This window comes from Mesoplodon mirus (assembly GCF_964341445.2).
Source record: "Mesoplodon mirus genome assembly, chromosome: 3".
In the NCBI taxonomy this organism is placed as follows: domain Eukaryota; kingdom Metazoa; phylum Chordata; class Mammalia; order Artiodactyla; family Ziphiidae; genus Mesoplodon; species Mesoplodon mirus.
Window position 1 is genome coordinate 104,411,004 of NC_138978.1, and position 121,896 is coordinate 104,532,899.

The window sequence follows — 121,896 nt, forward strand, 5'->3', positions numbered from 1 at the left end:
AAGCAAGAAAACAATACCATTTAAAATCTCATCAAAAAGAATAAAATACCTAGGAACAAACTTAACAAAAGAGGTGAAAGACCTATACTCTGAAAACTATAAAACATTGATGAAGGGAATTGAAAATGATACAAGAAGTGGAATAATATCCCATGCTTCTGGATTGGAAGAATTAAGATTGTTAAAATGGCCATACTACTTAAAGCAATCTACAGACTTAATGGAATCTCTATCAAAATACCCATGAAGTTTTTCACAGAACTAGAACAAATAATCCTAAAATGTATATGGAACCACAAAAGACCCCGATTTGCTGAAGCAATCTTGAGAAAAAGAACAAACCTGGAGGTATCATTCTCCCAGACTTCAGACTATACTACAAAGCTACAGTAAAACAGTACAGTACTGGCACATAAACAATGATGCAAATATTAATGGAACAGAATAGAGACCTCAGAAATAAACCCACACACTTATTGGCAATTAATATAGGACAAAGGTGGCAAGAATATACAATGGAGAAGAGACTGCCTCTACAATAAGTGGTTCTGGGAAAAGTGGACAGCTAACAGGTAGAAGAATACAATTAGAACATTTTCTTACACCATATACAAAATTAAATGCAAAATAGATTACAGGGACTTCCCTGGTAGCACAGTGGTTAAGAATCCACCTGCCAATGCTGGGAACATGGGTTCGAGCCCTGGTCCAGGAAGATCCCACATGCTGCGGAGCAACTAACCCTGTGAACCACAACTACAGAGCCTGAACTCTAGAGCCCATGACACACAACTACTGAGCCCACAAGACACAACAACTGAAGCCTATGTGTCTGGAGCCCGTGCTCCACAACAAGACAAGCCACAGCAATGAGAAGCACACACACCACAATGAAGAGTATCCCCACTTACCACAACTAGAGAAAGCTGGAAACAGCAATGAAGACCCAAGACAGGCAATAAATAAACAAATAAATAAATAAAGACACATTTAAAAATATAGATTACAGCTGCAATTGGAATTTCTCAAAAATATAAAATAGAATTATGATATAAACCAGTACTTCCACTTCTGGATATGTACTCAAAGATTTAAAAGCAGAATTTTTTAAATTAATTAATTTGTGGCTGGTTTGAAAACACAACAACCCAAAATCTATGGGATGCAGCAAAAGTAGTTCTAAGAGGGAAGTTTTTAGCAATACAGCCCAACCTCAAGAAACAAGAAGCATCTCAAATGAACAAAATAACCTTACAACTAAAGCAATTAGAGTAAAAAGAACAAAAAATCCCCAAAGTTAGCAGAAAGAAAGAAATCATAAAGATCAGATCAGAAATAAATGAAAAAGAAATGAAGAAAACAACAACAAAGATCAATGAAACTAAAAGACAGTTCTTTAAGAAAATTTAAAAAATTGATAAACCATTAGCCAGACTCATCAAGAAAAACAGGGAGAAACCTCAGATCAGTAGAATTAGAAAGGAAAAAGGAGAAGTAACAACTGACACTGCAGAAATACAATGGATCATGAGAGATTTCTACAAGCAACTATATGCCAATAAAATGGAAAACCTGGAAGAAATGGACAAATCCATAAGAAGCACAAACTTCCGAGACCGAACGAGGAAGAAATAGAAAATATAAACAGACCAATCACAAGCACTGAAATTGAGACTGTGATAAAAAATCCTCCAACAAACAAAAGCCCAGAACCAGATGGATTCACAGGCAGATTCTATCAAAGATTTAGGAAAGGGCTAAAACCTATCCTTCTCAAACTCTTCCAAAATATAGCAGAGGGAGGGACCCTCCCAAACCCATTCTACGAGGCCAAAATCACCCTGATACCAAGACCAGACAAAGATGTCACAAAGAAAGAAAACTACAGGCCAGTATCACTGATGAACATAGATGGAGAAATCCTTAACAAAATACTAGCAAACAGAATCCAACAGAATATTAAAAGGATCATACACTATGATCAAGTGGGGTTTATCACAGGAATGCAAGCATTCTTCAGTATATGAAAATCAATCAATGTGATACAACATACTAACAAACTGAAGGAGAAAAACCATATGACCATCTCAATAGATGCAGAAAAAGCTTTCAAGAAAATTGAACACATATTTATGATAAAAATCCTCCAGAAAGTAGGCATAGAAGGAACTTACCTCAACATCATAAAGGCCATAAATGACAAACCCACAGCCAACCTCATTCTCAATGGTGAAAAACAGAAACCATTTCCAATAAGATCAGGCACAAGACAAGGTTGAACACACTCACCACTATTATTCAACATAGTTTTGGAAGTTTTAACCACAGCAATCAGAAAACAAAAAGAAATAAAAAGAATCTAAACCAGAAAAAAAGAAGTAAAGCTGTAACTGTTGGTAGATGACATGATACTATACATAGACAATTCTAAAGATGCTACCAGAAAACTACTAAAGCTAATCAATGAATTTGGTAAAGTGGCAGGATACAAAATGAATGCACAGAAATCTCTTGCATTCCTACACACTAATGATGAAAAATCTGAAAGTGAAATTAAGTAAACACTTCCATTTACCACTGTAAAAAAAAGAATAAAATACCTAGGAATAAACCTACCTCAGGAGACAAAAGACCTGTATGCAGAAAACTATATGATACTGATGAAAGAAATTAAAGAAGATACAAACAGATGGAGAGATATACCATGTTCTTGGATTGGAAGAATCAACATTGTGAAAATGTCTCTACTACCTAAAGCAGTCTATAGATTCAACGCAATACCTGTCAAATTACCAATGACATTTTTCACCTAACTAGAATAAAGTATCTCACAATTTGTATGGAAACACAAAAGACCCCAAATAGCCAAAGCAATCTGTAGAAAGAAAAAAGGAGCTGGAGGAATCTGGCTCCCAGACTTCAGACTATACTACAAAACTACAGTAATCAAGACAGTATGGTACTGGCACAAAAAGAGAAACATAAATGAATGGAACAGGAGAGAAAGCCCAGAGATAAACCCATGCACATATGGTCAACGTATCTTTGATAAAGGAGGCAAGAATACAATGGAGAAAGACAGCCTCTTCAATTAGTGGTGCTGGGAAAACAGGACAGCTACATGTAAAAGAATGAAATGAGAACATTCCCTAACAACATACACAAAAATAAACTCAAAATGTATTAAAGACCTAAATGTAAGGCCAGACAGTATAAAACTCTTAGAGGAAAACATAGGCAGAACACTCTAAGACATAAATCAGAGCAAGATACTTTTTGACCCACCTCTTAGAAAAATGGAAATAAAACCAAATAAACAAATGGCACCTAATGAAACTTAAAAGCTTTTGCCCAGCAAAAGAAACCATAAACAAGATGAAAAGACAACTCTCAGAATGGGAGAAAATATTTGCAAATGAAGCAACTGACAAAGCATTCTCCTCCAAAATTTACAAGTGGCTCATGCAACTCAATATCAAAAAAACAAACAACTCATTCCAAAAATGGGCAGAACACCTAAATAGACATTTCTCCAAAGAAGATGTACAGATTGCCAACAAACACATAAAGAACTCTCAATATCACCAATCATTAGAGAAATGCAAATCAAAACCACAATGAGGTATCACCTCACACAAGTCAGAATGGCCATCATAAAAAATCTAAAAACAATAAATGCTGGAGAGGGTGTGGGAAAAGGCAACCCTCTTGCACTGTTGGTGGGAATGTAAATAAATATAGCCACTATGGAGAACAGTATAGAGGTTCCTTAAAAACTAAAAATATAACTACCACATGACCCAGCAATCCCACTACTGGGCATATACCCTGAGAAAAGCATAATTCAAAAAGACTCATGTACCACAACATTCATTACAGCTCTATTTAGTTCCTTAAAAACTAAAAATATAACTACCACATGACCCAGCAATCGCACTACTGGGCATATACCCTGAGAAAAGCATAATTCAAAAAGACTCATGTACCACAACATTCGTTACAGCTCTATTTACAATAGCCAGGACATGGAAGCAACCTAAGTGTCCATCGACAGTTGAATGGATAAAGAAGATATGGCACATATATACAATGGAATATTACTCAGCCATAAAAAATGAAATTGAATTATTTGTAGTGAGGTGGATGGACCTAGAGTCTGTCATACAGAGTGAAGTAAGTAAGAAAGAGAAAAACAAGTACCGTATGCTAACACATATATATATGGAATGTAAAAAAAAAAAAAAAGGTTGTGAAGAACCTAGGGGAATGACAGGAATAAAAACACAGACCCAGAGAATAGACTTGAATACAAGGGGAGGGGGAAGTGTAAACTGGGACGAAGTGACAGAGTGGCATGGACTTATAAATACTACTAAATGTAAAATAGAGAGGTAGTGGGAAGCAGCTGCATAGCACAAGGATATCAGCTCAGTGCTTTGGGACCACCAAGACGGATGGGATTGAGAGTGTGGGAGGGAGACGTAAGAGGGAGGAGCTGTGGGGATATATGTATATGTATGCCTGATTCACTTTGTTATAAAGCAGAAATTAAAACATACCATTGTAAAGCAATTATACTCCAATAAGGATGCTTAAAAAATGAATTTGGGTTCATTGTAAATGTACATTGCCAGCTTTAGTGCAATCACTAAAAAAGAGTTAAAAAGAGAACTATACAGAGGGTAGACAGCAGAAGCAAGAAGAACTACAATCCTGCCGCCTGTGGAATGAAAACCACATTCATAGAAAGATAGACAAGATGAAAGGCAGAAGGGTATGTACCAGATGAAGGAACAAGATAAAACCCCAGAAAAACAACTAAATGATGTTGAAATAGGCAACCTTCCAGAAAAAGAATTCAGAATAATGATAGTGAAGATGATTCAGGACCTCGGAAAAGCAATGGAGGCAAAGATCGAGAGGATGCAAGAAATGTTTAAAAAAGACCTAGAAGAATTAAAGAACAAACAAACAGAGAAGAACAATACAATACTTGAAATGAAAAATACAGCAGAATGAATCAATAGCAGAATAACTGAGGCAGAAAAACTGATAAGTGACCTGGAAGACTGAATGGTGGAATTCACTGCCACAGAACAGAATAAAGAAAAAAGAATGAAAAGAAATGAAGACAGCCTAAGAGACCTCTGGGACAACATTAAATGGAACAACATTCACATTATAGTGGTCCCAGAGGAGAAGACAGAGAGAAAGGACCTGAGAATATATTTGAAGACATTATAGTCAAAAACTTCCCTAACATGGGAAAGGAAATAGCGACCAAAATCCAGGAAGCACAGAGAGTCCCATACAGGATAAACCCAAGGAGTGACATGCCAAGACACATAGTAATCAAATTGGCAAAAATGAAAGACAAAGAAAATGTATTGAAAGAAGCAAGGGAAACATGACAAATAACATACAAGTGAACTCCCATAAGGTTAACAGCGGATTTCTTGGCAGAAACTCTACAAGTCAGAAGGGAGTGGCATGATATACTTAAAGTGAGGAAAGGGAAAAAGCTACAACCAAGATTATTCTATCCAGCAAGGATCTCATTAAGATTCGATGGAGAAATCAAAAGCTTTACAGACAAGCAAAAGCTAAGAGAATTCAGCACCACCAAACCAGCTCTACAACAAATGCTAAAGGAACTTCTCTAAGTGGGAAACACAAGAGAAGAAAAGGACCTACAAAAACAAACCCAAAACGATTCAGAAAATGGTAATAGGAACGTACATATTGATAATTACCTTAAACATTAATGCATTAAATGCTCCAACCAAAGACACAGGCTTGCTGAATGGATCCAAAGCACACCCACAGGGGCATCCCTGGTGGCACAGTGGTTGAGAATCTGCCTGCCAATGCAGGGGACACGGGTTCGAGCCATGGTTTGGAAAGATCCCACATGCCACAGAGCAACTAGGCCCATGAGCCACAAATACTGAGCCTGCGCGTCTGCACCCTGTGCTCCGCAACAAGAGAGGCTGCGGCAGTGAGAGGCCCATGCACCGTGATGAAGAGCGGTCCCCGCTCGCCACAACTAGAGAAAGCCCTAACACAGAAATGAAGATCCAACACAGCCAAAAATAAATAAATAAATAAACAAATAAATAAATTTATTTTTAAAAAACCCCATATATATGCTGTCTACAAGAGACCCACTTCAGACCTAGGGACACATACAGACTGAAAGTGAGGGGATGGAAAAAGATATTCCATGCAAATGGAAATCAAAAGAAAGGTGCAGCAATATTATTCATATCAGATAAAATAGACTTTATTTTTTTATTTTTATTTATTTATTTATTTTTGTGGCACGTGGACCTCTCACCGCTGTGGCCCCTCCCGTTGCGAGCACAGACTCCAGACGTGTAGGCCCAGTGGCCACGGATCACGGGCCCAGCCACTCCGTGGCATGCGGGACCCTCCCGGACCGGGGCACGAACCCATGTCCGCTGCATTGGCAGGCAGACTCTCAACCACTGCGCCACCAGGGAAGCCCTAAAATAGACTTTAAAATAAAGAATGTTACAAGAGACAAGGAAGGACACTACATAATGATCAACAGAGCAATCCAAGAAGAAGATATAACAATTATAAATATATATGCACCCAACATAGGAACACCTCAATACATAAGGCAACTGCTAACAATTATAAAAGAAGAAATTGACAGTGACACAATAATAGTCGGGGACTTTAACACCTCACGTACAACAATGGATAGATCATCCAAAAAGAATATTAATAAGGAAACACAAGCTTTAAGTGACAAAAGAGACAGATAGATTTAACCGATATTTATATGTTCTTCCTCCAAAAACAGCAGATTAAACTTTCTTCTCAAATGTGCACGGAACATTCTCCAGGATAGATCACATCTTGGGTTACAAATCAAGCCTCAGTAAATTTAAGAAAATCGAAATCATATCAAGCATCTTTTCTGACCACAACGCTATGAGAGTAGGAACCACTAAAGGAAAAAAAACGTAAAAAACACAAACTCATGGAGGTTAAACAGTACTTTACTAAATAACCAAGCGATCAATGAAGAAATCAAAGAGGAAATCAAAAAATACCTAGAGACAAATGACAATGAAAACACGACAATCCAAAACCTAGGGAATGCAGCAAAAGCAGTTCTAACAGGGAACTTTATAGCAATACAAGCCTACCTCAAGAATGAAGAAAAATCTCAGATAAACAATCTAACCTTTCACCTAAAGGAACTAGAGAAAGAAGAACAAACAAAACCCAAATTTAGCAGAAGGAAAGAAATCATAAATATCAGAGCAGAAATAAATGAAACAGAAACAAAGAAAACAGTAGCAAAGATCAATAAAACTAAAAGCTGGTTCTTTGAGAAGATAAACAAAATTGATAAACCATTAGCCAGACTCATCAAGAAAAAGAGGGAGAGGACTCAAATCAATAAAATTAGAAATGAAAAAGGAGACCAAGAGACACCACAGAAATACAAAGCATCCTAAGAGACTACGACAAGCAACTCTATGCCAATAAAATGGACAACCTGGAAGAAATGGACAAAATTTTAGAAAGGTATACCTTCACAAGACTTAACCAGGAAGAAATAGAAAATATGAACAGACCAATCATAAGTAATGAAATTGAAACTGTGATTAAAAATCTTCCAACAAACAAAAGTCCAGGACCAGATGGCTTCACAGGTGAATTCTATCAAACATATAGAGAAGAGCTAACACCCATCCTTCTCAAACTCTTCCAAAAAATTGCAGAGGAAGGCACACTTCCAAACACATTCTATGAGGCCACCATCACCCTGATAGCAAAACCAGATGAAGATACTACAAAAAAAGAAAATTACAGACCAATATCACTGATGAATATAGATGCAAAAATCCTTAACAAAATACTAGCAAACAGAATCCAACAACACATTAAAAGGATCATACACCATGATCAAGTGGGATTTATCCCAGGAATGCAAGGATCTTCAATATACACAAATCAAAGTGATACATTATATTAGCAAATTGAAGTATAAAAACCATATGATCATCTCAGTAGATGCAGAAAAAGCTTTTGACAAAATTCAACACAAATTTATGCTAAAAACTCTCCAGAAAGTGGGAATAGAGGGAACCGACCTCAACATAATAAAGGACATATACGACAAACCCACAGCAAACATCATTCTTAACGGTGAAAAACTGAAAGCATTTCATCTAAGATCAGGAACAAGACAAGGATGTCCACTCTCACCATTATTATTCAACATAGTTTCAGAAGTCCTAGCCACGGCAATCAGAGAAGAAAAAGAAATAAAAGGAAAACAAATTGGAAAAGAAGAAATAAAACTGTCACTGCTTGAAGATGACATGATATTATACCTAGAGAATCCTAAACATGCCACCAGGGAACTACTACAGCTAATCAATGAATTTGGTAAAGTTGCAGGAGACAAAATTAATGCCCAGAAATCTCTTGCATTCCTATACACTAATCATGAAAATCTGAAAGAGAAATTAAGGAAACACTCCCATTTACAATTGCAGCAAAAATAATAAAATACCTAGGAATAAACCTACCTAGGGAGACAAAAGACCTGTATGCAGAAAACTATAACACACTGATGAAAGAAATTAAAGATGATACCAACAGATGGAGAGATATACCATGTTCTTGGATTGGAAGAATCAATATTGCAAAAATGACTATACTACCCAAAGCAATCTACAGATTCAATGTAATCCCTATCAAATTACCAATGGCATTTTTTACAGAACTAGAAAAAAATCTTAAAATTTGTATGGAGATACAAAAGACCCCGAATAGCCAAAGCAGTCTTGAGGGAAAAAAACGGAGCTGGAGGAATCAGACTCCCTGACTTCAGACTATACTAAAAAGCTACAGTAATCAAGACAATATGGTACTGGCACAAAAACAGAAACATAGATCAATGGAACAAGACAGAAAGCCCACAGATAAACCCAAGCACCTATGGTCAACTAATCTATGACAAAGCAGGCAAGGATATACAATGTAGAAAAGACAGTATCTTGAATAAGTGCTTCTGGGAAAACTGGACAGCTACATGTAAAAGAATGAAATTAGAACACTCCCTAATACCATACACAAAAATAAACTCAAAATGGATTAGAGTCCTAAATGTAAGACTGGACGCTATAATCTCTTAGAGGAAAACGTAGGCAGAACACTCTATGACATAAATCACAGCAAGATCCTTTTTGACCCAGCTCCCAGAGAAATGGAAATAAAAACAAAAATGAACAAATGGGACCTAATGAAACCTAAAAGCTTTTGCACAGCAAAGGAATCCATAAACAAGACAAAAAGACAACCCTCAAAATGGGAGAAAATATTTGCAAATGAATCAACGGACAAAGGATTAATCTCCAAACTATATAAACAGCTCACGCAGCTCAATATTAAAGAAACAGACAAGCCAATCCAAAAATGGGCAGATGTATATAGACATTTCTCCAAAGAAGATATACAGATGGCCAAGAAGCACATGAAAATCTGCTCAACATCACTAATTATTAGAGAAATGAAAATCAAAACTACAATGAGGTATCACCTCACACCAGTTAGAATGGGGATCATCAGAAAATCTACCAGCAACAAATGCTGGAGAGGGTGTGGAGAAACGGGAACCCTCTTGCACGGTTGGTGGGAATGTAAATTGATACAGCCACTATGGAGAACAGTATGGAGGTTTCTTAGAAAACTAAAAATAGAATTACTATATGACCTAGCAATCCTACTACTGGGCATATACCCAGAGAAAACCATATTCAAAAAGACAAATGCACCCCAATGTTCATTGCAGCACTATTTACAGTAGCCAGGTCACGGAAGCAACCTAAATGCCCATCAACAGACGAATGGATAAAGAAGGTGTGGTACATATGTACAATGGAATATTACTCAGCCATAAAAAGGAACAAAATTGGGTCATTTGTAGAGATGTGGATGGATCTGGAGTCTGTCATACAGAGTGAAGTAAGTCAGAAAGAGAAAAACAAATATCATATATTAATGCATGTATGTGGAACCTAGAAACATGGTACAGATGAACCAGTTTGCAGGACAGAAATTGAGACACAGGTGTAGAGAAGAATCTTATGGACACTAAGGGGGGAAAGCGGCAGGGGGTGGGAGTGGTGTGATGAATTGGGTGATTGGGATTGATATGTTATACATTGATCTGTATAAAATTGATGACTTACAAGAACCTGATGTATAAAAAAATAAAATTAAATTAAAAAAGAGAACTATAATTGATATTATAAGAGAGGAGACAAATGGAATAATATAAAATGTTCAATTAATATTGCAAAGGGTAGAAAAAGAGTGGAAGATAAAAATGTGGACAAAGGTCAAGGGCAATGAATAGAAAACAGTAACAAATACAGTAGATATTAATCAACTATATCAATATTCACTTTAAATGTCGGTGGTCTATGTATACCAGTTACAAGATAGAGATTGGTGGTGTTAAAATCAAATATAAAATAAAGACCAGGCTTGAAAGTTTCCTGAGTAGACAAACCCAGTTAAGCTATATAAGCAACACTTAATTTAGCTTACTCTGTGAAACAAGTGAAACTTAACTTGAGCCTCTTCTTGTAAATAATTCAGAAAGTAATAAATGAGGTTTAAGCTGTTCTCCAAAATTGGCAAGAAGTAACTCTTTATAACCAATCCCTTATCAGGGGGAAAACTTTAATGTTATAACCAATTATTGTAAAGAATAAACATCTTCTGCATTTTCACAATATAAGCTTTCTTCTAACAATATTCCTCTAAGCTTCACTCCACTGTCAATTTGATAGTTCTCAGTTCATGAAATGTTTCTATATGCACAATAAACTCTTATTAATTACTAATTTAGTGATTTAGTAGTTTTGCTTTTGCTGCTTCTGGATGTTTGGCATCAGAGTAAATATAAAAATCAATATCTACATGTTATCTATGAGAAACCCAGTTTAAACATAAGGACACATGTAGATGAAAAGTAAGAGAAGGAGAAAGATAAATCATGATAACACTAATCAAAGAAAGCTGTAACAGTTATATCAACCTCAGACAGAGCAGGTTTCAAAACAAGGAAAATCATCAGCTATAAACTGCAGCATTACATAATGGTAGAGGAGTCAATTTTCCAAGAAGATACAACAATCCTAAACATATACATGCCTAGCAACAAGGCAACAAAATACGTGAGGCAAAAAGTAACAGAACGGCAAGGAGAAATGGATGAATCCACTAATATATTCACTAATATATACGTGAGCTGCTTGTATATTTTGGAGATTAATCCTTTGTCAGTTGCTTCATTTGCAAATATTTTCTTCCATTCTGAGGGTTGTCTTTTGGTCTTGTTTATGGTTTCCTTTGCTGTGCAAAAGCTTTTAAGTTTCATTAGGTCCCATTTATTTCCAGTTTTCTAGGAGGTGGGTCAAAAGGGATCTTGCTGTGATTTATGTCAAAGTGTTATTTGTAGTGAGGTTGATGGACCTAGAGTCTGTCATACAGAGTGAAGTAAGTCAGAAAGAGAAAAATAAATACCATATGCTAACACATATATATGGAATCTAAAAAAAAAAAAAGTGGTTCTGAAGAACCTAGGGGCAGGACAGCTATTAAGATGCAGATGTTGAGAATGGAACTGAGGACACGGGGAGGGGGAAGGGTAAGCTGGGACGAAGTGAGAGAGTGGCATTGACATATATACACTACCAAATGTAAAATAGAAAGCTAGTGGGAAGCACCTGCATAGCACAGGGAGATCAACTCGGTGCTTTGTGACCACCTAGAGGGGTGGGATAGGGAGGGTGGGAGGAAGACACAAGAGGGAAGGGATATGGGGATATATGTATACATACAGCTGATTCACTTTGTTATACAGCAGGAACTAACACAACATTGTAAAGCAATTATAGTGCAATAAAGATGTTTAAAAAAACAAAAAGCTCAGTTGTTGTCTTAGTCCATTCGGGCTGCTATAACAAAATACCACAGATTAAGTGTCTTATAAACAACAAACATTTATTTCTCACAGTTCTGGAGACTAGGAAGTCCAGGATAAAGTTACCAGCAGATTAACTGTCTTGTGAGGGCCCAATCCTAAGCTCACAGATGGCTGTATTTTTGCTGTGTGCTCACATGGCAGAAGGGGAAAGGGAGCTCTGTGGGGTCTCTTTTACAAAGGCACTAAGCTCATTTATGAGGGCCCTGCCCTTGTGACTTAATCAACTCCCAAATGCCCCACCCTTAGTTACCCTCACATTGGGAATAACTTTTAATCTATGAGTTGTTGAAGATGATGGAGAGGGCAAACATTAAGTTTATAGTAGTAGCTCTTAGAAGGAAATTGAGAGCTTTGAGTGCACATATTAAGAAATATCTAAAAGCAATAATGTTAGGTTCTTCTGTAGGAAACTAGAAAAAGAGTAAGAACTTAAATTGATTGTAAACAGAAGACAAGAAATAATAAAACTCAGGGCAGAAATCAGTGACATTAAAAACAAGAATTCAGGGGCTTCCCTGGTGGTGCAGTGGTTGAGAGTCCGCCTGCCAATTCAGGGGACACAGGTTCGTGCCCTGGTCCGGGAAGATCCCACATGCCGCGGAGCAACTGGGCCCGTGAGCCATGGCCGCTGAGCTTGTGCATCCGGAGCCTGTGCTCCACAACGGGAGAGGCAACAACAGGGAGAGGCCTGCGTATCACAAAAACAAACAAACAAAAAAAGAATTCAGGACTTCCCTGGTGGTGCAATGGTTAAGAATCCACCTGCCATTGCAGGGGACATGGGTTCGAGCCCTGGTCTGGGAAGACCCCACATGCCATGGAGCAACTAAGCCTGTGCACCACAACTACTGAGCCTGCACTCTAGAGACCACGAGCCACAACTACTGAGCCATCGTGCCGCACCTACTGAAGCCCACACACCTACAGCCCATGCTCCACAGCAGAAGAAGCCACCAGTGAGAAGCCTGTGCACTGCAATGAAGAATAGCCACTGCTTGCTGCAACTAGAGAAAGCCTATGCACAGAAATGCAGACCCAGCACAGCCAAAAATAAATAAAATAAAATAAATTAATTTTAAAAAATAACAACAAGAATTCAACAGAGAAAAATCAATAAAACCAAAAGTTTGTGCTTTGAAAAGATCAATAAAATTGATAAGCTCCTAGCCACTAAAAAAAAGAGAGAACACAAATTACTAATATCAGAAATGAAATAGAACCATCACCACAGACCCCATGGACATTAAAGTATAATAAAGAAATACTATGAATAAGTCTATGACCACAAATTTGATAACCTAGATGAAATGGACCAAATGAAAGACTCAATCTGGGAAAATTCACACAAGAAAAAATAGAAAATACAAATAGGCCTCTATCTATTAAGGAAATTGAATCAATAATTAATTACCATCCAACATAGAAAGCACCAGGCCTAGATGTGTTTATTAGTGAATTCTACAAAATCTTTAAGCTAGAAATTACATAAATTCTCTATAATCTATTCCAGTAGATAAAAGAAGGAATACTTCCTAACTCATTGTATGGGGCTAGCAATACCATAATATCAAAACCAAAGACATTACAAGAAAACTACAAATGAAGTCTTGGACCATTCCTCCCCTGCCCCCACCAACACATCAAATAAACAACAACAATGCATGGACAAATTTGCTTTGTGAGAAATCCAGAAACTATATGAAAGGCTTCTTCACACTCCATGTGACTGCAAACGCAAACTCACCAAAACTGCTAATGAGATTCAGGACACCCTCTCCCTGGAGTCCTTGCCCCAGTACATTGTCATATGATCAGAAGGAGACCTCTTAACTCCCAGCTTCTACCAGAGGGGGAAAGAAGTTGGTTCACATGTATAGCTCCCCAGCATTTCCCAGGGAGTTCCATCAGGGAATGACCTTGGTCCTGCCAAGACCTTGGAACTTGGATGTCACCACAGGCCGTCAGCCTTGGGAAGAATGGAGAAGGTAACTTGGACTCACATACATTGTAACTACCTCTCCTTCCCAGCACAGAGCAAGTGGACAAAGAAGCCCACCTCTTAGATTCCCTCTGATGAGGGAAAGAGTAGATGCTTGAGTACAATGACCAAACTTCTCAGAGGGGGCTCCTCAGAGTACTAACCTCTGTTCTACCAGTCGTGGAGTGGCACGTGGCTCTGTAACTGTTTAGCAGTCTAGGGGATAATGGAGACTACAGTTTGGGCTCAAAGACACTATTGGCTCACCCTCCTGTTTAGCACAACCCAGATATCAGCTTCCCCTTGGAGAATAAAAGATTAGTCATGTTTACAATGACCAAACTTCCCTTAAGAAGATCAATAGAGGACTGATCTCAGTCTTGCCAGTCTTGGAATTCAGAAAGATCCACCACAGTCTACCAGTCTGGGAGACATCAGAAACAGCAGCTTGGCCTGGCAGATACTGCAGCTCACCCTCCTGACTCACCACATAGTGACCTGAAAAAAACCAGAGGTGCCTGTTTTTACCTGGTGAGGAAAAGGTGTTGATAGAGGCCCCCAGAATCTCTAGTAAGCTGATTGGTGAGCGTCCTTTCTAGGATCATACAAGCCGGTCCATGAAGACTGAGAGAGGTTCCTGCTTTAAGGTGAAGACATCAACACAGAGAATCAAAGAAAATGAAAAATCAGTCACAGACACTCCAAACAAGTAACAAGACAATCTCCAGAAACTAACCCTAATGAAACACTGGTATACAAATTATCTGACAGAAAATTCAAAATAGCTGCCATAAAGATGTTCACCAAGGTCAAGAGAAAAATGTATGGACAAATCAAGATTTTCAACAAAGAGACAGAAGACATTTTTAAATTCCAGCAGAAATTGGGTAGCTAAAGAACACAATAATTTAACTGAAAGATTCTCTAGAGGCATTCAACAGCAGACTGGATTAAGCAGAAGTGAACTCAAAGACATATTATTAGAAATAATTAAATCAGAGGAACAAAAACAAAAAAGAATAAAAAGTTATGAAAGCTTATGAGACTTAAATAACTCCAGGAGGTGGACCAATATACACATTATCAAAGTACAAGAAAGATAAGGGTGGGGAGATCAGAAAGCTTATTCACAGAAATAATGGCTGAAGAAATGGGCATCCAGAAAGAAATGGAAGAATACACACAAAAAAATTCACACCAAGATACATTATAATCTGATTGGAAAAAGTCAATGACAAAGAGGGAATTTGAAATCTGCAAGAGACACAATAATCATTACATACAAGGAACCCCCTTAAAAAGATTATGAGTGGGTTTTCCAGAAAAAACCCTTGAAGGCCAGAAGAGAATGGGGTGATATATTCAAAGAGGTGAAAGAAAATAACTGCAACTAAGAATATCATAGCTGGCAAAACTCTCCTTCAAAAAAGAAGATGACTTAAAGAAATTCCCAAACAAAAGCTGATGGAGTTCATCGCAAATACACCACCTACCTTACAAGAAATGCTAAAGGGAGTCCTCAAAGTTGAAATGAATGGATATTGAACAGCAACGTGATCGCATAGGAAAGTATGCTATCATTAGTAACTCATTACTAACTTGCTAATAATGGTAAAAATAAAGACAAATTTAAAATAATGTAATTACTGTAATGGTGATTAGAAAGATAATTACTTTTAATTCAAATATATAAGTAAAAGACAAAAGAACTATAACTATATAACTACATATATGTTTAAAGATACATAATATGAACAGATGTAAATTGTGACCACAACTAACATAAAGTGGAGAAGAAGTTAAAGTGTAGTGGTTTTTGTATGCAACTGAACTTAAGTTGTTAACTTAAGTTAGACTGTTATAACTATGCAACAAGGTAACTGAGAGAACACAAAAACAAAACTATGGAACATAAACAAAAGAAAAATAGTGTATCAATATAAAAAATCAACAAAACAACAAGGAAGACAGCAATAGAATAAATGACAGACAAAAGTACTACAAAACTAACATAAAACAAGTAACAAAATGGCAATAGAATATTACTTTCTATAGATAAGCACTTTAAATGTAAATGGATTAAATTCCCCAATCAAAAGAAATAGAGAGGCTGAATGGACAGTTAAAAAAAAAGCACCAACTAAATGTTGGCTACAAAGAATTTAGTTTTTCCTACAGCTTTATTGAGGTAAAATTGAGAAATAAAATTATATATATTTAAAGTGTACAATGTGATGATTCCATATACATATTCATTGTGAAACTATTACCACAATCAATTTAAAACATCCATCACCCCACATAGTTAACGTTTTATTGTTGTTGCTGAGAACACTTAATATCTACTCTCTTAGCAAATGTTCAAGTATACAATGTGGTATTATTAACTACAGTCATCATGCTGCACATTATATCTTGAGAACTTATTCATCCTATAACTGAAAGATGCTACCCCTTGACCAAAACCTACCCATTTCCCCCCATTCCCCCCTACCTGGCAACCACCATTCTACTCTCTGCATTTGTAAGTTTGACTTTTTAAAACATATTCACATATAAGTGCTAAGATATAGTATTTATCTCCCTCTCTTTCTGACTTAATTCAGTTAGCATAAAGCCTACCAGGTTCATCATGTTGCAAAGGGCAGGAATTCCTCCTCCTCCTTCTCCTCCTTCTTCTTCTTCATGGTTGAATATCCCATTGCACATATGTACATGTGCACATGTGTGTGTGTGTGTCTGTAAATATATATATATATATACACACACACACACATGCAGATATATATATATATTTATCCATTTATACATATATATGTATATCTTTCCCTGTTCATCTGTGTATGTATATACATACATACACACACATAGACACACACACACATATCTGTATCTATAGATAGATAGATAGATGATCAGGCCTCATTTCCTCACCTCCTGCTTCCAAAAATGTAGATTCCTGAGAAAGAGATTTATTTAAATAATTGGCTTACATGATTGTGGGGCTGGCAAGAATTTTGTTTTGACAGAATATTTTTACCTTACTTTTTAAAACTCGAAATATGTTGTTCCTAAAAAGCATCTTGGAGACACTTCTGGAATGACAGAGTAAAGACTTCTGAAAATCCATGAAAAAAAAAAAAAAAAACAACCGAGAAAGAGAGAGAGAGAACACTGGGAAAATGGACAACAAGTTAACATCAACTTTTTCACAACTCTGGAAATTAATCAAAGCCTACAACAATCTGGAGAGCATTTCTTCAAGGAAAAAAATAAACTCAAGCTCAGTAAGAACTGTGAGCTCTTAGGATGCTTTATTCCCATCTACCTCTCCACAAATCAGTTGTAGTCTTGAAAACTAGAGGCCTAAGAACAAGAGTAACTATGAAAAAACATTGTAGCAGTTACTGAAGGGAGAATGAATTTGGAAGCCCCCAAAAGTCCATCACCAGAGAATTGTTACTGTTTGACCTGTATGGAAGCTCTCTGGAAAAGCCTCATTCACAGGGTTTTGAACTGACTCAGAATTCATGCAGTGAGAAAAACCTTGGTTGTTAGTAAAAGACAGTTACTGGCAATTATTTAACACTGCAGCTGCCTGCCTGTTGCAGCAAATCTAGTTAGGGCAAAACAAGAATATGGCCAAAAATAATTACATAGGAAAATCCAAGAAACAAATGTCCACAGATGGCAATGAAAGACTACTATTCCTAGAGGTCTAGATGGCAGAACACATATGCAAGGATGTGTGTATGCTTAGAAAGTTGTGAAAAGACCTTAGTCTTTCATGTATAGTAACACTGAATTATTGCACAAGCAGGAAGGAAAAGCTAAGAATTGTAAACTGCATTGAAGACATACTGTAATATATACACAGAGCTTCTTGGTAAAGGGTAGGAGTTATCTCCTTTAAGGCATTTAAGAAAGTCTCCACCAATCATTAGCTGAGTATGATGTTAATCAAACACTTCATTAGCTTTTCACAATAAAGGTTATAGACTTTATGGGATTGATCCAAGAAAGTAATCAAATAGCAAAAAAACAACAATCTTTGGGAAATGGGGGAGTGAAGGGAATGGGACTGATTTTCAGAGTTTCCATATATTACATAAAATAACCAGTTTTCAACAAAAAAATTATAAAGCATGCAAAGAAAAAGGAAAGCATGGCCCATTCAAAAGAAAACAGAGCATTCAATAGTAACTGTACCCAAGGAAGCTCAGATGTTGGACTTACTAAAATAAGATTTTAAAACATCTATTAAAATATAGTCATAAACAAAAATATAGTCCATAAACAAAACAATAAACATGTTTAAAGAATTAAAGAAAAGAATGAAAATAATATCTCACCATATAAAAAGTATCAATAAAGAAAAATCATTTAAAAAGACCAAATATAAGTTCTGGAAAGAGAAGTTTAAAAACTGAAATGAAAAAGCCAGTAGAGAGGCTCAACAACTGATTTGAGCCGGTAAGAAAAAAAAATCAGTGAACTTGAAGATAGCTTAATTGAGATTATCCAAACTGAGAGATTAAAAATAAAAATGGGGCTTCCCTGGTGGTGCAGTGGTTGAGTCCCCGCCGATGCAGGGGACACAGGTTCATGCCCCAGTCCAGGAGAATCCCACATGCCACAGAGCAGCTGGGCCCGTGAGCCATGGCCGCTGGGCCTGCGCGTCCAGAGCCTGTGCTCCGCAGCGGGAGAGGCCACGGCAGTGGGAGGCCCGTGTACCGTAAATATAAATAAATAAATAAATAAAAATAAGAATGAAGAAAAATAAACAAAGCCCCAGTGACCTTTGAAACACCATCAAGGGCACCAACAACATGCATTAAAGGAGTCACAGAAGGAGAAGAGAAATGGGCTGAAGAAATAATCCCCAAAAGTCAAATACATCCCAAACTTAAAAGGAAACATTAATCTACATATCCAAGAAGCTCAATGAACTTCAAATACGATAAAGTAAGAGATTCACACCTAGATACATCAATGTCAAACTGTCAAAAGGCAGAGTTTTTTTTTCCAAAAAAGGTTGAAAGCAGTAGGAAAAATGATATTATATGAGGAATCCTCATTTAGATTACCTGCTGACTTCTCATCAGATACCATGAAGGCCATCAGGCAGTCAAGAGACATTTTTAAAGTGTTGAAAGAAAAAGTCTGTCAACCAAGAACTCTATGTTCAGAAAAACTATCCTTCAAAAATGAAGGTGAAATTAAGATGTTGCAAGACAAGCAAGAACTGATAATATGGCACTAGCAGGCAAGACCTATAAGAAATGCTAAAAGAAAACCTCCAGGACAAAATGAAAGGACACTGGAGAGTAACTCAAATGCACACAAAGAAATAAAGAGGACTGCTAAAGGTAAATACATAAGTAAATATAAAACACAGTATAAATATCTTTTGGTTTGCAACTCTTTTCATCTATTTGAGTCAAAAGATAACTGCATAAAGCAATACTTATAAAATTGTGCTGATGGACTTAAACTGATGATCTTATAAATGTAATATATATGAAAACAGTAGCATAAATGCATGGGGTAGATAATATAGCTAAACTGAACCAAATGTTTATATATGATTGAAATTCAGTTGGTACTAATATGAACTAAAATTATTTAAGTTAAAATGTTAATTATAATGTACAGTGTGATCAGTAAGAAAATAACTGGAAAATACTCAAAAATATACAAGAACTAAACTGGTAGACTAGAAAATATTTAATATGGGCCCTGTCTGTTAAGAGAAGTCAATAACAGAAAAATAAGAGAAGAAATGGACATGGAGATGTAGAAAACTAGGGATTATATCATGGTAAGTGTACAAAAAGAAGCTTCAGGAATCCATCTATCCAGCAAAACAATTACAGAGATGACAAAAACTGTCAAAATCAACTATTTTGGAACTCTGGAGTCTAGCTGAAAACTTGCAATGACCAGTGGAATACTTGTAGAAGAAAGAGGCTGGTAAATATTGCTAAATTTCTATGCTTGACATAGTAGTTATTGTCCCCCAGTCCTAGCCCAGCAGCAGCCAGCCATGCAGATAGTGGTACATATCCTGGTGGGGTTTCTTAACACCAGGGGGTCAGTAAGGACTTTATTCTCCAAAAATCAAGTTTGTATATTTTTATCTGATTGGCAGTTCGCTGAAGAAATAGCACAGATATTGGTCGTTTCAAACTCCTTAGTCAGAAGTGATTTCCAGGTGTCTAAAGAACTTAAAGTGATGAAACAATTTTCTTTTATTTTCCCTTTGGGTCCAGTATTTAAAGAAATCTCTTCCAGGTCATTGGTTGATCATGTAGACAGGGAAACAGAGATGTCAGTAACCACACATGACAAGGAATACAGTCTTTTAAAAATAGTTCAAAACGACACTAAAGACCCAATAATTTTGGTCCTCATCAACCAACAATAAAACTCCCTGGGGGAGAATATGGTTTCCAGATTCAATACATTACAATATTCAATATGTCTAGTTCTCAACAAAAATATTTTACAAAGTGTTCAAAGAAACAGGAAAGTATAGTTTAGTCAGAGGAAAAAAAGAAATTGACATAAACCATGCCACTGGAAGCCTAGACATTAAACTTAACACAAAGACTTTAAATTAATTAAATGTGCTAAAAGAGGTGAATAAAATAATGGACAACTAAAGGAAATCAGCAGAACAATCTATGGGAGTATCAAGGAAAAGAAAGAAATTTTAAAAAGTAACCAAATATAAATCCTGGAGCTAAAAAAATATAATAGATAAAATGAAAAATTCTAGAGGAATTCAACAGCAGATTCAAACAGGCAGAAGAAAGAATCTGATAACTTGAATATAGAGCAATTAAAATTATGCATTCAGAGAAACAGAAATAAAAGGGAATAAAGAAAAATGAACACAGACTAAGGGACCTAGGGGGCAACATCAAGTGTATGAACATACATATTACGGAAGTCTCAGAAGAAGAGAGGAAAAAAGAAGTAGTTTTCCTCTACTTCAAAAAAAGTTTGAAGAAATGAAGACAAAACTTACCATGGCTTCCCTGGTGGCGCAGTGGTTGAGAGTCTGCCTGCCGATGCAAGGGACATGGGTTCGTGCCCCGGTCTGGGAGGATCCCACATGCCGCGGAGCAGCTGGGCCCATGAGCCATGGCCACTGAGCCTGCATGTCCAGAGCCTGTGCTCCGCAATGGGAGAGGCCACAATAGTGAGAGCCCTGCGTACCACACACACAAAAAAACAAAAACAAACAAACAAAAACCTTACCAAGGGCTTCCCTGGTGGTGCAGTGGTTGAGAGTCCGCCTGCCGATGCAGAGAACGCGGGTTCGTGCCCCGGTCCGGGAAGATCCCACATGCCGCGGAGCAGCTGGGCCCGTGAGCCATGGCCGCTGAGCCTGCGTGTCCGGAGCCTGTGCTCCACAACAGGAGAGGCCACAACAGTGAGAGGCCCACGTACCACAAAAAAAAAAAAAAAAAAAAAAACCTTACCAATTATGATAAAATATATGAGGCTACACATCCAAGAACCTCAACAAATTCCAATCAAGATAAACTTAAACAGATTCACACCAAGGCACACATAATCCAACAACCAAACTGTTGAAAAACAAAGTCAAAGAAAGTATCTTAAAAGCAGGAAGGAAGGGAGAAGCAACTTATCATGTAAAGGGATCCTCAACAAAATTAACAGCTAATATCTTATCAGAAACAAGTAGAAAAGAAAGTAGTAGAATGATATATTTAACAAGCTGAAAATAAAAATCTGTCAACCAAGAAATCTATAACCAGTAAAACTATCCTTCAGAGATTAAGGCAAAGTTAAGATAATCTCACATAAACAAAAGCTAAGGAGTTTGCCAATAGCATACTTATGAAAAACCACGAAAGGGAGTCATTCAGGGTGAAATGAAAGGACAATGGGTAGTAACTCAAATCCTTTCAAAGAAATAAAGATAACCAGTAAGGGTAATTACACTGGTAAATATAAAAGATAGTATTATTGTTTTTCTAGTTTGTAAATCCTCTTTTCACACCCAATATGTTTCAAAGACAAATGCATAAACATTAATTATAAATCTATGTTAAAAGATGTAATTTGACAAAAACATAAAAGAGAAGATAGAGGGACTTCCCTGGCAGTCCAGTGGACTCATACCACAGGGGGCATGAGTCCGATCCATGGTTGGGGAACTAAGATCCCGCATGCTGTGTAGCCAAAAAAAAAAAAAGAGGGGATAGAGCTGAATAGGCAAAGCATTAATGTATACTTTGAAGTTAAGTTGGTATCAATTTAAAGTATATTTTTTAAAAAAATTAGAATGTTACCTGTAATCCCCACAGTAACCACTAGAAAAATAAATATGCAGGAAAGGAAATGAAGAGAGAAAATTCTACACCACACACACAAAATCAGTCAGATACATAAGAAGACATCATTGGAAAGAACTGAGGAAGAAAAAAGGTATAAAGCATATAGAAAAAATAGTATAATTACAGAAGTCCTTAATTGTCAATAATCACTTTAAATTTATTTATTTAAAAAAATTTTATGATTTTAATTTTTTTAATTATATATTTGTTTGGAGTAAAGTTGATTAAAAATGCTGTGTTAATTTCAGGTGTACAAGAAAGTGATTCAGTTATACATATATATGTATGTATTCTTTTTCAAATTCTTTTCTCATTTAGGTTATTACAGAGTACTGAGCAGAGTTACCTGTGCTATACAGTAGGTCCTTGTTTTTTATCAATTTTAAATATAGCAGTGTGTATATGTCAATATCAAACTCCCAATCTATTAGTCCCTCCAATCACTTTAAATTTAAATAAAAATCAGAATTAAATGACAGAGATTGGCAGATCCAATTTAAAAAATCCAACCGTATGCTACTTTCAACAGACTAACTTTAAACCTGTAGATAAATATCTTGAAAGTGGAAGAATGAAAAAAAATATTCCATGCAAATAATAGCCGAAAGAGAGTTGGGTGTCTATACTAATATCAGAATAGACTTTAAATTAAAAACTGTTACAAGAGATAAAGGTACACTATATATTAATAACAGGATAATTCACATCAAGAAAAAATATAAACATACATGTACCAAACAATGGAGCTCCAAAATATGTGAAAAAATATTGACAGAATTGAGGGAGACATGGATAGTTTCACTCTAATACACTACTTCCAAATATGGATAGAACATCTAGACAGATCAGTGAGAAAATAGAAGACTTGAAGAATATTATAACCAACTAGACTTAACAGACATATACAGTAACTCCATCCAACATCAGTACACATTTTTCTCAACTACACATGAAACATAATGATTAGACCATGTTAGGACATAAAGCAGTTCTCAATAAATTTTAAAAAATTAAAATCATACAAAGTGTCTTCTCTAAACACAATGGAAATGAACCTAGACATCAATAACAAGGAAAACTGGAAAATTCAAATTGTGTGGAAATTAAACACACTCAAAAAACAAATGGGATAAACAAATCACTATGGAGATTAGAAAACAGTTTGAGATAAATAAAAATGAAAGAAACATACCTAAACTTATGTAATAAAGTAAAAGTTTTGCTTGGAGGGAAATTTTGACCTGAAAATGCCTCTATTGAAACTAAAGATCTCAAATCAACAACTTAACATTATACCTTAAAGAACTAGAAAAAGGAGCAAACTATCCCAAAGCCAATGGAATAAGGAAATAATAAAGATTATATAACAGATATAAATGAAATATAAAATGGAAAAACAAAAGAGAATCAATTAAACCAAAAGTTGATTCTTCGGAAAAAACAAGAAAATTGACAAAAGTTTACCGAGACTGAATAGGAAAAAAAGAAGGAAGACGCAAATAATTGAAGTTAGAAATGAAAGTAGAGACATCACTAACAACCTTAAAGAAATTTAAAGGATTGTAAAAGAGTATTATGAGTAATAACATACCAAAAAATTAGATCATTAGATGAAATGGACAAATTCCTAGAAACACAAAAATTACCAAAACTGACACAGGAAGATATAGAAAATCTCACTAGATCTATAACAAGGGATTGAATCAGTAACCAAAAACCTTCCAAAGAAGAAAAGCAGATAGCTTCACTGGTGAATTATGCCAAACATATAAAGAAGAATTAAGGCCAATCCTATTCAAACTCTTATCAAAGCTTACAGAGAAAAACAGAAGATTCAAGCTACTAAAATTAGGAATAAAAGAAGGGATATCTCTAGTAATAAGAAAATATGAAGAGGAAATACTATGTACTGCATGCCATGTTTCTAGAAAGACACAAAATACCCAAACTGACTCATAAACAAATAGAAAATCTGACCTATAACAAGTAAAGAGATTGAATTAGTAGTTTAAAAAACACTTACAGACCCCGGAGGAAGATGGCGGAAGAGTAAGACGCGGAGATCACCTTCCTCCCCACAGATACATCAGAAATTCATCTACACGTCGAACAACTCCTACAGAACACCTATTGAACGCTGACAGAAGACCTCAGACCCCTCAAAAGGCAAGAAACTCCCCACATACCTGGGTAGGGCAAAAGAAAAAAAGAATAAACAGAGACAATAGGATAGGGACGGGACCTGCACCAGTGGGAGGGAGCCGTGAAGGAGGGAAGGTTTCTACACACTACAAGCCCCTTCGCGGGCGGAGACTGCAGGTGGCGGAGGGGGAAAGCTTCGGAGTAGCGGAGGAGAGCACAGCAACAGGGGTGTGGAGGGCAAAGCGGAGAGATTCCGGCACAGAGGATCGGTGCCCTCAGGCACTCACCAGCCCGAGAGGCTTGTCTGCTCGGCCGCCGTAGCGGGGGGGCTGGGAGCTGAGGCTCGGGTATCGGCTTTCAGTCAGAGCGCAGGGAGAGGACTGGGGCTGGCGGCAGGAAGAGAGCCTGAAGGGGTTACTGCACCACGGCTAGCCCGGAGGGAGTCCGGGGAAAGGGTCTGGAGCTGCCGAAGAGGCAAGAGACTTTTTTCCCTTTTGTTTCCTGGTGCGCGAGGAGAGGGCATTAAGAGGGCTGCTTAGGGAAGCGCTGGAGACAGGCGCGAGCCGCGGGTAAGGCGCGGACCTCGGAGACGGGTGTGGGCGGCCCGCCGCCGACGCGGCCCGCCGCCGCTGCGGCCCGCCGCCGACGCCGCCGACGCCGCGGCCCGCCGCCGACGCCGCTGCGGCCCGCCGCCGACGCCGCCGACGCCGCCGCCCGCCGCCGACGCCGCCGCCCGCCGCCGCCGCCCGCCGCCGACGCCGCCGCCCGCCGCCGCGGGGCCTGTGTGCGGGCGCGGGTCGCTGTCCGCCCCGCCTTCCGGGGGGCCTGTGCACCCCGCCACTGCCGGGGTCCCGAGACCCAGGGGCGGCTTTCCCGGTAAAGCGCACGGAGCGCCACGGGCTGCTGCAACGTCACGCCGGCCTCTGCCGCCGCAGGCCCGCCCCACACTGCCCGCCCCTCCCTCCCCTCTGCCTGAGTGAGCCAGAGCCCCCGAATCAGCGGCTCCTTTAAACCCGTCCTGTCTGAGCGAAGAACGGACGCCCTCCGGCGACCTACGCACAGAGGCGGGGCCGGGTCCAAGGCTGAGACCCGGGAGCTGTGAGAGCAGAGACAGGGAAATCTCTCTGTGCAGTCTCGGAGGCAGCAGATTAAAGCTCCACGGTCCATTTGATGTGCCCTGCGTCTGTGGAGTGCATGAATGGACAGCGAATCATCCCAAATTGAGGAAGTGGACTTTGAGGACAAGATTTAAGACTTTCCCCCTTTTCCTCTTTTTACAACGAATTATTCCAAATTGAGGAGGTGGACTTGGAGAGCAAGATTTTTTATTTTTCCCCCTGCTCTCTTTTTGTGAATGTGTATGTGTAATCTTCTGTGTAAGATTCTCTCTGTATAGCTTTGCTTCCACCATATGTCCCAGGGTTCTATCGGTCCGTTTTTTTTTTTTTTTTCAATAATTACTTTCTAATTTTAATAACGCTACTATATTTCATACTTTATTCTAATTTACTTTACCTGCTCTCTTTTTTTCCTACCTTCCCTTCCTCCCTCCCTCCCTCCGCTCCTCCTTTCCTTCTTTCTTCTTTCCTCCCTCCCTCCCTCCCACCCTTCTTCTTTCCACTTTCTTTTTCTTTCCTTCCTCCCTCCCTCCCTCCTGTCTTTCTTTCTTTCTTTCCTTCCTCCCTCCCTCCCTCCCTTCTTCCATTCACTCTTCCTTTTGCTTTAATTCCTCCCTCCCTTCCTCCTTTCTTTCCTTCTTTCTTTCCATCCTTCCTCCCTCCCTCCTTTCTTTCTTCCTTCCTTCCTTCCTTTCTTCCCTTCTTCCTTTCTTTCCCTCTCTCTTTCTTTCTTCTACTAATTCTTTCTCTCTACCTTTTCTCCCTGTTATTCTGAGCCGGGTGGATGAAAGGCTCTTGGTGCTGCAGCCAGGAGCCAGTGCTGTGCCTCTGAAGTGGGAGAGCCAACTTCAGGACACGGGTCCACAAGAGACCTCCCAGCTCCACATAATATCAAGCAGCGAAAATCTCCCAGAGATCTCCATCCCAACACCAGCACCCAGCTTCAGTCAACGACCAGCAAGCTACAGTGCTGGTCACCCTATGCAAAGCAACTAGCAAGGCAGGAACACAACCCCACCCATTAGCAGAGAGGCTACCTAAAAACATAATAAGGCAGTAGGCACCCCAAAACACACCACCAGACGTGGACCTGTCCCCCAGAAAGACAAGATCGAGCCTCAACCACCAGAACACAGGCATTAGTCCCCCCCACCAGGAAGCCTACACAACCTACTGAAACAACCTTAGCCACTGGGGTCAGACACCAAAAACAACGGGAACTACGAATCTACAGCCTGCAAAAAGGAGACCCCAAACACAGTAACATAAGCAAAATGAGAAGACAGAAAAACACACAGCAGGTGAAGGAGCAAGATAAAAGCCTACCAGACCTAACAAATGAAGAGGTAATAGGCAGTCTACCTGAAAAAGAATTCAGAATAATGATAGTAAAGCTGATCCAAGATTCTATTTCCAAGATCCATAATCTTGGAAATAGAATAGACAAAATGCAAGAAACAGTTAACAAGGACCTAGAAGAACTAAAGATGAATCAAGCATCGATTAAAAACACAATAAATGAAATGAAAAATACTCTAGATGGGATCAATAGCAGAATAACTGAGGCAGAAGAACGGATAAGTGAGGTGGAAGATAAAATAGTGGAAATAACTGATGCAGAGCAAAATAAAGAAAAAAGAATGAAAAGAACAGAGGACAGTCTCAGAGACCTCTGGGACAACATTAAACGCACCAACATTCGAATTATAGGGGTTCCAGAAGAAGAAGAGAAAAAGAAAGGGACTGAGAAAATATTTGAAGAGATTATAGTTGAAAACTTCCCCAATATGGGAAAGGAAATAGTTAATCAAGTCCAGGAGGCACAGAGAGTCCCATACAGAATAAATCCAAGGAGAAATACACCAAGACACATATTAATCAAACTGTCAAAAGTTAAACACAAAGAAATCATATTAAAAGCAGCAAGGCAAAAACAACAAATAACACACAAGGGAATCCCCATCAGGTTAACAGCTGATCTCTCAGCAGAAACTCTACAAGCCAGAAGGGAGTGGCAGGACATAATTAAAGTGATGAAGGAGAGAAATCTGCAACCAAGATTACTCTACCCAGCAAGGATCTCATTCAGATTTGATGGAGAAATTAAAACGTTTACAGACAAAAGCTGAGAGAGTTCAGCACCACCAAACCAGCTCTACAACAAATGCTAAAGGAACTTCTCTAGGCAAGAAGCACAACAGAAGGAATATACCTACAATAACAACCCAAAGCAATTAAGGAAATGGGAATAGGAACATACATATCAATAATTACCTTAAATGTAAATGGACTAAATGCTCCCACCAAAAGACACAGAGTGGCTGAATGGATACAAAAACAAGACCCATATATATGCTGTCTACAAGAGACCCACTTCAGACCTCGAGACACATACAGACTGAAAGTAAGGGGATGGAAAAAGATATTCCATGCAAATGGAAATCAAAAGAAAGCTGGAGTAGCAATTCTCATATCAGACAAAATAGACTTTAAAATAAAGACTACTAGAAGAGACAAAGAAGGACACTACATAACGATAAAGGGATCGATCCAAGAAGAAGATATAACAATTGTAAATATTTATGCACCCAACATAGGAGCACCTCAATACATACGGCAAATACTAACAGCCATAAAAGGGGAAATCGACAGTAACACAATCATAGTAGGGGACTTTAACACCCCACTTTCACCAATGGACAGATCATCCAAAATGAAAATAAATAAGGAAACACAAGCTTTAAATGATACATTAAACAAGATGGACTTAGTTGATATTTATAGGACATTCCATCCAAAAACAACAGAATACACATTTTTCTCAAGTGCTCATGGAACATTCTCCAGGATAGATCATATCTTGGGTCACAAATCAAGCCTTGGTAAATTTAAGAAAATTGAAATTGTATCAAGTATCTTTTCCGACCACAATGCTATGAGACTAGACATCAATTACAGGAAAAGATCTGTAAAAAATACAAACACATGGAGGCTAAACAATACACTACTCAATAACGAAGTGATCACTGAAGAAATCAAAGAGGAAATTAAAAAATACCTAGAAACAAATGACAATGGAGACACGACGACCCAAAACCTATGGGACGCAGCAAAAGCAGTTCTAAGGGGGAAGTTTATAGCAATACAATCCCACCTTAAGAAACAGGAAACATTTCGAGTAAACAACCTGACCCTGCACCTAAAGCAATTAGAGAAAGAAGAACAAAAAACCCCCAAAGCTAGCAGAAGGAAAGAAATCATAAAGATCAGATCAGAAATAAATGAAAAAGAAATGAAGGAAACAATAGCAAAGATCAACCAAACTAAAAGCTGGTTCTTTGAGAAGATAAACAAAATTGACAAACCATTAGCCAGACTCATCAAGAAAAGAAGGGAGAAGACTCAAATCAATAGAATTAGAAATGAAAAAGGAGAAGTAACAACTGACACTGCAGAAATACAAAAGATCATGAGAGATTACTATAAGCAACTCTATGCCAATAAAATGGACAACCTGGAAGAAATGGACAAATTCTTAGAAATGCACAACCTGCCAAGACTGACTCAGGAAGAAATAGAAAATATGAATAGACCAATCACAAGCACTGAAATTGAAACTGTGATTAAAAATCTTCCATCAAACAAAAGCCCAGGACCAGATGGCTTCACAGGCGAATTCTATCAAACATTTAGAGAAGAGCTAACACCTATCCTTCTCAAACTCTTCCAAACAATATCAGAGGAAGGAACACTCCCAAACTCATTCTACGAGGCCACCATCACCTTGATACCAAAACCAGGCAAGGATGTCACAAAGAAAGAAAACTACAGGCCAATATCACTGATGAACATAGATGCAAAAATGCTCAATAAAATACTAGCAAACAGAATCCAACAGCATATTAAAAGGATCATACACCATGATCAAGTGGGGTTTATTCCAGGAATGCAAGGATTCTTCAATATACGCAAATCAATCAATGTGATACACCATATTAACAAGTTGAAGGAGAAAAACCATATGATCATCTCAATAGATGCAGAGAAAGCTTTCGACAAAATTCAACACCCATTTATGATAAAAACCCTGCAGAAAGTAGGCATAGAGGGATCTTTCCTCAACATAATAAAGGCCATATATGACAAACCCACAGCCAACATTGTCCTCAATGGTGAAAAACTGAAACCATTTCCACTAAGATCAGGAACAAGACAAGGTTGCCCACTCTCACCACTCTTATTCAACATAGTTTTGGAAGTTTTAGCCACAGCAATCAGAGAAGAAAAGGAAATAAAAGGAATCCAAATCGGAAAAGAAGAAGTAAAGCTGTCACTGTTTGCAGATGACATGATACTGTACACAGAGAATCCTAAAGATGCTACCGAAAAACTACTAGAGCTAATCAATGAATTTGGTAAAGTAGCAGGATACAAAATTAATGTACAGAAATCTCTGGCATTCCTGTACACTAATGATGAAAAATCTGAAAATGAAATCAAGAAAACACTCCCATTTACCATTGCAACAAAAAGAATAAAATATCTAGGAATAAACCTACCTAAGGAGACAAAAGACCTGTATGCAGAAAATTATAAGACACTGATGAAAGAAATTAAAGAAGATACAAGTAGATGGAGAGATATACCATGCTCCTGGATTGGAAGAATCAATATTGTGAAAATGACTGTACTACCCAAAGCAATCTACAGATTCAATGCAATCCCTATCAAACTACCACTGGCATTTTTCACAGAACTAGAACAAAAAATTTCAAAATTTGTTTGGAAAAACAAAAGACCCCGAATAGCCAAAGCAATCTTGAGAACGAAAAACGGAACTGGAGGAATCAGGCTCCCTGACTTCAGACTATACTACAAAGCTACAGTAATTAAGACAGTGTGGTACTGGCATAAAAACAGAAAGATAGATCAGTGGATCAGGATAGAAAGCCCAGAGATAAACCCATGCACATATGGCCAACTTATCTTTGATAAAGGAGGCAGGAATGTACAGTGGAGAAAGGACAGCCTCTTCAATAAGTGGTGCTGGGAAAACTGGACAAGGACATGTAAAAGTTTGAGATTAGATCATTCCCTAACACCATACACAAAAATAAGCTCAAAATGGATTAAAGACTTAAATGTAAGGCCAGAAACTATCAAACTCTTAGAGGAAAACATAGGTAGAACACTCTATGACATAAATCACAGCAAGATCCTTTTGGACCCACCTCCTAGAGAAATGGAAATAAAAACAAAGATAAACAAATGGGACCTAATGAAACTTCAAAGCTTTTGCACAGCAAAGGAAACCATAAACAAGACCAAAAGACAACCCTCAGAATGGGAGAAAATATTTGCAAATGAAGCAACTGACAAAGGATTAATCTCCAGAATTTATAAACAGCTCATGCAGCTCAATAACAAAAAAACAAACAATCCAATCCAAAAATGGGCAGAAGACTTAAATAGGCATTTCTCCAAAGAAGATATACAGACTGCCAACAAACACATGAAAGAATGCTCAACATCATTAATCATCAGAGAAATGCAAATCAAAACTACAATGAGATATCATCTCACACCAGTCAGAATGGCCATCATCAAGAAATCTAGAAACAATAAATGCTGGAGAGGGTGTGGAGAAAAGGGAACACTCTTGCACTGCTGGTGGGAATGTGAATTGGTACAGCCACTATGGAGAACAGTATGGAGGTTCCTTAAAAAACTAAAAATAGACCTACCATATGACCCAGCAATCCCACTACTAGGCATATACCCTGAGAAAACCATAATTCCAAAAGAGACATGTACCAAAATGTTCATTGCAGCTCTATTCACAATAGCCCGGAGCTGGAAACAACCTAAGTGTCCATCATCGGATGAATGGATAAAGAAGATGTGGCACATATATACAATGGAATATTACTCAGCCATAAAAAGAAACGAAACTGAGCTATTTGTAATGAGGTGGATAGACCTAGAGTCTGTCATACAGAGTGAAGTAAGTCAGAAAGAGAAAGACAAATACCGTATGCTAACACACATATACGGAATTTTAAAAAAAAAATGGCATGAAGAACCTAGGGGTAAAACGGGAATAAAGACACAGACCTACTTGAGAATGGACTTGAGGATATGGGGAGGGGGAAGGGTAAGCTGTGACAAAGCGAAAGAGAGGCATGGACATATATACACTACCAAACGTGGGGTAGATAGATGGTGGGAAGCGGCCGCATGGCACAGGGAGATCAGCTCGGTGCTTTGTGACCGCCTGGAGGGGTGGGATGGGGAGGGTGGGAGGGAGGGAGATGCATGAGGGAAGGGATGTGGGAACAGATGTATGTGTATGACTGATTCACTTTGTTATAAAGCAGAAACTAATAAAAAAAAATTGTGTAAAAAAAAAAATAAAAATAAAAAAATAAAGGCAAGAATGATGCCAGAATACTCTAAAAGAAAATGGTTTTGAATAACAAATTATAAAAGACCACTGGGAAAAATTAATGAAGCTTCCATATTTCTTTGCAAAAATGACACTTCATGTCTATAAATGTCAAAGGTAGAATGACGGATGTCATAACATTATATCAAATGGTTTTGCCTGATTTCCCCACCACAAAAGGGAGAACTTGATTTATATTTTATTTCTTCCTAATATTAGCATAGGTTGAAGTATATTTAATAACTTAATTATATTACTTTTATATATATATACTTTTATAATTTTTAGTTTTATTTTTCAATATAAATTTCAACAAGTCTTTCATTCATTGTTAAATGTGAAATTTTGGTCCCTACTGAAGTAAATTCACTTTAAGTAGCCTTTAAACTGAACTAAGTTATAAAGTTTATAAAACTAACAAAAGTTATTTCATTTATTGTTCTCCATTTACTTCTTAGATAATAAATGAAAGCTTCTTTAGTAAAAAAAAAAAAAAAAAAAACACTTACAAAGAAAACCACAGGTCCAATTGGTCTAATAAGTGTTTCTGAAAAATTACAATCAATCTTGCACAAACTTTTTGGAAAAATAGAAGAGTTAAAACTTCCCAAATTATTCCATGAGGACAATCTTACCCTGATTACAAAGTCAAACAAAGATCTCACAAGAAAAGAAAAATACAGACCAATATCTGTTAGGAATATAGATGAAAAATCGACACAAACTACTAGCAAATGAAATCCAGAACACATAATAAAAGTTTAAACAACAGGACCAGTGGGAGTTATGACAAGAATTCAAGGCTATCTAACATCTAAAATTCAATGTTATATATATTATCAATAAAATTAAAGATAAAAATTACAAGATTACCTCAATAGACACAGAGAAAGAATTTGACAAAAGTCAATAACCTTTCATAAAATGTTAATAAAAATATTCAACAAACTAGGAATAGAAGGGAAATTTTCCACCTGATAAGACACATCACTGAAAACTTTACAGCTAACATCATATTTACAGTAAAAGGGTGAATTCTTCCCCCCTAAGATCAGAAGGAAGAAATGTCCTTCATCAGGGATGTTCACTATTGTCACTTCTATTCTACATTATACCAGAGGTTCTAGCTGAGGCAATTAGGCAACAAAAAAGGGGAAAAAGGCATCCAAGGTGGACAGGAAGAAGCAAAACTATCTTAGCTCATAAATAACGATTTTGTATTTAAAATCTTAAGGAATCAGTTGTTATTTCATGTTTTTCATTTCTTATTTTATTTATTTGGATCCTCTCTCTTTTCTTCCTGGTGAGCCTGGCTGGAGGCTTGTTGACTTTGCTTATCCTTTCAAAAACCCAGCTCTTGGTTTTACTGATCTTTTCTACTGTTTTACTGATCTTGTTTTTTTTTAATCCAATCTGCCACTCTATGTCTTTTGATTAGAGCATATAGTCCATTGACATAATGTAATTATTGATACATGTGTACTTATTGCCATTTTAAACCTTGTTTTCCAGTTGTTTTTGTGGTTCATCTTTGTTTATTTCTTTTTTTTTTCCTTTTTGTGATTGGATGGTTTTCTTTTGTAGTATGCTTGAGTTCCTTTCTTTCTGGTTTTTGTGAATCTATTGTATGTTTTTGATTTGTGGTTACCCTAGATTTCAAATATGTTGACCCATAACTATACCTACTTGCTTTAAACTGATAGTTGTACACGTTCAAACACATTCTAAAAAGTCTACATTTTATACTCCCCTCCCACACATTATGTGATTTTGATGTCCTATTTCACATTTTCATGCTTATTCTTTTGCTGTTCATTGTAGTTATAAATGCATTTACAAATTTTTTATTGTTTTTTTACTCTATGTAAAGGAAAAACCTTAAGTAAACATCAATCCTTTTATATATTTCTGATTTTCCCATTCCTATAGATTCTTGCTTCTTTTCAATTTAGAGTAGACTTTTCAACATTTCTCTTAGGTTAGGTTTAGTATTGCTGAATTATTTTAGGTTTTGCTTGTCTGAGAAATTCTTTATCTCTGCTTCTATTCTAAATTAAAATGTTAGACTTCCCTGGTGGTGCAGTGGTTAAGAACCCGCCTGCCAATGCAGGGGACATGGGTTCAAGCCCTGGTCAGGGAAGATCCCACAGGCCATGGAGGAACTAAGCCCCTGCATGACAACTACTGAGCCTGCTCTATACAGGGCACGTACCACAACTACTGAGCCCACGTGCCAAAACTACTGAAGCCCGTGCACCTAGAGCACATGCTCTGAAGCCACCACAATGAAAAGCCCGTGCACCCAACGAACACTAGCCCCTGCTAACCACAACTAGAGAAAGCCCACTCCCAGGAAAAGAAGACCCAATGAAGAAAGAAAGAAAGGAAAGAAAGAAAGAAAGAAAGAAAGAAAGAAAGAAAGAAAGAAAGAAAGAAAGAAAGAAAGAAAAAAAATCTTGCTGGGTAGAATATCCTAGGTGGTACATTCTTCCCTTTCAGGACTTTAAATATATCATACCTCTCCCTTCTGGCCTGCAAAGTTTCTGCAGAGAAATCAGCTGATAACCTAATGGGGTTCCCTTGTAATAGACTCTTTGTTATCCTCTTGCTATCTTTAGAATTTTCTCTTTATCTTTTAAAAAAAATTTTAAATTTTATTTATTTTTTTATACAGCAGGTTCTTATTAGTTATCCATTTTATGCACATCAGTGTATACATGTCAATCTCAATATCCCAATTCATCACAACACCACCGCCACCCCCCACCACTTTCCCCCGTGGTGTCCATATGTTTGTTCTCTACATCTGTGTCTCAATTTCTGCCTTGAAAACCGGTTCATCTGTACCATTTTTCTAGGATACACATATATGCGTTAATATATAATATTTGTTTTTCTCTTTCTGACTTACTTCATTCTGTATGACAGTCTCTACATTCATCCACGTCTCTACAAATGACCCAATTTCGTTCCTTTTTATGGCTGAGTAATATTCCATTGTATATAGGTACCACATTTTCTTTATCTATTCACCTGCTGATGGGCATTTAGGTTGCCTCCATGACCTGGCTGTTGAAAATAGTGCTGCAATGAACATTGGGGTACATGTGTCTTTCTGAATTATGGTTTTCTCTGGATGTATACCCAGTAGTGGGATGGCTGGGTCATACTGTAATTCTATTTTTGGTTTTTAATGAACCTCCATACTGTTCTCCATAGTGGCTGCATCAATTTACATTCCCACCAATGTTGCAGGAGGGCTCCCGTTTCTCCACACCCTCTCCAGCATTTGTTGTTTGTAGATTTTCTGAGGATACCCATTCTAACTGGGGTGAGGTGATGCCTCATTGTAGTTCTGATTTTCATTTCTCTAATAATTAGTGATGTTGAGCAGATTTTCATGTGCTTTTTGGCCATTTGTATGTGTTTTTTGGAGAAATGTCTAATTTAGGTCTTCTGTCCATCTTTTGATTGGGTTGTTTCTTTTAATATTGAGCTGCTGTTTATATATTTTGGAGATTAATCCATTGTCCATTGATTCGTTTGCAAATATTTTCTCCCATTCTGAGGGTTGTCTTTTTGTTTTGGTTGTGGTTTCGTTTGCTTTGCAAGAGCTTTTAAGTTTCATTAGGTCCCATTTGTTTATTTTTGTTTTTATTTCCATTACTGTAGGAGGTGGATCAAAAAAGATCTTTCTGTGATTTATGTCAAACAGTGTTCTTCCTGTTTTCCTCTAAGAGTTTTATAGTGTCCGGTCTTACATTTAGATCTCTAATCCATTTTGAGATTATTTTTGTGTATGGTGTTAGGGAGTGTTCTAATTTCATGCTTTTACATGTAGCTGTCCAGTTTTCCCAGCACCACATATTGAAGAGACTGTCGTTTCTCCATTGTATATCCTTGCCTCCTTTGTCATAGATTAGTTGACCACAGGTGCATGGGTTTGTCTCTGGGCTTTCTATCCAGTTCCATTGATCTATATTTCTGTTTTTGTGCCAGTACCATATTGTCTTGATTACTGTAGCTTTGTAGTATAGTCTGAAGGTAGGGAGTTTGATTCCTCCAGCTCCGAATTTTTCCCTCAAGACTGCTTTTGATATTCAGGGTCTATTGTGTCTCCATACAAAGTTTAAGATTTGTTGTTCTAGTTCTGTAAAAAATGCCATTGGTAATTTGATAGGGATTGCACTGAATCTGTAGATTGCTTTGGGTAGTATAGTCATTTTCACAATATTGATTCTTCCAATCCAAGAACATGGTATATCTCTCCATCTGTTGGTATCATCTTTAATTTCTTTCATCAGTGTGTCATAGTTTTCTGCATAAATGTCTTTCGTCTCCCTAGGTAGTTTATTCCTAGGTATTTTATTCTTATGCTGCAATGGTAAATGGGAGTGTTTCCTTAATTTCTCTTTCAGATTTTTCATCGTTAGTGTATAGGAATGCAAGAGATTTCTAGGCATTAATTTTGTATCCTGCAACTTTACCAGATTCATTGATTAGCTTAGGTAGTTATCTGGTGGCATATTTACAATTCTCTATGTATAGTACCACGACCTCTGCAAACAGTGATAGTTTTACTTCTTCTTTTCTAATTTGTATTCTTTTTCTTTTTCTTCTCTGATTGCTGTGGCTACGGCTTCCAAAACTATGTTGAATGATAGTGGTGAGAGTGGGCAACCTTGTCTTGTTCCTGATCTTAGAGGAAATGCTTTCAGGTTGTCACCATTGAGAATGATGTTTGCTGTGGGTTTGTCATATATGGCCCTTACTATGTTGAGGTAGGTTACCTCTATGCCCACTTTCTGGAGAGTATTTTTTTATCATAAGTGGGTGTGAAATTCTGTGAAAAGATTTTTCTGCATCTATTGAGATGATCATATGATTTTTATTCTTCAATTTGTTAATATGGTATATCACATTGATTGATTTGCATATATTAAAGGATCCTTGCATTCCTGGGATAAATCCCACTTGATCATAGTGTATGATCCTTTTAATGTGTTGTTGGATTCTGTTTGCTAGTATTTTGTTGAGGATTTTTGCATCTATATTCATCAGTGATATTGGTCTGTAATTTTCTTCTTGTTTTGCAGTATCTTTGTCTGGTTTTTATCAGGGTGATGGTGGCCTCGTAGAATGAGTTTGGGAGTGTTCTCTTCTCTGCAATTTTTTGGAAGAGTTTGAGAGGGGTGGGTGTTAGCTCTTCTCTAAATGTTTGATAGAATTCACCTGTGAAGCCATCTGGTCCTGGACTTTTGTTTGTTGGAAAATTTTTAATCACAGGTTCAATTTCATTACTTGTGATTGGTCTGTTCATATTTTCTATTTCTTCCTGATTCAGTCTTGGAAGGTTATACCTTTCTAAGAATTTGTCCATTTCTTCCAGGTTGTCCATTTTATTGGCATAGTGTTGCTTGTAGTAGTCTCTTAGGATGCTCTGTATTTCTGTGGTGTCTGTTGTAACTTCTCCTTTTTCATTTCTAATTTTATTGATTTGAGTCTTCTCCCTCTTTTTCTTGATGAGTCTAGCTGATGGTTTATGAACTTTGTTTATCTTCTCAAAGAACCAGCTTTTAGTTTTATTGATCTTTCCTATTCTTTTGTTTCTAATTCATTTATTTCTGCTCTGATCTTTATGACTTCTTTCCTTATGCTAAATTTGGATTTTGTTTGTTCTTCTTTCTCTAGTTCCTTTAGGTGTAAGTTTAGATCGTTTATTTGAGATTTTTCTTGTTTCTTCAGGTAGGCTTCTATTGCTATAAACTTCCCTCTTAGAACTGCTTTTGCTGCATCCCCTAGGTTTTGGATTGTCGTGTTTTCATTGTCATTTGTCTCTAGGTATTTTTTGATTACCTCTTTGATTTCTTCAGTGATCTCTTGGTTATTTAGTAATGTATTGTTAGCCTCCATGTGTTTGTGTTTTTTACGTTTTTTCCCCTGTAATTATTTATAATCTGATAGAGTTGTCGTCAAATAAGATGCCTGATATAATTTAAATTTTCTTAAATTTACTGAGGCTTCATTTGTGACCCAAGATGTGATTTATCCTGGAGAATGTTCCATGCGCACTTGAGAAGAAAGTGTAATCTGCTGTTTTTGAATGGAATGTCCCATAAATATCAATTAAATCTATCTGATTTATTGTGTCATTTAAAGCTTGTGTTTGCTTATTAATTTTCTGTGTGGATGATCCATCCAATGGTGTAAGTGAGGTGTTAAAGTCCACCAGTATTATTGTGTTACTGTCGATTTCCTCTTTTATAGCTGTTAGCAGTTGCCATATGTATTGATGTGCTCCTATGTTGGGTGCATAAATATTTACAATTGTTTTTTTTTTCTTGGATTGATCCCCTGATCATTATGTAGTGTCCTTCTTTGTCTCTTGTAATAGTCTTTACTTTAAAGTCTATTGTATGTGATATGATTATTGCTACTCCAACTTTCTGTTGATTCCCATTCGCATGGAATATCTTTTTCCATCCCCTCACTTTCAGTCTGTATGTGTCCCTAGGTGTGAAGTGGGTCTCTTATAGACAGGATATATATGGGTCTTGTTTTTATATCCATTCAGCAAGCCTGTGTCTTTTGGTTGGAGCATTTAATCCATTCACATTTAAGGTAATTATCGATATGTATGTTCCTAGTACCATTTTCTTAATTGTTATGGATTTGTTTTTGTAGGTCCTTTTCTTTTCTTGTGTTTCCCACTTAGAGAAGTTCCTTTAGCATTTGTTGTAGAGCTGGTTTGGTGGTGCTAAATTCTCTTAGCTTTTGCTTGTCTGTAAAGCTTTTGATTTCTCCGTCGAATCTGAATGAGATCCTTGCGAGGTAAAGTAATCTTGGTTGCAGGTTCTTCCCTTTCATGCCATTCCCTTGTGGCTTGTAAATATATCATGACATTCCCTTGTGGCTTGTAGTGTTTCTGCTGAGAAATCAGCTGTTAACCTTATGGGAGTTCCCTTGTATGTTATTTGTCATTTTTCCCTTGTTGCTTTCAATAATTTTTCTTTATCTTTAATTTTTGCCAATTTGATTACTATGTGTCTCGGTGTGCTTCTCCTTGTGTTTATCCTGTATGGAACTCTCTGCATTTCCTGGACTTTGGTGGCTAGTTCCTTTCCCATATTAGGGAAATTTTTGAATATAATCTCTTCACATATTTTCTTGGGTCCTTTCTCTCTCTTCTCCTTCTGGGATCCCTATGTTGCGAATATTGTTACATTTAATGTTGTCCCAGAGGTCTCTTAGGCTGTCTTCATTTCTTTTCATTCTTTTTTGTTTTTTCTGTTCTATAGCAGTTAATTCCACCATTCCATCTTCCGGGTCACTTATCGGTTCTTCTGCCTCAGTTATTCTGCTATTGATTCCTTCTACTGTATTTTTCATTTCAGTTATTGTATTGTTCATCTCTGTTTGTTTGTTCTTTAATTCTTCTATGTCTTTGTTAAACATTCCTTGCATCTTCTCGATCTTTGCCTCCATTCTTTTTCCGAGGTCCTGGATCATCTTCCCTATCATTATTCTGAATTCCTTTTCTGGAAGGTTGCCTATCTCCACTTCATTTAGTTGTTTTTCTGGGGGTTTGTCTTGTTCCTTCATCTGGTACATAGCCCTCTGCCTTTTCATCTTGTCTATCTTTTTGTGAATGTGTTTTTTTTTTCATAGGCTGCAGGATTGTAGTTCTTCTTGCTTCTGCTCTCTGCCCTCTGATGGATGAGGCTATCTAAGAGGCCTGTGCAAGTTTCCTTATGGGAGGGACTGGAGGTGGGTAGAGCTGGCTGTTGCTCTGGCAGGCAGAGCTCAGTAAAACTTTAATCTGTTTGTCTGTTGCTGGGTGTGGCTGGATTCCCTCCCTGTTGGTTGGTTGGCTCAAGGTGACCCAACACTGGAGCCTACCAAGGCTCATTGGTGTGGCTAATGGTGGGCTCTCGGAAGGCTCACACCAAGGAGTACTTCCCAGAACTTCTCCTGTGTCCTCATCCTCATGGTGAGAGACAGCCACCCCCCACCTCCCCAGGAGATCCTGCAACACTAGCAGGTAGGTCTGGTTCAGTCTCCTATGGGGATCACTGCTCCTTCCCCTGGGTCCCGATGCACACAATACTTTGTGTGTGCCCTCCAAGAGTGGTGTCTCTGTTTCCCCCAGTCCTGTCAAAGTCCTGCAATGAAATTCTGCTAGCCTTCAAAGTCTGATTCTCTAGGAGTTCCTCCTCCCATTGCCGCACCCCCAGGTTGGGAAGCCTGACGTGGGGCTCAGAACCTTCACTCCAGTGTGTGGACTTCTGTGGTATAAGTGTTCTCCAGTTTGTGACTCACCCACCCAGCAGTTATGGGATTTGATTTTATTGTGATTCTGCCCCTCCTACCATCTCATTGTGGCTTCTCCTTTGTCTTTGGATGTGGGATATCTTTTTGGTGAGTTCCAGTGTCCTCCTGTCAATGAGTGTTCAGCAGTTAGCTATGACTCCTGTACTCTCACAAGAGGGAGTGAGAACACGTCCTTCTACTCTGCCATCCTGAACAATCTATCCTTCTTCACATTTAAATTTTGCCATTTTGATTACGATATGTCTTGGGTTCATCTTGTTGGGACCCTCTGTGTTTCCTGTACATGAATATCTGTGGATATCTGTTTTATCCTTTAGGTTGGGAAGTTTTCAGCCATAATTTCTTTAAATACATTTTTGATCCCGTTTTCTCTGTCTTCTCTTTCTGGAACCGCTATTATTTGTAGGTTGGCACACTTTATATTATCCCATAGATATTGTATGTTGCTCTCTTTTTTTATAATTTGTCTTTCTGGCTGCTATTCTGATTGGGTGATTTCCATTATTTTCCATTATTTTATCTTCCAGATAACTTTTTCATTCTTTTCACCATTTAGTCTGCTATTTATTGCTTCTAGATTGTTTTTTATCTCAGCAACTGAATTGAGTAATTTTGATTGGTTCATCTTTATAGTTTCTAGTTCCTTGTTACAGTGATCTGTATCTATGATTTTTCTTAATTTCTTTAGCATTTTTATTACCTCCTTTTTGAACTTGGGGTCTAGTAGACTGGTGAGGTCTCTTTAATCATTTCTTCTTTCAGGGAATTTGTCTTGTCCTTTTAATTGAGAGTAGTTCCTCTTCATTTTCATTTTAAGTAACTTTCTCTTTCTCTATGAATTTAGGAAAAATGGTTATCTAGTGTGGTCTTGACGGAGTGTTTTTATGTGGGAGTGTGCCTGTGTAGAGTGTGTGAGTCCAATATTTTTGGTGTGAAGGCTGGTTTTGGTATGGATGCCAGCTGCATCTTTCCTCAGAGTGTTCTGGCCATTATCCCCTTGACAGAGGGCGGAATTTGTGTTGTGGTATTCCAAGCATGTGCTGGATGAGGGGTGGAACCTTCCTCTTTGCTCTGTGGCTGTCAAAATCCTATAGGTAAAAATGGCCATACTACTCAAAGCAATCTACAGATTTAATGCAGCCCCTATCAAAATACCCATGATATTTTTCACAGAACTAGAATAAATAATCTTTTAAAATACAATTTTTAAAGGTTACTTTCATTTACAGTTACTACTAAATACTGGCTAGAGTCCCTGTGTTGTTCAATACATCCTTGAGCCTATCTTACACCCAATAATTTGTATCTCCCATTCCCCTATCCCTATACTGCCCCTACCCCATGACTGGTAACCACTGTTTGTTCTCTGTATCTGTGAGTCTGCTTCTTTTATGTTATATTTACTAGTTTGTTGTATTTTTTAGATTCCACATATAAGCAATATCATAGAGTATTTATGTTTCTGTGTCTGACATTTCATTTAGCATGAGGCCCTCCAAATTCATCCATGTTACTGCAAAGGGCAAAATTTTGTTATTTTCTATGGCTGAGTAGTATCCCATTGAATATATATGCTACATCTTCTTCATCCATACATCTGTTGATGAACACTTAGGTTGTTTCCATGACTTAGCATTATAAATAATGCTTCTATGAACACTGGGGTACATGTATTTTTTTGAATTAGTGTTTTTGGTTTTTTTGGTTACATACCCAGGAGTAGAACAGCTGGGTCATATGGTAGTTCTATTTTTGGTTTTTGGAGAAACCTCCCTACTGTTTTCCACACTGGTTGGACCATAGAACAAATAATCATAATTTATATGGAACCACAAAAGATCCAGCATTGCCAAAGCAATCCTGAGGGAAAAGAACAAAGCTAGAGGCATAACCCTTCTGGACTTCAGTCTATATGACAAAGGTACAGTAATCAAAACAGCTTGGTATTGGCACAAAAGCAGACATGTGATCAATTGAACAGATTAGAGATCTCAGATATAAACCCACACACCTACAGTCAAGTAATCTATGACAAAGGATGCAATCATCTACAGTAGAGAAAAAACAGTCTCTTCAACAAGTGGTGTTGGGAAAGCTGGACAGCTACATTTAAATCAGTCATAATTAGAACACTCCCTCACACCATATACAAAAATAAACAAAATTGTTTAAAAACCTAAATACAGGATGTGACTCCATAAAACTCCTAGAAGAGAACATAGGCAAAACATTCTCTGACATAAATTGTAGCAATATTTTCCTAGATCAGCTTCCCAAGGCAAAAGAAGTAAAAACCAAAATAAACAAATGGGACCTAATTAAACTTAAAAACTTTTGCACAGAAAAGAAAATCATCAAGTAAATGAAAAGACAACCTACAGAATGGGAGAAAATATCTGCAAATGATGTGACCAATAAGGGATTAATATCAAAAATATACAAATAGGTCAGGTAACTCAATACTGAAAAAACAAACAATCCAATCTAAAAATAGGCAGAAGACCCAGATAGACATTTCCCAAAGAAGATATACACATGGCCAACAGGCATATGAAAAGATGCTCAACATCACTAATTATTAGAGAAATACAAATAAAAACCACAATGAGGTATCACCTCACAACTGTCAGAATGGCTATAATCAAAACGCCTACAAATAATAAATGCTGGAAAGGGTGTGGAGAAAAGGGAACCCTCCTACACTGTCGGTGGGGAAGTAAATTGGTGCAGCCACCATGGAAAACAGTATGGAGGTTCCATTAAAAACTAAAAATAGAGCTACCATATGTCCCACCAATCCCACTCCTGGGTATATATTCAGAAAAGTCAAAAACTCTAACTCAAAAAGATACATGCACCCCAATGTTCATAGCAGCGCTATTTACAGTAGCCAAGACATAGAAACAATCCATGTGCCCATCAACAGATGAGTGCCTTAAGAAAATGTGGTATCTATGTATCTATCTATTTACAATGGAATATTACTCAGCCATAATAAAGAATGAAAAATTGCCATTTGCAGCAACACTGACGGACTTAGAAAGTGTCATAACAAGTGAAGTAAGCCTGACAGAGAAAGACAAATATTATATGATATCACTTACATGTGGAATCCAAAATATAATACAAATGAATCTATATACAAAACAGAAGCAGGCTCACAGACATAGAAAAGAAACATGTTACAAAAGGGGAAAGAAAAGGGGGGGAGGGATTAATTTGGAGTGTGGGATTAACAGATACCAACAATTATATATAAAATAGATAAGCAACAAGGATTTACTGTATAACACAAGGAATTATATTCAGTATCTTGTAATAATCTATAATGGAAAATAATCTGTAAACTATATATATAATTGAATCACCTTGCTGTCCAACTGAAACTCACACAGTACTGTAAATCAATTATACTTCAATTTTAAAAAAAATCTTAAGGAATGCACACAAACTTTCAGAAGTAATAAATAAGTTCAGCAACTTTACAGGATAAATTTATAAAAACAATTGTATTTTTATAGAGTAGCAATAAATAGCATAACATGAAATTTAAAAAACCAGTTCCATTTATAATTGCATCAAAAATACTTAAGAATAAATTTGACAAAACAAATGCAAGACTTGTGCACAGAAAACTACAAAACATTGCTCAAAGGAATGAAACAAAACCTAAATAAATGGAAATGTATCTTATGCTCATGAATTGTTAATGTGGCAGTGCTCCTGAAATTGATACACAGATTCAACAAAGTCCTTATCAAAATCCCAACTGTTTGTTAGCAGAAATTCACAATCTGATTCTAAAATTCATAAGTAAATGCAAGGGACCCAGAATAGTCAAAACAATCTTTAAAATAAAGAACATAGTTGGAAGACTCACACTTCTCAATTTTAAAGCTTACTACAAAGCTACAGTACTCAAGAAAGTATGGTACTGATATGGGGATTATCTATCTATCTATCTATCTGTCATCTATCTATCTCATTGGGAATAGAATTAAAAGTAGAGAAATAAACCCATACATGTATCATAAACTTATTTTCAATGGGGAAGCCATGACCACCCGATGAGGAAAGAGTAGCCTTTTCAACAAATGGTGCTTAGACAACTGGATATTCACATGCAAAGGAATGAATTTGAACCTGTACCTCACATCATATACAAAACAATTATTAATTTTGCATGATAAAATTTAAGAGCTAAAATTATAAAATTCTTGGAAGAAAATTTAGAAATCAATCTCTGTAACTGGGTAAGGCATTGATTCCTTATGAATGATACCAAAAGCATAAGTGACAAAAGAAAAAAAAATAGATAAAATGGACTTCATAAAAATTAAAGACTTTGTGCATTGAAGAATACCATTAAGAAAATGAAAATAATCCACTGAATGGTGAAGATATTTAAAAATCACATAACTAATAAAGGACTTATATCTAGACTATATGAAGGATTTCTACTGCTCAACAATAATAAGGACAACTCAATCTATAAATGGCCAAATAATTGAAATAGACATTTCTCCAAAAAGATATACAGATGGACAATAACCTAATGATAAGATATAATACACCACTACTTATTAGGGAAATGCAAATGGGATACCACTTCACATTCACTAGAATGACTTTTTTAAAAAGGCAGATAATACAAGTGTTGAGGAGGATGTGGAAAAATTAAGATCCTAGTTTATTGTTAGTAGGATTGTAAAATAACGTAGCTACTTTGAAAAAAAAACTTTGGAAGGCCTTAAATATATTAAACATGCTTACCACATAAACCACATAAACTTAGTTGTACACCTGAACAAAGAAAACATACATCCACAAAAAAGTTGTATTCAAATGTTCATAGCAGCATTATTTATAATAGCTCCAACATGGAAACATAGATTTCTATCAAGTGATAAATGGATAAACAAATGTGTTATATCTATACAATGCAATATTATTTGGCCAAAAAATAAAAGAAAGAGATGAAGTAATGGGTCAGTCTATGACATGGGTCCCAAATTCTCCACAGCCTTATCAGCACTTTTTGTTTTCTTTCTTTCTTTTTTTTGAGGGGGGCACGGGTCGTGCAGTGTGGAGTCTTAAGCACTAGACTGCCAGGAAAGTCCCAGCACATTTTGTTTTCTGTTTTTTGTTAGTAGCCATTGTAATAGGCCTGAGGTGGTATCTCACTTAAATTTCCCTAATGATTAGTGGTGTTGAGCATTTTTTCATTGTTTATTGAAAATATCATATTTCTTCTTTTGAGAAATGTTTATTCATGTCCTTTACCCATTTTTGAATTGAGTTATTGGTTTTTGTTGTTGAGTTTTAGGAGTTCTATATATATCCTGGATATTAACCCCTTATCAGATATATGACCTGCAAGTATTTTCTAATATTATGTGCATTGTCTTTTTACTCTGTCGGTAGTGTCTTCTAATGCATCATTTTTTTGAAAAAAAATTTAAGAAACCCAACTGGTCGGTTTTTTCTTTTGATACTTGTGCCTTTGGTGTCACATCCCAGAAATCATTGCCAAATCCAATGCTGTGAAGGTTTTGTCCTGTTTTCTTCCAAGAATTTTATGTTTTAGGTCTTACATTTCGGTTCTTGATACATTGTAATTTTTTGATATGGTGTTAGTTAAGGGTCCAACGTTTTTCTTTAATATAGGGATATCCAGTTTTCCCAGCACCATTCATTGAAAAGACTGACATTTCCCCATTGAATGGTCTTAGCACCCTGTCAAAAATCATTTGACCATATATATAAGGATTTATTTCTGGGCTCTCTCTTCTGTTCTATTGGTCTGTAAGTCTGTCCTTATGCCAACACAGCACTGTTTTGGATTATTGTCACTTTGTAGTAAGCTTTGAAATCTCTGACTTTGACTTTGTTCTTATTTTTAAGGATTGTTTTGGCTCTTCAGGATTCCTTGAGATTTCATATAAGTTTTAGAATCGGGTTTTCTATTTCCAAAAAAAAAAAAAAAAAGAAAGAAAAAGAAAAAAGTCATTGATGTTTTGATAGGGATTACACTGAATCTGTAGATCAATTTGGGTGGTATCAACAATTTAGCAAAGTCTTCCAATCCATGGATATAGGATGTGTTTCCATTTATTGATGTCTCCTTTATTTCTTTCAGCAATGTTTTGTAGTTTTCAGTGTACAACTCTTTCATCTTTTTGGCTACATTATTTACTAAGTATTTTTTAACGCAATTTCAAATGGAATTGCTTTTGTAGTATCCTTTACAGATTGTTCATTGTTAGTGTTTAGAAATGCAACTGGTTCTTAGGTGTTGGTTTGAACCCTGTTCCTTTGCTAAATTATTAGTTCTGAGTTTTTGTGGAATGTTTAGGGTTTTCTATACATTAGATCATGTAATATTCAAAGCAATAATTTTACTTTCTCCTTTCCAATTTGGATACCTTTTATTTTTTATCTTGCCTAATTACTCTGCTAGAACTTCCAGTACTATTTTAAATAGATGTGTTAAGAGGGCATCCTTGCCTTGTTCCTGATCTTAGAGGAAATGCTTGTAGTCTTTCACCAATGAGTATAATGTTCACGGTGAGTTTTTCATAAACGGCTTTTATTATGTTAAGGTAGCTTCTGTCTACTCCTAGTTTGCTGAGTGGTTTTATCATGAAAGGGTGTTGAGGGACTTCCCTGGCAGTCCAGTGGTTAATATTTCTCTTTCCAATGCAGTGGGTGTGGGTTTGATCCCTGGTTGGGGATCTAAGATCCCACATGCCTTGAGGCCAAAGAAACAAAACAAAAAACCCAAAACATAAAACAGAAACAATATTGTAACAAATTCAATAAAGACTTTAAAAACGGTCCACATCAAAAAAATCTTTAAAAAAAGGGGGGTGTTGAATTTTGTCAAATGATTTTCCTGAATCGAATGAGATATTCATGTGGGCTTTTTCCCTTTCAGCCTGTTGATATTGTGTATTACATTGATCAGTTTTCATATGTTGAACATCCTTGCTTTCCAGGAATAAATTCCATTTGGTCATTGTGTCTAATCCTTTAAATACGCTGCCAAATTCTGTTTCCTGGTATTTTGTTGAGGATTTCTGTATCAATGTTCATAAGGGATATTGGCCCATAGTTTTCTTGTAGTGTTTGTCTTTCTTTGATATAAGGGGAATGCTGGCCTCATAGAATAAGTTAGGAAGTATAGTCTTCTATTTAATTTTTTTAATAAGTCTGAGAATTGCTGTTAGTTCTGTAAGTGTTTGATGAATTCACCAGTGAAGCCATCAGGTCCAGGGCTTTTCCTTTGTTGGGAGATTTTTGATTACTGATTCAATCTACTTATTACTTCTAGGTCTATCCAGATTTTCTGTTTCTTCATGATTTAGTCTTGGTAGGTTTTTTGTTTCTATGAATTTGTCCATTTCTTTTTTTTTTAATTTTTATTGGACCATAGTTGATTTACAATGCTGTGTTAACTTCAGGTGTACAGAAAACTGAATCAGTTATACATATACATATATCCACTCTTTTTTAGATTCTTTTCCCATATAGGCCATTACAGACTATTGAGTAGAGTTCCCTGTGCTATAAAATAGGTCCTTATTAGTAATCTATTTTATATATAGTAGTGTGTATATGTCAATCCCAATCTTCCAATTTATCCCTACACCTCCTTACTTTCTGGTAACCATGTTTGTTTTCTACATCTGTGACTCTATTTCTGTTTTATGGATAAGTTCATTTGTCCACTTCATTTAGGTTATCCAATTTGTTGGCATACAATTGCTCATAGTACTCTCTTATAATCCTTTTTGTTTCTGAATCAATAGTAATGTCCCCATTTCATTTCTGATTTTAGTAATTTTAATCTTTTCCGTTTTTTTCTCAGTCCATCAGGATAAAGATCTGTCAATTTTGTTTTCATCTTTCCAAAGAGCTGTTTTATTGATTTTCTCTATTGGTTTTCTATTCTCTATTTTGTTAAGCTCTGCTTAAATCTTATTTCCTTTATTTTGCTACTTTTCGATTTAGTTTTTTTTCCCTAGTCTTTACATTGTAAAGTTAGATTGTTGATTTGTTTTAATAGAGCACATTATTACATTTTATAATATAAACACTCACAGGTATAAATTTCTGTTAGCACTTCTTTTTCTGGGCCCCATAATTTTTAAAAAAATTATCTCTATGTGTTTTCTAATTTCCCCAGTTGGCTTCTTTGTAGACCCATTTTTTTAGAATTATGCTGCTTAATTTCCACCAATTTGCACATTTTCATTTTCCATCTGTTATTAATTTCTAACATCACCCCGTTGTGGTCAAAGATACTTTGGATGATCTCAGTCTGTGGTATTTTGTTATGTCAGCCCTAACAAACTAATACAGATTTTAGTACCAAGAAGTGGAGTATTTCTACAACAAGTATGTAAACAAAAAGTGGCTTTGGAACTAATTAATGAGTGGAAGCTTGACGAGGTTTGAGATTCTTGTTAGAAAATGCCTAGATTGCTTTGAAAGGACTACTGATAGAAATATGGATATTAAAAGTATTTCTAAGGACTTCCCTGGTGGTGCAGTGGTTAAGAATCCTCCTGCCAATGTGGGGGACATGGGTTCGAGCCCTGGGCCGAGAAGATCCCACATGCCACGGAGCAAGTAAGCCCATGCACCACAACTAGAGCCCGCATGCCATAACTACTGAAGCCCGTGAGCCTAGAGCCTGTGCTCCATAACAAGAGAAGCCACTGCAATGAGGAGACAGTGTACTGCAATGAAGAGTAGCCCCCACTCGCTGCAACTAGAAAAAGCCTGCATGCAGCAACGAAGACCCAATGCAGCCAAAAATAAATAAATAAATGTATATATATTTAAAAAAAGGTATTTTTGAGGAGACCTCTAATGGAAATAAGGAATGTTATTATACTGAAGAGGAAAGATGATTCTTTTTATAAAGTGAAAAACATCTTGGCTAAACTGTTTTCTAGTGTTTTGTGGACAGTAGAATTTGTAAGGGATGAACTTGGATATTTAACTGAGGAGATTTCTACTCAAAGTATTGAAATGGGCTGGTTCCTCCTTATGGCTTATGGTAAAATGTGAGGAGAGAGATAAATTGAAGATGAAGTTGATAAGCAAAAAGTAACCAGAACCTGATCATTTTGAATATTCTCAGCTCATCCATATTTCAAAAACAAAAAACAAAACAAAAAAAACCAAGCACGTTTTGAGAGAACATTAAGGGTATGGCAGAACAGTCATTTGAGAAGGAGATTACAGGCATGCTATAGAGTGTTTGTGTCACCCCAAATTTATATGCTGAATCCCCAACATGATGGTATTTGGAGTTAGGGCCTTTGGGAGGTGATTAGGTGATGAGGGTGGAGCCTTCATAATGGGATTGGTGTCGTAAAAAAGACACCCCAGAGAGCTCCCTTCCCCCTTCTGCCATGTGAGGACACAGCAAAAAGACAGTCAATTATTAATCAGGAAAATGGTCCTCACCAGACACCCAAACTGCTGGCACTTTGATTTTGGATGTCCCAGCCTCCAGAACTGTGAGAAATAATGTGTGTTATTTATAAACCACCCTATTTATGGCATTTCTGTAGCAGCCTAAATGGACTAAGAGCACCAGTGTTATTCATGGATCCAATTAGCTGTCTCAGCAGAAGTCAGGAATAGAGATGGGGTTACACCCAGAAACACTGCTAGCTTGGACTAAGGGGGACAGAGATGGAACAAAATGAAGGCAGGCTATCGTACTTCTGGGATACTACAGAATTGGAACACGTTTTATCCTTCAAGTAAAGGGAAGAATGACTCTGAAGGTAACTCAGAGATCAGTACAGGGCTGCCACTGCCACCACAGGATCATAGGGTACAGGTTCAGGTGCCAAGGCTGTTTCCTCTTTGATTACAAATGGCAGAGCCACCTCCAGGGTTTCAGTAGGTCATACTGCTGCCCAGGGCTGTAAGGGCAGGCCTGACACCTAAGGCCTCAGGCTGGACTACCTCCCCAGTGGGCCTGGAAGACAGAGCATTGAGACAAAAAAATTATTCTCTAGTCTTAAAAATCTAATGGAATGTTCCCTGCTAGGTTTTCAACTCCCTTGAAACCAATGACTCCTGTCTTCTGATTTCTCCCTTTTGGAATAGAAATGTCTATTTTATGTCTGTTCCAGCACTGCATTTTGGAAGCAGATCTTATCTGATTTCACAGGTTCACAGCTGGATAAGAATTTTGCCTCAGGATGAATCATACTTTGACTCTTGCCCACCTGATTTAGAGGATATTTAGATAAGACTTGGGACTTAGAGTTGATGATGGAATGGTTAAGACTTTGGGCAGTTGTGATGGGGATGAATGTATTTTGCCTATGAGAACATGATTTTCAGGGGTCCAAAGAATCGAGTGTTATGAGCTGAATTCTGTATCCTCAAAATTCATATGAAATCCTAATCCCCAGTTCCTCAGAACATGACTGTTTTGGGATATAGGTCCTTCCAAGAGGTGATTTAATTAAAATGAGGCTGTTAGTTTGGGCCCTAATCTATCTGACTGGTTTCCTTATAAGGAAATTTGGACACACTAAGAGACACCACTGATGTGAATGCATAGAGAACATGTGTGAAGACACAGCAAGAAGGCAACTAACTGGAAGCCAAGGACAGAACTCAGAAGAAACCAAACCTGCTGACACTTTGATCATGGACTTCTAGCCTCCAGAATAGTTAGGAAAATAATTTGCTGTTCAAGCCACCTAATCTGTGGTATTTTGTTATGGAAGCCCTAGCAAACTAGTACAGGAGTGTATGTCTCTATGTTATACCTCACACAAAATTTTGGTTATTTTATTTTTCTACCAAAATAACTAACACATAATGTTGAGGTTCTCTATTCTACAGAAATTGGTTGGTTTAAATTTTCTATTTCAAAATAGATCAATTTTGATAAATTATATACTTTTGAGAACTGTTGAAAATATCAAATTTATTTCTATAAATTTATGTATTCTCATTACTTAAAATTTTTGCTTTTTAAACTATTTCTCCTTAATAATTCTCATTTTGTACATTTGTGCTTTGTTTTTTAAAAGGTTAGCTAAAATTTTATCTATTTTACTGACTTCTCCCCAAAGCATCAGCTAATTGTCTTATTTGTTGTTTTTCTATTTTCTTCTTTTATCTTTTCTTAATTAAAATAAAATAAAGGCATGTAGATCTTACGTGTTCAGTATAATGAACTGAAAACTGTATACACCTATCACACACATATACTTCAAGATGGAGAATGTCTGGATCATCCCCAGTAAAATTATCATATTAGTTTGCTAGGGCTGCCATAACAAAGTACCACAGACTAGATGGCTTAAACAAATTTATTGTTTCATAGTCTTGGACATGAGAAGCATGAGATCAAGGTGTTGGTAGGGTTGGTTTCTCCTAAGACCTCTCTTTGGCTTATGGATGGCCGTCTTCCTCCTGTGCCATCCTATGGCCTTCCCTCTGTATATGTCTATGTTCTCATTTCTTCTTATAGAACACCAGTCATATTGGATTAGGCACACCCTAATGACCTTATTTTAACTTAATCACCTACTTAAAGACACCATCCACATAGTCATATTCTGGGGTGCTAGGACTTAGAACTTCCAACATATAAATTTTGGAGGGATGTAACTCTGCCCCTGACAATCTCTTATGCCCCTTTCCAGTAAATCTTTCCCATAAGGATCACTTTCTGACTTCTATCACCATAGTTTTTGCCTGCTCTCGTGCTTCAAATAAATAGAATTATACTTATATACTTATGTCTGTGTGTGTGGCTTCTTTTTCTCAATACAATGCTTTTCTGATTCATCCATCTTGTTGTGCATATCTGTAGCTTACTTCTTTTTACTGCCAAGCAGTAAGCCATTGCATAAATACACCTCAACTTGTTTATCCATTTTCATATTGAAAGTCACTAACGTTACTGCCACACTCGAACTATTATTAAGATTGCTGGAAAGATTCTTGTTAGTCTTTTTGTAAACATGTTTTTATTTCTCTTAAGTAAATTCCTATGAATGGATTTTTCAGGGTCACTGAGTAAATGTAAGTTTAACTTTAGAAGAAACTACCAAACCATCCTCCAAACTGATTTATCAGCAAGACAAAAGGTTCAGTTTCTCATAGTTTTATCAACATTTGGTGTTGTCAGTCACTTATTATAACCATACTATTGGATATGTAGTGGTTGTGGCATTTATTTCCATTACTCTGATGTTGTACATCCTTTTCAAGTCTATTCATGTATTTTATTTTGTGAAATATCTGTCCTTTGCACACTTAATTGAACGTGGACTTTTTATTTTTGATTTGTTGATGTTCTTTATATAATCTGCATACAACTTCTTTATAAAATATACATACTGTGAATATGTTCACCCAGTCTGTGGTTTGCCTATTCAGATTCTTAGGGATATCTTTTGATAAACAGAAATCTTAAATTTTGAAGAAGTCCTTAATATCATTTTCTTTGGTGTTTCTAAGAAAGTTTTGTCTCCCCTGATATCACAGGGGAGGATATCACAAAGACATCCTCCCAGGTTTTCATCTAGAAGCTATATGGTTTGGGATCTTTCTTGTAGGGTTGTGATGAACCTCAGTATGTCTGTCTGTACAGGACTGAGATAAATGTTGCAGCTCATTGTTTGGATATTCTGGTGTAAGAGCATCAGCTGTGGAAGACATTTTCTCATTGAATTTTCTTGGACCTTGGCTGAAAATAAATTGACTATGTATGTGGGGCCTATTTTAGGATTCTATCCCATTCCACTGGTGTGTTTATATATCTTTATGTCAATAACTACATTCTCTTGTTTAATATTATAATACATCTTCAGATCAGGTAGTGTAAGATTTGCAATCTTTTCAAGACTGCTTTGACTATTCTAGATGAAATGAATTTCTAAATTTTACAATCAGCTTGTCAATTTCTTCAAAATATCCTGCTGGAAGTTTGTTAGGGGTTACATTAAACCCACAGATCGGGCCTCCCTGGTGGCGCAGTGGTTGAGAGTCCGCCTGCCAATGCAGGGGATACGGGTTCGTGCCCCGGTCTGGGAGGATCCCATGTGCCGCGGAGCGGCTGGGCCCGTGAGCTATGGCCACTGGGCCTGCGCGTCTGGAGCCTGTGCTCCGCAACGGGAGAGGCCACAACAGTGAGAGGCCCGCGTACGGGGAAAAAAAAAAAAAAAACCCACAGATCACCTGCAAGAAATGGACAAATTCTTAGAAATGCACAATCTGCCAAGACTGAATCAGGAAGAAATAGAAAATATGCACAGACCAATCACAAGCACTGAAATGGAAACTGTGATAAAAAATCCTCCAACAAACAAAAGTCCAGGACCAGATGGCTTCACAGGCGAATTCTATCAAACGTTTAGAGAAGAGCTAACACCTATCCTTCTCAAACTCTTCCAAAATATAGCAGAGGGAGGAACACTCCCAAACTCATTCTACGAGGCCACCATCACCTTGATACCAAAACCAGACAAGGATGTCACAAAGAAAGAAAACTACAGGCCAATATCACTGATGAACATAGATGCAAAAATCCTCAACAAAATACTAGCAAACAGAGTCCAAGAGCACATTAAAAGAATCATATAGCATGATCAAGTGGGATTTATTCCAGGAATGCAAGGATTCTTCAATGTACGCAAATCAATCAACGTGATACACCATATTAACAAATTGAAGGAGAAAAACCATATGATCATCTCAATAGATGCAGAGAAAGCTTTTGACAAAATTCAACACCCATTTATGATAAAAACCCGGCAGAAAGTAGGCACAGAGGGAACTTTCCTCAATATAATAAAGGCCATATATGACAAACCCACAGCCAACATCGTCCTCAATAGTGAAAAACTGAAACCATTTCCACTACGATCAGGAACAAGACAAGGTTGCCCACACTCACCACTCTTATTCAACATACTTTTGGAAGTTTTAGCCAAGCAATTAGAGAAGAAAAGGAAATAAAAGGAATCCAAATCGGAAAAGAAGAAGTAAAGCTGTCGCTGTTTGCAGATGACATGATACTATACACAGAGAATCCTAAAGATGCTACCAGAAAACTACTAGAGCTAATCAATGAATTTGGTAAAGTAGCAGGATACAAAATTAATGCACAGAACTCTCTGGCATTCCTATATACTAATGATGAAAAATCTGAAAGTGAAATCAAGAAAACACTCCCATTTACCACTGCAACAAAAAGAATAAAATATCTAGGAATAAACCTACATAAGGAGACAAAAGACCTGTATGCAGAAAATTATAAGACACTGATGAAAGAAATTAAAGATGATACAAATAGATGGAGAGATATACCATGTTCTTGGATTGGAAGAATCAACATTGTGAAAATGACTCTACTGCCCAAAGCAATCTACAGATTCAATGCAATCCCTATCAAACTACCACTGGCATTTTTCACAGAAGTAGAACAAAAAATTTCAAAAGTTGTTTGGAAAAACAAAAGACCCCGAATAGCCAAAGCAATCTTGAGAATGAAAAATGCAGCTGGAGGAATCAGGCTCCCAGACTTCAGACTATACTACAAAGCTACAGTAATCAAGACAGTATGGTACTGGCACAAAAACAGAAAGATAGATCAATGGAACAGGATAGAAAGCCCAGAGATAAACCCATGCACATATGATCACCTTATCTTTGATAAAGGAGGCAGGAATGTACAGTAGAGAAAGGACAGCCTCTTCAATAAGTGGTGCTGGGAAAACTGGACAGGGACATGTAAAAGTATGAGATTAGATCACTCCCTAACACCATACACAAAAATAAACTCAAAATGGATTAAAGACCTAAATGTAAAGCCAGGAACTATCAAACTCTTAGAGGAAAACATAGGCAGAATACTCTATGACATAAATCACAGCAAGATCCTTTTTGACCCACCTCCTAGAGAAATGGAAATAGAAACAAAAATAAACAAATGGGACCTATTGAGACTTCAGAGCTTTTGCACATCAAAGGAAACCATAAACAAGACCAAAAGACAACCCTCAGAATGGGAGAAAATATTTGCAAATGAAGCAACTGACAAAGGATTAATCTCCAAAATTTATAAGCAGCTCATGCAGCTCAATAACAAAAAAACAAACAACCCAATCCAGAAATGGGCAGAAGACCTAAACAGACATTTCTCCACAGAAGATATACAGACTGCCAACAAACACATGAAAGAATGCTCAACATCTTTAATCATTAGAGAAATGCAAATCAAAACTACAATGAGATATCACCTCACACCAGTCAGAATGGCCATCATCAAAAAATCTAGAAACAATAAATGCTGGAGAGGGCATGGAAAAAAGGGAACACTCTTGCACTGCTGGTGGGAATGTGAATTGGTACAGCCACTATGGAGAACAGTACGGACGTTCCTTAAAAAACTACAAATAGAACTACCATATGACCCAGCAATCCCACTACTGGGCAGATACCCTGAGAAAACCATAATTCAAAAAGAGTCATGTACCAAAATGTTCATTGCAGCCCTATTTACAATAGCCCGGAGATGGAAACAACCTAAGTGTCCATCATCGGATGAATGGATAAAGAAGATGTGGCACATATATACAATGGAATATTACTCAGCCATAAAAAGAAACGAAATTGAGCTATTTGTAATGAGGTGGATAGACCTAGAGTCTGTCATACAGAGTGAAGTAAGTCAGAAAGAGAAAGACAAATACCATACGCTAACACATATATATGGAATTTAAAAAGAAAAAAAATGTCATGAAGAATCTAGGGGTAAGACAGGCATAAAGACACAGACCTACTAGAGAATGGACTTCAGGATATGGGGAGGGGGAAGGGTAAGCTGTGACAAAGCGAAAGAGAGGCATGGACATATATACACTACCAAACGTACGGTAGATAGGTAGTGGGAAGCAGCCGCATAGCACAGGGAGATCAGCTTGGTGCTTTTTGACCACCTGGAGGGGTGGGATAGGGAGGGTAGGAGGGAGACGGAAGAGGGAGGGGATATGGGAACATATGTATATGTATAACTGATTCACTTTGTTATAAAGCAGAAACTAACACACCATTGTTAAGCAATTATACTCCAATAAAGATGTAAAAATAAATAAATAAATAAATAAATAAATAAAATAGTGAAACATAAAAAACCCACAGATCAACAAATAGAGAATGGGCATCTTAACTATATTGAGTCTTCTGATATATGAACACGGCAAATATATTTCAAGATTTTAAAATTCTTCACGCCAACTTATGTAGTATTCAGTGTAAAGGTCTTATACATCGATCATTTGATTTATTCTGAGGTATGTGACTTTTATGCTATTTTACATAGCATTCTTTTAATTTTCAAGTGTTCACTGTTAATACAGAACTGCAGTTTATCATTATTATTGAACTTCTAACCTGTGACCTTTCTAAATTCACCTATTAGTCCAAAATTAGTTTTGAAAATTACACAGGATTTTGTAAATATACAACCATTTTTCCTTGTCTCTTAATCATTTTCTTGCCTTTTGTATTAACTAGGGCTTCTATTGCAATGTCAAATAAAAGATTGCCTTCTTTCCAATCCTAAGTGAAAAGGATTTAATATTAAACCATTAATTATGTTATTAGCTGTTAGATTTTCATAGATGTACTTTATCAAGTGGTGGAATTCTAGTTCTAGTTTGCTAGAAATTTCTAATAAGAATGTTCAATTTTGTCAATTTTTTGTGTCTGTTTTTCTTTTATGTTAATGTGGCAAATTATATTTCTGGAATAAACCCCACTTAGTCATGCTATCTTTTTCTTCATTGCTAAGTTCTATTTCATTAAGTATTCTTAACATCTATATTCATGAGAGATATTAATGTTTTTCTTTTCTCATATTTGTCAAGTTTGTTTACCAGGGTTATGCTGGCTTCATAAAACAAGTTTAAAAACTCTCTATTTCTTGAAAGAATTTGTGAACTTAATATTATTTTTAACTTAAATATTGACAGAATTCAACAGTGAAATAATCAAGGCCTGGAGTTTCTTTGGGGAAAGATATGTAATTATAAATTCAAAATTTTAATAAATATGGAGCTTTTTTTAGATTTTTTTTTCTACTTGCATCACTTTTGACAAGTTACGGTTCAAGAGGCTTTTGTCCATTTCATAAGTTGTTGAATTTATTGGCATAAACTTGTCCATAACATGCTCTTCCTATCTTTAATGTCAATAGGCTATGTAGTGATGTCGTTCTCATTCCCAATATTAGTCATGTGTTTTCTCTATTTTTATTTTTTTTAAAGCCTCCTAGGATGTCATGACAAGTCACCATAAAGAGGGTGGCTTGAAACAAAAGAAATTTATTCTCTCACATTTCTGGAGGATAGAAATCCAAAATCAAGGCTCCCTCTAGAGGCTGTAGCGAAGGATCCTTCCTTGCCTCTTCCTAGTTTCTGGTTATTGGCAATCTTCGGAATTCTTTGGTTTGAGGCTGCGTAACTCTAATCTCTGCCTCTGTCTTCATTTGGCCTTCTTTTCTGTTTCTTTGTTTCTATGCAGCCTTCTTATAAAACACAAATCATTGGATTTAGGGGCTCATTCTAATCTAGTATGATCTCATCACAACTAATTACATCTGCAAATGTCCTATTTCCAAATAAGGTCACATTCTGAATTTCTGGATGGGCATGACTTTCTTGGGGGAATACTATTCAACACAATGTATTAGTCTTGCTAGGTGTTTATCAATTTTATAATTTCCAACATCTCACTTTTGATTTTGTTGATTTTGTTAATTTCCATCAATTCTGCACAAGATCTCAGTCAATATCTTTCAAACATTTCTTCAATACCATTCTATCTTCTTCTTCTGAAACACAATTATAAGATTAAGACCGTTTAATTTTGTCTTCAAAACTCAGATAGTCAATTCTTTTTATTTTCATTTTTTCTGATTTCCAGTTTTTATATTTTCAATTGCCGTCTTCAAGTTTATCAATCCTTTCCTCTGCGTAGTGATATTATATTCAATTCTAGAATTTTCTTTTTTTTCAAAATCTACATGTCTGCTGAAATTCTCCTTCTTTTCATGCATGTTTTCCACTCTTTTTATTAGCTCCTTCATCATTTTTATCATAGTTATCTACCTCTGATAACTGCAACACCTGGGCAATCTCTGAGTTTGCTTCTATTGACTATTCCCTGTCTGGATCAAATTTTTCTGCTCCTTTGCATGTCTTTATAATTTCTTACTGTATGCTGCATATTTTCTATAAAAGAACAGTAGGTATAAAAATAATAGTTGCCTGTCAAAAGGGTCATGCCTGTTTTTTTGTCAGGTTTATAGAATGGGAGGCTGAGTTAATACGATTTGCAGTTGAGGTAGAGATGAGCTTTACTGTTGTTCTAGTTTGATTCACTTTATTACTTGCTTCAAACATTTGAAGTGAACAGGATTTCCTTTCAGCAGGGATTGGGATCTGGTCATTGGTGAGATTCTACTGGAACCTTTGTGCCTTTCAGTTGAGCTGCCAGCTATCCAAACATGAGGAATTTCCCTCTGCACTACATTCCAACTGAATATATTAGAATTTCTGAGGCATTCTCTTTATACTCCGATCAGGCCTTCTGAGTAGGTGAACTCTATTTCAGATTACCATGGCTTTTGGAGGATACAACTGTTTACGTTGTTAAGACCCATAATGCCTCAGAAAGAGTTTTCCTTTGTTTTAGGTCTATTCTACATTCTTGTCTTCTTAATAAATGAGTATGCTGTTTCTAAAACCAGCACTCTGGCTGGTTGAAAAAAGGCAAGATTAAGGACAGTAATCCAACATTTACTCAACTTCATTTCACAGTGAATCTGTACAAGAACACTGCACAAGAGACAAGAAAAGTTGTCTTTCTCATTCATAAATCCATTGCACATTTACAATATGACACTATTCTAGAAATATACAATATAATCTTAGGAATCAGGATAAATAAAAACAGAGTTCTTAAATTATGTTAGATCTTTAGTTTGGTATTCTAAAATCTGATTAAAAGTGGACTAGTTCGGGCTTCCCTGGTGGCGCAGTGGTTCAGAGTCCGCCTGCCGATGCAGGGGAAACGGGTTCGTGCCCTGGTCCGGGAAGATCCCACATGCCGTGGAGCGGCTAGGCCCATGAGCCATGGCCGCTGAGCCTGCACGTCTGGAGCCTGTGCTCTGCAACAGGAGAGGCCACAACAGTGAGAGGCCTGCGTACCGCAAAAAAAAAAAAAAAAAAAAAAAAGTGGACTAGTTCAAGCTCCTACGTGTGATTTTGCCATCTCCTAAAAATCTTGTCATCAATATACAAATGGTGTAAAGAGAAAAAACTGGGAAAGAGCATTCCTGTTTTTCAAAATCTTAACACGAAAATAGCAAACACATCCATTTCATTTACATTTCACTGGCTAAAATTTGGTCACATGCCTATACTTAATTAAAAGGGAAATGTAGTCTTGCTGTGTCTCCAAGGACATAGGAAATATCTGCTAATTTTGTCAGCTTAAAACCTCCTACTCTTAAAGCCAAACATTCAAAACAAAATTGAACTACCTTAACCGTTCATCCAAGCTACTATATCTGACAGTGTTGGCAAGGCATATTTTGAGGTAGGATATGGTTGTCTTCCACTAATTCAGCCTTAAGATGAGGGATGAAGGCACATTCAGAAATCTCTTTATTTATAATCCCTTTTTGAACTTATTCATATTTTCAGGCCACATTATTTCTAAAGGTAAAAGTTAAATAATGGAACTAAAATACTATCCAAGTAATATTTTTTGTTTTAAAATAATTTAATGTTGTTAGTATACCTCTAAGTCTAATATTCTAGTATGGATGTACAAGTCCATGTGCTTCCCTATGCCATCTCCCCCACACATAATTTATAATCTTATAAACTTTGATTATATCAATTTCCCTCTTACCATACCATGGTCCTTCACAACTTGGAATTACATTTCCTTGAGGGAAAGCAATCAGGACTAGATGCTGTTTCCCAGATGTGGTTGCACCATGATTTTCAGAGGCATGATAAAAATGTTTTATGGTTTGTATTGACGATTTTTTTTCTAGTGATGCCAGATTTCAATCAATGTTTATTGAAATGTCTCCCATGTTCACTGTTGCTTGATATAGCTAAACAGTATTTTATTCCATTTTCTCTGAGTCTAGAAGTCTTCAGAAATATTATTTAGAGTCCTATAACTAGCAACCTTTTCATAATTGAGATCTACATTTCCACCATATAACCATTTTTCCTTAAATTGCTCCCTCTTACACTTTAAACTTTTTCTTACCATCTTTTATTCTGGCTATGGACCCAATTCTTCTAAAAAGATAAACCTTGTTAATCTTCGTCAGAGATTCTTTTGCAAACCAGTTTGTCACTGGGCACCTTCCAGATGAGCATTTTCTTCTTTTGAATTTTATCTGGGATCTGTAAACCATTCTCCATCTGCACAGATAGGGATCCAAGTAGAAGCTATCCAATCACTTGCATGACCAGAGAGAAAGAAAATTATTTTGGTAGATGCATGTATCACAATTATTCTGTACCTAGTTTTTCTGGATTGCTGATATTGTCCTTTAGAATTTGGGTTGTATAATACAAAGATCACATCCCATTAAAAAAGGCTCACCATTTGCCTGTTCAAGGCTACTTTTTCAAGTAATTATAATTTGCTATAAATGAAAATCTTCAGACACTCTTGAGTGCAGTTTGAGGTGACTTTTATTTTAATTATACTTACTGTTATTTACAAACTTCTCAGACTTGTGTAGGAACACTAACCATTGTCTTATGCAAAACACAACTGGAGTAAATTGACCTATAGCTACTTTTCTCATTCATTAATAATTAAAATTTCCTATCAGAGACTAAGCTTCATGAAACTATCACAAGCATGTGTATTGACCAGTTAGCATACTATCTGGCCTTGTGGCAGGAATCAAATCAATATCTACAGAATCTCTTGTGCAAAGCTTAAGCAATAAAAGTGCTCACATGAATTCGGGTCTGCTTCCCTTTAAAGTTGGATTCCAGAGGAAATAAATTTTATAAAGACTATAGGAAATGTATTAATATGGTAAAACTATTACTTCAAAACCCAATTTTAAAGGAGCTGTTGAGCACTGCTGATTATTTGGGGTCCTGAAACACATCTCACATAAGTGCTCCAAACAAAACATGGTTTGTAATGTTTTTAAAAATGTGAAAAGCTGGATTTTGCAGACTGCTTGGTGCACTTCTGGTTGTTTCTCTTAAAAAAGTAGAAAAAAATCTACAATTTTGTAGTCCTTTGGTTATATTTTCCGGGATAAAAAAGTATAGGCATAAATGTTTTTTCATGGTCCTCTGGAAGATATCCTTTAAAACAACATCAAATGGCTTAATTCATGTCTCTTGATTATCAGGATTCTTTGATATCACTGTCAGCCTTGATTAACTGGTTGAAAATTTCAGAGCAGAATAAGTAACTTTCATGAATATTTCCCCAATCCCTGAGAATCATAATCACCATAGGTATATTTTGTCCTTTCATCATACATCTCTGGAAAGTAGCCGTGTTCGTTCATTGTTAATAGGGCAAGGAGCAGTGTCATAGAGGGTTAATCCGTGTAAAGTGGCTTCTACCCGTAAAGAAATTTTCTGGAACAGAAAAGAACATTACATACAGAAGTTTGCTCCTTAAAGACAGATCACATGTTCAATACTTTCTGAGGAATATCTTTTGGGATTAGGAATGTAAATCAATTCTAATGAGTAACAAGAGAGAGACAGCTGTTGTACTGCTGTAGTTCCAACAGAATTGCGAAAAATGAGCTTCTTTCCTCAGAAGTTCCTTGGTGTTCTTCGGTTTCTATGAGGAATTGGTAAAACTAAATGTTGAGGATGGCCTATGTAAATGTAGGCAGAGTTGATAAAAGTTCTCTGAATTTCTTCAAATTCAGTTGTTTTACAACCCTATTTTCAAGACTGGACCTTGCTAAGAAAACACTATTTCTCGAAACACAGAAACAATTCACCTGAGAAGCTCCTCTTCCAGCATCACTGCTTAAGAAGTTAATTTTCGAAAAGGCAAGAGTTGCTATAGAAAGCTTTCTTATTCCACCTGAAGGAGGTTTGACTGCATAAATCTAATTCTACATTTTCTTACCTGAAAATCACGAATATAAGTCAGGAAAAAACCGAAGAAGGAAAGGGACATAGACCATTCTGCTGCAGTAGTGATCATGTGAAGCACATAACCCTTAAGTGACAACAAAAAAAGAATAATTCTATGAAATTTCATTCAAATGACCTATAATTTTTCTCAAAAAACCTGTAATATTTATAAACCAATCTGTGTTCTGAATATCAACCCCTGGTTTATTTAACATATCTCTAGAATTAAAGGCAGACATTAGAAAAAGTCCTAAATGATCTATCATAGTTTCATCCACAGCAAATAAAATTTTCATTTGAATAACTAAGACAGGAGAACTTTACTCTACAACCAAGAAGTTACTACCTTTCCCAAAGCCACGAGTCATTAAATGCCACTAAAAAAAGTTTAAGTAAATGATGCTCATGATAAACTTACTGCTATTTTTTGAGCATTAAATAATATATAGATTCTAATTAGGAGAACCTAGTAAATTATTTCATTTAGTCATTCTCACAAACATGTCCTATCTAGGGCTGATTCTTTAAAAATAATTTAAAATAAAATGCCACCTGAGTGGTTTGTGAAAACAGATGAACTCATTTTATTACCTATTCAAGTATATGTCCCACCTCGCTTTTTCTCAGTATCAGAGATGCTATGTCCATTCAGATATCCACTATATTGGAACCCAAATGCAGAGTCCATAATAATGAACTTCCAGATAACAAAAAGTAGGAAAAGAAATTTTTTTCAATTCAGAAAACAAGTATTCTACTAATAAAAGATTTCAGTCAGGTATATTGCATACTATATCCACCTTTAGAGGAGTCAATTTCTGAGAAAACTCTCTGCCATCCCAATTCTCTTCAGATCTTGAAAATGTTCACAGACCGCAAAGTGACAGGAGAATGTGGATGGTTCTACATAAACTCTATCATTTATAGAAAATAATCCTAATACATCACTGATTTTTCTACTGAAAAACTTTTATTGTTAGTAGTGAAATGAAAAATACATCAAAATCAACCAAAACAGTCATCTTTACTATAAAACTAAGTATTATAGACTCTCAGTTCTTACTTTGTCCTCAGGATTCCAATGGAGTTTCTGTACTATATCAGCGCCAAAACTGCCACTGTACAAAAGTGATGAACAAGTCAGCACTGTAAAAAAAGTAAGTCAAGGAAGAATCTCAGGGAAGACCTGTAAGTTTAATTTAAAACAAAACAAAATCTCTTTAAAGATCTAAAAGGATTACACATACATTTGTTTCCAAGGTCCAAACCCATTTTCTTGAAGACTTCATGTTACATGGCAGTAGTAAAATTTAGAATGTGCCCAGAAGATTACTATGATGCATAGTCAATCCCTCTTTGCTCAATAATTCATTAGTTCTATCATAAGCTTTTGCTACATAATTGTGCTCAAGGAGGGCACTAACTAATCCTTCCTATCTTTGAAGTAAGTATGATTAGGCTAGACATTATCTTTGTTTCTAGCTCAGCCACTAGGTCCCATGTAAAAATTTGAATTTCATGTTTCAAATTCTCTAATTTAGGGTTTACTAAACGCAAGAATATCACCCACAAAAGGCCTACTTACGATATGCCAACAATGTTCACTTAAGTTTTGTTATTCAATTCCAGGTGTAGCCACATTTTACAGCAAAGGATACTGCTAAATGCACTTACTCCACACCAGATAACCAACAGTAGTCTGATCCAGAAGACTTGTTTGCCGTGAATTTTGGGCTGCATTTGGTAGGAAAGGATAGTCTGAACAAACATGTATAATGAGCCGATGCCAAAGGTGAGCACAGCTCCACATACATGTACAGCAAAAAAGGTGGTTTTCTGAGAAGTAAAAGGAAGAAATAAGTAAATAAAAGAAACCCCAAACGCATCAACAACACAATATTTAAAAGCACAAGCCCAGCGATTTCAATAGGACATTCACTGAGTGGAAAAACTCTGCAGATTCTACAAATTATTTCCTGACGTAATTTTTCCTCTGTACTCAGCATAAACCTGAGAATTACAGTAATCCAAATTACTTCATATGCTACTACTGAAAACATGATAGTAATTATTCATTTACGCATTAAATAATAAACTTTAGAAATAAGTAAATTCCATAGTATAGTAAATGGTGATATGGGTTATAGAAAGAGTAGAACAAGTTAAAGAGGACTAGGATGCTTGGGAATGCAGGGGGTAGGGAGTCTCAACTTAAACCTAATTAAAATCCAAATGCAATATAAAGGCTCAAGAAATTAAAACATCCCCCCTTGTCTCTAGTTTGATTGGTTTTGATAAATTATACAATGAGGGATTACCATAAATTGTAGTTATCTTCTCCTTTACCTTACTGTTTTTACTTTTTAATTAATTTTTTTTCCTTTGCCTTACTCTTATCAGTATCCATTTACATTTTACTCTATATGTCCCTGTTTAAAAGTGATAACAGTATTTCTCCAAAAATTCTACTATCAAAGGCCTTTGGTTGAACTGTATTTTTCTAAACTGATGCTGTCTGTATGTCATTTGCTTGAGAAGGTACTATGTAGCACTTGGTAAAGAGGGTATGACAAAGGTAACAGGAGAAGAGAGGTTAGGTTAGGGGTTGGTTCCCTCCTTCTACAATCAATTGTGCTAATTCACATAGAGTCCATTTTTTTAGTTGAAGGTGTAAGAAGTTTCTAGTATAAAGAAATAAAAGGTAACAATTTATTTGCCAATGGCATTGGTTTCCTTTTGGAGAGAAAGTGCTACTTCGATAAGGTTTGGGGTGTTTTAACTGGCAGTAAGTTTGAGCATTGGGAAGGGAAAAAGTCACTGTTACCACCACGCTGGGTAACAAAGAAAAAAAAAACATTCAGCACCCATAAAACATAATACAAAATGGTAATATCTTCTTGCATCATGTGAATTTACCTATATATATATAGATATATGGATAAAGGCTGCAAAAATGAAACTATTTTAGGGCTAAGAGCAAGAATATGGGTGAATTTTTCTCCTTAAAAATATTCTCGCATATATTTGTTGACTGAAGAGAAAAAAAAACACAACCTAAAAGTTGAGAATTATATTTGGCAGACTTTCTGAAGACTTCAAGCCCAAGAGGCAGCCTCAGATGGTTCTAAGGGACTGCTTCAAGACAAAAGGGAGGAGCCATGACATATAGGATTTTTGCAACAAAGAAGATTACTGTTAATTAAAGAAAACCAGGTATCTCAAATTAATTTTGTGCTTTTCTGTTTGGGAAGATGCAAGAGTCGGCGCTCACTGAAATCATTCCATTGATAAGCACCTTAGCTGTCTAGGGCCAGTATCCAGCCCCATCCTGAGTCCCCTCAGGGTGCACCGTTGGTGGGTGGCTGCAGGCCGCCCATCTGTCTCCATCCTGAGTTTCCTCAGGGCTCACTGCCCAGGTGGCTGTAGTGGCTTGATGGCTGCAATACCCTTTGTTTACTGAAATGGCAGGCAACGTTTTTCATTCACATATTGATGAAGCTAAATACAGATATAGCCTGACCAATGCCCACATGTGATCAGTACACAGTTCCATCAACAAAATCCTGTAGTTAAAAAGAAAAATAAAGAATGGAGAGCATTTACTACTGTATTTTTATAATCAAGAGAGGTATATAAAACTGGTTTTAACTGGCCAGTACTTCTGCTTAATTCACTCAATTTTGTCATTTTAGAGACTAGGAAAACAGCAAAAGATCTTGAAACGGGCAAGAGATTATCCTTTCAATGGAATACTAGAGCCTCTGGGAATGGTTCTACAGAAATGTGAATTTTACTTGTCTTTGACTCGGCTATTTTGCAGAGAGAACTTGTGCAATGATGGACATTATGTGTATAGACAAAAGTTAACTTATTGAAAATGCATAATAACACAAATAATCCATATAAATAGAAATGCACATTGTGTCCTATTGAATGCAATTGACTATCACTTTGTGAATAATGACCAGTTTTGCTAGCTTTGCATCTATCTGTAAATTCATTTGAGCATTCCTTATCTGACTATAAATGTGTGGTACTTTGATTTCTCTTTTGAACTGGTTTGTATTACCCACTATTCCTCTCATTAATAAATTAAATACAATCTTTGACATGTACAAAAGTCACAATTTTATCTTCTTTAAAAATATATCATTTAACAAAGACAAAAATGTATTCTTTGACAAAGACAAGAGAAATTACAGAGATATGTGTGGTCAGGGGCAAATGTTTGCTATAGAACTTAAAAACTATGTATTGAGTGGTCTGTAATCTTCACCCAAAAGCAGTTAACGAAATTTAAGAACTAATCTTTATTCCTTCCAAAGTCTCCATGAGGATAAATTTTCTAGGAAGGGAGAATGCCATGTGACAACAGAGGCATAAATTATAGTTATGCTGCCACAAGCCAAGAAATGCCAAGAATTACTAGAAGCTGGGAGAAAGACATGGAATAGATTCTCCCTCTGAGCCCCCAAAAGGGAACCAACCCTACCAACATCTTGATATCAGATTTCTGGCCTCCTGAACTCTGAGAGAATAGATTTCTGTTATTTTTAAGCCACCCAAATTGTAGTATTTTGTTATGACAGCTCTAGAAAATTAACATAGATTTCTGCCTAGTTATCCCTTTCAAGTTTCCTTGAGGATAAATATCCTAGTGCCAACTAAAGAATGTCACTCGCCATCTGGCCCTACAAGGATTGAGTCATTAGCCACTGTAGTCATTGACCTTCAACATACTCTGAAAGGAGTTCAGGGCAGAGATCAGGAATGAGGCACTCTGCTCTGTGGAAACTGGCAGAACAGGCCTTCAGACAGTTAGATGTTTTCAGGAGACAATTTTATGAACCCAATTTCTTGCATCTTCCCCTACTTAGAAAAGCACTAAAATCATTAACTAAGATATCTGTGCCTTGTGACTAGCAGCGACCTTCTACTGATATGTGTGTTTGACAGCACGTACCCTTTCTCCAATAACATATATGCTGACCTCCCCCCTTAACCTCTTTGGAGCAGTCTCTCAGAGCTATATCTCAGAGGCTGCCTCCGGGCTATCGTCCTCAGTAAGTCCCCAGATAAAACTGCAATTCACATCCCTCACGTTGTACGTTTTTATTTCAGTAGACATTAGGAAGGGAAATATTCCTAGGCACTGAGGACACATTTGTTTTGCTGCATGTTTTTTTTTTTTCTTTTGGCTGTGCGGCTTGCGGGATCTTAGTTCCCCAACCAGGGATTGAACCCGGGTCCTCAGCAGAGAAAGTGTGGACTCCTAACCACAGGATCACCAGGGAAGTCCCCTGCTGCGTGTTTTTATACACACTTGTTTTCAAAGAAATTAAATATGTATTTTTTTAAGTCAGAGTTTTTGTGCTAAGTACTATGTTAGGTGCTGGATATACAATGGTAAACAAAACCACTGAGCTATAATTAACGGAAATATATCAACTAAAAATTTTTTAAATAAATCTAAAAAACATAGATAAAAAATTAGACTATAAGAAGTGCTGCACAGAATTAGTTTCCAGAGGCTTAGAGAACACAAAGAAAGAAAACCTGAAATATACAGGAGGAAATCTATTGACAAAAAAAGACTTTCCTGAGGAAGTATAGTCTGCCTACATCTATTTAGGCTTGGGGCTGTGGAATGTGCAACAGAAGAAACAATGTATGAAACAGAGTAAACCGGTCTTATTTAAGGAACACAGAAAGACCTGTGTTATGTACAATATTAGGAGGGGGAATCATGTAGAATGAGGCCAGACAGGTAGATAGTAGCCAGATCACAAAAGACCTTTGAGTTAATTAAGCAGTTTGGCAGTTTAACAAATTATTTTTTGCTCTCTTGATGCTATCTCTTTTCATGTGACCTTGGACCTGTGAGCTTTAAGCAGCGGTACAAGGAAACAGAATGAGGTGTACATATATTTCCAAAAGATTACTTTGGCTGAGGCATCAAATTAAAGGGATGTAACAGTGAATGCAGAGGAACTATTAGGGAGGCTAGGGCAGTAATCCAGAGGAGAGGTGATGAAATCTAAACTGGTTGAGAAGGAGATGGTAGAGACAATAGAAATGAAAATGGAGAGAAGCAGATGCTTTCAAGAAATATTTAAGAGATAAAACCAACAAGTCCCTACTTTAAAACAAAGTGCTTGCCTCTCTTCCAAGTTAAGCTCTCTAACTGTAAACCATTTATAGACCTGGTTTGTGTACAATTTTTCCATATATGAATCAACTAGAGTTTGTCTCTGCAAGAGGGAAGCGGGGACAGGAGAAAGAGACAATGCAGTCACCACTTTAAATAAGCAGTGAAAGTTTACATTAGAAAGGAAGGAAGGAGAACTGTTTGATATGTAGGTAATGCTACAGGGTCTGCTTATAAATAGGGTCCAGCAATGAATCCATCAGTAAAAGACGTAGAGCATATTCACTCAACAGGTCCGAAGCTGCATGAAAATAGATGTTTTCAAGAGGAAAAAGTAATTTGATTCAAAATTACAAGGTCAATGGGACCCTTGTGATGAATGTGAATTAGAATGAAAGCTGAAAACAAAACAAAGAATGTATATAAATATAAACTGTTTTAGTAGCTGAATATCTAAAGGGAGAAAGGCAGTTTGCATGGGTGCTATTAGGAACTGCCACTGGGATTTACTGGGCTGTGTAAAAAAGTATCAGTTACTAACAGAAGTAGTATGTTATATGTGGAGGTCACTTTGGAATCCATTTTTACCATACAGTCATGAGAGATATTGTTAAACTGATCAAGGGATAACTGGAGCAAAGAATCACTATCCATATACTAAAAACCTCCAAATGCATTTTTTAAACACTGAGCTATACAAACTAATTAGGGAAGGCAGGACCCTATTTGTGGTAGACAGCTAGCTAGTTGTCCACAAAAGTTTTTGTGTCCCTTCCATAGTATAGAGTTGCCCTGGGAACTGATGCCCAGCAAGATTACATTTCCCAGCCCCTCTTACATCTAGCAAAAAGGAATGTCAGTGGAATGATGCGAGTCACTGCCAGGTCCAAGTTTCTAAGAAGTAGGGGTGAATTTTGCATGTTCTCTTTGACTGTTTCAGGCAGCTAGATGCAGAAGACCACAGAATCTTAGGGAATTGCAGGGCCCAAAGATGGACAGTGTCTGGGCCTTAAATCACTGTGGGAGGAAGGCCATCTATCAACCAAAAATACCTGCCCTGGATGTATGTATGTAAGAAATAAACTTCAACTGTGCTGTATGTGTATGGCTGATTCATTTTGTTGTGCGGTGGCGGCTAACACAACATTATAAAGCAACCATACTCCAATAAAAATTAAACAAACTTCAACTGTGTTAAGACACTGAAATTTTGGACTTTGTTATAGCAGCAAGCATTACCCTAATATCCACTTTGATTATACTTATAGAGTTTACTAGTATTAACCATTACTAAAAAACTGAAAAATAGGAGCGTTCAATCAGAAGCATTATAGGAATGGAGAACTTTGAATAAAAAAGAGAGATGGAATATGCCTTTATACATGTATTTGTATGATGATGGTGTGTTTGTATGTCTAAATAGTTACTAGATATCTAAACAGGTTATCAAATGTATAAATTGAAACTCTAAAGACTGCAGGGATTAATAAAAAAAAAGCACCATATGCTTAGGATGCAGTTGGTATTACCAAAGACTCCTCTGAAAGAATGTCAGCAGAAAGGAACGTGGAGACTTTACAAATATTTGCTGAAGGCTGACTGCCACCTTAACATAAAGAATTCCCTGAGAAAAAAACTGGAAAAGCTATAGCTCCTCCCTTTACTTCCTCATATAAGTGGCTGGGCACTTAGGGATGCAGGCAATAAAGAGGAACATCTAAACAAGAATATAAAATAGGTAAATGAGTGTAACTTGTTAGGCATAATAAAAAAAGAGTTTAAGTCTGTAATTGTGTCACTTATAATTTATGTCAATTCTCTCTGGTCTTGGAGTAATCTCCAACTAAGTAGTAATAAAGAATCTAGTAAGTAAAGAGTCCCGAGGATCTTTAAAAAGTTATAATAATTTGTATTTGTTCAGAAGATTACTGAGAATGAATTTTTCTAATTTCTAAGAGGGTCAAGTAATTTAAAGGCAGTGGATTCCATTTTGTTAAGGCAAAATACAATAACTACATGTAACTGAATCTTTCAGGTTTTCTTTCTTAGCATGTATTTTTATGTACTTCAGGAAAATACCTGTGCTGAGCTAAAACACAAACCTGGAAGTTTGCCACAATAGAAAGTCCTAAACAACTCAGTAATCCAAGTACAAGGCCAGCCTTGTTTAATTTGATGATACGACTCTCTTCAGGATTCAGAGCATGAACTTGCTTATAACGAACATAAATGGTCGCAATGCCTGGGAAGAGATAATCGGAAAAACAACAAAGTAATAAATAACTAAGGAATAAAGTTGCCAATAAAGAGCTCACAAAGGTCACTGCTATCCAGGAACATAGCGTTTCCTTTTAAAGCTAATCTGATAGAAGAAAAAACAATAAAAAACAAACAAACAAACAAACAAAAGGCTGTAGATTTTAAAGAACTTTTAAGGTTGCATTGTGAAACTACTGCTACCTCTGTGTGACTGAGCAAATCGTTTGCCTCCCGTAGCCCTCATATTAAAAATATTTAGGAAAGGGCTTCCCTGGCGGCACAGTGGTTAAGAATCTGCCTGCCAATGCAGAGGACACAGGTTGGAGCCCTAGTCCGGGAAGATCCCACATGCCACGGAGCAACTAAGCCTGTGTGCCACAACTACCAACTGTGCTCTAGAGCCTACAAGCCACAACTACTGAGCCCGCATGCCACAACTACTGAAGCTCATGCACCTAGAGCCCATGCCGCAGCAAGAAGCCGCGCGCCACAACGAAGAGTAGCTTCCGCTAGCCGCAACTAGAGGAAGCCCACGTGCAGCAACGAAGACCCAACACAGCCAAAAACAAACAAATAAATTTATTTTTAAAAAATTTAGCAAAAATTTAAGAGATAAGTTTGATGTTTTCTGAAAATCTCTAGTAATAAATTTTACATAAAACACAAAATATTCTATATGATTAGCATCAATGTCTAAAGTAATTAGTTCTAGAATACGTATAAAATGAACATAGGCAAAAAACACTGAAGGATTATTTGCCTCTCTCCCATTTCATTTTATTTCAAATTACTACAACTTGGCTCAATCAGATATAGCAGTCAGTTACAGAAAAAAAACCCCACTTGACTGTCCTTATTGGTTAAGAATCATTTTTTTAACTTCAATGTTTGACCTGACCAAATAATAAACATCATATGGAAAAATGCAAATATTTAAAACAATCACGATTGATGGAAGAAGTATTATTTTAGTAAACCATTAATAAAAAAATTGGTTCAGGGACTTCCCTGGTGGCGCAGTGGTTAAGAATGCGCCTGCCAATGCAGGGGACACGGGTTCGATCCCTGGTCCGGGAAGATCTCACATGCCGTGGAGCAACTAAGCCTGTGCGCCACAACTATGGAGCCTGCGTGCCACAGCCACTGAAGCCCATGTGCCTCGAGCCCAGGCTCCGCAACAAGAGAAGCCACAGCAGTGAGAAGCCCGTGCACCACAACAAAGAGTAGCCCCCACTAGCCGCAACTAGAGAAAGCCCACGTGCAGCAACGAAGACCTAACGCAGCCAAAAATAAATTAATTAATTAATTTCAAAAAAATAATGAACAGGAATGTAAAATACCATAGTAGAACTCCATTTCTTTGGCATGAGAATATCACTCGAAAATCAAAACATGGTTCCACAGCTATTCTCAAACTTCTGAAGTGTTTATCTTAAAGGAATTTTGTTGGGGTCAGCTGTGGTCAGTGTGTTTACAGCTCTTTGTCCTTTACTGGTTGCTTAAGAAATCCACTTAGGGCCTCAAGGAATATTTGGTTATACTTTACAACTTCTATAAGCAAGTATATTTGGTTATACTTTACAACTTCTATTTCTATAGTAGTCAAATAGCCTTATAGGTATTTTTAAAAGATTTATTTCCATAATTTAGCATTTCTAGAAATTGTTTTTACTTTAAAAGAAACATACCTGTGATCAATGATTTAGTGATAACATTCCTTCAATTGTAACTAGAAAGTAAAATAAATAACCCAACAGTGTTGAAAGAAGAAAAGGGCAATTCAGCTATTAATTTTGATTGTTAAAACCACTCTCACTACTTACATAGAACTGCGGCAATATTTAACATTGCTCCAAACAAGCATTTTTCTGGAGCTACTGTACCAGTGTCACTGAAAGAAAAAAAAAAAAAAAGTATGAGGATTTCTCATATTAGATTTAGTATACACATGTATTTCTTCTAAAGGATAAGAAACAAAAGGGGTTATTTCAAATCCTTTATCTTTTTATAAATCTATGAGCTCAACTCTTACATAATTTTATAATAAGAACATGATAATTTGAGCTCGCAATACTTGCCTCGTTCACTTTTTTCTTATATCACTTAAGGTTATTTCTTTTTCACATAATAGAAATCACTATGAATTGATAAAAAAGCTATCCTTATTATGTTATGGCTGCGTTATTAACTTACATCAGTCAGGCTGCGTGTTTACCTGTCTCACTTGAATATTCCCTAAACACCAAAGGACCTTCCTTTCATGATTCTTTTGGCGTCTGTTATTCTCTGCCTATAATTCAATTAACACCTAATCGTTTCCTGATTAATTTTAAAAAATATTTATCAAGCACCTACCAGCATTGTCAGACAGCATTTTAGGGAAAGGAACACAGTGGTAAGTACAAGAGACCAAGCCCTTACCTTTCTAGAGATTCCATTCAAGACAGCCTTGCTGACTCACACAGCTTTCAGTCCAGACTTCTACTAAAATCACAGATCACGCTGTGCTGCAATGTGTCTGTTACATGCCTGTCTTTCAGCACAGGGTGAAATGCATAGATCCTGATTAATAGCCCACCATTTACTACTAACTGGGGAACCTTGAGAACATTCTTTTATATACCTAAGATGGTTCCCTATCTGCGAAATGGGGCTATCAATTCCCTCCCAGCCTCATCAGATCAACATGAGGAAACAAAACTGGGGTCGTGCATGTGAAGTGTCTAGCACAGCAGCAGACACACAAGAGACACCCAGTAAATGTTAGTTCCTTCCCCTTCTCTCAAACTACTGAAAAGATTAAAAAGACAAAGTCTTTAGCCTCAAATTGAAGTACTATAGGAAAGAGGTAAGAAGGATCTCAACTCAGACAATGTAATGGGAATAAAAAAGAAATGGGAAGTCATATCCGCTAAGGAATCAATAAGATTTGGCGAACATTTGGATTAGGTTTAGGAAAAGTAAAGCATCAAATATGAATTCTAAGGATTGCTCCTTCCCACTCTAAAATGTTTCTTCAGACACAAAAGATTTTGTTACTCTTTGATCATTTTCAGGGAGTGGGGGATTATGTTTCGTTGTTGTTGTTCCTTCTACCTTTCAAGTTTTCAAGAATAATGCATATGTATTATTCTTATAATTAGAAAAAAAATCCATAATTTTAACAGTCATATTCCAAATGACGCTCCTGTTTTGGATTACCCCACAAGTAAATAACAGCATGCACTTCCAGGATGGCTGGCTAAGTGCGCTCTGGATCGGAATGACAAACTGGCCTATAAGTGAAAACACCCAACAGCATCGCACTTCAACCCAGTAGTCATCAAACTATTTTGATCACACACCGTCAAAAAAAAATTGTCTGATCATCATTATATGTTATTTATCATATTATTATACATATATTAAATATAAGTTTAAATAGGTTTTTTTTTTGGCCGCACCAAGTGGCTTGTGGGATTTTAGTTCCCTGACCAGGGATTGAACTCAGGCCCTCAGCAGTGAGAGTGTGGAGTCCTAACCACTAGACTGTCAGGGAATTCCCAAATATAAGTTTAAATATTTTGAAATAAAAAATACATAGAAGTTCTAAAAAATTCTTCTTATACCCCAGTGACTAGTCTCATGCACCCTACTTGAGCATTCACTACTTGAACTAAGAGAACACCTGAAGCACACTTGCAGTGGAATTGTCTTTGAATTGTGAATTGTCTTTGAAGTGAAATTTATATTTGGTTATGTCCTTTGGGGACTTGAATAATGAAGCCTTTTAGGTAGGGTCTATGAACTGAAAGGAATTCTGCAGAGTATCTAGTCTAACTCAACCATTTTTCAGATGAAAAAAATGAGCCTAGGAGAAGTAAAAATAAGTACCATTGAGTTTAAATATATTAGAATGTTGGAGAAAGTTCCCCGTGCAGCAATACTAAGTTCATTTGCAAAAAATTTAAAAGGTAGAAGGACAGAAACAGAAAAGGAAGTGCCTGGGGTTATATCTATCAGAGAATCCCATGCAGTACCATTAGAGAACTGAAAGTGAAAAAGAGCTCAAACAGACAAGTTCTCTAAGGGGAAATAAAAATGCTGAAGGACGCTCAGGAATATGTATGCTCTCCTGGAGTTACTAAAGAATGAACTGGCTCCTTAAGCTGCATGTCCCTCTAGCAGAGTGGTAAACAGAGGTGACTACTTATCAAAATTATTCCTAGAACTGGAAACTTAAATTCTAAAATATCTTTGGATTTTGTAAATCTTCCTAAAGTGGACTCAATTTGTTGGTGTCCTTTGTGCTACACCATACCATTGTGGTAACAACAAATGTAATGGCAATGCCCTGACCTCTTCTTGACATTTAAAAAAGATAAATTTAGCCTTTTGGTTTATCGTCCTTTAAAAGTTCACTATTTTCTGTGTTGGAAAGGTTATTTTTCAGAAGGTAAACAAATAAATAAATGAAACAACTACAACAAGCAACAAAAAAAAAACAAACTCTGGAAGGAAATCAACCAAACCATTAATCACCTCTGGAAGGGCAGGAACTAGAGGGAGGCTGGAAGAATCTTTCACTTTTTATTTTTATAATCACTCTAGTACTGTTTAAAATTTGTTATAATAAGCACATATTGCCTTTATAATTGGGGGGAAAAAAAAGAGGGTTATGGACATAGCACATGTAATTGAGTACCCATACTTACATCATGAGTAGTTTTGAAATTTCAAAACTATTATCAATAAATTTAGATACTTAATGTGTCAGAAAGATCTAGGCAACATGTCATAAAGAGTAAGAGCACAGTCTCTAGAATCAAATGGCCCAGTCAAACTGAATCTTGGTTCCATTAGTTACTGAGTCATGTGCCCTTGGACAAACAACTTAATCTCCCTGGACCTTATTTCCTCCTCTACCAAATGGGGGTAATAGTTCCTGCCTCAAAGGGTGGCTGTAAGGATTCAATTATTTAAGACCTGAAGAATGCTTAGAACATTACCTTGTACACAGTTAAGTGGATCAATTAATGTTTGTCATTACCATTATTTTTTAATATTATTATCATTGCTCTAGCATTTTTTAATGGTAAGGGGAGAATAATTCCAATTCTATCTTCTGAGACCTCAAGTAGTTATTTGGAAGACAAGGCACTGAGGTGTCACAATTCACTAAATGAATCTTAGCCCCCTGTCTCCACATTTCTCTATCACATAGAAAGAGCCAAATACAACTTCCTTTTTATGCTCCTTTCACTGTTGTAATATCAAACATAAAAGTTGAATTTTAAAATGTTAAATTTAAATGTTGGGTTCAATGTTAAAATATGAATAAGACATACCATTCTCCATTAAAAGAATACATTTCACTGACCTGATATAAGGCAAAACAGGGTCAACATGGTGAAGTGTTATAGCAGTGATATATGAAAATATGAAAGCAGCAGCCGTCCAAATTACAAGGGCTGAAGGAAGGAAACTGAGGCCTTGCTGAAACCACCACATCTCAAACACGTCTCCTGAAGCAGAGAAAAACAAATTAGAAAAGATTATTCACAAGTATTTCATCTATTCTACTTTAGCCATCCCATCCCACAACCTTGTACTTATCATCCTCAGCTGTTTCACTTCTCATTGGCCCCCACACCATCTACTGACACCTGCTCTCCTTCAGTTTCTCAGTTAATGAAACCAAGATTCACCCATTTGCCATATCTAGACACTATCTTTCTCCTCCATCTTTCCACACATAACCAAGTACCAAGGGCTCTTTATTCCACCTCCTAAATTTCCTCAAATCTACCCCTTCCCCCCATCTTCACTGCCACTACCCTACTTAAACCACCATCATTTCTTGACCAGATAATTATTATAACCACCTAGACTTGACTTTAAAATCAGAATGAGCCTTCTAATTCTAAAATACCAACCTGACCACTTTATTCTCCTCCAAAGAGCCTTTTAGTGCCTCCCCTATGCCCTTATAAATTGTCCTTCCTCCTTAACATGTCTATAAGCTCTTTTTGTTGTCCAATCTCTACTTAACCTTTCTGTATTCCTCTCCGGCCAGTTCTCTGTCTGCTCCTAATTCCTTGCCCTAGCTATCATCATCTTCATCATCATTACAAAAGCAAACACAGTGTTTACTGTGTCAGCAAGGCTACTAAACACCTTAAATACATGATCTCGTTTACTCCTCACAACAGAATTATAGAGGTTAAGAGAACTGCCCAAGGTCATAGGGCTGCAGTAGAGACAGGACTCAAACTCAGGCAGTTCCAGTCTAACACCAATCACCATGCTATACTGCCGCAGCAAACTTCTTTCAGATCGTCAAGTGTGTCATGCCCTCTTGCGCACCTTTGAAACTTGGTGCACGTTGTTTTGCCTGGATGACTAGACTACTATGGTGTCACCCTCCTGCCCCACTACCACCAGTTAACTGCTATACATTTTCAAGCCTCAGCTCTTCTAGCTTCAGCTGAGTGTACCTGCTTTGTTCCCAACAGCAGGCTCACTTTCCCAACCAGGTCATTCATCACACTTAACTGTTACTTGCTTGTTTGGTTTTATCTTCCTCAATAAACTTGAAAGGGCCTACATATGCTCATATCACTCATCATCATTTTTTCCCTTAAATTCCAGACTGACAATGTTAGTAAGTAATAAGAGGTCAATAATATGAATTAGAAAATATTAATGTATTTCATGCATTTAATTAAAAAAAATAAATACAGAAATATTTTCAAATTATAAGAAATTACTCCTACGCATGTGAAAATAATTTCGTATTTGGAGGAGTATTTTTTCATAGTGTTCTGGACTGAAATTTAGTACTTCACAAGGACTCTGTAAAAACTTACAATTCTAATCTCCACACTCCTCCAATGTGCTCAGCTTCCTCATCTCAGACTGACCTTCCAGATAATAAAACCTCAGCCATTTTTGACTTGTACTTGTCATTTACTCTGATCATCTGACTTGCTGCTAAAATATGTACATTTAAATCTTGCCAAATAAGTTTCTTTTCCTTTATCCCTAAAGTCACCATTATGCACTTGATTTGAGTAATTTCCTGTCTGAATTGTCATAATCTCCTCTGTTTTTTTTTTTTCCTGTCAGCCCTTAACATTCCATCAATTTTACTCTTCTGTTTAGCTAATCATGACAGTTCCTTGCCAAGTTCCTATAGGACTTTCCCCAACATAAGTTTCTGGGACAATAATTCTCAATTTCAATAAATTTTGATTAACTTCTAAAATCATTCATGTTTCTCCTTTCATCTCTTTAAATGTTATTTTGTTTCTGATAAATTTGATTCTAAAATCTTTAGGAGTCTATTTCCGTATTTGTTGGTTCTGCCAGCCCTTGTACATGTTTTTCTGTTTTTGACTATGAGCTCCTGTTTGGATGATCTTAACTGGGAATATTCTAAGAGGCTTAGATTAAGGGTGAATCATTCCAGGGAGGGTCTGTATTTACTTTTGCCAGGCACTCTGGCACATTACGAACCTGGGGCGACTTTTAATTTCTTGGCTTCCAGGTTTTTTAGACCATATAGATTTGAACCCTGAATCTGAGTGATGACAGGCCCTGTAGTTTCAAGTTCTTATGTGGTATCTTTATTCCCCCACCTGGAGCTGTGGTGAAAATGAACAAATTTCTTTGTGATCCCCCTTTGCCAGGAAGGAGGTATTTTTCCTAGCCCACCTTTCATTGAGTGTATAGATTTTTGAGGGTCCTGGCTGATTTGGGGGGAGGTGGTTCTCCAAGGCCATGAGTTGTACAATTTCAAGTAGAAATATTTACATTTTACTTTTTATGAAAAAGTCATCCCCTGACACACAGGCATCATCTACACAAACTATATCATGTGAATGGTGTCTCTGGAAGTTGTACACCTGGGAGGTCAAAGGGGTATGAATTCTATCTCTCTACCTTGGGTGGTGAGCAGGGGGAGCCTATCATTTACCTTTCATTGTACTTTATTTCAAAGGCCCCAAAAGAGACACACTACTGGTTTACTACTCTGGTGTCAGCTCTCTTCGACTTCTTAGTCCTGAGAATTTCTGTTTCTTTCCTACGTGAACTGCTATGCATTTACAAGGCTAATATATTCAGCATTTCGGTGTTTTGGCAAAAGGGATTTTCAAAACATTTTGTCCACCCCATTGCTTTAAGTATGACCTCTTTTTTTTTCAAAAAAAAAAAAAACCCAAACACTACAACTCCCAGAATTCTGTGGGTCGCATTAGTCTCAGGTATGTTGGGAAGGTATGGTCCCAGCCAGGTTCCAGAGTAGTAGATAATGTCAGAGAAGAGAGTGGGAGTGGTGGAGATAGATGTCGGAGGATTTCACTGGAGGGACAAGTAGGCAATGGTTCATTTCAAAGTTGGGGGAAAGCACTGTCTTCCTCTAGGGAGAATGGGAGAGCCTATTTTATTTTACTTTTTTTGGCCACCCCACACAGCTCACGGGGATCTCAGTTCCCTGACCAGGGATTGAACCTGGCCACGGCAGTGAAAGCCGGGTATTCTAACCATGAGGCAACCAGGGAATTCCCACATGACCTCTTCCTTTAATTGTTTTTTCATGTCCAAATCCTTCCTATTCTTCAAAATCGAGCTGAAATACCATCTTCCACATACAACCTTCCCTAATCCCTTTGCATCTGGAAATAAACACCCCTTCCTCTGAGAACATTTGATTTGCACATCTGTTACAGCTCATTATGTTCCATAGTATAAAAGTTTGGGAGGGTGTCTGAAGTGTATAAAATCCTTGATGAGGGATTTCAGTTCTCTGCCCAAGCAGAGAAGAGGGCCTTGCTCATAAAAATTACTCAATAACCCAAACCAAATCCTCATAAACCCCAAAAAGGTTCATTATTTTTCCATTTCAGTTAACAGTACAGGCGATCCCCGACTTACGACAGTTCAACTTAGAATTTTTCCACTTTATGATGGTGCAAAAGCAATAAACATTCAATCAAAACCTTACTTTGAATTTTGACGTTTTCCCAGGCTAGTGATATGCAGTACAATATTCTTGTGACAGCGAGATGCAGCTCCCAGGCAGACACAAAACTCACAAGGGTAAACAACCGATACACTTAACAACATTCTGTACCCAGACAACCATTCTGTTTTTCACTTTCAGTACAGAATTCAATAAATTACATGAGATATTCAACACCTTATTATAAAATGGGCTTTGTATCAGATGATTTTGCCCAATTGTAGACTAATGTGTTTTGAGCATGTTTAAGGTGGGCTAGGCTAAGCTACCATGTTCCCATAGGTTATATGTATTAAATGCATTTTCAACTTACGATGTTTTCAGCGTACAATGGGTTTATTGAGACATAACCCCATTGTAAGTGGAGGAAGATCTGTTCGTACTACCGTTTTTCCAGGCTATCCGGATTCTAAGGCCCCAGAGTAACCTTAGGTTCTCTCATCCAAAGCCCTCACATGTTGTCACTAAATGACAACATTTCTACCTTCAGTCATTGGCAACCATTCTTCTTCCTAGTTGCCAGTGTAAACACTCAAATCAGATTCTCAATTCTCTTGGCCTAATTTTTTCTTCCCCTCCATCCATTCTATGTGCACTGACAAATTAACAGTCCTAAAACATTTTTCTGCTCAAAAACGTTTTTTTATTTTATTTCATTTATTTATTTATTTATTCGGTACGCAGGCCTCTCACTGTTGTGGCCCCTCCCATTGCGGAGCACAGGCTCCGGACGCGCAGGCTCAGCGGCCATGGCTCACGGGCCCAGCCACTCCGCAGCATGTGGGATCTTCCCGGACCGGGGCACGAACCCGTGTCCCCTGCATCGGCAGGCGGACTCTCAACCACTGCGCCACCAGGGAAGCCCCCAAAAACGTTTTTTTTTAAATAGAATTGTGCAAACTTGGGCAAACTTCATTAATTTCTCTGAACCAGTTTCTCCTTTGAAAAATGGCAATAACATTATTGGTAAAAGCTGCACTGTCTAATATAGTCACCACTAGCCACATGTGGCTATTTAAATTAAAATTTCAATTGATTAAAATAAAATAAAATTTAAAATTTCGGTTCCTCAGTTGTACTAGACACATTTCAAGTGCTCAAAAGCCACAGGTGTCTAGTGGCTACCATATAGGAGGGTGAAAATATGGAACACTTCCATCATCATGGAAAAGTTCTATTGGACTGAGCTGGATAATTATTGCAGGAATTACACTGACATAGCACAAGAACCTAAACACATTGTTGAGACTGGCAGCTTTTAGTAAATGGTCTAAAATAATACCCGCTTCAGAGAGGTTTATTCAAGAACTAAATAAGATAATATATGTAAAGATGCTCTCATAAGTGGTCAATAAATGTTTGTTCCTCTTTTAGAATGTAAAAGACAAATTACCTGTTTTACAAGTTCTCAAAATACCAGTCTTCAAATCTGCCCAAACCTGCACCTTTTGTAAATCCTGAAATACACATACAAAGAAAATAGAGGTTGTTTCGACCCACAGGCTTTAACAACATGTAAAATTTCAAGTCAATGCACCAATATTGTTCATGGATAGAACACTATGCTATATCATTATTAACGTTTTTTCTGTTTCTTTAAAGAGTTGATACTTGTGTATTTTATAATGATGTACCATCTGGAATTAAATAATATTTTAAATCTGGGATATCAATTTTCTCATCCTTTCTCACATTAGACATCTTTTGCTGATCTCAAAAAGGATAAAATAAAATGAAAAACACTGAGTTCCTTCCCACAGAAGGAAAGACAATAATGAGGAAAGAATGATAGCTTATTATTAAGCCAAATAAAGCACTGACTAGTCCCTGTGATGCAATGGAAAGAACACAGCTATAAGATCAGGTTTATCTAAGTGCAAATCCTAGCTTTATCACATCCCAGCTGTATGATTTCTGGCAAGTTACTTAGCTTCTCTGAGTTTCAGTATTCTGATTTGTAAGGTAGCTGTTCCTTAGAGTAGTACAGAGTAAGCATACAATATAACAATGAAAGGTGATTTATCGATTCTGTACAACCACAATTAGCCACAGGGATGGGCAATGACAACACTTCATTCTTTGTATATATGAATCATCTTGGATTCCTATCTCCTTAGGCTTTGAGGGTTCTAGTTATCTAAACTGACAATTCAGAGGAAAAGCAGGGCTTGAAATAGTTTACCAGTCTGCTAAGGACTACTGAGAAATTTAAGTGCACCGACTAGGTGAGGAAGACTACTATTGCCTATGTATTATCACACTGGAAAGCTGGAAGCATGGCTGGCTAAGTGCCAGCAAGCAAAATTAGAATTTTAATGGTTAACAATTTAAGAAACTTTTCAAGAGGCTTGAAAATATGCAGGAATAACCTTCATATAGTAGTGAAAGTGTTTAACAAAATGTTCTTGCATCTCTCACCTACCTCTGCTTTCCTTGAAGATCCGTGAATCAGAACTGCAGTTACAATTTTTGAATTTCACAAATATTTAAATGCCACCGGTAAAAAGATGAATTCCTTACGCTGTCTCCTCTAAGTGGTGACTGCTTAGGAACAATAAAAAAGTGAATTCTGGATATTCCAACTGAAGAAATAAAGCCCTAGGTACACAGAATCATGCCCAATGCAAAGCATAATAGTAAATGGTTATTTTTCTAAACTCTAATTTGGCCTTCTAACAAATGTAATATTTTCGTAACGGTTAAAAATTAAATAGTCTAGAAAATTAAGTAACTGTTTTACAAGTTGGATCAAATGTTACAGGGAGAGAAGTCGGGGAGAATCTGATGATGCACGGCAAATTAGAGCTGCATTTGGGTACTGATTTACAAATTTAAATTGGGAGAACTGGGAAAATGTGGTGTTTTGTAAATGTATCCTAATGTAAGCACGGTTGTGAGGATACAAAGGACCAGCCATTTACCTTTCTGTATTGGGCCCCCCGCGACAAAACTCCGCGTAGACTTGAGCTTCGCGTAAACACAAGGTCACCACATACCTCAATTTCAAACCTTCCTCCCCCTTCCCCCGCCCCCCGCAAAAAGGAATCTGAGCCCAGGGGTAACAAAGGGAATGCATACTCAACCACAGTGTTTCGTGAGACTGGGGCTAAGGTTCTCGGTAACCACTTAAAACAAATAAAACCAAAGAATTATTTAGACCCACCGATGCCTTCTTCCGGAAGCGCGAAGCACTTGGACGAAGAGCTGGATTAACGCGTTGTTTGGTGCCGGGAAAAGATGCGGGAGGCGGAGCTCGGTCGGGCTTGGGGCAAACGGGGCGCGGAGAGGAGGGGAGAGGGGGGGAGAGAGAGCAAGAACCCGGACGTAAAGGTGAGTAGCAGAGACCTGAGCCCAGCCTGCACCCGCTCCCGGCCAGCCACCCCCCCCTCCCCAAGGCCCCCTCGCAGCCCGCCCGCGGCTCCAGCTAGCACCTGGTCCCTCTCCCGCGCGTCGCACAGCGTAGTCTTTGGAGGCAGGGCGAGCTGGCACGCGACTCGCACGCCCACCACGGGGGTGGGGGACTCCCGGCAGCGTCCGCGTCCCTACCCGCCCGATCCCATTCTCTGATACACACCCCTTGGTGGGAACTGGGGCCGGTCCTCATCCCCTTTTTGGCCTACCTTGCTTGGATGACCCTGCCCGTACGGACTGCCGACTCCGGAGGCTGCCGGCAGGACAGAGATGGTGCAGGGCCCCGAGGCGCGCGCACCCGAGCAGCTAAGCCGGCCCCGGGGCGCGCTCACCACGCGGAGGTGCGCGCTCGCGCCGCCGCCTGTTCCGACCCTATATCCCTTTACGGCAATCGCGAAAGTGTCGTGAACGTGCTGCCGCGGATCAGAGTCACCCAGTCGGCTGGAGGCGGAGGTCTGTTTCCAGGGGTGTGCTTTTGGGGGCCGGGGTAAGGCTGCGGGGCTCGGTCTTGGGAAAACGGCCAGGGTGTGAAGGATATGTCCGGGGGCACGACTCTCAAGAGGGCTGGAGAGATGGCTGCAAGCTCTGGGGTGGGGCATTGGAATATAGGTGTGTATGGATGGACTCGAGCGAGGCAAACGCAGTCCTGCCTCGCGCGCGCTTGTGGGGAGGGCGAGGGGCGACTGCTCCTGTGGCCCCGGATGGAGAGATTGATGTGGGGCATTGCCAGCGGTAGAGTCCGGGGGCTGCTGTGCTGGGAGTCGGGGTGGGGAAAACCTCGGCGGCCCGGACTGGGCGGGCCGAGGGCGCTGCCCGCGCGGAACCGACCTTGGCTCTCAGGTCCACACCCTCCTGCTCAGGTGCTGCCAGGTCCACAAACGAATTACATCCTGTGCAGGATTTGCCTTCCCTTTGGAATACGGTGCTGGTGATTCGTGGCTAGGGCCGCACTTCTTGGTCAGCAACTTTTCTAGAAATTTCAGGATATATTGACAAGCTCTGAGGTTGCCAGCTAGGGTTTATTTCAGCAGTATTCTTGGAAGGAGAAAGGACAGGAGGGTTTGCTAGTCTTTGCCGGTGTTCCAAGAATACTGGATGAATGGGATCTTTACGTTTAACTTGTTTTTTCTCCAATTCCGTGCTTGGCGTTTTTATGTCATTTTTGACGTTTTGCATCATTGGTATTAATATATAATTTTGCTTGAAGTCTCAGTTCATTGATGAATCCTTGTTACGGTAGTAGGCAAATTCATAATTATCTTTAAACAAATGTTAGTGTCTTGTATGTGAACAAAGAATAAAGATTCGGTTTCTACTCTCATACTAGTAGGCATGTGTTCAGTGGAGGTGTTGAATTGACTAACAACCCAAGTAAGACTGGTGAAGGCATTTAGGGCGTAAGGACTTTAGAACCATTGGCGTTCACGTAAAATTCCAGAAATTGAAGTTCTAAAAGCAGTTTGCTACATATTCGTTTTGTGCTGAGCAAAAGCTAGTCAGAAGCCCCTTGTACAACTTGTCTTTACAACCCTGCCATTTAAGAAATAAGCTAGATAAATATGCCTCTTGTATTAACCTGTTCGGACAAAGGTGTCTTTATTTGTTGTCCAGTTAATAGATTATTATTGAATATTTACAACTGTGGTTTCGTAACTTCATTCTTCTTCCTCTCCCACACCCAGTCTCTTAAAATTTACGTTATAAACACTATTATCTGTTTGATATTTAACTGTAAACTTGTTTTATAACCCCAATTATATTTTATTGCATAGTCAATGTGTTTTCTAGGCAGCAGTAGACTTCTTTAAGCTGGCTAAAGTGCTGGTGATGTTCTTTTTGAGGGTCACGCTGTGCTGTCTCTTTCAAGGGAATAGGAAAACAATCCACAAAATGCTAGGCTTTGGCTTTGTTTGTTTGTTTCTAGAGGAAGTTGCTTCCTTTTTTTTAAGGAATGCAAGATTTCACTTCAGCAAAACAGTAGATCTAAATTGTGTTACACAGTACTGTTTAGCTTCCAAGTCTGCTGAAAAGGCTTTTGTTTTTGCTAACTTGTTCTATGTATCACTTGTTAGATAATGCTGAATGTAATCCTGTGATCCTATTAGTTTTTTTTTTAACTTGCTTTTTATAATTTGCTCTGCCTCCCAAATATTGTTCGCCATTAGTATTTTCCTCTAGTCGTGCCATAAAAGTGGAAAGAGCTGTGTAGTCACCAATTCCTGTGAGAGGACTATAAACATACTGCTGAATCAGCACAGCTCAAAACTTGGAACCCTTAGACATGGGAGGATGGGAATTCTGGAATTTCACACTACAGGTTGGATATTGTGTAAGCTTACCTTATGCTCTGCTGAGCAGTTGGAGATTCCTTTTTTAGTGTGATACTTGTCAGGTGTTCCCCAGTGCTGAACACAGGAATAATGTAGGCAGCATGCTATTATCCTCAGCTGCTATAAGCACAGATGTTCTACATCATAGATTTAAGGTCCACGAATTTTGTATAATTTTAGTAAAGGTATTCATTAAATATCTCTGATTTTATTTTTTGTACCTTTGTTGGACTTTTCACATAAATATTCATGCCTGCACAAAGAAGAATTTGGGTAGACCATATGTGCCCCCTCCTCTGGACTCCCACAGCAGTTTGTTCACAGTATAACTTAGCTGTTTACAAGACTCCCCACCACTACTTTGAGCTTGAGAGCATGGATGGCATATTTCAATCCTTCTGTTTCCTCAAGGGTCTAGAGCAACTAGGTGTTCATTAAATACTAGATGAACCATATTTGTTCATTGTTCCACAAATAAGTACTGATTACCTACCTAATGTTAGGTATGGTCTGAGATTCTGGGACAAGAATATTAAGACATGCAAGGCCCCTGCACTCCTGTGTCTTACATACCAGTGTGGGGAAAAGACTAAAAAACAACAACATCTAGCAAAAAAGTTCAAAATGTGGGAAGTGCTATGAAAGGAGTATCACATTTGAGCCAGGTTATAGCAGAGGAGGGGTATTTGCTGACTACAAGTGGAAAGGTTACAATAGGTATAGGACAGTGATCAGTATTAACATAAACTGAATTCCAGGTGATGAGAATTTTTAAACGTTTAAAATACTCACTTTTACTGTTACAATTTATCAAAGCATTTCCTCAGTTAACAAATAGGCTGTGCTACAAAATTATAGGAATCTTTTCAAGCTAATTGATGGCTTTCTATAACATCAGAATAAAATCTTAACTCCTTGCCAAAGTCTATAAACCTCTGCATTGTCTGGCTTTTCAAACTTTATTTTATCCCACTCTTTCATATGGTTTACTACTGCCCAGCCATAGTGATCCCAGAGGTATGAATAAGAAAAATAAGCTCACTCTTGGGTCAGGGCCTGTTCTCCCTTTCTTGGACTGTTCTTCCTCTTGCTCTTGGAATGGCTAGCTCCTTCTCTTCCTCTGAATTTGGTATAAATACTTCGTCTTCATAGTCTTCAATCACCTTATCTAATAAAATGTGCGCCCTCAACTATTTCCTGGCTCCATACCTTGTTTTCTCTATAGTGCCCATCACAGTGTGTAATGTTATTTGCTTGTTTACCTTCTTTTAGTTATTTTCCCATTGGACATGGGAGCTGGGACCATGTCTATCTTGTTTACTGCACTCAGATATTGGTTGAATGCGTTTGAAACTTGGAATCCATTTTCTCATAAAAACTTATGACTGGTGGGTAGGTTTCTAGGCTAATAACCAGCAATAATTTTAATTTCTTGCATTAATTTTTTAGTTCCTTAGAGTGTGGGTAGAAAAATGACATTTTCTCCTCAACCTTTTGGGCATAAGCTTGACGTTAGATAAAAATCTCAAGTGGCTAAAGTAATTTTTGTAATGTTTGTACCTCCTTTCCGTATTCCCATCTCACATCCTTTTCCTCTTTCTCTCCACAGAGTCTGCTCTTCTATTGTAGCAACCTACACTGTCCTGCTCCCTTGGTATGCTTGCTTTTCACTTGCTGAAATTCAGAAATGCCTCTTTTTTCCTGATACGGTTTTCGTGGCAATAGCCTCCTGGTCTCAGGTGATGGGAGGAAGGAAGAGTGGAGATGGATCTGTGGTAGTGGCAGCAACCTCTGTGGCTACCTGTTGAATGCAAAGTAGCTAACTATATGTCAGTGGCAACATGTATCTGAATTTTTATTTGAAATCTTGTTACTAATAAGCTTCATGGAGACGGTGTTCCAAATTGAAATATTCTTTTTTTCTAATGTATGAATTATATAATGACTAGATCTAGAAAGGTTTGTCAAAATGTAGATTTTTCTAAAAGAGAAATAGAAGGAAAAAAAAATCTAGGTCAGAAGGGGAAAACACTTAGAGGGAAAGTATCAGTTTATCAAATAGCCCTGCCAAATGCTCAAACTTAAAACCATTAGGATCAGTTGCTTGTAGCTGTTTAGTGCCAAAAGCAGGCCAGCATCCTCAATATGTCACTTTTTAACTATAGGAGAATGGAACACTGCAATAATAAAATATAAATTGAGTTGGCTAAACTTTTTATTACCATTTTAAGTGGAAATCCATAAGAGCTGATTGATTATAGCTCACCAAATATGAAAATACATCATTCAACTTGACTTTTGAAAATTTGGCTGCTTTATAGTACAGTATTTTGGTGGTTATCAGTCTGTCATTTCAACTAAAATGATTTTGTAACCAGTTGTTTGACATTGTATAAATATTACTTTAAAACAGTTTTAATCAGTTGCTTTTGGTACAGTTGGGTGTGTGGAAGAATTCTTTGAAATAGTAAGAAATTAGCTTTCATTTGACTTGGCTTGAAAATTATTACAATATTTTTATTTCAGAGCACTTCAGTTAGTTAAATTGGGGTACCGATGATTCTTTATAGATTTTTGAAAATTTATTTAAGTCAGTTAATGACTACAATAACTATTCTCTAAACCAATTATTGAGATACATGATTGACTGAGGTCTGGGATGCCACTTTAGATCATTCGTGACATTGAAATTTTGGAATTTGTTGTTTTGGGGAGTAGAGAGAAGTCATGGGCATGTTTTGCTACCAGATCCATTGTTGAGATGTCCTAGACCCTGTATCACATTCTGTGTTCCCACAGTGCAGCATTTCCGGGGATTTCATATTGCATTCTGGATAGCTTTCTGCCAGGAGATCAGAGTACACCTGTGTTGGTTTAATGCCACTACCCTTTTAGTTCTATTAAGATTTTCTTTTTTTTTCCCTTTTTTAATCCTTTTATGGCTTTTCTTCCTGCTCACTAACCATGAGTTTCCCACAAGGTTCTTTATTCTTTTCCTTTTCTTTTCATACTTAATGCCTTCAAGAAATATTCTACTTTCTAGTCTTTAACTAGGCTTTAGCTTCCAAGTTGAAAACTTGAAATTTCGATCTCTTACCCAATCTCCAGTCATTTGATTTTGTCTAAAACATCTCTACTTACAAGTTGCATGTATGTCGTTCCTACTCTCATTCCGAGATCCCCTCTCACCCACACCCGCCAAAAGCCAAAATAACAAACTGATTTTCCTTCCAAACTCTCCTTTTTGACAGTAGTACCACTAGTCTTTGACTGTTGACTTCTTTTTTCTTCTACTTATTTACCCCTCATATCTAATTCCTAAGTACCTCCCTCTTGATTCTTCTAAGTAGAAATTACTTATAGATTTGACTGTCTTTCATATTTCCATTTTTACCACCCTACTCTAGGCCCTCACCACTTCATACCTTTGATATCACCATACTGATTTTTAAGTGTTAAACTTGTCATTGTTTTCTTACATTGGTTATTAACTTATGATAATTATGTTATTTCTGATCTTTTCGAAGTCAAGTGCAAGTACTTCAGGGATTTAAATTTAAGGTTTTTTATGAACAGTCATCACTTAATGTAGTTACAGTTTTTTCTTACTACTTCAATTTATCAGGTCACTGCTAACACATAAATAGTATCCTCTTAAAGTTAATTTTTTTCATTGTTCTTTATCCCCTCCTGGAATATCATTTATATCCCTTTCCACTAATAAGTTTTATCTTTTAATTTAAACAGAAACCTTGCGTTTGTTTGAACCTTACTTACCAGCTGTGTGAGTTTGGACAAGTTAATTAGCCTCTCTGTGCCTTAGTTTCATTTTCTGTAAAATTAGGGATAATTAATAGTCTTTACCTTCTGTGTGGTTGTTGTGAGGATTAGATGAGTTAATATATAAAACTTGCTTAAAGTGTTTAGTACATAGTAAGTGCTCAATAAATATTAGCTATTCACATTAAATAAATATCTAGTTTAAGACCCATTTGGTTCAAGTCATTCCTCCACTATTAAGACTAATTTGCTAGCTGTCTTTGGGTATGCCTTGGACCTCAGTTTCCATATATGTGAAATGATTAGGTCATTTCTAGGATTTTTTTTTGATTTATACTACTGAAAGCAGTGTGAGATAGAAACAAGAAGATCATGAGCTTTGAAGTCAGATAAACTATAAGGTAACAGGAAGCATATTACTATTAAAATTCTTAATATTTTTCACTTAAAGGTGAGGTTATATGACTTCTTCTGGCTTACATCATCAGTAAGAATTAGAGCTAAAAACAGATCCCTGGTGTTCTGATCCCTGTTTAATATGTAATATTCTATTACCAGTTTGATTTTTTGTTTAATTTACTGACATTGATATAAACAGTGGCTGATGAATATATCTTTTTTTTTTTCCCCAGGTAAAGACTATCCACAAAAAGCTATAAAACAAGATAAATTATACTCCCTAAATTTAAAAAAGGCAAGATCCATGAGTGGGCATCGGTCAACAAGGAGACGATGTGGAGATTCTCACCCGGAGTCCCCTCTGGGCTTCGGGCATATGAGTACTCCAGGGTGTGTATTAAATAAATTGTTTCAGTTACCTACACCACCATTGTCAAGACACCAACTTAAGCGACTAGAAGAACACAGGTATCAGAGTGCTGGACGGTCCCTGCTTGAGCCCTTAATGCAAGGGTATTGGGAATGGCTAGTTGGAAGAGTTCCCTCCTGGATTGCCCCAAATCTCATCACGATCATTGGATTGTCAATAAACATCTGTACAACTGTTTTATTAGTCTTCTACTGCCCTACAGCTACAGAGCAGGTAAGAGGAATTTCTTTAATAACAGATATAAACATTTATTGCATGCCAGAAACCCTATAATTGGGATTTTTAGGTCATTTAACTAAAGGTAAGATAATCTGACAGCTATTTGTCAGCTGTTTTAAAGTATCCTATCATATATATTGTTAATAAAGCTCATAGCTACAACCTACTTTATATACACTATGCTTATGAGAAACCAGAAGCAAAGTGTGGACTCTGATCCCAGTAGATAAATTAATGTTAGTTAAGATTAACATGTAAAATATTCCTTTAAAATCAGTAAGTCTCAATTCTTTAAAAAAGAGTTTTATCACATTTTTAAAAAAATGGCTAATAAAGTCTTAGCAAAGTTTAAAATGATCAGAGAGGAAAGTCTGTGATAGTAAGATGACACAGCTATAAATCAGTCTTATCAAAAGTGTTCTCTTGATTCCAGTAAGAGTTATTGAATATCCCTTTTCCCTTCCTGTAAACATATGTGGCTGATAACCTCAGGAGTATCTCTCTTATTCTAAGAAGGCAAAAGAAGTGTAAGAAAGAAACAGTATAATGTATTTCCTGCTCTGTATCCTGCTATGGCTGCCATTAAAAAAAGGGAAGCATGTTATTGCTTACAAAGACTCTCCCTGGGCCTTCTCAAATATAAGTCTCTCCACTGCTATTCCCTCTTTTACTTTCTCTACTCCTTAAAACCAAAACTGAAACTAGAGCCCTTCATCTGAATGGGTAAATTGATGTTTAATTGATTTTAAAATGTTCTTGTCAAAAAGTGAACTGGGTAAATTAATGTTTAATTGATTTTAAAATGTTCTTGTCAAAAAGTGAACTAAGGTAGTTAGGTAGATGAAGGAGAATCAAAAACATTTATTGTTCCTGTATTAATCAGAATGATCAGCCAGAGGTAAACCAAGAAGATAGAAGGTGATCCTCAACTAAAGCTGTTAAAAGTGACTGAACCATGTAAATCATAATGGCCACAACATTCCTTGTCTTGTTTTAAGCTTGAAGTAATTTTTTTTATGTAGTCTTTTCAGATGATTTTTTGAGATAAAATTATCACCATTTAATTCTTTATACCTTTCTGTTTTCATTAATTCATTTGTTACCACATATAGCTCTTAAAGTAGCTATTGAGGGTCACAGTTACCTATAAAACATACTTAGTTTTTGTTTTTTGTCTTTTGCCAGATGTTTATTTTCCCCTCACCATTGAATACCTTTATTTTAATTCCTCTTTTACTATACAGGTACAGTTTATTCAGATTGTATGGATATATTCTGGTTTCCCCTCATTTTCTTAACTATCTTGCTTTACATCAATCAATAAACTTAAAAATAAACACCAGTACAATTGTTTAAATATGTCCTGGGATTCTTTATAACATTCTTCGAGCTGTTTTACTCTTGGCTTACTTGAGGGCCTGACATATGCTTCCAGAGGAATCTGGTCCAGATCTCACACATCTTTAGAGGTACAGAAGAGCAGGGAACTGGGTTGGTTCCAGTTGAAGCCTTCTAAGTCCTAAACTAGTTCCAGGATGGGGATCAGGGAATGAGAGCAGGGTGGAAGTTAGCTTGGCCACAAATAGTCATTTATTCAACACCCAGAGTATACCAGGCACCATGTTCCCTATAATACTTTTCCTCATCCTCTCTTCTTAAGTGATTTGGAATTATTAGAGTAACCTTAGAATTAGTTAAATCTTTGGGGAAGCTTCCAGAATAGGAACTACACTAATCACAGAGAACTTTTCAGAATGCTGCTGGGAGGACTCAAGGTGGAATATGACTGTACAGTAATAGTTTCCTGATTGATACATTCAGTGTATCAGGCTCTTAACGCAGCTGAGACCAGACTGGCTCCTGAATGAGAAGGCTTTCTTCTTAAAACACCTATGAGAGTTGTGAAATAATGGAAACAAGGAAGAAATATATAAATATTAGTTTAGCGTTCTACAGATTCACCAGAAGAAAGAAAAGTCCAAAGATAAGAAGGCTTTGCTCTCTCTTATATATGTAATAACCATCTTGCTGTTTTCTAGGATTATGTATATACTAATACTTGAAGTTGTCTCTGTTCCAGAGTAACACTTTTCCCCATTAAAATCCTAAAACCCCCAAGAAGTTCCTTGTTTTCTAGTCCCCTAAAGCAGTACTGTTCAATAGAAATTTCTGTGATGATGGTAGTGTTCTGTGTCTGTGTTGTCTGATATGGAGGCCAAGGATACTTCTGGCTATTGAACAGTTGAAATGTACCTAGCAACTGAGGAACTGAATTTTTGGTTTTATTTAATGTTAATGAATTTAAACTAAAATAATCACAGATGGCTGGCTAATGGCCATTGTATAGGACAGTGCAGCTATAGAGAGTTACTGGATTCCTCTAAGAGTAAGAAGCAGTAGACCCAATGTCTAGAAAGGTAGAGTTCTTAGTCACATAAGATAAATCACTTAGTCCAGTGCGCTGGCATGTAAACTATGGTTACAAAACCACAGTTATTGTTTTCCGGGTTTGTAACTCGAGCCTGGGGGAGGTATGTACAATGATCCTTTTAGCAACCTCAGTGTTTTAAAATATGAGATTCCAAGAAAACATTTAAGAGAAGATCTTTACCTTTAATAACTGAGATCTAAATAGACCTCTGTCAGAGAGATACCTCTTTGCAGTGCAGAATATACTGAATATTTTTTGCAGCTCTGAGTAGTTTTAATTTGCAGCCCTGAGCATTTAATATGGTTAACTTGATACCAATATCTGAGAAATATCTTGTGGTTATAAAAATTTTGTCATGGCCTGGGCATGGGAAAATAGTAAAAAGTGATGGAAAACACTCTGACACATTCTTACGGAGAACAGACCAAATAGAAGCTCTCTTTATTTATTTATTTATTTATTTTATTTGTTTTTGGCTGCATTGCGTCTCTGTTGCTGCACGCAGGCTTTCTCTAGTTGCGGCGAGCGGGGGCTACTCTTCATTGTGGTGCGCGGGCTTCTCATCGCAGTGGCTTCTCTTGTTGTGCAATACAGGCTCTAGGTGCACGGGCTTCAGTAGTTGTGGCTTGCAGGCTCTAGAGCGCAGGCTCAGTAGTTGTGGTGCACGAGCTTCAGTATTTGTGGCAGGCAGGCTCAGTAGTTGTGGCTTGCGGGCTCTAGAGCGCAGGCTCAGTAGTTGTGGCGCACGGGCTTAGTTGTTGCTCCGTGGCATGTGGGATCTTCCCAGACCAGGGCTCAAATCCGTGTCCCCTGCACTGGCAGGCAGATTCTTTACCACTGCACCACCAGGGTAGTCCCAAAGCTCTCCTTTTTTAATTCACTACATTTAAATTCAGTATTAGTGATTCAGTTTCTGTCTGGGAAAAGAGAAACCATTCCTTGAAAATGTGACCATAAATATTTGAAAAATAATATAAGCACTCTGTCTAGTAAGTAGATCATTATTTTCCTAGTGTTGTTTCATGGAACATTGAAGAGATGCCTAGAGCCCGTGCTCCACAACAAGGGAAGCCACCGCAATGAGAAGCCTGCACACTGCAACAGAGTAGTCCCCGCTCACCGCAACTAGGGAAAGCCCACCCGCAGCAACGAAGACCCAGCATAGCCAAAATAAATAAATAAATAAATAAAATAAATAAATTTATAAAAAATAATAAATAAGTTACATGCTCAAATAAGTTTGGGAAATGGCAGCATGTTGTATCCCCCTTGAGTATGCACAATATGCTTTAGTGAATAATCACAATATGCATTAGCAATCTTAAGGGCTAGAAGAAGTCTGGCAATTGAAAAATCTGTTTTAACATTGTTTAATCCAATGTTACCCAAGTGAGTTTAGCATGGAAATTTTCTTTTCGTGTAATACCTATAAGCGTCTTGAAAGATACAATTTGGGAAAAACTGTACTGGATTATTCATTAATTGATTCTTAGAATCTAAATGTTAGGAGAGATCTTAGAGAAGTTACCTAGCCTAATCTCTCATGGGATTTCTATATTATCCCTGTGAAGTAGTTATCCAGCATCTGTTTGAGTACCCCTACAAAGCAAGGAATCTTAATTCTCTTATAATTCTGATTGTTTACAGAAGTGTTTCATTATGTAGCACCTGGATCTTCTCTCCCATAGCCTCCAACTTCTCTGAAAAATGAAGATAAAATATCTGCAAGTAAAAATATATTAGCCAGATATAGTAATTAATATGTCTTATTACTCTTGCTTTTCTTATTTTATTTCGCAGGCACCTCTGTGGGCATATATTGCTTGTGCATGTGGCCTTTTCATTTACCAGTCTTTGGATGCTATAGATGGGAAACAGGCAAGAAGAACCAATAGCAGTTCTCCTTTGGGAGAACTTTTTGATCATGGGTGTGATTCACTATCAACAGGTATTGTTGATTTTTTAATATTAATGATTAACAGAGTTAAAAGGAATATGATAAACAGTGATAATAAGATAAATAAGAGGTTCCTGGTGTTATAATAGTTATCAGAGTAAGTGGTTTTTTGTATTACAAGTTTTAGTATTTTCAAAAAATATAAATCTGGTTAATATTTGTTCATTATTTGGTGGTATTGGGAAATTTAGAAATTAATTTCTACTTAAGTTATTTTTAACCCTAAATATTATTGTTTTGGCACCTGTTTTTAAATTCTAAGGGCATAAATTGTTATCATGAAAAAATCTCATAAATTATAGATGAGAGTTCAATAATGGGAGACTAGGAAATTCGTAGTCTTTATATTTAAATGGATACTATGTAGACATTTAAAATTATGTTGTAGACTTGAAGTATAACTGTGATAATGGGCTTGGATGCAAAGACTAGAAAAAAATACACTAAGGTGCTAGCAATAGATAGGTTACTGTAATTAGATTATATGTGGTATGTCTTTATTTGTACCATTTAAAAAATAATATTTTGGTAGTTTTTTAGAGGGAAAAAAGAAATTAGAAATTAAGTGACAGTTTCTAACTGGTCTTCCTTTGAAGAAATCCCCTCACCCTGACTTCCCACCTGCCCCCGACACACACACACTTATTTTTTTATTTAGCAGCTCAATTGGTTTCTTGTCATTTGGCATAGCATTTAAAATATTTTAAAAGAAGCAAACAAAAACCCTTGATGGTTTTACCTTGTGAACTCAGATTCACAGACGTAGGTGTATGCTAAGATCATTGTTTCAGTGTATCCTGACAGCAGCTTGCTTAGTAGAGGGGAAGGAACAGCTAAGCTCTTATAAAGGCTAGTTGGGCATCTTGAAAGGCTATTATAATTTAATTAGTTGGCAGCAGAATGATAGGTGTCCTGTTTTTTAAGTGATAGTCATTTTTGCATTAGTAGTTTGAGTTCCAGAGTTTTATAGCAAGTCCTTTTTTTTTTAATGTATATTACCCATAATGAAATCTGCTAAATAAGAAAAGACAACTAGGTCCCTTTGTGAATTATCTAGGCCTTTTGTTTTTCTTTGTTTTTGACCTTCTGCCTTGTAATTTTTCACTGATAACTGGTACTATAGAGTTGGGGGAATACAGACATACCTCAGAGATATTGTGGGTTTGGTTCCAGACCACTGCAGTAAATATTGCAATAAAGCGAGACACACAAATTTTTTTGGTTTCCCAGTGTATATAAAAGGTATTTTTACACTACACTTTAGTCTATTAACTGTGCAGTAGCATTATGTCTGAAAAAACAATGTACATACCTTAATTAAAAAATACTTGGGCTTCCCTTGTGGCGCAGTGGTTGAGAGTCCGCCTGCCGATGCAGGGGACATGGGTTCGTGCCCCGGTCCGGGAAGATCCCACATGCCGCAGAGCGGCTGGGCCCGTGAGCCATGGCCTCTGAGCCTGCGCGTCCGGAGCCTGTGCTCCGCAACGGGAGAGGCCCCAACAGTGAGAGGCCCGCATACCGCAAAAAAAAAAAAAAACTTTATTGCTAAAAAAATGCTATCATCTGAGCCTTCAGCAAGTTGTAATCTTTTTGCAGTAGTAACATCAAAGATCACTGATCAGAAATCATCATGACAAATATAATAATAATGAAAAAAGTTTGAAATATTTTAAGAATTACCGAAATGTGACACAGAGATACTAAATGAACAAATGCTGTTGGAAAAAAAAAAGGCACTGAAAGACTTGCTCAATGCAGGGTTGCCATAAACCTTTAACTGGTAAAAAAAAAAAAAAAAAAAATGCAGTATCTGGAAGCATAGTATCTGCAAAGTGTAATAAAATGAGATATGCCTGTACTCCAAAAAATGCTAAAGTATTTTAGTTGCTTTCAAGAAGTTTGGTTCCACTAAGTGGTGTAGTGAAAGAAGAGATTGAAATTACAGGGTAAATGATAATGTAAAAGATTATATTCTACTTTCCTGTTTGCATAGATAACTGAGAGGAGATTGTACGTTCACGGCATGTTTTCTTTTTGCCTCATGTAAAATCATTTCCAGCTCAGTTAATGTTTGTTATTCAGATTTTTCAGTTTTCATTGTGATCTTTCTTTTTCAGTTTTCGTGGTTCTTGGAACTTGTATTGCAGTGCAACTGGGGACAAACCCTGACTGGATGTTTTTTTGTTGTTTTGCTGGGACATTCATGTTCTATTGTGCACATTGGCAAACATACGTTTCTGGAACATTGCGATTTGGAATGTAAGTAACACTTAATGGTGATTTTGTTTTCTCTTTCAAATATGTAGAATGTTGCTTATAGGTATTTGAGTATTAGGACTTGATTAAATCACTAGTTTAGTAAATAAAAGTTTAAAAGTCTCATTATTTTAGCTACTATGTAACGGCCTCAATCATGTGTCCTTCTGTCACACTTTTTAAAAGGAAATATTAGAACCTCCCAACCAATATTTTTAAAGTAACATGAAAAACAGTAGGCCCTTCACTCATATCCACTGTATTTCCCTCAGACAAATTCATTTTTCTTTTTCCCCACTGTTATTCACCTTAACACTATGTTTTACTTTGACACATGAAAATGTATTTTCAGGAAAGAAAAGATAGTTTATGAAAGCAAAGAGCAACTCTTATCTCTAAATATCATAGCTTAATTAGATTTTATTCTTTTCACATCGTTTTATTTATGAATCTATAAATATCTAAGCTCTTGATAATTTAGTGGATATGAGCACACCATATAGATTACTACTGCCAACAAAATGCCTAACAATTTAAAAAATGAAATAGAAACTTTCTTCAAACTCCGAAGTGAATAGTTCCTACCTGGTGATTAGTACTTTTCCGTAAATATTAATGAGTAAACCAGTCTTGGAACAAGGTTAAGGATGGAATTCACCAACCGGTGTTTAATTAAGTATCACAGATCCTATTTACACTGCTCAAGTTAGTCTTTTATTTTTTTAATGGTGTAGGATTAAAAGATAACCTGAGAAAAGACTCTGAAAACTTCATGGAATATCAAAATAAAAATCTTGATGTCAAATGATAGGAGAATATCTTAACCTAATCTCTCATTAAGGCAAATCATTAATGAATTTTAAGATTTTAGATCACTGATAAACTTAGTTTTCTAGGCCTTGAAAAAGCCAGAATGCATAGAAATTTTTAGCTGTTCCCTACAAGTTCACTTCAGGTGATTTTTGCTAACCTTGTTTAAATAGAATTTAAGATGTTCTTATGACAGTAAATGAGTAATTATTAATACTTTGGATGTTAACTAAAAGACATGTCTTGGAAGAATGTAAAAATAAAGGGATTTAGAGAACATGTTTAAGGCACATCTCAAGTGACAGTAGCGGACGTGAGTGTCCAGTTGAGAACTGTATGCCTGTGCATTAATCAGCAGTTTATACAATGATCTATGCTCAGAAAATACTGAAGATATCTGGTATTAAAAAAGAGCAGTAATCGAAAATATTATATGCAGATGTTTTTCCTCAGTATTTTCATAGCCTTTACATTATCTCAGTAATGTTTTCATAGTTTTTTTCTGCTTTAGGTAAAAACCACAAATTATGATAGGCTTCTAAGATCACTTGGTTTGCCCTAATTCAGTTTTAATTGTTAGCGATGTTACTGTTTTCAAAAATAGCCGAATTTGTAGTATCTGTTTTTCACATAGTTGATGTTCATTGGTTATTATCTCACAGTTAACTTTCAGACCCTTATTTTGAAAGCTTATCTAGCCCTAATTTATTTTCTTTCCCTTTCAAGTAAAGCAGCACCAGCTACATGGTGTAGGAACTGAAGGAAGGAAAGAAAATGAACCGTGGAAGCAAGGGAAGAGTTAAATAGACAGTGTTTTTAGGAGTGATTTGCTATCACAACTTTCTTTTTGCCGGTCTTAACATTTCCCTTGCAGTGTATTCCTTTGATGAAATATGTACTTGAAGAACTGCAAGCAGTTCTATATTGTTAAATCATAAGATGCTTATAGGGGTGTGGCAGGAGATAAGGCTGGAGAAGATCCAGAAAATTGAGGGCCTTCTATGTCCTGCCAAGAACTGAGGGCTTTTTATCCTGAATCTATTGAGAACCTTTGCAGGACCTAAAGCAGGGAAATGACAAAAGTACCTTTTGGAAATACCAGTCTGGCAACAATTTGGAGGGTGAATTGGAGTGGGCTGTGACAAAAGTAAGAAGATCCCTTAGGAGGCATCATCATAATTAAATGTGAGGAACAATGAAATCTGAACTAGCACAATGACAGTGCTATCGAAGAGAAAGGGATAGGTTGGAGAGAGACTTAAGAGGTAGAAACTGTAGGACATAGCCTGTATTTGGTTATGGAGAATGAATGAGAGAGCAGAGACTGGAATGACTCCCAGTTCCCTTCCTTGGGTGGTTGGATGGAAGGTGGAGAAAGGCCCTGAAGGGAGAGGAACCTATTCAAAGGAATAGTTTTATCCAGAACATGTATGTGAGGGATTTTAGACATCCAAATAGAATGAGAATAGCAGAAAACAGAGCAAGCCTAGAAAGAAGCCCATGAAAATTATTGAACAGCCAGAGTAGGAGGAGGCATACCAGAATGAAAAGCCAGTAGAGGGATGAATTTCAAAAGAGAACAATGCTAAGTGCTGCCAAGACTCAAAATGAGGCCAGACTGTAGGGAACAGAAGTGAACGAAATAAATAAGCACACAGTTAATACAGATTACTTATAAAATGTGTAGCTGGGATGGGAAGGAGCAAGGCATCAGTTAGAGGAGCAAACATGGGCTCAAAGGAAGAAGGGGTTTGTATTTTTAATGGGAAAATTTTGAACATACAGAAGAAACTGACTTAGAAAAGAGATTGAAGACACCTGAAGAAAAGGGGCGGGGGTGATGTATCGAGCTTAGATGGCTAAAGATGCAGGACCCAAAGGAGTAGAGTTTTCAGGCAGTTGGGACTAGATTAGGAGCACACTCTCCCTCTGAGACTGCAGTGCTTCCTTATAATGGTGTGAAAAAATATCTAGAAATATCGAGACCAGTTGGGATTAATTTCTCAGTTTAAATTAAATATTTGTATTGTAAAGGATTTTTTTTAAAATTGAGTTTCTTTCTTTCTTTCTTTCTTTCTTTATTTATTTATTTAAATTGGCCGCGGCTTGCGGAATCTTAGTTCCCCGACAAGGGATCGAACCCATGCCCTTGGCAGTGAAAGCATGGAGTCTTAACCACTGGACCTCCAAGGAATTCCCTAAGGGATTGGTTTTGATTTGGGAAAACTGTATACAGTTTTCTGAAATCTTGCATCCACATTAAAGCAACACCGAATTTAGTTATTTTTAAAATTAAAAGCAAGCTACAACCTTCATAGAAATAAATATACTGCGAGTGCTTTACATTTAAGGAAATATTTCTAAAGTAGTTTTAAAAATGCCATTTTAGATTTCACATAGTTTTTAAGAGCAGATATAATAGGCAGATGTATAGTAGCTTAAATATTGAAGTAAAGTTTATATGTGTAGAAGAGAAAGTCCAAATTTTATTTATTTAATTAGGAAAGGTCAATCCTTAAATATAATTTGAGAAAAGAAATTTTTAAAAATCACTTGCTTTTTCTTCCTCCTTAGGGGAAAGCAGCCTTAGGCATCTTGGGAATTTTATTTTAAAACATTTTTATTTTAATTGTTTTATTTTGATATTTATACACGAGTGACAAAAAAATCACGAGGTTTCTCTAATATATATGTAATAAATCCAGGTTGTTATATGTTTAATAACCTTATAAAATAGTATATTTACCAAAGAAGAAATTTTGTTTGTTTTCCTTAGTCTCCTAATGTCCCTATTTTTAGTTTTTAAGTGTGCTTGCACAAAAAATGGCATAATAATTTATCCATAACTAAATAATTTTCATTCACAGTCAGGTATTGTGAAAAAACCAATGTGATTTGGATACTTCTTCCCTGAAAGTATGAGCTATATCTTTATTCTGATTACTAAAATCTGATTTGCTAAAAGCTGCCTTGCACAGAGAATATCAGTACCTGTCATAGCTAGACAGACCTCTGTCCTGACAGTGCTTCTGGACTGAGTAAGTAGAGAGCTGATGGAGATGGGTACTGCTCATGGGGACCTTCCAAACCCAGCTTAGACCTTTAGGATTTTTACTAGCCTGGATATGAAAAACTGAGGGAGGGATATGGGCTTAGAGGCTAGAACTGCATAGAAGGATTGGGTTAGTGGAAGAAGAGAAGAATTATGAGTTGAAGCTCATTTGTAAACGTTTATAAAATATTCTTTTAATGTTTATGGATTATATTAAATGGAAGAGTTCACATTTCTTAAGACCTAAACCCTCTATATCCAGATACTTTTAAGTATATAACTTGTAGATGTATGTATAGAATCATTTTTATAAATTAAATGCTTAGAAACCCTAAACAATCTATAATAAGATTATATTTCTGTAAAACATAGGTCTTAAAAAATCTTACACACTGTGAAAGGTAAAACTCTTAAGTTATCGCTTCAGAAAAAAAATACTCTTGTTATCTTTTTGGGAGAGAATGAAAGAAAGGAATTTTAATAGATTGAACTCAGGCCAGTGTGTCTTGCCTCAAGTGTTATCTCCAAATTATCTGTATATCAGCTTGGGCAAGGCCCATGACTTTTGTGGGCCTCATTTCCCAATTTGTAACGTAAGAGTTTTGGATACGTGATATCTAAGGTTCCTTCTGAGAGCCTATTACTTTTACAGATATTATTTCTAGTGTGCTTATTTTAGTTATAGCAGGCAGAGTATCTTCACTTTATGACATTTTTCAATTCATGCATCTAGGATTTCACATTTACATTAGCTAAAAAGCCTGCCACCAACATTTATTCCTATGTAAGTAAATAACTTCTGGCTTTTTCTTTTCTGTAGTTAATTGAAAAAAGTTAATAGTCTGTGTATTTACTAGTAGTGTGACAAATCCAGTTCATCTTCAAATCCAAATAACCTCTAAAGAATAAGTATTCAAAGTCCTGCTACTTGCAAGTAATTAAAAACTGTTGTCCATCATATTGTGTTGGCCAAAAAGTTTGTTTGAGTTTTTCCGTAAGATGTTATAGAAAACCCCGAATGAACTTTTTGGCCAACCCAATACGTAATCCACTTTCTGTGGATTAAGAATTAGGAAATTTCCTATATATAAAATAGATAAACAATAAGGTCCTACTGTATAGCACAGGAGACTATATTCAATATCCTGTAATAAAACATAATGGAAAAGAATATGAAAAAGAATATATATTATATAACTTATCTATTTATAAAGTATGTTATATAACATATACATACTATATATACATATTATATTTTATATATACATATTATATTTTATTAACTGAATCACTTTGCTGCACACCAGAAACTAACACAACATTGTAAATCAACTATACGTCAATAAAAAATAAAAGAATTAGGAAGCTTCCTACTGAATTCCTATATAGGATCTGCCTATCTTTAAATGTTTAAGATTTATCGCATGAATTATTAAATACCAGAGATTTTCCTTTTAGTTTCTAGTTTACCTGTTTTGTTTTGTTTTTTTCCCAGCAATGATTCATTCATTTGGACTCTGCCCATTTAAATTTTATCAAATTATTATAGACAATATCCTAAAACAACTACAACATTTGTATTAATGTAAAACCTAGATTGTAGTTTGAACTATCAGATCATCAGGTAAAATCATGGACCTCTTTCTATCTCATTAGCATTCCTCAGTTCTTAATTTTGATTATGTAGTTTTTATTTGAAGCCTGTTCTATACTACTACGCTATTTCTGTCACCATTGAATTGGATGTTTTAACTATTTTTACGACTAATAAACTAATCCAATATAGTAGAGAGTTATAATGCTGATGGGGAATTAAGGGAAGAGAAAGGAAAAAGGATAAGATTCTTAGACTAGAGGTTATCAGGAAACAGGATAAGGAAATGGCCAATTTGATTTTTGCTTTGGCCTTATCAAAAGAAGTCATACTTTCACTTTCCCTCTTGCCCCTTCCACATCCATGTGGTAATTTTACTGAAATAGCAGAGGTAGGAGCAGGATGAGGTGTGGAGAAGTGAAGGGTATAAGATGATTAGCGGTTTTTCAAGCACATAGATAGATGACTGTCCGCTGGGGCTTCTGAGAAGCATTTCTATCCACAGGGAAGTCTGGATAGGTTCTGGCACTGAGGGGACCTGAATCACAGACAGTGTGATTATTTGGCAAGTAGTAGTCACCATTCCTAGGTAATTAAGAACTGACTGCATTTTTAGTTCCAGTGTTTCCAGCTGCCTATTTATAAGTCATTTATTCAGCGTATTACACTTTTAAATTTTAAACTTTTATACTGTTTTGATTTGAGTAAAAAGTATACCTGTATGCATAAGGATAGTAATTGTACTGTATAAATTGCTTCATTGAATCTTTAGATGTCTTTATAAGGAGAATGCTACATTTTAAATCTATTTTTGCTACCTTGTTTTAGTAGGGCTCTTTAGCAAAAGCTCTGAGTAAAGTTATTTTGAAATGTTTGTTTCCTTATGCATAGATTCGATGTTACAGAGTCCCAGATCATAATTATAATATGCCAGCTTCTCACAGGAACCCTGGGTCCTTGGTTCTGGAACTTCACGGTAACTGCTAGAATATTCATGCTGTCCAGTGAACAATGGCATGAACTCAGTAAAGACGGCACCTTTGTCATGCACAGAGTAACTTAAAAACAAAAATTCAAAAGTCTTCTTGTGGTATTTCACAGACAAACAGGTTATTAGAAAACAAATAATTTTAAGATATAATAGGGCAATAAAAATCCACCCTATTAAACAAAATTTTTTGAAATATAATATTTCTGGTGATTTGATGCTAAAAACAATTCTCTCTCCCATTTACCTACTGTACCTTGTAACATTTTTGCTCTATGAAATATTTTTGAAACAAATACCTTTCCACCATTAAACAGAACTTTTTGATATTTACATTTTTAACAAAATAAAGCAAGCAGAGTTTTCCTTAGATAGGTAAGTTGAGAGGACTCTTTATAGTAATGTAGGAAAAATTCTGTTTATGTATTCTCTTAATATTCTTTAAGAAACCTGGTACTAGTTTTTCTGCTTCTATTAAATGATCTTGGTTTTAAAAAAATAAAAAATTTAATGTTAGAAGCTATTCTCACTTCTATTTGTTTTGTTTACTGTTTTCCTCTCTTAGTTGTGCTTTAAAAACTAAGTATTCTTAGCTTTTCATGTTACTGTAGTTATTCTTTGAATACCCTCCTTTTTCTGTTTTGTTTTGGTAAATACCTATTTCCTGAATTAATGCTAAGAGAGTAAGTAATATCTTTTTTTCTTTCATATTAGAATTGTAATTTTGGCCTTAGGACTTTTGAAAGTTTAAAAAGATTTATTAAGAAATGGTTTCCCAGTGGAATTTTGCAGAATCCTTCACACTTTAGTATGAAAAGGTTTATTTACAAGAAAAATAGATTTTTTAAAAAATTTTTGCAGTTTAGGGAGTATTGGGGAACTGTTCATATTACAGATCATTCTATCAATACAAGGCTGCATTAGGTTTCGTGCATTGAGTCCCCATACCCAAACGTGCTTCAATAATATGATAGCAATAGTGAGTCTCTGATAGCAGTTCTTTCTGAAAGGTATCTTGATCTTGTAGCATTATAAATCCAGTTATTCAATGGTAGTAATGATGGCTTTGGGGACAAATCAGTAGTGAGGGATATTCTACATCATGTTTTCAAATAAACTTGGAATATGAAGTATACTAAAAAGTACTATAGGCATGTTTTAGGAGCAAAACTAAAGCCATTTTCAATTGAATTTACAATGTATTGGCATAATTATTTGTGGGATTCCCACCTAGAGTAGAATGATGTGCATAGCTCAGGATGTGTCATCCTTTAGCACTCCTTTACCCTTAACCTGTTTCTGGTAATTTCTCCAAAGACCTGAAGCTTTTTATGCTCACTGCAGTTGTCTAGATTTATAATTTTTGATAGCTCATTTATTAATATTAATTAAACTTACAATAGGTTTTTTTCCACCAGTGTTCTTAATGAAATTAATAGTCAGGATACTGACTATTATTTACCTTCACCTTGTCTGTCTATGATAACAAAGTACCCTCTGTTTATAGAGCCCTTCCTATTAAAATGTTTCTAGAACTAAAGCATTTTAACATCATGAAAAATGTTTTGGAAATACATTTTTTCTTCAGATGTACTGTCTTCACTTTTATCAGTTGCTAACTTGCAGAGATTTTCCTTTGCTTTTAATGTGTGTTGCTTTAACTGATTTGGTCATTGAAATGAAATTGTCAGATGTACTTTCTTTTTTCTTTACAAAGTCAGAGGAAAATATAAGCTTCAGAAAGAGTTGTTCTTTGTAATTTGTTTCCAAATTATTTTAATTTATTAGCATCTAAACTCCTGTGTTAGCTATTGCCTGTGGTATTCTGCCATTTTAGGGAAAACTGTGATAGAATGCAAGAACCTTCATCCTGAAACATACAGACATCTTAGTGATAACAAGTTAAAAACGTATGACAAATGTTTGTCCCCGTTGATTAGCAGACTAAAAATTAGAAGAGTTTTAGTACTGTGTAGGAACAACACTAATTCCTTTCAAGGCTCTGCCACTTATCATTTCTGTAACCTTTGAAAAGTCACTTACCCTATCTGACCAGATTTCCTCATCTATAAAATAGTGGTAATATTTCCTACCTCCTAGGATAGTTGTAAAGATTAAAAGAGTAAAGCATGTTATGTGCTGACTACAGTGCTTGTCATAGTGTTTATTATCATTATTATTATATTTTAAAACCTGTGTTAGTAATTCCCAATAATTTCCAGATTTCTCTCAAAATTGATTGTGCTATTTTGAGAGGAAGAATATGTCCATGATCCCTTTATTTAACTCTGAGATGATTACTAAATGAGGTGAGAGGACTGTCTTCTAATTTTTCTGTTTCCAACAGTGATAAGGATAGGCTGCCCCCTTAAATTTGAGACCTACACTTTAGTTCCTCTTAGAGGACTTGTTCTATGCTAGCTTTTGCCTATTTTTCTCTTATTCAAAGTCACTGGGTGGGTTGTTGTTTTGTTTTAGTCTTCTCAGATAGTCTAAAGATCTGTATAGTCACTCATGTGGTAGATAATACTGTTTTAAATAATTCAACTTATCTCAAAAATAGATGTTTAGACTTTCTCTGTATATAACACTTGACTTTAAAATACTCATAGTTGTCTCTCAGCTATATAGTTAATGTTATTAACATTAAGCCTGTCTTGCCCCTTATGAAGGGTAGGAAGTAAAATATTGGAAGGCAGTATGTTGAATTTCTAGGTCAATCTTCATTCCAGTGTACCAGTACTTCACCCACCCTGCTCCCTAGAACATCAGATCCATTTACAAATAATTGCAAATCTGTAGTTAACAGCAGTCTAATCCTTGACTAGGACTCCAGCCCCCTTCAATGACTTCCTAAGCAAAATGCTTCTCTTAAAATAGTAGCTAACAAGTCAAATTGTACAAATCAGAATTTCTATGACATTGCAAATCTAGCCCTAGTGCGTATTCTCTGTTAAAACCAAGCTAGTAGCCAACCCAGTGACAACGAAATTATGTTTATTATGTATAGTTTAATTTAAAAAATTATGTTTCCAAATTAACTGCAAGTATATCTTTGAAATGCATATGCCATATGTAGATGAAAACTAGATTAAATTGTCTTATTTCTGATATTAAAAATGCTAGGAAATGACGATTAACATGCTTATCAACGCTCACAGAATGTCAGTTAAATCCCTTCACATTCCTCAGTTAATGCTGAGTCTTGTTGGAATTCAAACCAAATGCATTTGTTAGGAATCTCTCTGAACACTAAGAAATAAATATGAGACATTCAAAATAGAAATTTTCTTTATAGTTAGCTAACTTAGATGGTTTGGCGTTGTTGCACCCCTTAATCACTTTTAAAAGCTGTACTTCTCATGTAATAACTGTCCTGATCAGGGAACTTTTTAAGCTGTCTTTCTCTGGTAATGAAGCTTCCCTAGGATCCTCACTCCAACTAGAAAGCTTCTGTTTCTTGTTCAGAAGTTAAAATTACTCATATTTATTTAGGACACCTTGATATTCTGTACCTCTTAATCAGTTGACCATTAGGATGTTGTAAGGAGTGATGGGCCCAAGGGATTTGTTATGAGTGTTGAAGGTTATTTTCACTGTGAACTGCCACACTTACAGCTTCCCTGTCAGAAAAATGGGAGAGCTCAATCTCCACAACTGGTTTGCTTTTCTCCATCTTTCTTCTGTGACAACCATCAGAATGGGTTGTTTGTTGCTGGCTTGTTGTAGTAATTTAAGTGTGTTCTGACCAGAGTACTCATGGATTATCCACAGCAGTTGGGGAAGTTCTTTTTGTCCTTTGACAAAACCTATACTAAAATAAAGTAGAAGTAAGAAATTATTTAAGCAATACCAGTCAAGATATTTAAATACTTTCATGGTTATAGAAAATTATGTTTATTATCATCTAATTTCCCCCCTCTGAAACTTTTAGGCTGTGAAAATCTAATGCTATAGTTAAGAGACTTGTTTTCCCATGTCTTTTTTAAAAAGTCACTCTGGTGTTTTAGGTGGTTTTCTACCACATAGCCCTTGTCCCTTGAAGGGCTTATTTTTGGTGTAGTTGTGGAGGTTGATTTTTTTTTGTTTTTGTTTTAGAGAAATAGTTCCAACACTCGGAAATATTATCACCCATGTTATTGTTTTGAAAGTAACAAGTGACTACAGAAATGCCAAATTCCTGCCTTATATAATATTCTCCCTCTAGATAATTATGTCTTTCCTGCATAGCCAAAAAGCGTAAAATGAGCCCCCTCCTAATATGTGTTACAGTAAATTCAACCCATATTGAGAGACTTCTTAGTGGAAGGGTGGAAAAATGGACTGTCAGATAACCACTTCTCTTCTAAACAGAATCATTAACTCTTGTTCACTGTTAATCATTTCTGCCACCTGTCCCACTTAGCTTGCTTAGTTTCTCTCTTTCCGGATGGCCTCGCACTGCACGTTTTTTCATTGACAGTCAAGATTAGAGCCACACATCCAGAAGTGGTGATAGGCAATTCTCATGATTCAGAGCAGTAGGGCTTTATCCTGGAGTACAGAGTATTCCACTAAATCAGATAATCACACAGGAAAAAAATGTTCTTAACTAATTACCAACTGGTAAGTAAGTTTTCCCTGGCTCTCCCTCCTAACATTAAAGCATTGTTGATCTAAATTCAGTGATAGTATCTGAACGGTTTACAGAATTCTGTCTTCCAAAATTTCCAAACAGGCTAATCCATAAAAATTTCCCAGGAATCCCAATTTGGGCTTTGTAAAGATCTTTCATGTTTCCTAATCTCTTTTACTTACATTCATCCAAGGTAAAAAGATTAATTGCATGAGGTTCCCTCCATTTTTATTTTGTAATTCTATACTTCTGGCCCTTCCCCTCCCAAAAGGCTACTTCACATATCCAGCAAAATGTTGTAAGATGTCTACCCTCCTCCACCCAAGACAGAGTCGATCATCTTTGACACCTGCTTAGTCTCCTGAGTCTGCTACTGAGTGTAATTCCCCTTATTGGCAACATCACTCACCAGGTCAGCTCTACAGATTCTTTTGAGCCTAATTCAGTCCATTTTTTTTTCAATAAATGTGTATATCAAGATAACTACATCACTATATGTTTGCAGCTTAATATGCTTCTATTTAAAAAACATTCTTGAGCAATCAAAGATAATTTTTTTTAGTTGTGAGAGATTGGTTTCAATCTAGTTATTTATTATGAGCATAAAACTTACATATCTTAAGCTCACATGATAGATTGTCTGCTTGAAGTATCAGTTTTAGAAATGGGGGCTCTATTCTGCTCTGGGATTTGAACCCCCTTGCTGTTGTTGCTATCAGTTTTCTTAGACTGACTTTTTTTTTAAGTTTACCTTCTTAATAGATAAATTATTCACTTTGTTTAAAAACTAACATTATAAAAAAGGTGTGCAGTGAATAGTCTCCTTCTCATCCTCATCTCCAGCTGTCCAGTTCCCACACTGTCCTCTCCAATAGGTACCCACTGTTCTTAGTTTGTAATGTATCTTTCCAGAAATTTGTTATGTAATTATCGGCAAAAATTAAAATGTAATATTATTTTTCTTCTTTTTTTACGCAAAAAGTTCATATATACATTGTGCAGCATTTTTCTTCACCCAATATAACTTTGATATTTTTCCATGTCACCACTAGAGAGCTACCCCACTCTTTTTTTAAAGCTACCCAATAGTTCACTGTATGGAAGTACCATAATTTCTATAACTACTCCCTCACTGAGATATATTTTTAAAGTTTTGCAACTATTAATCTGTAATAAATAACCTTGTACAGACATTTTGTGCAAGCATATCTGTAGGGTAAATCAGTAAAATTAAAAGGCATTTATTTGGATCCAGTAATCTGAGAATGACAATCTCAAGATATAAAAAATGCTAGTTTACAGAAGGAAAGGAACACCACTTTTTGCTTTGCTCCTCAGTCTTCAGAATATGCCCATATTCTTTTTTCAGACTTTCAGGCTTCTAATTTCTACTGCCCTGTTTTTGTACCAGGTTTGTCTCTTCTTGACTGTAAGATCATTTTCAGCAACCTCAAAGCTAATTCTTGGCTGCTTTCAGTATCTTCTTTCCAGACATCTTAGAGTAGTTGACCTAATAAGCATAAGAATTTGATTGAGAATTGGGTGAAGTTTTTTTTTTCACACCCATATCATGGAAGGCATTAAATGAATATATCTAAAGGGCAGTAAGTTTTGCCAAGGTATCAGAGATTTATGTTACTTTAGTAAAAGCTCACCATTTCTTCCATTTGATACTACAAAGCACTTATTTCAAGATCTCATATTATATAGCAGTACAATGCAATCCTCTGCTTGACATTCAAAATTTAATACACACACACTTTTTTTTTTTTTTTGGTGAGAAAGGTTAAGCTGTAGTTTCAGCCCAACTTCAATGAGTCAGAAATTTTCTTTAGAAAGGAGGGGTTTTTATTGCTCTGTGAAATTCATCAAATTAAATTAAAACGCTCTGGATTTTATTTGATTTTGCTCATAACAAATTTTTGACACCTCCTTTTCCCCTTTCCTCAATATTTGAGATTTTTTTATATTGTGCATGATAGAGGAATGCTGCTAAGCTTGCAAGTAATTAACTTGAAATTGTTTTGAGTAATTCTGCTTTTTTGGATTTTTTGTACCTAATCAGAATTGATGTGACTGAAGTGCAAATCTTCATAATAATCATGCATTTGCTGGCAGTGATTGGAGGACCACCTTTTTGGCAATCTATGGTAACTCTGCACATTGTGTATCCCATGTAATGCATGTTGTCTTTTGCTTGTGTTTTTCTAATATAGTATAATCCAGTTAAAGGATGATATGTAAAAGTATTTTATTCTTTCTGAAAACAAAACGTAACAGCAATGATAGGACACAAACTTCTCTTTAGGGCATAGTGAATTTTACTACCTGGAGTTACGTTGTACAGTAGATCCATTTCAGGGTTATTTTTTTTTCTTTTCTTTGCGGTACGCGGGCCTCTCACTGTTGTGGCCTCTCCCGTTGCGGAGCACAGGCTCCGGACGCGCAGGCTCAGCGGCCATGGCTCATGGGCCCAGCCGCTCCGCGGCATGTGGGATCTTCCCGGACCGGGGCACAAACTCGTGTCCCCTGCATCGGCAGACGGACTCTCAACCACTGTGCCACCAGGGAAGCCCCAGGGTTATTTTTGAAGGCTATCAGAATTATTATTTGTCGTCCTATTTTACAGCTGAGGAAACAGCAGGTAGTGTATCAAGTTAACCAATGACAAGATTAAGCCAAATCTTTTATTCTCTTTCTGAGCTACACGAGTCTACTAGTTTCTCTGTTATATGCTTAAAGCTGAATAACAAATTTTGGTAGTAAATTAACTCTGGCCCCAGAACAGAATAAGTGTTTATTGAAATCAGTGCCTTAGGATTGTTTTCACAAGCCAGGAACTTGATTTTCAACTTGACTTGAAATGCAGTCACCCCTACAAACACAAGTTCTTTTCCACAAACTTCTGAAAGAGCGAATATAATATATATAATACGGGGGCCAAGAACACAGTCTCAGGAACCAGACTGCGTGAGTTTGATCCTGGCTCCACTGCCTACTGTATGAACTTGATCTGTTATTCAACTCTGTGGCTTAGTTTTCTTCTCTGTAAAATGAAGACAATAATAGTACCTGTCTTATAAGGTTATTTTGTGTATTAAATGAGTATGTGTAAAGCACTCAGACCAGTGCCTATCAAATAATGAGCCCTCAATAGAAGTTGTTGCTGCTCTTACAGTTGGCATGTTTGCTACTCCTAAACAAACACAGTTCTTAAAAATCAGATTAATTTTAGGGCCTCCCTGGTGGCGCAGTGGTTGAGAGTCCGCCTGCCGATGCAGGGGATACGGGTTCGTGCCCCGGTCTGGGAGGATCCCATATGCCGCGGAGCGGCTGGGCCCGTGAGCCATGGCCGCTGGGCCTGCGCGTCCAGAGCCTGTGCTCCGCAACGGGAGAGTCCACAACAGTGAGAGGCCCGCATACCGCAAAAAGAAAAAAAAAAAAAAAAAAAAATCAGATTAATTTTAAAGTATAAGGGAAATTTACTGAGCAAGATTTTTCCCTTACCTAACTCACTTTATGATGGTAAATTAGATACTTAAGGAAGTGTAATTAACATGCTTCCCTAAGTATCTATTACCAGAAATTGTTTAATGCCTTTTGTTGGGAGGATAGCGTTGTGAGGAGGGAGAAGATGAAGGAATAAAGATAATCCATAGTCAACCAGGAAAATTCTGAAACTGTTCATTCATGTACGTAATATCATTCAAAATCACATCTTTTTTACACATTACTCTCAAAAGTCAATACTGTCTCTAGTGAAATCTGAGGCCTGTAGATACATACACACTGTATACATATAGATCTATATCTATAGATCTCAGATTTCACTAGAATGTTATTACTTTTGCTCTTGTGTAGGTTAAATAGTTAACAGTTATAAATAGCTATAAAACTATTAAATAGTGAATAGTTTTAAACAATTTGGCTGTAGAAGAAGGAAAGAAAAGATTTTCTTTTCCTGAAACTAGGTAATAAAGCCTAAAGCCTACCTCCCACTTATTTTTTAAAATTTCTTCACTATATTGATTATTATTTTCATAGGCTTTGTGTTTTATACCAAGATCTCTCCCCCTCCAAAATTATTTTGCATATCTTACACACATATAAATTACCTTTAATGTTTCAGCATATCAGTAACAAAAAAAAATGGGATTTCTGGCTTAATCATCCAAAATCAAGTCAGCATCAGGTACATATCCCTAATTATCTGTATCAGTATGGAGATACAGAAAGCATTGTTTTCAGTGCAGTTATGTATTCACGCAGGCTATACACGTATCCATAATTTTTAGGTGGTGCCTGGTAGTAAATTTGCTTCAGGTAAACTTTTCACCTTTCTTTATTAGAATTTATACACAATCTATACATGTACATAGCAGATGTAATTTTTTTTCTTTTAAAAGGATCAAATATTTTGTCCTATCTTTATTGGCATTAAGATAATATAATCATTCTTTTTTATTATATGTTTTAAAAAAGTAATCTGAAGAACTCTCAGATCCAAGGCTGAAATGGAGGTCACAGTAGGGAAAGAGATTCACAGGCCACTGTCTTATTATTAGCGTCATTGGTTCTACTGTTACCATCATTAAAATAAAAGGAAAGGACTTCTCTGGTGATATTCGGAGGCTTAGAGAAATACCCTGGGTTCTTTGAGCAGATTTCAGTACAGATTCCCATAATTGACTTCAAACCACTGTATTTCTTTTTTTCTTTATTCTTGGCCCTATGGGCTCATTGCTGAATATGCTGTTTTGAATTGCATTGTGTTAGTTCAGGAAAGACTACTACATGCAGTGCTCTGATTTATTTGTGTGCCAAAATGGAGAGAAGATGTTTATTTAGGGCCCAGCTGTGATTTTTTTTTTTTTTTTTGCAATACGCGAGCCTCTCACTGCAGCGGCCTCCCCCGCTGCAGAGCACAGGCTCCAGACGCGCAGGCTCAGCGGCCATGGCTCACGGGCCCACCCACTCTGCGGCACGTGGGACCCTCCCGGACCGGGGCACAAACCTGCGTCTCCTGCATCGGCAGGCGGACTCCCAACCACTGCGCCACCAGGGAAGCCCCAGCTGTGAAATTTTTATCTCTTTTGAGGTTGAGGCCATAAAATGGAAATTGCCTTCCAAATCCTCATTAAAAGACTTTTACTGATATTTAAGAAAGCAACTTTATAGTAAAAACAAACAAAAACAGTGCAAATGTCTTCTTAAAGCTGATTTTAGAAAATGAGCTGTTTTGCAAAGGTAAGTGATTTCTATCTACTGCTTATTGATTACCCATTTCTTGACTTTTTCTTTTTTTTTTTTTTTTTAATTCAAAGAGATGTTTTTTTACCAAAGGTTGTAGTTAGTTTTTGTTGGTTTTGGTTGGTTGGGTTTTTTGTGTGTGCATAGTTTCTGTTTTGGATTTCTTCCCCCCCCCCCCGCCATTTTTTACGGAAAGAAATTATTTTCATGCACAAAAGTTAGTATATGGTTTACACATTGCAAAAAAACAAGACTTTTTTTGTGTATTGCTTCCCTAAAAGAATATATCCTTTTGAGATGTCTTGGAACTATCTTCTATCATATATATAACTTTAAAAAAAGAATGTCATCACTTTGGAAGGGACCCATAAAATCCCCTCACAGTTACTTTTACTGACATTTGATTCTTTTAAAAGTAGTAGCTGAGGACTTCTCTGGTGGCGCAGTGGTTAAGAATCCACCTGCCAATGCAGGGGACACAGGTTTGATCCCTGGCCTGGGAAGATCCCACATGCCACGGAGCAACTAAGCCCGTGTGCCGTAACTACTGAGCTTGTGCACTAGAGCCCGCAAGCCACAACTACTGAGCCCATGTGCTGCAACTACTGAAGCCCACGTGTTCTAGGGCCCATGTGCTTCAACTACTGAAGCCAGCATGCCTAGAGCCTATGCTCCGCAACAAGAGAAGCCACCGCAATGAGAAGCCCACGCACCACAACAAAGAGTAACCCCCGCTCGCCACAACTAGAGAAAGCCCCCGTGCAGCAACGAAGACCCAATGCAGCCAAAGATAAAAATTTTAAAAAAAAAAGTAGTAGTTGATTAAACGTGTATTAAACCAGGAGACACCTTGTGGAATCCAGTTAAGGCAAATGGTGGGTGTTACTACAGGTGAAGTTTCAGAATTCATTAGGTAGAACTGAAGACTTGCTATATAGTGTAATTTATTTGTATCTCATTCTTAAACTAAAAGACTTAAGTAGTGGCTTTATACTTAACTAAATCAGACATTATAAACAGGCATTCCCACATTCTTTGGAAGGAAGTATCTAATCTCAAAATGATACTTTCTGTTTCTGCTGAAATTTACAAAGCCTGTAAGAATATTTTATTATGCTCACAAGAAAAACTAGTCTAACAGCTTAGTAACCAATACTCTGCATTAATCCAAACGATTAAACCAAAACCTGTGTCCATTTAATCTGGTACACCTGAGAATTTAAGATTTTTTTAATCTCTGAAAAATGAACTACATTAGAGTGGTATTATTTGGCTACATAATTTTATGGCATGAATCCAGCAGATTTTACCCTAGCTGTAGAGCAGACACCATGACCCAAGGGAGTTCTTATTCTTCCCAGTCTCAAAGACTATCGACATTCTGGGTAGGCCTGAGATAAAAGTGTTTCTAGTACAGCTTTCTGGCTGTTTCTATAGAGTGGATGCACTTTGATCACCCTGGGTATGTTCCAGGAGGATGAGGACAGAAAGAGAAAGACTAGGAAGGACAGTGTGTCCACCCTCCTTGATCTTGAGTGTGAGGTGAAAATGGCAATACTTTTAATACTTTTTAAAAATGATTGAGTCAGTGCTGATTTTTAAGTGATCACCTGGTGAGACTTGGGGTTCCTCTGACTTCTGCTTTCCCTTCACGTTGCCTCAGATTTTCTTGTAGTTAACTTCCTTTTTCCTTCTTAATGTGGGGGCAAGGTGTGTCTTCATAGTATTTCAAAAAAGACTTTCTATGTAGAGAGAGAAAGGGAGAACATCTTAATCTATTTGATAAGTTTATACTGAGCACCTACAATATCCAGGGTTCTAGAGAGAATATAAAAATCAATTCAAACATAAACCTCCATTCAGGAGCTTATGTTTTGGTGTATGTAGCTATCATATATGACAGAAGTGAAGAGGGCCCTAAGAATGTTTATGATTCTTTGCCCCTACGTCTATAGCTTGCTTACTTGGTTTGTGGTCCAAGCCATTTACTAATTTGCCTGGCTTTTGTAATGTTGCTGTTTATCCTTTGTTCTTTCAGAGAGCAAAAACTTCCATGATCCTAAAGCATTTTCACCAAATTTTAAATACAGTTGTGATGCAATGCAGTTCAATTGTGGCACAGACTACTGCTACACTAGAGTTGGCACTCGTTTAGTGCCCTGGCCTTAATACAGGCCTGCCCCTGTAATGGATTAATGCTTCACTTCTTTTGAAATCTAAGTGAGTGTAGTATTTCCTCCTTTGCCAGACAGGTCCTTTGTCTCTGGAGGGAAAAGGAAACTAGACAGAATATTGAATTTCAGCCAGGTGCATCAGACTTAGATTGTAATATCCTTAGTTTTCTAAACTGGAGCAAAAAAATCTCTTGGAGTTCAAAGCAACCATGGTGTTGATTTTCTCTTTTATTGAAAACAAGCTTTGAATTTGGACTGTAGGGTTTGGAGATCAGTTAGAGAAGGAAGGAGACAATTTAAGATGCTCTGTGAAGTTCTGGGCTTAATTTTTAAGTTGACCTATTTCATTTTAGAAAATTAAACACTGCCACAGTACAACTTGAAATTTGAATAGTTGATTTCCCTTTTTTTTTGTAGACTGCAGTTTTTGTAAGAGGTCATAGAGTTGTGTAAATAAACTGAGTTCTTGAGAGTTTTAAAGAAATAGAGTAGCTTAGCATTATATTTATCAATTTTACTGGGGTTTTATACATACAAAAAATGGGAAGTGTCACATTCTTATTTGATTTTAAAAGTGTAAGCATGGGCTTCCCTGGTGGCGCAGTGGTTGAGAGTCCGCCTGCCGATTCAGGGGACACGGGTTTGTGCCCCGGTCCGGGAAGATCCCACATGCCGCGGAGCGGCTGGGCCCGTGAGCCATGGCCGCTGAGCCTGCGTGGCAAAAAAAGAAGTGTAAGCAGCTGGCATCCCTAAAACGTGTAGACAGCCCTGATTAAAATGTCTTCACTGTAAGAACTCATTGCCTATTAAACTACTGTGGGCTTTTGGAATCTTATTCCTAGAGTCATTTGTTTCACTTAATAGAATATATCATTTTACTATTCCTTTCTTTTCAGTCCATATTGGACAAAATGGGAGACTTCAGAAAAGCTAAAGAGAGATGTGCAAAAAGAAAGAAAATCTTAAATGATTTTTAAGATTTAGTATTATACAAGTGTATTTCATTTTAAATGAGGTATTTGTGTTCACAAGGTTAGATACATGATCTCAATGCACTCAGCCCCCCTTACGTTAGGTAGATCAATTCATATTTTCAATATACTGTAAACATGTATTATTTACTTCTTCTGAAAAGTAAACTTATCTGTTAAAGTTTTGGATTCACAATTATAGATCTGTACCTGCTTGGGTGTGCTTCACATATTTTTCGTCCTGTCCCTGAGTTTGCTTTGCTCCAATCAGAATCTCTTGACATCAACATGGGAGCTGTTTTTACTCTTATGTGAAGCTACAATTTGAGATTACAGAAGCTGCTTGCATATGAATGCCTTCTTAGTTGCTCTCTACTTTTACTTGCTGCCTGTATTCTAACAGTTTGGAATTGGGAATTCTCTAGTTTGCAGATGTTTTAAATCTAGTTGCAAATATTTCTAGTCCTTTATGCTCCATGCTTTCACTCATAACAATTAGTAACAAATTACAGATTTAGCAGTAGAGTTCAAAAAATGCACAAAGATAAAGGAAAAGTACACTTCTTTTATTAAAAGGCCAGAAGATAGCCTGGTTCGTTATTGCCAGATTTCTGGGATGCATTAGGTGAACTTTATTTAACTATGACATGAGCTAATAAAGTTGGCTCAGTTATTTTTTTAAAGTTGGTATCAGAAGTCAGATTAATTCTTATGTAGTCTCTCATTTCTTGAGACTTTTTATATTGTTTATAATGGAAAGGTTAGGGAAACTTCCATTAATTTAAGTATTTACTAAACTAGAAGGAATGGAGAATATATCAGAATATGAATCAAATGTTTGCTTTGTTTTCTTATTTTGATTTATATATATATTAATTGTTTTCTCTCTCTACCCATTAAAGATTCCAGTGCTGAATATTCAAATGAAAATTTTTCCTGCGCTTTGTACTGTAGCAGGGACCATATTTTCCTGTACAAATTACTTCCGTGTAATCTTCACAGGTGGTGTTGGAAAAAATGGATCAACGATAGCAGTAAGTATTTCTTAAGATTTCCAATGATTGTGCTAGGACCTAGTTTTGTAGTCGCTTTGTTTTTCATTTGAATTGTTATTTGAATTAATTAAAATCATTGTTAATTGAGAGTTTCTACTTAGTCTTAAAGAAAAAACCCTTGAAACTTCTCAGTTTTATTTACACATGTATACATTTATATGCTTATATTTGCATATTTTTTGTACATGCAGACACACACTTTTATACACACACACACATATATATATATATATATTTTTTTTTTTTTTTTTTAAGTGCGATCTGCTTTGTAAAATGTCTGGCCTCTTAAGTAAAATCCGCAGTTTGCGCCTAACTAATCTATGCTGCTGCTTTTCCTTAGCTGTTCTGGTATTCAGTTATAAAAACTGCTGGCTCTCAGACACTGTGAGGTTCTTAGAAGTTCAAGTTGATCTGTCTTCCATCAAGCAAATCGGTATAGAATACCACTAACTCCTCACTTCTCTTTACTCTGTACAGGGAACAAGTGTCCTTTCTCCTTTTCTCCATATTGGATCAGTAATTACATTAGCTGCAATGATCTACAAGAAATCAGCAGTTCAGCTTTTTGAAAAGCATCCCTGTCTTTATATATTGACATTTGGTTTTGTATCTGCCAAAATCACCAATAAGCTTGTGGTAAGCACCAGAGTTTTTGTCTGTTTTCTTTTTAACTTTCATCTTATTTTGGTTTTATGGCCATAGTTTTCATAATTTCCTAAGCAGGTCTAGAGTTTGCTGTCCTCTAATCAAAATCTCTTGATGTCAATATGGGAGCCATTTTTACTCTTACGTGAAGCTACAATTTGAGATTACCAGAAGCTCCTTAAACCTCTACGACTCTTCTTTCTATCCACATTCTTCATTCTCATTCTGTACACTCAAGTTAAGGGTCTTTGTGAAAAGCATATTTAGAGGGACTTAGTTGGCATGGTATATACCTTCGGTGTATAGCTTTCACACCCACTTCGTGATGTTGTTTTAGTTTTGAAAATTCAACAGATATTGCTAAAGAATTCTTGAACTTGATATTTGATCACAATACTGATTTACTGTGTAGCTCACAATTGCTTTAATATAAAAATGCCTGCCTACATCACCGATTCTCTTTATTCATAGGTGGCACACATGACTAAAAGTGAAATGCATTTGCATGACACAGCATTCATAGGCCCAGCACTTTTGTTTCTGGACCAATATTTTAACAGCTTTATTGATGAATATATTGTACTTTGGATAGCCCTGGTAAGTTTTGGACTGTGTTCTATTTCATGATTTGGAGGTTACTTGTTTTCTTGTTTCAGTGGGCCAGTCCTGAGAGATAGATCATATAATTGTAATGATTTAGAATACTAGAAAACCACATTTATGGGCTTCGTGGGAGTTCCTCATGGCTTCATCTTTGAGTCATTTTTTGTATTATTCTTATTAGTCCTGGCTCATAAATTCCATATTTCTAACTGTAAAGCAGGAGTTGGCAGACTATAGCCTGTGGGCCAATGGCCAGTTTTTGTAAATAGTTTTATTGGAACACAGTCATGGCCATTCATTTATGTATTGTCTGTGGCTGTTTTCATGCTACAGTGGCAGAGTTGAGCAGTTGTGACAAAGAGAGTATGGTCCACAAAGCCTAAAATATTCATTAAGTTTGTTGCTCCTTGGTGTAAAGGAAAAATCTTTGAGGAAATTGAGTTGTTAAATTTTATGGAATTGAAGGTGAATTTCAAAAGAAGAGAAGAAAGAAGCCTCTCCTCTTGGCTTTTAGTTATCTTAGGGATGGCCTAAGCAGATTCCTGAGAATCTAATAGTACCTTTCTCTATTTTTTTTTTTCAGGTCTTCTCTTTCTTTGATTTGATTCGCTACTGTGTCAGTGTTTGCAATCAGATTGCGTCTCACCTGCACATACATGTCTTCAGAATCAAGGTCTCTACAGCTCATTCTAATCATCATTAATGATGTAATTGATGTTATAGGAAGCTCATGTTTTCTGTCCGAAAGAATCTGAACGTATTAAGAATGGGGTGGTTAAGAACAAATATAATTTATAATAACCAACGTTATATATAACTTTTATTCTTTGTTATTGGTAACACTCCTTAACTATCCCTGTGTGAGAATGGGAATGTCAAGTTCCATCCCGTAAATTGTACATGTTGTCAAACAGGGTTGGCCCAAGAAAGCATGCAAGAAAAAAATGCCATGTGTTTGTAATCATCCTGGATTCATAGTAAAATTGTCATGGGGAGCAGATCCCCAGTGGTCGAGATTTCTTATGTAGAATATTTGCAGGCCAAAAGATGGTTGCTTTATAATTTTAACAAATCTTTTAGTGACGTCCTTGTTTAGTATCTTCTCAAGCTTTCTTTACTGAGGAGCTCAGCTTGTGGCACAGATATATCTTGCGAGGTGGAACCTAGTGATAAAGACCTTGAATTTGGATTGAAAGGTTTCCTATCTTTACATTATTGAGGAAGTCATTTTTTTTATTGCTCAAGAAATGGTATCTCATGGGCTTGGGAAATCCTGTTAGCATGCATAATAATGTGGTAACTTTGTCGATCCATTTTATTTTTTTAAATAAATATATGATCTGAAAGCCAGTCTTCTTCTCAGTTTTATTCAGTGGAAAGATAAACTAAGTTTTAATGTTGTTTTTAAAATTTTTAAGCAAAATTTATTTCTATTCTTTAATAAATGAGGAAATTCAGTCAGCTACATCATCATTATGTGTCCTGTGACCTATTTTGTATAAAACTGTATAACTTAAAACACAGGAGTGCTATGTTCATTTTCCCTCTTGGTAGATTTTTTTGGTTGTGGCTGTCACCCTTGAGATTATAAATCTTTTTTTCCCTTTGAGAAAACAGAATCATAATCTTAAAAGTCCAAAGGGGTTTAATAGTCACCTGGTCTAGGAATCTCAAACCCTTCCCCCAGATTTTTAATTAGAGAGGCTTGGGCCTCTCGAGGCAATTATTGAAAATTTGCACTCTCCTTTTCTGGCTACTCAGTATCTGTACAACAGTTTGAAATGAAAACCAGGTGTCCTCAGTAACTATAAACCAGATCTGTTTCCATTGTATATAGTTCAGTTGCTTGAATGAAGAGGGAGACAAGCGGAAAAGATTTAAGCTATTGACTAAAATGAGGTATCTTATTATTGATTTTTATTTATACCCTGTTTCCGTAATCATGGATACACAATAGCTGTGCTGCCTTGCCTGGCAACCAGAACTCTTCCTTGCACTTCTAATGATTTCATGAATTCCATGTAATCTTGATTAGCAATGACTGTGAAACCTTTCATTTCTTTACTAGAATATAGCAGGAAGGGGAAGTTTCTCACTGCCTTTGCTTGCTAGCAACTTCTCCAGCATCTGGAGTAGAGAAGTACACACAGAAAAATGCTAGGGCGGATCAAATGTTGCAAGCTAGGACAAAGGAAAAAGAAGGAGGGACAATTAAGTAAAGTTATGTCATTGTCTTATTATATTAGATAGACAGAGCAAATGTTAATTACCTACAGTGGAAATTGAGGTCTGGAGAAGCTAAATGGCATACCAGTGTCACAACAGTTACTCCTTTTCCAAATGGGGACTAGAATCTAGATCTTCTGAATCCTAATCCATCGTTCTCTCCTACACCACACTAGGTTTTAGTGGGCTGAAGCTACAAACTGAGATTGTAGAATCTTTTTCAGCGTAAAGGAAATCTGGAAGACGTTCAGGTATTTGGTGTGTGCTTCCTTCAGCTCTAGATAACCATCGCATCATATCAAGGGTACGTTTATAGTAAACCTCAGCTGGTCCTAATTCTTCTTGTGATCATATTATATATGATTTTGATACCTGGTTAGGTATCAAAATCATCTGAAGAATTTTAAAAAAATACAGGTTCCCAAGTCCTATCTCTAGAGATATTTGGTAGGTTTGAGAGGGGGCCTCATATTTTCATAAGCTCACCAGGATTCCAGTCCTTGTTAAACCCTTTGAGTTACAACTAGGCTTAGGAACCACTGCCATAAACTACCTGAAAAGGTGCAATAACTCTTGGAAGCTGTGAAGAGTAGCATAGGTAGGGGTGGCATGTGGACAGTAGAACATGTACCACCTGCAG

The 121,896-nt window shown here is 36.8% G+C and overlaps 2 protein-coding genes across 8 annotated transcripts; one reads left to right on the forward strand and one right to left on the reverse strand.

The window, feature by feature from the left end:
* Positions 1-61,197: 61,197 nt before the first annotated feature.
* Positions 61,198-83,792, reverse strand: DRAM2 (DNA damage regulated autophagy modulator 2). Of its 3 annotated transcripts, none has more exons than XM_082616457.1 (11): positions 83,681-83,792; positions 83,224-83,322; positions 82,483-82,601; positions 81,454-81,517; positions 76,416-76,560; positions 72,880-72,947; positions 70,900-71,039; positions 64,308-64,485; positions 63,713-63,795; positions 62,642-62,734; positions 61,198-62,133 (listed from the first exon to the last, which is right to left on the reverse strand). In XM_082616457.1, the coding sequence occupies exons 5-11, from the start codon at positions 76,544-76,546 to the stop codon at positions 62,026-62,028; spliced, it is 801 nt and encodes a 266-aa protein (XP_082472583.1). In that variant the 5' UTR covers positions 76,547-76,560; positions 81,454-81,517; positions 82,483-82,601; positions 83,224-83,322; positions 83,681-83,792; the 3' UTR covers positions 61,198-62,025. The 3 variants fall into 3 exon arrangements, with proteins under 3 accessions (XP_082472583.1, XP_082472584.1, XP_082472585.1); XM_082616458.1 differs by having other exon boundaries at positions 82,483-82,604; XM_082616459.1 differs by lacking the exon at positions 83,224-83,322 and having other exon boundaries at positions 83,681-83,738.
* On the forward strand, positions 83,690-120,380 carry CEPT1 (choline/ethanolamine phosphotransferase 1; the record flags this gene model as incomplete). Of its 5 annotated transcripts, none has more annotated exons than XM_082616451.1 (10): positions 83,886-83,924; positions 87,411-87,455; positions 90,214-90,623; positions 94,861-95,008; positions 97,135-97,276; positions 110,398-110,482; positions 117,630-117,761; positions 118,260-118,418; positions 118,899-119,024; positions 119,614-120,380. In XM_082616451.1, the coding sequence occupies 8 exons, from the start codon at positions 90,285-90,287 to the stop codon at positions 119,731-119,733; spliced, it is 1,251 nt and encodes a 416-aa protein (XP_082472577.1). In that variant the 3' UTR covers positions 119,734-120,380. The 5 variants fall into 5 exon arrangements, with proteins under 5 accessions (XP_082472580.1, XP_082472576.1, XP_082472577.1 ...); XM_082616452.1 differs by lacking the exon at positions 83,886-83,924 and adding an exon at positions 83,926-83,958; XM_082616454.1 differs by lacking the exons at positions 87,411-87,455; positions 110,398-110,482 and adding an exon at positions 103,621-103,705 and having other exon boundaries at positions 83,690-83,924.
* Between the last annotated feature and the right edge of the window lie 1,516 nt (positions 120,381-121,896).

Coding starts and splice junctions, on each gene's coding strand:
- DRAM2 (XM_082616457.1), bottom strand. CDS start 76,546: ATGTGGTGGTTTCAGCAAGGCCTCAGTTTCCTTCCTTCAGCCCTTGTA. Junction 72,948..76,415: donor CCTGTTTTGCCTTATATCAG/GTCAGTGAAATG, acceptor TTTTTCTTTCAG/TGACACTGGTACAGTAGCTC. Junction 71,040..72,879: donor AAATATTGCCGCAGTTCTAT/GTAAGTAGTGAG, acceptor ATCTCTTCCCAG/GCATTGCGACCATTTATGTT.